The sequence below is a fragment of the Delphinapterus leucas genome, chromosome 4 (assembly GCF_059928025.1).
Source record: "Delphinapterus leucas isolate spDelLeu-1000000601 "Yukka" chromosome 4, BTC_Dleu_Yukka2, whole genome shotgun sequence".
Classification (NCBI taxonomy): domain Eukaryota; kingdom Metazoa; phylum Chordata; class Mammalia; order Artiodactyla; family Monodontidae; genus Delphinapterus; species Delphinapterus leucas.
The window spans coordinates 100,778,733-100,922,911 of record NC_143132.1 but is presented as its reverse complement, the minus strand read 5'-3'; the positions used below and the strand labels follow the sequence as shown (position 1 = coordinate 100,922,911).

Below are 144,179 nucleotides of genomic sequence, written 5' to 3'. Positions count from 1 at the left end.
AAAGTCTTTATTGAATTTGTTACAATATTGCTTCTGTTTTATGTTTTGGATTTTTGGCCTTGAGAGATGTGGGATCTTAGCTCCCTGACCAGAGATTGAACCTGCACCATCTGCATTGGAAGGCAAAGTCTTAACCACTGGACTGCCAGGGAAGTCCCAAGTTTTGTTCTTTCTTAAAAAAATTAAGAATATGGAAAAGATGAATTTCAAAAATTCTTTACTGTTTGCAACCCTTGATTTTAAATTATAGGTATTCATACATGTTACTTTTGATACAACTAATAACTAAAAATCCAATGGAGAATATATTTCCAAATCCATGTCAAAGGATGGGATGAGTTGGAAAAAAAAGGTATTAATTTTAAGTAAATACCTAAATAGCATAGTAATGTGGAAAATCAAATTTGACACATAATTGGAGATGAGTGTAAAATATTGTTATATATTTGAGCACAGTAAACAATATATTTGTTAAATCAATGCATAATCAAGAAAAAAATAAAGAAAGAGGAAATGTGAACACATTTAGGTAGACCAAGTTTAAAAGAGATTTTAAGTTGTGGGGAGAAAAAAGTATTTAAGATGGAGAAAGCAGGAATGAGATAGAAAATAGAAATTTGTGTATAAAAAAGGGTAGACTTTGTGCTAAATACTGTGCTTGGAGCTTTTACATGTTATCTCATTGAATCTTCATAAAAACACCTCAAAGTGCATATCAATCTCACCATTTCACTCAAGGACAACTGAGGATTTGTCAATATAAAGGTCCTTTTAGATATATTCAGAACAGTGTGGAACAAGAAAGGGATATGTTTGCTTCTGGGCCCAGACTGATATATTTAATAACCTGGAGGAAGAAATTCTTTTCAACTTCCATTGTACCTCCTTCTTCTCCTTCAATGAAAATTTCCCTCTGAAAAGACAATTTGAAAAACAATAGTAAAGTAAAACAGACATACAGATAAGTTGAGGCATTTAAGAGAGAGCTCATGTGCTTTAAATCAATTAACAAACATTGATTCACTCCAGGGTACATAGTGACCCAGTGTTCTGGTCCAAGTTGCTGTGTAACCAACACCAGTACCTTCCTATGGATGGAAAGTGAAGAAGGTCATCTACATCAGGGCTTGGCAAACTATGGACAATGGGCCAAAGCCAGTCCACCATCTGTTTTTTTAATAAGTTTTATTAGAACACAATTACACCCACTGTCAATGGCTGCTTTTGCATCACAAAAGCAGAGTTGACTAATTACAGCAGAGACCACAGGGCCAACATAGATGAAAATATGTACTATCTGGCCAGTTATAGAGAAACTTTGCCAGTTCTGCCATAGTTACTTGAAAAGGGTAGATCTCTAGGTTGTTCATTTTCTCTGTTTATCTACCCATTAAGGCTCACAACAATGTCAGTGTGGAAGCACATGATCATTGCTTTCTTAAAATAATTTTTTAATCTTGGAGAATTACCTTTGAAAGTTAATTGTTTTAAGAAAATTAATTTTAACACCTTTTTCCTACTTATTGTTCCTATAGTGCAGCAAACAAAACACCTTTTATGAGAATGTAGTAACTCCAACAAAAATATTTTACTGATCTTAGAATCATCTCAAAGAAAAACATAAGAAGGTATAAATATTTTCCTTGAGAAATGTTCATGTATACTTCCATAACAGTGTAACAATAAAAGTCCATATCACCATAGGGTTGTGGGGCTTTTTTCCACATTGTGCACGTGTGTGTGTGTGTGTGTGTGTGTTTTAACATCTTTATTGGAATATAATTGCTTTACAAAGCTGTGTTAGTTTCTGCTTTATAACAAAGTGAATCAGCTATACATATACATATATCTCCACATCTCCTCCCTCTTACGTCTCTCTCCCACCCTCCCTATCCCACCCCTCTACATGGTCACAAAGCACCTAGCTGATCTCCCTGTGCTATGCGGCTACTTCCCAATAGCTATCTATTTTACATTTGGTAGTATATATAAGTCCATGCCACTCTCTCACTTCATCTCAGCTTACCCTTCCCCCTCCCCATGTACTCAAGTCCATTCTCTACATCTGCAACTTTATTCTTGTCCTGCCCCTAGGTTCTTCAGAACCATTTGTTGTTGTTGTTTCTGTAGATTCCATATATAAGTGTTAGCATATGGTATTTGTTTTTCTCTTTCTGACTTACTATACTCTGCATGACAGATTCTAGGGCCATCCACTTACTATACTCTGCATGACAGATTCTAGGGCCATCCACCTCACTACAAATAATTCAATTTCATTACTTTTTATGGCTGAGTAATATTCTATTGTATATATGTGCCACATCTTTATCCAGTCATCTGTCGATGGACACTTAGGTTGCTTCATGTCCTGGCTATTGTAAATAGAGCTGCAATGAACATTGTGGTACATGACTCTTTTTGAATTATGGTTTTCTCAGGGTATATACCCAGTAGTGGGATTACTGGGTCACATGGTAGCTCTATTTGTAGTTTTTTAAAGACCTCCGTACTGTTCTCCATAGTAGCTGTATCAATTTACATTCCTACCAACAGTGCAAGAGGGTTCCCTTTTCTCCACACCCTCTCCAGCATTTATTGTTTTTAGACTTTTTGATGGTGCCCATTCTTACTGGTGTGATGTGATACATCATTGTAGTTTTGATTTGCATTTCTCGAATGATTAGTGATGTTGAGCATCCTTTCATGTGTCTGCTGGCAATCTGTGTATCTTCTTTGGAGAAATGTCTATTTAGGTCTTCTGCCCATTTTTGGATTGGGTTGTTTGTTTTTTTGATATTGAGCTGTATGAGCTGCTTGTATATTTTGGAGATTAATCCTTTGTCAGTTGCTTCATTTGCAAATATTTTCTCCCATTCGGAGGGTTGTCTTTTCATCTTTTGTTTATGGTTTCCTTTGCTGTGCAAAAGCTTTTAAGTTTCATTAGGTCCCATTTGTTTATTTTTGTTTTTATTTGCATTTCTCTAGGAGGTGGGTCAAAAAGGATCTTGCTATAATTTATGTCATAGTGTTCTGTCAATGTTTTCCTCTAAGAATTTTACAGTGTCTGGACTTACATTTAGGTCTTTAATCCATTTTGAGTTTATTTTTTTTGTACGGTGTTAGGGAGTGTTCTAATTTCATTCTTTTACATGTACCTGTCCAGTTTTCCCAGCACCACTTATTGAAGAGGCTATCTTTTCTCCACTGTATATTCTTGCCTCCTTTATCAAAGATAAGGTGACCGTATGTGCGTGGGTTTATCTCTGGGCTTTCTATGCTGTTCCATTGATCTATATTTCTGTTTTTGTGCCAGTACCATACTGTCTTGATTACTGTAACTTTGTAGTATAGTCCGAAGTCCGGGAGCCTGATTCCTCCAGCTCCATTTTTCTTTCTCAAGATTGATTTGGCTACTCAGGGTCTTTTGTGTTTCCTTATAAATTGTGAAATTTTCTGTTCTAGTTCTGTAAAAAATGCCATTGGAAGTTTGATAGGGATTGCATTGAATCTGTAGATTGCTTTGGGTAGTAGAGTCATTTTCACAATGTTGATTCTTCCAATCCAAGAACATGGTATATCTCTCCATCTGTTTGATTCAACTTTTATTTCTTTCATCAGTGTCTTATAGTTTTCTGCATACAGGTCTTTTGTCTCCTTAGGTGGGTTTATTCCTAGATATTTTATTATTTTTGTTGCAGTGGTAAATGGGGGTGTTTTCCTAATTTCATTTTCAGATTTTTCATCATTAGTGTATAGGAATGCCAGAGATTTCTGTGCATTAATTTTGTATCCTGCTACTTTACCAAATTCATTGATTAGCTCTAGTAGTTTTCTGGTAGCATGTATCGCATTCTCTATGTATAGTATCATGTCATCTGCAAACAGTGACAACTTTACTTCTTCCTTTCCAATTTGGATTCCTTTTATTTCTTTTTATTCTCTGATAGCTGTGGCTAAAAATTCTAAAACTATGTTGAATAATAGTGGTGAGAGTGGACAACCTTGTCTTTTTCCTGATATTAGAGGAAGTGGTTTCAATTTTTCACCATTGAGAATGATGTTGGCTGTGGGTTTATCATATATGGCCTTTATTATGTTGAGGTAAGTTCCCTCTATGCCTGCTTTCTGGAGGGTTTGGTGTTGAATTTTGTCGAAATCTTTCTCTGCATCTATTGAGATGATCATATGGTTTTTCTCCTTCAATTTGTTAATATGGTTTATTACATTGATTGATTTATGTATATTGAATAATCCTTGCATTCCTGGGATAAACCCCACTTGATCATGGTCTATGATCCTTTTAATGTGCTCTTGGATTCTGTTTGCTAGTATTTTGTTGAGTATTTTTGCATCTGTGTTCTTCAGTGATATTGGCCTGTAGTTTTCTTTCCTTGTGACATCTTTGTCTGGTTTTGGTATCAAGGTGATGTTGGCTCTGTAGAATGTGTTTGGGAGTGTTCCTCCCTTTGCGCTATTTTGGAAGAGTTTGAGAAAGATAGATGTTAGCTCTTCTCTAAACGTTTGATAGAATTCACCTTTGAAGCCATCTTCACCATAGGGTTTTGATTCCGCAGTGTGAGTAAAATAAATTCACTTATGCTGTGCATTAGAGAGCCTCCAGAGAGGGTAATCAATGCAAATACATATAAAAATGGGTCTGAAATTCGGAATCCTTCCGATGATGGAGAAGAGATGATGACTTTTGAAAGTGCTAAAGGCGAAAGTTGGAACTCTGTGTTGTATATATTTTAAACTAGAGTCATTATCAAAGCAAACAAAGAAACAATATTATTAGCAGTAATGTCATTACTGTTATTAATATCACAAATGGAAGTGGTGGAAGCATTTGAAGATCTTGTTTAACCAAATTCTATTTGATATTCTATGTTGATATCGGGTCTGAGGTGCAAGTTGTTGTCATTGGTGGGTGTCTGATATCACTAAAATAAATTTATATTTTGAAATCAAAATCAATCCAACATTAGACTTCATTTTTCCTTTAACATTTAAGAACAATGGTTTAACAACTTTTTTTCATCACCATTCACATATTCAGTTAAATTTATTACAACCAATACATATCAGTATCTGACAATTCTGTTGATGAAGATCATATCAATGATCAAATTTTATGTGCTAAGTCAATGACGAACTGTAAAGTGTTCAATTCTATGGATTCCATATAACTAGTCTTTGGAACCAGGTCAACTGGTAAATGAATCACATTTGATTCCCACTTACTGAATCTGTGAATTGGGTGAGGTATTTAACATGCCTGGGCTTCAAATACTATGTTTTTTGAAAAACACTTTATTGAATTATAACCACAAAAGCAGTACTCTATACTCCAGTCTTTGAAAACTTAAGCATGACTGGTAATTAAATCACAGTTATTTTCATTTATTCATTCTGGGTATTAGGTGAGGAATTTAACGTGTCTGAGCCTTATATAGCTCATCTCCAAAACTGGGATGCCAATATCTAATTAATAAGAACAAGTGTAGTTTAGATGACATATAAATTGTTCTTAGCACATGGTGCCTTAAAAGAAACACTCAGCATAATCATCATCACCATTGTCAACATCATCATTGTCAACATCAAAAATTGAGATAAATGCTAGAAAATACTAACAAGCAAGAGTTATTCAAATTTTCCACATAGGAAGATGATGAAGAGTATGATTTTCTTTGGCTGAACAAACATAAGCTCACCATCCTTCTCCCTTCCTATCTTTACAACAGAGACTGCAGGATGGAAAATTCACTTTCCCTGCCTCCTTTACATGTGTAGACCATCATTTCATACAGTTCAGAATGGAGGAAATTAGAATTATGCAGCATTTATCCTTTTTTAGCCATCCTAATTAAAGGAACAGATATGCTGGCACCTTGCCTTCCCATTCTTTGTTTTAGAATTTTAGTATTATGCCTGGAGCTTCAGCTACCATCTTAAAACTATAATGTAAAAAATATAAAGGAAAGACCAAGAGAATTTTTGTGTACCAAGCCAAATTTTGTATATTTTTGTGCATACACACAAATTTCTATGCAATTATTTTGTGGTTATGATTAAGTGAATAGGTTAATAAGTATCATTTATGTGTAACACATTTGCATACCAATTAGAGACAAAAAAGAAATGAGTAGATCCATGTATACATTATTTAGTAATGTTCAATGTATATTTTTAACTAAAAGTATACAAAGTTGCAGATTCGTGAGATTTTATTTAAGCAATAATAAATCATGTAACCAGCTACACACAAAAAACCTTAAATATTATATTTGAGCTAGGATAAATAGATGAGACTGTGTGAATTCACAGAATTATATATACCAGATTGTTAAAATTTTATATTTGATGTAAGGCTGCAGGAGAAGGCAAAGACAGAAGAGCAACCCAGAAATTACTAGCTTTCTTATTATACATATTCATATGTTTATACTTGCTAAAATGTGAATATTTGGACTATTGTTATATGAATAACTCATCAGCTCTTAAGGATTATGTTGAATATCATATTAAGTAAAAATATTGAGAACTTACAAATAAAACTATATGAGAGAGAGGTAAATGTTCATTCACTAAATCCAATTTAATTGAGTTTAGGAAATGTCCTGGAGTCTTAATGACACTCAATTCAATATATCACCAGCTAATTATGTTTTATAACTTTTACTGTAAATTATATTTTGTTGTTTATTGAAAGTACCATGACAAATACGAATTTTTAAATTGTAAAGCTAAAAAATAAGACATAGATGAAGTTTCCAGTTCTCTGTTTAAAATGATCCTTTGAGTAGAAATGGTTAGTTTAAAATTGAATTAATGGACAATATGGTGCAATAAACTAACCAAGAGAGCATCTCTAAGTTTGTAAATGAAGTTGATTTCAATATTTGAATCTTCCTGACTTCAGATATGACAGTAAGTCTCATTACATAAACTGATCTCTTAATTCCATTGAGTTTATGGCAATGCTCCTGAATGAGATGTTCAAAACATGATTTTTTACTTCTTATATATTTTTCATCTGTGTCCATCAAAAGCAAGCATTTTTTAAAAATCAAATCTTTTAAAGCTATTTTGTTGGAGTGTTTTTGAACTGAGACCAAACAATATTGATAAGGTTGAGTTATAGTCTTGGAAAATGTAGTTATTAAGGACAATACTTACACCTTTTTAGATGTTAATGAAATGTCTAGCTTTTTAAAAAACTTTGATTCAATTGTGCTATGAAAATAAACAAAAAGTTTTATATAAACCTGAGTTACCTTTGTTTCTAATATTTAAACTGTTCAATATATGCACATCACAATCCTTTTACTTAAAGGCCGTATAACTTGATTTTATTTAGAAAATAGAAAAGATTTTTGTGGTTAAGTATTAGTGTAATGTTTAATAATGAGGTGTCTGTTTTAATTGTAAAAGTAACTTTAAACTTCTAATGATGTTTAGTATGCAGAAGGATGTTATAGACCTTTTCCTCTCTGGAATAAACAAACAAACAAACAACCATCCAACCATACTCTCTACAGTACTACTGAAGATTGGTGGACAGAAGGGAAACTTAATGCTAGACTTTCCTAATTAAGTGGAGAGCTATAGTAGCAAAAGCTGAGGAAATACATACTTAGGATGTAGATAGGTTGAGAAGTGTGTCTGCAATTGGAAAGGGGACTTGCATAAAGAGAAATCAAGAGACTATAATAACTGTGGACATTTAGGGAAAATTGAAATCTAATAGTGCCTTGGACATAAGAAAATGTCATTAAAATTCCAAATTTTTTTTTGTCCTTTTCAACTCAGGAATTTACAAAATAATTGGAATTCAAGGAAGAGATAAAAATAGAAGAATTTATTCAATCTTCACATTATCACATGATTATGGTGCTTGGTTTCTTGGACCCCTCCAGAGGTGCAGCCAAAGGGGATCAGACTACATGACTCCGAACTCTGCCACTTCAACTTGTGGGTTATTTTAAGCTGAAGGCAATCAACACCCAGCAGATTCAAAGAAAAATGTTTACCGCTCCCTTGAGAATTTAGATAGGTGGCCTGGCTCAGAGAGAGAACTATTACCAAAGATAACTTTCATCTGAAAGACCTATCTAATTTGCAGGACAAACATCTAATTACCAAACATCTGCTCTTCTCATTGTCCTGTAAATTACCCTCTTCCAGTTTCTAATCCCAGGCCCCTATCCCTTTCCTTAGCTCAGGGGGCCTTTAAGCCTCAACTGCCTGACTTGCCTTTGGGTTTCATATTTTAAAGGGATCTCACACATATAAAATTAAATTTATTTTTCTCCTATTAATCTGTTTTATGTCAATTTATTTATTAGACCATCCAAAGAAACTAGAAGGGTAGGACAAAACATTTTTTTCCAACAAAGCTAAATGTATAGCAAAAGCATGGAGAACTACTGCCTAACTACCTTCCAACCTAAACACTGTCAAGATCAAAGGAAATATCAGAGAGGTAGTTTAACCAAAGGTGAATTCACTATAATCAAAGATGCAGGCTAGCCTCCAACTCAGCTGGGCTCCTGCTCCTGCCAACTATCCCAAAAATGAAAGAATTTATACTATGTGGAAAAAACAAACAGAATTTTACTTTTCTTTTCTACACTACATCCAGAATATAAGAAAAAAAATCATGAGTAAAGAGTGTCATCACCAAACGGTGATATATGTCATTCTTGCTCCCCTTCACAAGAACAGCTAACATGTATTCAACGAATTAGGGAATCCCAGAACATGGGGGTAAAGTTGAAGCACTCCCCTGCATCACAGAGACCTAGACAGACTGCATTAGAGGGGTAAGAGAAGTGACTACATTTGACCACATTGCCCCTCCCACCTCCTCAGCAGCATCACACAGAGAGGTCTTCCCTGAGCCGCTGGTTCCTCCAATGGGAAAAGAATACCCAGGGAGGACAACCAGCCTCTCCCAGCATTGTGGGTTGCTTTATGGGGGCCTCTACTCTGTTCTTACACCACAGGGATTGCAACAGAATCTGTGGGTCCCAGTCACTGGAAATCCTACTATGATGAAGAAAGTGGGAGGAGCTTGCAACAACCAGCATATAGTTCCTACCTGCAGTGCCCAAGTAGAACCAGCAGCTTTGCTTATCTGCAGAATCAAGTCAAGGGTGCACTCTGATTAGGAAACTTGGAGGGTCCAGATCTGCCTGATTTGGATCCTCAAACTAGTTTTTCTGACCCTAGAGCCTGGTTTGCCCACACCCAGGTAAGGTGTTGAGTCATAGCCTCACCCACTGTGGAGAGTGACTTCTGGCCTCATCTGACCAGAAGGGCTGGTGACAACTCCTGGAAGCTGCACTGGCTCAGCAATGTACAAACTGAGAGAAGGGCAGACTGAACTGACAGTTTGCATAGCAAAGCCAGTGACTCTGTTTGACCAGGGAACTTGGAGTGTGGATCAAGTTAAGACAGCAAACTAAGAGCTTTGCCAGTTTTAGAGGTGCTTCTTCAGCTATGTCCAAGCAAGGCATCTAATGTGTATCTCTGCTCATCTCTGAATACAGGTTTCAGCCTGTCCAACCAGGGAACCTAACTATAGCATGTGGGAAGCTGAACCCATTCAATGGTGCTATGTAAAGTGACACTTGAACAGATTGCACAACCCATGGAGCAGAGCAAAACTGGTGGCCTCACCTGACCAGGGAATTCAGTACACACTCAGGCCTGATTTGGGCATCCAAATAATGAGCTGTACAGCACTTGGGCACTGACCTGCTGCCCTGCCAGGGCAGGGAACCTTATTCATAACCCCATTTTCTTTTTTTGGTATGTGTGTGGTTTTTTTAATTAATTAATTAATTTTTAATTTATTTTATTTTTGGCTGCGTTGGGTCTTCGTTGTTGTGCACAGGCTTTCTCTAGTTGCAGAGAGCGGGGGCTCCTCTTCGTTGTGGTGCATGGGCTTCTCATTGCCGTGGTTTCTCTGGTTACGAAGCAGGGGCTCTAGGCGCGTGGGCTTCAGTAGTTGTGGCTCGCGGGCTCTAGAGTGCAGGCTCAGTAGTTGTAGTGCACGGGCTTAGCTGCTCCACAGTATGTGGGATCTTCCCGGACCAGGGCTTGAACCGTGTCCCCTGCTTTGGCAGGCGGATTCTTAACCACTGTGCCACCAGGGAAGCCCCATAGCCCCATTTTCAACTGCATATAGAACCTAGACTCAACCATCTAGTTAAGCTTGCCCAGAGAATTCAAGCAATCATGAAGCTCATCCTACAGCCCCACTTGGGTAGGGAACCAAGTCAGCACTCCTGTCCAACTTTTTTCAGCCTCTAGCACGCCCCCTAATCTCCATCCTCAGAGCTACTACAGTTGCCTTGTGCCCAAACAGACCATAATGACAGGCCCAACCTGCCCAAGCACATTACCAGCAGACATACCCAGAAACCCAAACTGAGCTGACTTGTGAAGAACTGTCTCTGCCAAAGCAAACCTGCAATGTCTGGAAAAGGAGTCCCATTACTCAAATGTGCAGATATCAATGTAAGGAATCAAGGATCATAAGGAGATGTGATTTTCACTATTAAAGATAGGAATTTAAACTTTTGAAAGGGACAAATTAGAATATTAGTAGGAATTCTGAAATTATGTTTATACATATATAATAGTATGTGTATTATATATGTGAGTGTACTTATCTTCAAACTTTTTCCACTGAGTGGTTTTAGAACGCATTCATTATCTAATAGAATTTCCTGTGATGATGGAAATGTTTTATGTCTGTGCTATCCATTATGTCACTAGCCACATTTGGTTATTAAATACTTGAAATGTGACTAGTATGATTGAGAAACTTACTTTTAGTTGTATGTAATTATAATTAATATTTATGTTAAAATAGCTATGTGTTGATAATGGCTATTATAGTTGCAGCACAGAACTAGAAGCAAGACTACACCATTAGCAATGAGCACACAGAGAACCCAGATTTTGATTTTTACTAAGAGAAACCAGGACTCTTTGGAGAAAAGTTTGATTCCAGAGCTGGGTCAGGGAATGTATGATATGAGCTTGGCAAATCTCACTATAGCAAAAAGTAAAAGAGTTCTCAAAAAATGAAGGGTCATATCAAAATGATATGAGAACCAGCTTAAAGGATTCCTGCTAGTCATATCTGGGGCATTTGGATATCAAAATAAAGAGGGATCATAATGAATTTTAATCCATTAGATAAAACATTTCCATAAGTCCATTTGGATATAAATAAATAAATACATAAATAGGGAAAAAAGAAAAAACTATTTCTTAAAGTAGAATGTCAACTGATAACGGTAGAAAAAATAATGGAATTAGGAAGTAGTAGTGGATCCTAAAACTAGTTAGTGACTATTTGATGAAGAACAGGGTATTTACATGCTCTCAAAATATCTCATATTTATGTAGTCTTGAAATATCTCTCAAGAAAATATATCAATTTCCAAGAAAAATAATATTAGCAGTGAAGAGACTTGACAGACACCATCTTAAACAAGTGATCTAATTTTACATGTACCAATATAGGGACAAGCCAACGTCATGTGTTTCTTGATATGATACTCAGAGAAGAATATAAAATCATTTACGTAGTATTTCTTCCAAAAATGCATAGTCTGAATTCAATCATAAGGAATTTTCAGAAAAAAACAAACTGAAAGACATTCTAAAAATAAAAAAAAAGTAGTCTGTATTGCTAAAATGTCAAGGTCAAGAGAGACAGATAATATTCCAGGTTAAATGAGACTAAAAATAAATGGCAACTAAATGTAATGCATGATCCTGGACTAGGAAAACACATAGCCATTAAGGACATTAATGGTACAACCGACAAAATATGAGAATGGACTGAATTTAGATAATAGCATTGTATCTATGATATATTTTCTAATTTTGATAATTGCTCCGTGGTCATGTAAAAGAATGTCCTTGTTCTAAGGAAGTACACACTGAATTATTTCAGGGTAAAGTGACAAAGTTATCTCCAATTTGTTCTCAAATGATTTAGAAAAAAAAATCATAAAACATATATGAGGAAATGTAAAGAATTGGTGAATCTGGATAAAGAATTATTTGTATGATCCTAGCAACTTTTCTGTAAATTTGAAATTATAACAAAATGTAAATTTAAATCAACCATATTTTTAATAAAAGCAAAAAAATGAAATTTAAAAAGTATAATAATACTAAGAACTGTAAAACACTAGAAATACATTTAATGAAAGTTCTGCTAAGTCTCCTATAAAATGTGGAAGACTCAGTATCTTAAGATGTCAGTTCACTTCCAAGTAATCTAAAAGTAACTCAACCCCAGTCAAAATTGTCAGGCTTTTTTTTTGGTAGAATTTGACAAGCTAATTTAATATTTATATGGGAATGTAAAGGACCTAGAATAGTCTCCAAAACTTCTTTGAAAAAGGATAACAAAATTGAAATAAGTACATGATGTGACCTCAGAACTTACTAGTATGCTACACTGGTTGCGACACTGGCAAAGGATAGACAAATAAATCAAAGGAAGAGAACAGAGAATCTGGACAACAAGCAACATAGACATATTGATTTTCTACAGAAGTACTAATGCAAATAAAAGGACACTGGAAAGTCAGTTTCTCTCTCTCAAGAGAGAAAGCAACCTGAAGTATGTGTAAATTTTAATGAGTGCTATTATTTTCATAATATGCTAAATAAAAATGATTTCTTTTACTGTAAGAGATGCTAACTTCCTTTCAAATATTATTTTCCTAACTTTTGGTAAGTAATGTACCTAAATGTGACTATTTAAATTCTGAATGTGCTTGCACTGAATTAGACTTTGTATGAATTAAAGTTTCCATAAATGTCACTTTGTCAGGAGATTGACATGAGTTCCAGCAAACATTACTTCTTAAAAAGCCAAAAATGATGAATAAGCACAAATGAAATAACTATGAAGTGGTATATAACATTCATAGCCAGCTGTGGAATTGTTCTTGTTATGAGCATGTGACTAAGTTGTCACATGTAGCAGGCATACGCCAACTCAAACATTAAATCAGTTCATCTTATATATCAACAATGAGAAACAATTCGGCACAAACAGTAAGCATAAATAATTCTAATTTAACATATAACATTGATCTTCTGATAGTTATGACTGATCAGTTTCTCTTTCTATTCTGAAAATTTTGAAGCCAGCTTGTTGCATTCAAACCCCATCCACCCAACACGTCATGAATGCAAACTGATCATATCCATGAGGGTTTCTAGTGATTTGTTCCCAAACTCATGCTGCTTTGATATTACTTTGATTTGGTTCCACAATTTTAGTCGCATCATTCAATCATTATCCACTCTTGCATTGAATTAATTTAGTTTCTCTGTCTCAACTCTTGGCTTCTCCAGAGACTTTCCCTATTTTAGGTCAGTTTAGGTAATCCTTTGTGGGAAATGGGGAGGCAGACTGCTGTGAGAAAACTTAATGAGAGAGTAATAAAATTGGACCAACTGCTGTCAACTTATATTCCTTCATTTACTGGAAATGTTTGGGAATTAGGGGGAAAAAAGGAAAAGATTAAAGAAATGTATAGAAGTGGCAATTAGTTGAGATATATTCTTGGTCTTAAGGTCTACTGATTGACAAGTTAAAGAAAACTAATCTTTTTTAAGCAAAGGTAATATTTTTACTTATACAGGGAGAAAAATATTATCTGGAAAGATAAGAATAATTATTTAAAAGCACAGCAGTTAAGATGAATAAATACTTGAAAATATTAACTATACTACTTAAAAGGGTAATTTTAAAAAAGGCAATTATTTTCTCCTATCAAATTGACAGCTGTTTTATTTTAGCAGTAATACAACTGTTGGCAAAGATTTAGTCAAGTGTACAGACGCCCATGTTGTTGGTGGAGTGTAAATTTGTATAGCCATTCTGAAAGGCACTTTGGCAATGTGCCTTCAGATTTTTATAAAACACCCATAATATTTGATCCACAAATTCCACTTCTAAGAATCGTAATTTAGGGAATAATCATAGAGGTGGACACATATCTGTGTACGAGGATGTTCATTAGTGATTTGCGTAGCAGTGAATCATAAGAAACTACTGATATATCTATAAAGAACTAATAGTTAATACAATAATACCATAAGTTTATAATGAAACACTTTGTAATCATTAGAGCCTTTAATTTTGTTTTGACGAGCATTCATTACATAAAGGGTTGTTCGTGATAAAATAGTAAACAATATCTAGGTATAATACTGATGTATTTTGTTAAAATAGGAGAAAAAAGACTAGAAGTCAATACTCTGAAAATAAATAGTCATTTTATATTTTTTCCATATTTTTCAAACTTTACCTTAATTCACTTGTCAATTGCCTGTTATAACCTGTATCCATCCTACCTTTATCACTTCTGTATGAATTTTAGCTCTGCACATTGTCTTCCAGCAAGAGACAAACATTTCTAAGCTTTAATGTGATCAACTGGACCTAAATTTATCTAAGAGATTGTTAGCCCATGTTTCTAATTGGAAACGCATGTGTGTTCACCAAGCTTTTTTCCCTTTCAACTGGCTGGGAGTGAAAAGATCCAGAGCAGCTACCTTAGATTTAGGAAACGTTGTACTAACAATGTGGACCATCCTACTTACTGGTTGCTTACTTCTGGACTGTTAAAGAGAAAAATAAATGTTTATCTCGTTAAAGCCTCCATATTTTGAGCCTCTCCATTATAGTATATAGCATGTAACATAATTAATAAATATGTACATTTTTATAAAGAAAATTTTATAATAAAAGAACAAAGTAAGTCAACAGGGTAAATAACTAATCTTATTGTATAAAATGCATTATAGTATGTGGAAGCCATGAGCTACCTCTACAAGGCTGTTGAGCTTATAGTTTCCTCAAGTGCTGATATTTAAAATTTGCAAGGGGTTCATACAAAACATACACACAGAAGTTTTAAGAACATGACAATGGGACACAATTCTTGATCTACTGTGAAATTTTTCAACTTCAGCACTATTGACATTTTGAAGTAGAAAACTCTTTGTTGTGATGGGCTGTCCTGTGTATTGTAGGATGTTTAATGGCATCCTTGGCCTCTACCCACTAGGTGCCAGTAGCACTCTCCCAGTTGTGAAAACAAAAAATAATCCAGATATTGCCAAATGTCCACTGGGGACAAAATTGTCCCCTATTGAGAACCACTGACATACAGTAACCTCTCATGATTATGGGGAATATGGTGTATAATAAAATCATTGAGAGCAAATTAATAAAGTGCCATGGCTCTGACAAAAATTCTCTCCTTGACCAAACCCTAGTGAGGCTCCTCTGAATCCTCTTCCCAACTAGGTGTCAACCTTCAGCCTTTGTGTTTGTCTTTACATTGCCTGATTTTAGCCAAAGTCCTGTGAGTCTGTTTAGCCAAAATCTCCTACCTGGATATCTGATCAATATTTAATCAAATTTTTCATCTTCCACCATCTCCCAGGTGATACCTAATCACTCTGGCCTGCCTTCAGCAAGAATCCTGTTACATCATTTTAGGCAGAAATTTTCCCTCCACTGACCACCCAAATTACTCTTTGGCCATAAATCCCCACTTTGTCTTGTATTCAGAATTGAGTCCAGCTCTATACTGAAGTCTTTTTTCCCCTATTTCAATACTTCCTGAGTAAAATTTGTTTTTACCACTTTAACTACTGTCCAGCTCTGAATTTCTTTGACAGGTCCACAGGGAAGTTTTATCTGTTGGAAGAAATCAGAAAATCCTGTTAACTGGAGATTCCAGAGCATTTGAGCTAAGATTCAAGACACAGTAGGATTTGGAGGATGTATTAGTTCTGTTTGAGGTGCATTGTGTATCAGATACCTAAATATATGCATTTAACCTAAGCTTCTTAAATTATTTGTTAAATTCATGCCATATGTCAAGCATTTAGGTGGCCATCTCCTAAAGAAAAAAGAATGGACCTCACTCCAGCCAGAAGGGTCAAGTAATTTCTTATGCAACTATTTTTAATGTTAAAAAGAGAGCTACAGGGGCTTCCCTGTTGGTGCAGTGGTTGAGAATCTGCCTGCTAATGCAGGGGACACGGGTTCGAGCCCTGGTCCAGGAGGATCCCACATGCCGCAGAGCAACTAGGCCCGTGAGCCACAACTACTGAGCCTGCGCGTCTGGAGCCTGTGCTCCGCAACAAGAGAGGACGCGATAGTCAGAGGCCCACACACCACGATGAAGAGTGGCCCCCACTTGCCACAACTAGAGAAAGCCCTCGCACAGAAATGAAGATGCAACACAACAAAAATAAATAAATTAATGAACTCCTACCCCCAACATCTAAAAAAAAAAAGAGAGATACCAAGGATCACAGGACACATTCACACTAAGTTCTGAGTAGAATAAATACCAGTAATGAGAAAAAAGCTTCTATTTTGGAAAATGCCTCATTAGCTGTCTTCCTTTAATGTGAATATGATGTACAATACATAATAAACTTCCATTAATAAAGTGCTATTTTAACTACAATTTAGAACTTATTTATTGTTATAGGCTTATATCCTCATAGGTGATGTTAAGTATTAAAGAGATAAAAGAAAGGAAAGTTTGTGGCAATAGTCATTTTCTCTAAGAAATGAAATAATCTAATCATTAACAATATTTATTTAAAAAAATTTTTTAACAATATTTATTTTGATTCACCTGAAATACTTATTCTTATAACTCAATCTATTTGCAAATATATGGTTATGACTTACTTAGTTCATACTATTTTGTGTTAATACTTTTTAGTGAAGAAATAGCATATTTTATTAAAATATTATAATTTAAAGCAAAATTAAAAATTTTGGAGATAATCTTTTTTAAATAGTGGGGTTCAATGAAAAGAAAGGGATAAAAAGAACATTTATTTATTGTCTTTATTGTCTTTATAACTGGTTATGAAGTAATGCTTTCTTTTATTTTAACAAGAATAAAATTAAGATATATTTTAATTAAATATATAATGCTGTGTAAAATTATAATATATATTATATATCATATATTACCATATATTATATACTGTATCACATTCTTATTATATACTTATATTACATATTTATATAATATATAATTAGAGTACATCTGCTTAATCACTGGAAATGTAAAATGCCAAAGAACATTAATTATGTAGGTGATTTTGTAAGAATAAAACCTTAACCTGAAGTCAATTGATAGATATTATTTAAATATAGTGATTTATATGCATAATCTAAGACACACCTGGATTTTTATTGTATGCGAATATTATTTATGTCCATATTTAGGTCATCATCCCCAGAGGATAATTCAATTGTTATTCTGCAGAATTCACAAATTCTCTAGTGCTCTCCTAAATAATGGTTAGTAAACTTTCCCCAGAATACAACCAGTTTTGAAAAAATGTAAATTGCTCTGTTTCTGTTGACATCTTCTGGTGTGGAAGAGATTTCCAAGTAGGTGGGGCTCTTTGGTTGGGTCAGAATTCATTTCACAGGTACCACTTTAGCATGGTGGTGGATAATCATACCACAGGTATGATTATCAAACAAATGATAATCCTGATCCTTGTTCATATTTGATGCTATACCTCACAGGCTAACTTTGCTTCAAAGATAAATTTAAAATATGTAACTTTAATTCATTTTAATATCAAAGACATAATGTAGTGGTGAGACATATGGTAAAATAATACAGAAATACCTCTTTTATGGTGCTTTCTTTTATTGCGCTTAGCAGTTACTGTGTTTTTTACAAATTGAAGGTTTGTGGCAACCCTGCATTGAGCAAGTCTATCAACACCATTTTTCCAAAAGCATTTGCTAAGTTTGTGTTTCTGTCACATTTTGGTAATTATTTCACTATTTCAAATTTTTTCATTATTATTATATTTGATATGGTGATCTGTGCTCAGTGATCTTTGATGTTAATATTATAATTGTTTGGGGCACCATGAACCATGCCCATATAGGACAGCGAACTTAATTGATAAATATTGTGTATGATCTGATTGCTCCAACTATAGGCTGTTTCCCTGTCTTTCTTTCTCTCCTAGGCCCTCCCTATTACCTGAAACATAATAATATTAAAATAAAGCTAATTAATAATCCTATAATGTCCTCTAATTATTCAAGTGAAAGGAAGAGTCCCACGTCTCTCACTTTAAATCAGAAACTAGAAATTATGCCTTTAGTGAGGAAGACATGTTAAAATCTGAGATAGGCTGAAAGCTAGGCTTCTTGTGCTGAACAGTTAGCCAAGCTGTGAATGCAAAGGAAAAGTTCTTGGATGAAATTAAAAGTGCTACTGAAGGCAACACACAAATGGTATGAAAGCAAAACAGCCTTATTGCTGATACATAGAAAGTTTTAGTGGTCTGGTTAGAAGATCAAACCAGCCACAACATTCCCTTAAGCCAAAACCTAATCCAGAGCAAGGCCCTAACTCTCTCCAATTCTTTGAAAGTGGAGAGGGTTTTCAGCTTTGAAGCTGCATGAGAAAAGTCCAAAGCTAGCAGAGGTTGGTTCATGAGGTTGAAGGAAAGAGGTGATCTCCATAACGTAAAAGTGATAGGTGAAGCATCAAGAGCTGATGTAGAAGCTGCAGCAAATTATCCGGAAGATCTAGCTAAGATTATTAATGAAGGTTTCTACACTAAACAACAGATTTTCAACATAGATGAAATATCCTTTTTATTGGGAGGAGATGCCAGCCAGGACTTTCATAGCTAGAGAGGAAAAGTCTGTGCCTGGCTTCCAAGCTTCAAAGGACAGGCTGACTCTCTTGTTAGGGGCTAATGCAGCTGGTGATTTTAAGTTGAAGCCAATGCTCATTCACTATCCTGAAAATTCTGCTTAAGAATTATGCTCAATCTACTCTTCCTATGCTCTGTAAATAGAACAGCAAAGCCTGGATGTCAGCACATCTGTTTATAACATGGTTTGCTGAATATTGTTAAGCCTACTGGTAGGACCCACTGCTAGAAAAAAAGATTCCTTTCAAAATATGACTACTCATTCACAAATAAACTTTTATGAAACAGAAACAGAAACAGACTCACAGACATAGAGAACAAACTTGTGGTTGCCAAGGGGGAAGGGGGACAGGAGAGGGATGGAATGGGAGTTTGGGGTTAGCAGATGCAAATTACTATATATAGAATGTATAAACAACAAGCTCCTACAGTATAGCACAGGGAACTATATTCAATATTCTGTGGTAAACCATAATGGAAAAGAATGTTTAAAAATTTATGTATATGTATAACTGAATCACTTTGCTGTACAGCAGAAACTAACACGACATTGTAAATCAACTATATTTTAATTAAAATTTTTTTAAAAATATGACTGCTCATTGACAATGCACCTGGTCATCCAAGAGCTCTGATAGAGATGTACAACAAGATTAAAATACCAAGAAAACTAGAGTTACAAGTGGAGTCTGAAGATGTGACTGAATTACTACAATCCCATGATGAAACTTTTAACAAATGAGGAGCTGCTTCTTATGAAGGAGTAAAGAAAGTGGTTTCTTGAGATGGAATCTCCTCCTAGTGAAGATGTTGTGAAGCCTGTTGAAATGACAACAAAAAATGTAGGCTATTACATAAACTTAGTTGATAAAGCAGTGGCAAGTTTTGAGAGAATTGACTCCAATTTTGAAAGAAGTTCTACTGTGGGTAAAATGCTATCAAATAGCATTGCCATGCTATAGAGAATTTGTTTGTGAAAGAATCAACACAGGTGGCAAACTTCATTGTTGTCTTATTTTAAGAAACTGCCACAACCACCCCACCCTTCAGCAGCCACCACCGTGAACAGTCAGCAACCATCAACATCCGGGCAAGATCCTCCACCAGCAAAAAGATTCAAATCACTGAAGGGTCAGATGATGATTCACATTTTTTAGCAAGAAAATATTTTTAAATTAAGGTATGTACACTGTTTTTTAGAAATAATGCTATTTCACACTTAAAAGATTACAATATAGTATAAACATAACTTCTGTATTCACTGAGAAACCAAAAAAATCACGTAACTTGCTTTATTGTGATATTTGCTTTATTGCTGTGGTCTGCAACCGAACCTGCAATATCTCTGATGCTTGTATAATAGAGATAATATCTACCCTAGATTGTGTCCTTTGACTGTGTTTATTTGTACATTTTGGACTGCTTAAAGCCATAAAATCATTGTATCATCAGAAAAAGTCAAACAATAACCCAGACACAGATATTATGTCACCATTTTTCCTAAATAAACCAAAGTCACCCTAAATAAATCAATCAAAACTCTTAAAATGTTTTTATATGGAGTCACTGAAGCAAAGTTCTTTGTAGTAAACAAAATTGCCAGAGCCTTTTGGCTAATAACTGTTAAATACTTAATGACCCTTAAAAGCTTGAGTCTCCAACTTTGGTTTATTCTTAAGTATCCAAAGCTTTGCTTGACCTTGAATCCACATTCTTAACGGACTCAAAACTGGTTGTTTTGTCTTCCTTTGTACTACTTTAGATGTTAGCTCTTCAAAGTGTATAAACACATGATATCACAATTAAGAACTTAAGAAATATAATCTCGGCACCTCACCACAAATGTTTACATTTAATGATAAAAATAAATTAATCTGTATGTGTCATTTTAGGTTTAAATGATGACTTGACAATAGATAATGGGCACTAAATCTGCATGATCTTGTAGAAAGATATCAAAACATTAAAGTATTGCAGAGTATTTTTGCTATTATTTAAATAAATATTATGCTCATTAAAATCTTTCTAAAGAATTTATAATTCCTTATAACTATATTTACTGTTATACCTAATTCCAGTGATACAATGAAACAAAAGTAATTAGGCAGCAATGTATTACTTTCAAGCTTAAATAATAACCTGTCCTTTTACATTCTCTTAAGTTTTCAGTCACCATTTTACTTTATGGAGAAAAGTTTTTGTAAATTCTCAATTTGCTTTCTGAAACTTTTATTATTTTAGGTTGTAGATGGGATGCTATGCAGAAAACCTAAAATATAACCCAAAGATCATTCCCAGAGTATCATTTCCCATCCAATCTGAATTATAAACCTTTTACAAATCTCTTCTAGAATATATAAAGATCTATGGATTTGCTTTAAGTGTTGACTGTAACAATTTTTTAAAAAAATTTGTGTGACAAGAAAAAATGTCTCAGGCATATCTGTGTCACCAATTACTCTAAACATCATTGATTTGAAGACAACATTTTAATATCAGACTAGATGTATATTCAAATACCATGGTTATAATGATTAAGTGTACAATTATTAAGATTTATAAATGATACCATATTTTAAAAATATATAGCATGTGTTTTAATAACGAACCTAAAGAGGAAGCAAATATTTACAATATTTCAGAATGTCCAGAATTCACCAAGCATAAAGTTAAATTATATTTATATCAGGCCCAAAGTGATTTTACTTTTACACCTTACACCTTACAAGAGATAAAATCTTGTCTCTTACCCATATGTTGTGGATAGAAAAGGACTAGAACTTATAAACCGTAAGATGTGATTGCTGTTGAAATAAAAATAGTCATGGGTGTCCAGACTTCTAAATCAACATAACATAACAAACACTGCACATCCTTCCTTGCATATAAGAAATAAGCAGAGGGCTTCCCTGGTGGCTCAGTGGTTGAGAATCCGCCTGCCGATGCAGGGAACACGGGTTCATGACCCGGTCCGGGAAGATCCCACATGCCGCGGAGCGGCTAGGCCCATGAATCATGGCCGCTGAGCCTGCGCATCCCGAGCCTGTGCTTCACAACGGGAGAGGCCACAACAGTGAGAGGCTCGCGTACCGCAAAAAAACAAACAAAAAAAACCCAAGCAGAATCAGACGTAGAAATAACAGCTACAAATAGGAGTAGATACAGATATAGCTGCTTTAGGGGAACAAAACTTGCTATACCAAAATGTGCCTCTTTGGCTTGAGGATTATTTGGGGCTAATTGTTTTTAAGAAAAAAAAGCTCAGGAAGAGCTTTTACCTCCTCCCCTTAATTGCCTAAAATAATTTACACAAAGGGCCTGTTCCAAGAAGAACTATCACCATAGATAACTAAAGTATACTATGAACTAGCTGTAGCAGACTGGGGAAATTTCGTAAGGCCCACCTTGACCAATGTCTACTCTGTGTCCCTTTGTCTCTGCATAGCATGGCAAACATTTTTACCAAACGTTTGCTTTTCCATCTCCATGTGAATTGCCTTTCTCTCCTTTGAAGTCCCAAACCCCTACCCAATCTCCTTGTCTCTGTTACTATACAAGCTTCAATTGCCTAACCTGTCCTTGGGCCTCATATTCTTATGGAGAAACTGTTAGGTATGTAATAAAATTTGGTTTGTCTCTTGTTAGCCAGTCTAATGTCAATTAATTCTTAGACTGCCAAAAGAATCTAGAAAGGGTACATGAAAAGTTTTGTTTCTCTCCCATGCTATGTATAATTCTAGATAGATAATCTCTAGCTATAATCTATTATATATATTCATACATTTAATTATATATTACTTATTTGCATTCTTACATAAGTTAGCAGAATTCCACCCTAAAATATGTCTCTGGCATGAGCATTTTGTTAATTTAATTTAATTTAATTTTATTTGCGGTACGCAGGCCTCTCACTGTTGTGGCCTCTGCCGTTGCAGAGCACAGGCTCCGGACGCACAGGCTCAGCGGCCATGGCTCACGGGCCCAGCCGCTCCACGGCATGTGGGATCTTCCAGGACCGGGTCACGAGTCCGTGTCCCCTGCATCGGCAGGCGAGCGGACTCTCAACCACTGCGCCACCAGGGAAGCCCATGATGATTATTTTGAGAAATTGCAGACACAGAGGAAGCTTAAAAACAGAGTAGAAGGTAAGCTGTGGTACCGAGAAAAGAGCTGTTACCAGAGATAACTCTCTTTTATTAGTTTTTTTTTAATAACATTTTTATACAATTTTGAAGGGTTACTTTCCTATACAATTATTACAAAATATTGGTTATATTCCCAATGTTATACAATACATACTTGAGCCTATCTTAAACCCAATAGTTTGCACCTCTCACTTCCCAACCCCTATATTTCCCCACTCTCCCCACTGGTAACCACTAGCTTGTTCTCTATATCTGTGAATCTCCTTTTTTTTTTTTTTAATTATATTCACTGTTTGATGTATATTTTTAGACTCCACATATAAGTCATCTCATACAGGATTTGTCTTTCTCTGACTTATTTCATTTAGCATAATGCCTTCCAAGTCCATCCATGTTGCTGCAAATGGCAAAATTTGGTTCTTTTTAATGGCTGAGTAGTATTCCATTGTATATATATACCACATCTTCTTCATCCATTCATTTGTTGATGGACACTTAGGTTGTTTCCATAAATTGGAAATTGTAAATAATGTGGCTATAAACATTGGGATGCATGTATATTTTCGAATTATAATTTTTGGGTTTTATTTTTGGATATACACCCAGAAGTGGAATTGCTGGGTCATATGGTAGTTGTGTTTTTAGTTTTAGATGACTTTTTCACCTGAGAGAATTATCTGCATATTTACAAACATTTCCTCTTCTCACCATCCTGTGAATTGCTTTCCCTCCTTTCAATCCCTAGTCCCTTATCCATCCCTTTCCTTACCTCAGAATGGTATGTATATAAGCCTCCATCCTCTGGCTGCCTTTTGAGTCTCATACCTTTGTGGGGCTCCTGTATGTTCATAATTAAAATTGTTTCTTTTCTCCTGTTAATCTTTTATTACAGGGAGTTCTCAGCCAAGAACCTAGAGGACTAGAGAGAAATTATATTTCTTCCCCCACACTTAGGGCAAAATATGAAATGTTCATTATCGAACCACTTAATAATAGCTTTAAAGCTAGCAGTAAACTCTTGCTACTGTAATTCAATTCATTCATTAAGTCAGTGTTTAATGTAGCACCTGAGGTATTGTGTGTGAGTCAGGAAAAAATAAAAACTAATGTAAAACCTGATTGCTATGCTTAAGAATCTCATAATCAGTAGGAAAATTTTAGTTATAGACACATTAAAATAAGAATTTCTAGAAGGATACTTAAATATAATAAAAGCAGAAAACAAGAATATAGAACAAATAACAGAACTTTCTATAAATAAACTTTTACGTGGTGTGTTGAATGATCCAAAATATGTCAAATCTCAGAATAAAGTTTTCCATTAAGTAGTATTATTTTTTAATCAATAAGTGATTCCAAAGAAGTGCACACTCAGTTCTACTCCATGCCTCACTGAAACCCTGTTTAAAATATTAAAATAAAGGAAAAAAAGGTGAATCTCATAAATCCAAAGTTAATTAAGGGAATGAAGGCATCTTTAGTGGTTAAGATATTGCAACTAATTTTTCAAAAACAAAGGGGAAGAGGATTATTTACTGATGATTGCATAGTACAAAATTTTATATAGGTTTAGTGAATGTGTACTGAACATAGAGGGATTCAACTGAAAATAGAGACAGGCTATTTATAAACTCTAAACAAAATACAGGGCACACCTTATGCCAAAAAAAAAAAAATTCTGAGTAAAGGTAAATCTTTCAGTGTAAGTGTTAGCGCCACCAAATAAAAACCGCTTATTCAGGTGTTGAAGGAATCTTATCCTGGCAGTCCACAGCCTGCCAGCTCTTCTTAATGTAAAATTTGTCCTGACAAAGTACATACTTCTCACAGTAACAACTGCCACTACAAGGTATTGAAGGAGAGCGGAATATGCCACAGCAAACTATGCCACATTGGCAAATGGATTATTTTGAACTGAAGGCAATCAAGACCCAGCAACCCAGAAAAAGCTGTTTTCCCCTCCCTTAACTGCCTAAAAGAATTTGGATAGGGTACCTATATCAGAAAAAAATTATTACTAGAGAGAACTTTTTATCTGAATGACTTATCTGCATGGCAGGGCAAATATCTGATTACCAAACATCTGCTCTTCCTGTGAATTGCTATCCTCCCCTTTGAAGCCCCAGACTCCATCTCTTTTCTTCTGTTCAGGATAGAGGATAAGTCTCGATTTCTTGACTGCCCTTTAGTCTCATATTTTTATAGGCTCCTGTACATATGAAGCTAAATTAGTTTTACTCCTGTTAATGTCAATGTCAGTTTAATTATTAGACCAGCCAAAGAACCTAGGAGGAAAGAAGGAAAGATTTTTCCACCTCAACAAAATTCAGTGTAAAAGTCGTACATACAATATGCCACAGGACAGATACTAGCTCCTTTGTTCTTATTTCTTAACTATGAAAGAACAACGATCAAAAACATCTGAACATAATTCAAAAAGAATCATGTACCACAATGTTCATTGCAGCTCTATTTGTAATAGCCAGGACATGGAAGCAACCTAAGTGTCCATTGACAGATGAATGGATAAAGAAGATGTGGCACATATATACGATGGAATATTACTCAGCTATGAAAACAAATGAAATTGAGTTATTTGTAGTGAGGTAGATGGACATAGAGTCTGTCATGCAGAATGAAGTAAGTCAGAAAGAGAAAAACAAATACCGTATGCTAACACTTATATATGGAATCTAAAAAAAAAAAAAAAAGGTTCTGAAGAACTAGGGGACATAGAGAATGGACTTGAGGACATGGGGAGGGGGAAGGGTAAGCTGGGATGAAGAGAGAGAGTGGCATGGACATATATACACTACCAAATTTAAAATAGATAGTAGTGGGAAGCAGCTGCATAGCACAGGGAGATCAGCTCAGTGCTTTGTGACCACCTAGAAGGGTGGGATAGGGAGGGTGGGAGGGAGATGCAAGAGGGAGGAGATATGGGGACATATGTATTTGTATGGCTGATTCACTTTGTTATAAAGCAGAAACTAACACACCATTGTAAAGCAATTATATTCCAATAAAGAAAAAAAACCAAACATATGAACAGAACAATATGTAAGAAAAAGGCAAAGGCAAACGATCAGAAAAAATACAATATATGAAAAAGTTATAAAATTTAGCAAAGAACTTTAAAAGCTTTAATAAATATACTCAAAACATTGAGAAGTTATGATATTCTTATAATGACAATTTTGTACTATGAAAAGTGAGCAGAAAACTCTATAGGGCCCTTGGAAATTAAAAATTAGGCAAGGAAGCAACATCTTTAAAGTTTTGGGAAAATATTTACAACTTAGAAGTGTATATCCAGGTAAAGCCTTGAGAAAATATAAAATATTAGATACTTTATATAAATATTTTATATAAAAGATTAAAAACATTATCAAACATAAAATTCTCAAAATATTTTTCTCTTTTATATCCTTTCTGAGGCAGTTACTAAAGGTTATCTCCAGCAAAATGAGGGAGTAAACAAAAAAATTGGAAGGTATGAGATCCAGAAAACAGCATCCTTATCTAGGAGAACATAAAGTTTCTGGAATGTAAAGTTTCTGTGAGGATGGAATTCCTAGGAGAGTCCTGATTTAAAAGATGGACACATTAAAAAAAATAATAATACAAAAGTAATATTTAACAAAAATGTAAAATTCAGGAGAAACAATTATTTTAAAAGAAATTCATAATTCAAATATCAAGGTAATTATAATGTGGCCTGACTGTAAATTTTTTTTTAATGAAAAATGTAAAAAATGAGAGAGAAAAAGAATTAGCTTGGTCTTGATTCCAGAAAAATTCTCCTTCAAGTGCCCCAGAAATCTAGACATATTATCCATAGAGAAAATATTAAACCCCAAAACTCTATTTGATCCAATAATAAAAAAAATAATTACATAAACACATAAGATAAATGCTATTTATTTCTCTTTCAACATTTAGAATCAACCCAGGGGAAAAATGCAGAAGACTTGGTCGTAGGAGAGAGCATAGCATTAATAACTTGGTAATAATAAAAGCAATAATGTAGCTTACAGAAGGTAGACCACATATATTAAGCAAAGGTAGGAGTAGAAAAAGTTGGAAGTATGTGGATTCTAATAGCATCATTCAACATAGGGGTTTCTTGAAAGACCATGAAATATAAGTGTGTGGTTAATAATTTCTAATTGAAGAACAAAAACTATTTTCAATGTCAAATATTGAGAAGCACATAGAGAAGGATATATATTCCTTTCTTCCAGGGCAAAAAGTCTTCAGATACAGCTCAGCACTATAAAAGCACATCTTGAAAGTATTGTCCGTTAATTGCCATAAACTGAATCTCCAAGGTATTTTCTGCTTCTGTGTTAACAAAAATAACCTAAAACAATAATTACTCTTTAAAATCTGTTTCCCCTTTCTTTGCCAGAGTCGCTATCATATGTTCCTCATATCAAATACATCTCAAATACAATACATTCTCCCCTGTTGATGTGCTGAGTCTGTGATGGTAAATGTTTCTTGGTTCAGATTCTCAAATGTAAGCTCGCATTCATTTTGAAATCACCACGTGGAATAGAAATCATTTAAGTATTGAGGGCCTCATTTGTCTCAGCTTTCAAACAGATTAAATAGCTCACAAAAGATTCAATAATAATGATATTTAGAATTTAAGTTGTAATGTGAAGGGTCATTAGAAAGTCCCAGGGTGACAGAAAATAACTGAATTCAAAAATACCAAAGATTTTCTTGCTATGTTTTGTTTTTGTTCTGAACAGTTACATTATCTGGGCTGAAAATAAATGGGACACTGGGAGAATCCAAAAAGATTTTGCTATCCATTGTCATTTTTCATTTTCAAGAGCTCAATATATTATTTTCTTACTCATTGGAATTTAAAAAACATCACTTTAAAAAATATCTCTGTTGGTTCAAGAATAAACATGAAGAAGAAATCATATTTACAGATATTATGTGAGACAAAGCTAAGTGTAGTAAAAGCCTATAGTAAAAGACAAGGGGAACTGAAATACTCAATGGATGTTAATTTTTAAAAATAAGACTGGTGTATTAAGAATTTACCTTGAGCCAAAGTTGTCATTTGAAAGTTTTAAAAAAACATAGATGTGTACAACATAAAAGATGAGTCCTAATATAAATTTTGAGTTTTAGTTAACAATAATGTATCATTATTTGCTCATTAACTGTATCATGTGTAATACAATAATGCAGGATATAAATAATAGGAAACTGTATGCAGAAAGGAGACTGGGTGTATGGAACTCTCTGTAATTTCTGCTCAATTTTTCTGTAAACCAAAAATTCCTCTTAAAAGTTTAATTAATTTAAAAAGCATTGAGAAATGATTTTCCCAAATAATCACACTAATTAGCTTTGGCTTTATTCTAATTTGCAAATATTAACCCTGCCTCTTCTAAACCACTCATATCATTATAAACAAATATTTCATTTTAGAGTTAGGGGATAGGATATCTAGACTATTTAAATAGCTTCCTAAGCTTGTACAGCTTTCATGTAATAGAAAGAGAAAGAAATTGGACCTGGTCTTGTTTGCTTTGTTTGACATAAAGATGCTTCATTATTATTTACTATTAAAAATAGTTTAAGGAAATATAAATACCTGCCATACTCAAATTGAATACAGTCATAGACTCCTACTTGGGGTGGGAACCTACAAAAAGAGAGTGACTAGGCATTTCATAATAGAGACTTATTAGTTCCTTACCTAATTTAACTGCACTTACTCTGTTTTTCTTCCCTCCAACCTACTACTACACTATGCCACTAAATTTTTGTACCGAAGTCATAATGTTCATTACTCAGTTGAATAATCTTATATATTTTTTTCAAACAATGTAAACCAGTCAAGTAGTAGAGACAAAGAGGGAACTGAATATAAAAATGCGTGAGTTCTCCTCAGACCTCAAACTCTCCAGTGCAGCCAGGTTCCCAGAAGACACTGGAATTGGGAACTGAAACTTTCTCAGATTTTTGGCATTTTCTATCTCCTGAATTAATGGAGGAATATGACTATCCCATAGCTCCTCCATTTTTAAAATTTTATATTCCAATACCTCCATTTGCCACAAACTCAATGTAAAAATTCTAATTAAGTAATTCAGAGAGAATAATTCTGACTGGCCTAGCTTAAGTAAGGAGTGTAATACCAAATCCAATAGTCATGCTCACTGTTGTGGGTAAGGAGTGGGTTATACATTATCAATGTGGCTAATGAGGAGCCACCCCTGTGGATCAGAGGACAGTTTCCTAAAGAGGAATTATCAGTATTGGTTTGGATCAATATCTACTATCTGTCTTTTGACTTAGGTAGTATTGATATTATGATAGATTAAATTCCACTTCCAGATTTTAAGGAAGTTAACATATATGCCACTAAAATACTATGTAGTAAGGTCATACATATAGAGGGGTTCTCTGCTGGGAAATCTTTGGTGGTTTCAAATTTCTAATAGTTTTAACTTCTTTGAATACTTCAAAGTATTCAAGTATCCAGTTCACCTTTTCAATCCCTTTTTGAAACAGACACAATATAGTGCATAGTAAATGCACTTTTTAATTTAATTATATATTCCCTTTATGATGATTTCTCTTGACATTATAAACCAATTTAAGAGTAGTACCAGTGTCTTATAATTTTTGTGTAATACTCAAGTAGTTAGCACAGGCTTAGATAGTGTGTGTGTAAATGTGTACATTAGTGTGTAAAATGAATTGAACAGATGTGAGGACAAATTCAGCTGCTGTCTATTTTCGTGGTAACTTCAACTATTAGCAATACATTTATATTGGTAAATGCTAATATATGGATTGTGTATTTGGCTTCTGGCCTGTAAGAATTTAAGTCATTCTTTTTCACTATGTTAAGTAAGAAACTGGAATCTTTTATGGTTTATTGCTATGTGTTTCCATTGATAAAAATATGTAACCTAATGACCTGCTTTACTAGTATGTCTGCAAAGAATTCATTGCTTTAGTTGTCAATTAAAAGGAATAAGCCTCCTGATCAGTGCATGAGCAGAGAGGTAACTAACATTACATATTTATTATGTAAAATATGGAAAAATTTTCCCAATATGAGTAGAATATTGCCAATAAAACATTGAGTGGCTTTTATTTTGTTTTATTTCAAGAATACCATCTTTCCCTCCCCTCTTCCACAAATAATTTGTTTCTGATTAAAATTATTTAGTATATTGAAGCAAATGTTTTTAATATTAATAGTAATCCCTGTATTTGCAATAAATTTAAACTTGCTGTTCAGTGTAGAGAGAGCAGCAATGAAGAACTAATTATAAAAATAAAAAATTCATTTCCAAGATTAATATGCAAATTTTTTCAATGAGTTGCATTGTATTGACTATTGCCATTTACTTATTATTAAAAAAAACTTGATAACTCCCTATTTGTATTATTTAACTCATTTCTGTGAAGAAAGATTTTATGTGTTCAATTCAAATGATTTCTGCTCTATTTCTTGTAGCTGTGCTTGATCTCATCTCAAAAAGGTGAAGGTGTGGCATGTTAATAGCATTGCATTGCTTTAATGTAATATTCACGCTTTGGTAAGCCATTTTACTTATACTTTGCAAACTCATAAGGCAATTTTTATTTGTCACTGAAGAAATGAGCTCTTGAGTCATGTTTCTTGGTGATTAAGACAAGAATTGTATCAAGCAGGATGGACTCCATCCAAGATAGTTAGAAATGAGAGAAGTTTAATGGTGCTATGGCAAAATATTTGAGGTTTTACGTTCCACCCGGATAGGCAGAGCCATTTAATTGATTCTGTAAAATACCAAGTGTACAAAGAAAGTTAATCAATTACTGAAAATAATGTAGTGCCAGTGAACCCTGCTGTTAATAACAGGTGATTGGTAGTAGTCTTATTAAATTCCTATTCTCCCATTTAAGAAAAAAAGAAATACTTCTTATTCTTTTCCTTTCTTCTTCATTGCACACATGCACACTCACACACACACATATAAAATCTCCAATAGCAACCATGAAACATCTTTGAGTTAGGATATATCTAACTTAGATAGATAGATCCTACATATCTCATTTTATACACACACACACACACGTATATATATATTCCATCTTCTGGATTATCCAACCACACTAGAAGTCAAACTCTTCTATCTAAGTAAATGGTAATATGCTAGCCCTCACTATCAGCTTATTTTTAAAAACGAGTTTCTCTGCTGCTCCTAGCAAAAATGCCTCTCCTAGAAAAGAAAATATTGGATAGAAAGATGCGGAACCTTCAGGTTACTTAAATTACAAGTTTTCTCATTTTTCAATATGTGCTTTCCAATTTCCATATATTGGAAATCCTATTTGCTTCTCCTTCAGAAATTCTTAACACATGTTACTCTTAGTGACACTTCTATTTATGGATGACAGTCTGAGAAGAACATCACAAAGGAGCATGGAAAAATGCTTAATATAAGATGTACACAGTGAAATCAATGCAAAAGTAGCAATAAGATATACGTTTGCCTTTCTATATATTTTGAAAATAGATGCAAAGCTACAAAAAATAAAATTCCTTTTCAAATTGTGAGTTTCCCAAGGAATGTTATTATATAGAAACTGCTCTTTATTTTTCTAAGAGGAAATTGGAACATTATTTTTACTGAACTGAATAGAAATATTTCATTGACCTTTCCTCTTTTAGCTTTGACATATATTTATTTTTTTAGTGTATGGACTCCAAAATCATAACCTCAGAGTTCTTCAGCTACTCTGTATATTTTTATTAAAGATCAGTTGAAAAACTGAAATTTTTAGGAATAGTATATGCCTTAAATATATCTATGAACTATTAATATATGCCTCAATCTATATGCTATTTCATCCTCTCTGTTGAGGTATTCATGGGATAGTAATTGAAGATTAAATGTTTCTTGATATAAGGATACATTTTTCCCTAAAGGAATAGAATTATAAACAATGGAAAATAGCAGTTTAGAGTATTATATTAATACACAATTATTTCAAAAGTAACCAAAGAAAAGAAATCCAAGATTATAGAGGGGTTGGCATATTAAGTGGATCCCATGCAAAAGAACAATTGACTGTAAGTTAAGTATGACATTCTTAAATCAGGGGAAAAAATGACCTTCCCAATCCTGAGCTAGAGATTGCAGCATGAAGTATTGCCTCCATTTGTATATTTGCTTTGGAATAATTTTGCATTTCACCCTTTTGACCTGCCTGTGAAAGTACCAATGAAACACCCACTAGAGCTTTTTGCACTATCTACACAGAGAGTAAAATCTCCCATGTGAATACTATTAAGTTCTCTTTTGCATGGGTGCAAAACTCAGCAGCATGCTTAAATCTACCAGTGAAAACTAGAGCACTTTGGAGCTTTGACATGCTCATTTATTTAATACTTTGTAGTTACTTGTGGTATAAACTTTGATTTAGTGCAGTCTAGAGAAGTCTTATCACCTCATAAATGGTTAACAATTAGGTATGCCCACACAACTCACTCATAGATCTGAATAAAATGTTTACAGTTTCTGCCAGCCATATCATTAAAGTCAATAGTAGTTCATCATTCATGCCCTTACCTGACAGGATTATTATAGTATTGCTACTGCTATTTATATATAGCAATTACTTGGTATATATCTTTACAGAAGGCTATCAATCAATGAATTTTAGTGTAATGCACACCCTTTATAGATAAACTTTGACATCAAAAATGAAGCTGCTTCAAGTAAAACAGAGATATAATAGTATACTATGTACTCTTCTTCAGAGACTTCTTTATGGACAAAGCCAGAAAACGTGTCTTTACCGCAAATTCCATGTTCAGTCAATCAAAGCAGTTTTTAAATTGGTGCTCCTGACATTGCAAGAAGGAAGGCTCACAGAAGTTGAAATGATGAAATTAACAGGCCCGGTTAAGAGTCTTAACCTTAACAGAGGTAGAGATCGTGCTTCAAGTCCTGTACAACTTCCACTACATTATGCCACCTCTGAGAATATAGCCATGTTCTTGGCAGTGGAGTTGCACTTCTAGCAACTGTCTCTTTGGGGTTGAATTCACCTCAATGACAGGTGACAGCAGCATTCGTAGACAATCTCTCGTTAGGTGTGCAAAGGCAGGGAAGACAGAATCAAGAGCCTTATAAGGACACAGTGAAGGACAAAATAGGAGCAATGGAGCAAAGCTGCTTCACATTAGGAAATAATAACCATAGAATCCTTGAAGTCTGGAAATATATAAAATGGATCATTTTGAGCAAAAGTGTCATTCAATTTCTCTGTGAAGTATAAAAGACTATCCTTGATTATAACTCTATTATTTATTAAGGGGAAACCAAGCCTTTTTGAAAAGTAGAATGGTTCAATATTGAAGTTTTCAGCCACTTTAACATGGCTCACAGCCTCAACATGACCATGGACATTAAAATCATATCATTACACACAGAGCAGTGTACACCCGATTACAGAGTGACAATAAATTTATACACAGTTGACTAAAGTTAATGTTTTAGATAGAGCTAATTCTAACTTCAGGATTTCACCTATAAACAATTTGACATATCCTCAATCATGAGTGGTCACAGGAAAGATTTTTATCCTGTCCATTCATTTTTCCCTTATATTTCTTGGGTCATATACTGGCTCCCCTTGGAATGCTGTCCTCCATTAATTAGCATTTTTAATTTCAAATAGAAAGAATGTACCTTCATGCCTTAGATCTTCATAGCTTATGTTTTGCAAACAGGTGCTTTATTTTTTGTCCTCCATGATGATTTTTATGGTCCATTATCCTTTGAAAAATGTTGATGCTAATGCCTAATCTATTGTCACTGCATTGTGTTTCTGTTTTTCTCTCTGAACTGCTGTGTCCCTTGAAAGTGTGCTCTTTTAGCTTGTAAAATCGCTGACTTTCTTGGGCAGTAAAGCATATTCCAGAATGAATCTACTCTGACAATGTCTCCTCACCCATTAGTCTTGATCTGACAGGTCCTAACTTATCTTAGTTTACTCTTTTACTATTCCAATCACATTTTTTTAAGGTCTACAGATATCTCAAGTTCTACTAAGTGCAAATCACTTCTTTAGATTTTTTAAAGAAATGGGCATTATGTAAGCAATGAATTTAGAAATTCTTTCATCCAACAATTAAAGCTTTATCAATGGAAAAAGTCTAATTCTGGCTTCTTTGTATCTTTAGATAAGATTCCATCCCGAGGGACACATCAGCACCATGGAGATTCCCAACTGCTCAGTCAAATCTGTTATCTCATCAACAAAAGTAAACTCTCGGCAGAGATGAGCATATGTTTAAGCTAAGGTCATGTACTGTCAGAGGCCACTTTTGTTTGTGTAAATAAGATTTTTTTGTTGTATATTTTTGATCAAATTTTGCAAATGTATGAATGCCAAATTTTGTAAGAGCTTGCAATATTTAATGTAAAGCCGAACAACATGCTACTTATATCTGAATTCAAAGAAATGCTTGTTTGTAGTTGGAGCTAGGTGATTCTGAAATATACTTAGAATTTGTAATTTGTACGATATAGAAATAATATGTGTTGGGACCCTTTCCTAGTATGCATACTCATATTTAAAATTCAAGTTAAATAAAACGTTACGAGACAGGGTCCTCACAAATACTCTGATCTTAAATCTTCCTATCGTATAAGATGTGAATAAATTTATATGAGGCTATTTCAATACTAGATCCTTGTCTAAGAATTATCTACAATTTATTTGTGAATTTGAGCTATAAGATTGTAAATGTAATATCTATTGAGTGATTACTATGATCCAGGAAAATTTCTAAGTGCTTGACATGCATTTGCTCATTTAACCATTATGTTATACCCTGTAGTGATTACAATGACTTCACCGATTTATTAATGAGGAAACTGAGACACAGTGAGGTTATTATCATGCACCAAAACACACAGGAACAAAATGTGGGAGCCCATTTTTTAATTCTCATGCTACTGGTTTTAAACACTGAACTGATATATACTGATTCTGGACAAAATTTTCTGTATATATAAATATATGTGGTTTTTATTTCACCACAGCATGGTGATTTTATACTCTGGGGCTAAGCTGGCAAGATTTGAAAAGAACTGCAATCTATCTATCATGAAATAGTGAGCTAAATTACTTAACCTCTATGCTTAAATTATCTTATCTATAAAACAGGTACAATAATGCTGAGCTTAAGGCACAGCATTATTGTGGAGATTAAGTGAGTTAATATATGTAAAGTGTTGAAGAGGCATGTATATAGGTATAAGTGCGTACTTATATATATTTTTATACACAAGCACTATTTTATGTGAATCTATTTGTATATTTATAGACAACAAATATATGGACTTAGAACATGTTGAAGTTAAATTAGCATCTTCTGCATTTTCATATCTACCATATATTTTAGGTTAAGCTTAAATTTGCTCTCTCTTTCAGTGTTTATGGTTTAGGAAACATTCTTTGATATATCTATTAAGAAAAGTCCTGCTATCTCTGACTTGGAAGTTCTTGTTGTTGCTAAGGAATGGTAAAAAATGGGTGTTGTCATTAAATTTAACTGGACAGTGAGCAAATCAAGTATTATCTGTGGTTTGCCAAGCCGGAAACTTTGGAGGTTTATCAGATTGATTTGCTTCTCATATATTGCTTCTAAAAGGGAAATATGAGAGTTAGCATTGTGATTCAGGATCTTCTGTGTCATCATGATGTGATAAAATAATTAGTGGAATTATAGTTTCTGTAACTCCTGGGTAAACCAAAAGAATCATTGTACAGGGATAGTTCTCAATTTCTTTCTCATCCTCAAAATAGTGCCATGGGAAAGACATACTTCAGATCACATATGTTCACTGTTCTTTTGGGGAGGTCCTCAAGACCACCCTCAGGTTCAGTGACTCATTAAAGGAATTCAGGGAACTCGGAAAAGCCATTACATTCAAAGTTACATTTTATTAAACAGAAAGAATACAGATTAAAATCATCAAAGGGAAGCAATACATAAGGCAGTGTCTAGGAAGACCAGTAGTGGAGTTATTTGTTGTCCTTCCCAGTAGAGTGCCCCCAGAGTGCTTACTCCCCTTGGCCCTGACATTTGGCATTGCTCACCAGGGAAACGCACATGAACCTTGGGGTCCAGGCTTTTTATTAGGAGTTGGTCACTGAGATGTGGCTGACCGCACATGTGGCCAGTCTATGGATAGCAAGGAATCCATCCTCTAAAGAGAGGTTTTGCCTTTGTTTGGGCTTCTGGGAGATAACCTCTAAAACTCTTGGAATTTCCTGAGTGCCAAGAGTGCCACTGTTATTGATAGTGGGCCCCTTGGATCACAACTGACAGTTTATGGGGACAAGATGTGTCAGAGTGGGATCTGGACAGGCAAGAAAGACCAATCATATGATTAAAGGGCTAGGGCTTTGGGCCATGTGATGTCTATCTGACCTGGGGGAGGTGTTGGAGTGGACTTTAGATTAAGTTCAGTCACTGAGGCAAATCAGACAATTATGTCTAGGCAGTAAAGTCTCAGGAAAAAATTCTTGATACTGAAGCTTTGGTAAGCTTTCTGAGTTGTCAATAATCCATGTGTATTGCCACACTTACCCAGAGAAAGGTAGAAACTCTGCATTTGTAACTCTCCAGGACTTTTCCATTTAGGTCTCTTCCAAATTATTGAATCTGAAGATGGTTTTGAAAAAGCTCCAATCTTACAATTTGGGTCAGAAGGCTTGGGCAGGCTTGGCAGGCTGGAAAACTCTGCCTTTAACTTCAAGTTTGACTAAGATAATTTGTATTGTAGTTCTCCAGCCCCTCCAGAGGTCAAGTTGATATCACATGGCCCTAGGCATCTACCATAAATCCCATTGCCAGCTTGGACTATCTAGCACACTCTAAGGTCTCCTGGTAAACAAAGACACTCTAAGTAGGCAGGACATTAAAAGGACTTAGAAGTTACCTCCCAGGACCTGGTCAAGAGTCAAACCTTTCTTTGAGCAAGGATAAACTTTTACTGAACGTCCACCCACTAACATTTTAAAATGTAATTGCTTCTCCCTTTCCTAGTGAAAGGGAGTCCCAGGGAGCTGAATTGTGTCCCCTTCAAAATTAGTATGTTGAAGCCCTAACCCAAAATGTGACTGTATTTGGAGACAGGGCTTTTAAAGAGATAATCACGGTTAAATGAAGTTGTAAAGGTGCGACCCTGATCCCATATGACTGGTGCCCTTATAAGAGGAGAAGGAGACACCAGAGATGACAGAAAGTTGAGAAAAGGCCATGTGAGGATATAATGAGAAGGTGGTTGGTCATCTTCAAGCTAAGGAAAAATTATCCCTGCTAGTACCTTGCCCTTGAACTTCTAGTCCCTAAAACTTACAGAAATGTCTGTGGTATTTTGTTATGGCAACCCTAATAATCTAATAAACCTACCAAAAATCCACAAAACTCTAAAACAATAAATATGAAATATTGCTCACCTTTTTAGGAAATACAATTAATCTGTAACTCACGCCAGAAAAATAGGTGCAAATATTATAATTATATAAATATGCTAAAATGAATATAATATTTCTACCTACTTGCAGCTCAGGATTCACTATGAGAATCAATATTACCCAGTCCCAGTAATGGTGTATTTTTAAAGGGTTCCTTTATCTTTTACCTATGTTTAATTGAAGTAAACTGGGGTGTCATAAAATTGAAATACTCTTTGTGGAGAAGGTCATTACCTTTTTGTTACATTATATATGCATATTTCAACTTTATTTTTGTATGTGCACTTCAATTTATTGTAATAGAAACTATCACATTTTCTGTTTTCCATTTTTTTTAATTGCTAGCAAAACATTTACATTGCTATGCATGCATCCCTGATTTCTTAGTAAGAAGTAGTCATATTTTCTGCACAGAGTATAACAGACACAAATATCTTGCTTTTGGTTAGAATTTGACCTAAACCATGAAAATTAGTGGTTTCTCTTTACTCAAGTTGCTCTACTCCACTTACTTTGAAATTTTATAGCATGATGAATCAAATTAGTTCTTGTTAGCTATAAAAATCACCAACTCTTAATGATAGCAGAAAATGTAAAAGTTCTAACATAAAGTTTGCATCTGTTCCATAGGAGCCATGTGCCTTTTATATGCACTATCTCATTTTAACTTCATGGCCACTTTTGTTCCCTGTGAATGTTACAATTGCAAAGATCTAAGGGTGAGGGAGGGGATTCAACATAGAAACAATTGGAATCACGTTCCAGCTGTGTGTTTTCAACGTTCCCTTTTTTCTTAAAATATTCTAATAACTAATATTCTTTATCAAAGAATTTCAGGCTGGTTGTTAGAATCAAGTAAGCATAACTGTGAAATGTTTCTTGTTTCTAGCTTTTCCAATGCCAGTAGATCCTTTATACACAATGTTTTGCTTGGTGTTTTTCCTCGCTCTGTCTCTTTTGCAAGAGATAATACTGAGATTTTAGGCAATACTGTGATGTTTTAACTAGCTGTATGTCTTCTTTTTTAATGTGAATCAAATAGGAATGCTGCTTCTACATGTTGTCCTTTAATTAAACCAGCTGTAAACTAATCACTGGGTTCTATAAGGCATCTTGTCTATACATGCAAAATTAACTGAGCACAGCATGGGTAATCTCTTTATTTTGACTGTCTTAAAAATCGATGAGTTCTGCCACAAGGACAATTTGACAGCAGTGATTCGTATCCTTTGTGAAGACAGCTGTGATGAGGTAGAAACTTTATTTTTCCCCACATTACAGAGGCAGCACAGGGGTGTCTTGGAAAAGTAAGTATACCTGTTTGGAAGCCTACATTATATACTGAGTGAGTTAACAGAATGTTAAAAACACACTAAGACCTGTATTGTCAGTTTGTGGGGTGGTAAAAGAGGCTTATAAACTGGGAATCAGAGGAATGGCCTCAGCCACAAGCTGCAGTAGCTGAATGTCCTTGTCACAAGAGCTGGGTGTGCCCTCACTGGAGCAAATGAGGAAGTAGATTGGATAGCACATTTTAACCAGCCTTCAGGATACTAGGTAGGGAAGGAGCATGAAGGCTGGGTGGGACAAATTTCTCCTCTTCACCAGTTTACCTCTAGAATAAAAAGCACTTGGGACATTGAGGACATGTAATAAATACGTGTTGAATGAATGAAGTCTTTCCAAAGCAAACATATCTAGGATTCAAATTATGTTTCTGTCTTTAATATACCTTGTGAGTTTGGAAAAAGTTCTTAGCTTATTAAGCATCACTTTTCTCATCTATAACATTTGCCTCATAGTGATTAATTGAAAATTAACAGTCTAATACAGAAATATAGATATGGATACAGATATGGAGATATACATTTGAATGCAGATAGCATGGTATAAGCATATAATGTATAATTTCTTCTATAATTATATTACACTCTGTGATCCTTTAGATTGAATGATAATTAACTTTTATGCATGAATATAAAAATTGAGCAGTTTTTCAACTTCTCGTGACAAACTATGCCTGCACCCTAAGACTATTTAATTTTTCGTGGAACATAGAATTCTATGAATCACCTATATTTCATTTTTTCAATCAGAAGTCAAATCCATAATTTGATTTTCAGATTTCATTTGCTCCAGATACGAAATCTTTACCTAAGGGGCTAGGGAAGGTTTTAGAGGATATAAGAATTCAGTGAAGAAAATATATTAAAGATTACTTATGAGAGTTTTCCTTAATGAATTATAAGATGCTGATCTTACAAAATAGAGGAATTCCTGAGTTTTTTTAAGTTCCTTTTCGTGAAATTTCATTTTTCTTAAAATGTATATATAAGTACATATATATGTATAATTCCTATTGGGTTTTTTGAATGCTTATAATCCTTGAATGCACTTATAGGTCAAATATTAATAATCCTTGAATGAAATACAGAGTCTAGTATTCATATTGCCAAGTTTTGTCCTAATGGTTTTTCTTTAGGTATATCTTTATATTGTAAGTACTCCAATCCTTATCACTCTAAAATCTCTGCTTATCTAGTTCAACCTTTGATAACAGATTATTACAACCTTTCTTATGTAGACCTACAATCCAGGATAGTTCCCTTGTAAATTGTCCAAAACACTGCCTCCTGGTCTTTTTTTTTTTACTTCTAATCATATTATTAATCCCCCCCCCAAATATTTTAGTGCCTCTCTTAACAATCTTCAAAGGAAAGCACATTAGCATGTTATTTTTTGCAATATAAAAATGCAATCATGTAATAAAAGTATTAATATAAAAGTTTTATATTAAAATATTACATTATTTTTAATATTATGTTTCATTGGGGTAATGATAATAATATGAAGTAGGTAACTGAAAGACCTTATGGTCAAACCACTAATGAGACCTAACGCTGGTTACTAACATTCAGGTTAAAAAAAAAAAAAAAAAATCTCCCAGCTTTGGGCCTAACTGATACTTCAAAAAGACCTTTAGGGCTTCCCTGGTGGCGCAGTGGTTGAAAGTCCACCTGCCGATGCAGGAGACACGGGTTCGTGCCCCGGTCCGGGAAGATCCCACATACCGCGGAGCAGCTGTGCCCGTGAGCCATAGCCGCTGAGCCTGCGCCTCCGGAGCCTGTGCTCCGCAACAGGAGAGGCCACAACAGTGAGAGGCCCGCGTACCGCAAAAAAAAAAGACCTTTAGCAATAAGATACATTTCTTTGTTTTCAGTTAGCAGAAATTTAGAATTAACTAAAAAAATAATAAAATGTAATTTCTTTACCTATTCTATTTGTAAAATACTTTTGTTTTTAAGTATAGTTTAATGACTAAGACTTTATGCAAACTTGTAAGTAGACAAGAACTTTATTATTATCTACAGTATTATTATCTACAATTATTATCTGTGAAAGACTATTAAATGTTGCCTATGATGGCATAAGTGTGTGATCTAAGCTCGTCACAAAAGCTAGGCTATCAGACTCCCAATCCCTTTGCTATTTTTACACTGAGAAATAATATTTTATTATTTAAATATATATAAGTCAAAATTAGTGAACATATAATTTAATTGGTTACTTGGTTTAGACACACAGAGATTGTCTTTTTATGGGAATATAAAAATAGGCAATGTCTTCATGCTGTTGTTCCTTTAATAATAGTATTTAGCATAGTATTTAGAACTGATAAATATTAATGGAAAATAATAACAACAACAGTAATAATGATGATGATAAAAGGCTTCTATAACTTTGGTTTCTTATAAATTACAAACATTTCATCTTTTATTATTAGTTTTATGCATGCATAATTGTTAAATATTTATGTTTAAATACATTAATAGAGTACTGCAAAAACTATGCTAAAATGGAGTTTTAGCTTTGCTGTTTTATAAACTGTTTTTTTTGCCAAAAAAATTTCTATCTAATCTGAGCAGTAATTTTAGATAAGACTAAGTCCTTTTTCTTTTTTCAGTTGTGCAGGTAATTGGGTACAGAATCAGATACTTTCAAAGCTTTAAGTGCTATGTTCAAAAGGAAACATGTTTTCTCTGAGCATGGGGGTACAATTTTTGCCAATTTAAACTGATGGTTTGCAAATATTTTAATTTCTTTCATCAGTGTCTTATAACTTTCTGCATACAGGTCTTTTGTCTCCTTAGGTGGGTTTGTTCCTAGATATTTTATTATTTTTGTTGCAGTGGTAAATGGGGGTGTTTTCCTAATTTCATTTTCAGATTTTTCATCATTAGTGTATAGGAATGCCAGAGATTTCTGTGCATTAATTTTGTATCCTGCTACTTTACCAAATGCATTGATTAGCTCTAGTGGTTTTCTGGTAGCATCTTTAGGATTCTCTATGTATAGTATCATGTCATCTGCAAACAGTGACTTCTTCTTTTCCAATTTGGATTCCTTTTTCTTCTCTGACTGCTGTGGCTAAAACTTCCAAAACTATGTTGAATAAGAGTGGTGAGAGTGGGCAACCTTGTCTTGTTCCTGATCTTAATGGAAATGCTTTCAGTTTTTCACCATTGAGGATGATGTTGGCTGTGGGTTTGTCATATATGGCCTTTATTATGTTGAGGAAAGCTCCCTCTCTGCCTACATTCTGCAGGATTTTTATCATAAATGGGTGTCGAATTTTGTCGAAAGCTTTCTCTGCATCTATTGAGATGATCATATAGTTTTTCTACTTCAGTTTGTTAATATGATGTATCACTTTGATTGATTTGCGTATATTGAAGAATCCTTGCATTCCTGGAATAAACCCCACTTGATCATGGTGTACGATCCTTTTAATGTGCTGTTGGATACTGTTTGCTAGCATTTTCTTGAGGATTTTTGCATCTATGTTCATCAGTGATATTGGCCTGTAGTTTTCTTTCTTCATGACATCCTGGTCTGGTTTGGTATCAGGATGATGGTGGCCTTGTAGAATGAGTTTGGGAGTGTTCCTCCCTCTGCTATATTTTGGAAGAGTTTGAGAAGGATAGGTGTTAGCTCTTCTCTAAATGTTTGATAGAATTTGCCTGTGAAGCCATCTGGTCCTGGGCTTTTGGTTGTTGGAAGAGTTTTAATCACAGTTTCAATTTCAGTGCTTGTGATTGGTCTGTTCATATTTTCTATTTCTTCCTGGTTCAGTCTCGGCAGGTTGTGCTTTTCTAAGAATTTGTCCATTTCTTTCAAGTTGTCCATTTTATTGGCATAGAGTTGCTTGTAGTAATCTCTCATGATCCTTTGTATTTCTGCAGTGTCAGTTGTAACTTCTCCTTTTTCATTTCTAATTCTATTGATTTGAGTCTTCTCCCTTTTTTTCTTGATGAGTCTGGCTAATGGTTTATCAATTTTGTTTATCTTCTCAAAGAACCAGCTTTTAGTTTCATCGATCCTTGTTATTGTTTCCTTCATTTCTTTTTCATTTATTTCTGATCTGATCTTTATGATTTCCTTCCTTCTGTTAACTTTGGTGTTTTTTTGTTCTTCCTTGTCTAATTGCTTTAGGTGCAAGGTTAGGTTGTTTATTCGAGATATTTCCTGTTTCTTAAGGTAGGATTGTATTGCTATAAACTTCCTTCTTAGAACTGCTTTTGCTGCATCCCATAGATTTTGGGTCGTCGTGTTTCCATTGTCATTTGTTTCTAGGTATTTTTTGATTTCTGCTTTGATTTCTTCAGTGATCTCTTTGTTATTAAGTAGTGTATTGCTTAGTCTACATGTGTTTGTATGTTTTACAGATCGTTTCCTGTAATTGATATCTAGTCTCACAGTGTTGTTGTTGGAAAAGATACTTGATATGATTTCAATTTTCTTAAATTTACCAAGGCTTGATTTGTGACCCAAGATATGACCTATCCTGGAGAATGTTCCATGAGCACTTGGGAAAAATGTTTATTTTGTTGTTTTTGGATAGAATGTCCTATAAATATCAGTTAAGTCCATCTTGTTTAATGTGTCATTTAAAGCTTGTGTTTCCTTATTTATTTTCATTTTGGATGATCTGTCCATTGATGAAAGTGGAGTGTTAAAGTCCCCTACTATGATTGTGTTACTGTCTATTTCCCCTTTTATGGCTGTTAGTATTTGCCTTATGTATTGAGGTGCTCCTATATTGGGTGCATAAATATTTACAATTGTTATATCTCTTCTTGGATCAATCCCTTGATTATTATGTAGTGTCCTTCTTTGTCTTTTGTAATAGTCTTTATTTTAAAGTCTATTTTGTCTGATATGAGAATTGCTACTCCAGCTTTCTTTTGATTTCCATTTGCATGGAATATCTTTTTCCATCCCCTCACTTTCAGTCTGTATGTGTCCCTAGGTGTGAAGTGAGTCTCTTGTAGACAACATATATACGGGTCTTGTTTTTGTATCCATTCAGCCAGTTTGTGTCTTTTGGTGGGAGCATTTAATCCATTTACATTTAAGGTAATTATCGATATGTATGTTCCTATTCCCATATTCTTAATTGTTTTGCAGTTATTTTTGTAGGTCTTTTCCTTCTCTTGTGTTTCTTGCCTAGAGAAGTTCCTTTAGCATTTGTTGTAAAGCTGGTTTGGTGGTGCTGAACTCTCAGCTTTTGCTTGTCTGTAAAGGTTTTAATTTCTCCATCAAATCTGAATGAGATCCTTTCTGGGTTGAGTAATCTTGGTTGTAATCTCCTTCATCACTTTAAAAATGCCCTGTCACTCCCTTCTGGCTTGCAGACTTTCTGCTGAAAGATCAGCTGTTAACCTTATGGGGATTCCCTTGTGTGTTATTTGTTGTTTTTCCCTTGCTGCTTTAAATATGTTTTCTTTGTATTTGATTTTTGATAGTTTGATTAATATGTGTCTTGGCGTGTTTCTCCTTGGATTTATCCTGTATAGGACTCTCTCTGCTTCCTGGACTTGATTAACTATTTCCTTTACCATATTAGGGAAATTTTCAACTATAATCTCTTCAAATATTTTCTCAGTCCCTTTCTTTTTCTCTTCTTCTTCTGGGACCCCTAAAATTCGAATGTTGGTGCATTTCATGTTGTCCGAGAAGTCTCTGAGACTGTCCTCAGTTCTTTTCATTCTTTTTTCTTTATTCTGCTCTGCAGTAGTCATTTCCACTATTTTATCTTCCAGGTCACTTATCCGTTCTTCTGCCTCAGTTATTCTGCTATTGATCCCTTCTAGAGTATTTTTAATTTCATTTATTGTGTTGTTCATCATTGCTTGTTTCCTCTTTAGTTCGTCTAGGTCCTTGTTAACTGTTTCTTGCATTTTCTCTATTCTATTTCTAAGATTTTGGATCATCTTTACTATCATTATTCTGAATTCTTTTTCAGGTAGACTGCCTATTTCGTCCTCATTTGTTAGGTCTGGTGGATATTTACCTTGCTCCTTCATCTGCTGTGTGTTTTTCTGTCTTCTCATTTTGCTTATCTTACTGTGTTTGGGGTCTCCTTTTTGCAGGCTGCAGGTTCGTAGTTCCTGTTGTTTTTGGTGTCTTTCCCCAGTGGCTAAGGTTGGTTCAGTGGGTTGTGTAGACTTCCTGGTGGAGGGGCCTAGTGCCTGTGTTCTGGTGGATGAGGCTGGATCTTGTCTTTCTGGTGGGCAGGTCAACGTCTGGTGGTGTGCTTTGTGGTGTCTGTGGCCTTATTATGATTTTAGGCACCCTCTCTGCTAATGGATGGGTCTGTGTTCCTGTCTTGGTAGTTGTTTGGCATAGGGTGTCCAGCACTGTAGCTTGCTGGTCATTGAGTGAAGCTGAGTCTTGGTGTTGAGATGGAGATCTCTGGGAGATTTTCGCCGTTTGATATTACATGGAACTGGAAGGTCTCTTGTGGACCAGTGTCCTGAAGTTGCCTCTCCCACCTCAGACGCACAACACTGACTCCTGGCTGGAGCACCAAACCTTTCATCCACACAGCTCAGAATAAAAGGGAGAAAAAAGTAGAAAGAAAGAAAGAAAGAAAGGGGGTAAAATAAAATAAAATAAAGATAAAATAAAATAAAGTTATTAAAATAAAAAAATAATTATTATGAAAAAAAATTTTAAAAAGAAAAAAAAAGAATGGACAGACAGAATCCTAGGAGAAATGGTGAAAGCAAAGCTATACAGACAAAATCACTCACAGAAACGTACACATACACACTCACAGAAAGAGAAAAAGGGAAAAATATATATATATCGTTGTTCCCAAAGTCCATGTCCTCAATTCAGGATGATTCGTTGTCTATTCAGGTATTCCACAGATGCAGGGTATAGCAAGTTGATTGTGCAGATTTAATCTGCTGCTTCTGAGGCTGGTGGGAGAAATTTCCCTTCCTCTTCTTTGTTCGCATAGCTCCCGGGGTTCAGCTTTGTATTTGGCCCTGCCTCTGCGTGTAGGTCGCCTGAGGGCGTCTGTTCTTCGCTCAGAGAGGACGGGGTTAAAGGAGCCGCTGATTTGGCGGCTCTGACTCACTCAGGCCTAGGAGAGGGAGGGGCACGCAGTGCGGGCGGGCCTGCGGCGGCAGAGGCTGGCGTGACGTTACAACAGCCTGAGGCGCGCCGTGCGTTCTCCCGGGGAAGTTGTCCCTGGATCCCGGGACCCTGGCAGTGGCGGGCTGCACAGGCTCCCGGAAGGGAGGTGTGGATAGTGACCTGTGCTTGCACACAAGCTTCTTGGTGGCGGCAGCTGCAGCCTTAGCGTCTCATGCTCGTCTCTGGGGTCCGCGCTGTTAGCCGTGGCTCGCACGCCGGTCTCTGGAGCTCCTTTAAACAGAGCGCTTAATCCCCTCTCCTCGCGCACCAGGAAACAAAGAGGGAAGAAAAAAGTCTCTTGTCTCTTCGGCAGCTCCAGACTTTTCCTGGACTCTCTCCCGGCTAGCCGTGGCGCACTAGCCCCTTCAGGCTGTGTTCACGCCGCCAACCCCAGTCCTCTCCATGCGCTCCGACCGAAGACCGAAGCCCGAGCCTCAGCTCCCGGCCCCGCCCGCCCCGGTGGGTGAGTAGACAAGCCCCTCGGGCCGGTGAGTGCTGGTCGGCACCGGTCCTCTGCAGGAATCTCTTCGCTTTGCCCTCCGCACCCCTGTTGCTGTGCTCTCCTCCTCGGCTCCGAAGCTTACCCTCTCCGCCACCCGCAGTCTCTGCCTGCGAAGGGGCTTCTAGTGTGTGGAAACTTTTCGTCCTTCACAGCTTCCTCCCCCTGGTGCAGGTCCCGTCCTTATTCTTTTGTCTTTGTTTTTTCTTTTGCCCTACGCAGTTACGTAGGGGGGTTTCTTGCCTTTTGGGAGGTCTGAGGTCTTCTGCCAGCATGCAGTAGGTGTTCTATAGGAGCAGTTCCACGTGTAGATGTATTTTTGATGTATCTGTGGGGAGGAAGGTGATCTCCGCGTCTTACTCTTGCGCCATCTTCCTGGAGCTCCCCATTCAACTTTACAAACATTTATTACACTAATCAAATTCTTAAGTAATTATGAATCTGTTCTCTATCTGAGCCCATCAATTCTATCCTTTTCACTTGTACCCTCATTTCTAAGACTCGGTACCTGTGGTACTGCTACTGGAAGCCTTACTTCATTTTCCGTATTTTAGATTTTGGATCGTCATAGTGTATTAGTATTTCCTTTTTTTTTTTTTTTGCCCACTATTAGCTTGATAGTTCTGTCATTCTGACATTCTGTCAGTGCTTACGTTTCCTTATAGTCTACAAAGTGCATCTTTGTTTTAACTTTCTGAAATCTTCATGCAGAACTTTATTCCACCATTGCTGGTTGTCCTCAGTGAAAGGACTAGTTTTCTGCCATTACCTAAAATGGAAATAGTAATTGCATTTGATCATTGTATTGAGAAACCTTATGAAAAAAAAATTGGAAATGTTTCCATAAGTATGACTTTCTAACTAAAAAAAAAGTCACCCGTAAAACTCTAATAACCTAAAGTTAAAAAAAATTTAATGGAAGTCTCTAATCTGTATAAACTTCTTTCAAAAGAAAAATTTCAGTTGATTTTGATTTTCTCAAAATTATGGAAATGCTAATTATCTATTTTGTTTGTGAGACCAACTGATTTAAAGCCATGGATGTTTATTTGCTTAAATTCAATAAAACTGTTAAATAATTTATAGATCAGATTGAAAATTAAGTATTATGATTTAAAAAACCACAGACAGGGCTTCCCTGGTGGCGCAATGGTTGAGAGTCCGCCTGCCAATGCAGGGGACACGGGTTCGTGCCCCAGTCCGGGACGATCCCACATGCCACGGAGCAGCTAGGCCTGTGAGCCATGGCCGCTGAGCCTGCACGTCCGGAGCCTGTGCTCTTCAATGGGAGAGGCCACAACAGTGAGAGGCCCGCGTACCACAAAACAAAACAAAACAAAACCACAGACAACACTATGATTCTTCCATAGAGATCTATGCTTCTTTGTGAACCAACTTTTGCAGCTAAAGAAATTCCAAATAATAAAATAACTTCAATTCATGGTACTACAAAGTGATGAAGCAAAATTTTCAAAAATGTTAAGGGTAATTTTCAGAAAAAGTAAAACTATAATTCCAATACAGATATAAATATGAGGAATTTATTTTACTCATATGATATCAAGAGACCAGGCAGATTTTTTTTTTAACATCTTTATTGGAGTATAATTGCTTTACAATGGAGTGTTAGTTTCTGCTAAAGTGAATCAGCTATATGTATACATATATCCCCATATCTCCTCCCTCTTGCGTCTCCCTCCCACCCTCCCTATCCCACCCCTCTAGGTGGACACAAAGCACGGAGCTTATCTCCCTGTGCTATGTGGCTGCTTCCCACTAGCTATCTATTTTATATTTGGTAGTGTATATATGTCCACAGGCAGATGTTTGAACCAATTCAAAAGAAAAGCCAAAACAGCACATATTTATATATTGGATTGGCCAAAAAGTTCGTTCGGTTAGTGAGTACATTGTTCAATAAAATTCTTGGTGAAAATGAAAAATGTCTCATTTTTACTTAAAACCAAACGAACTTTTTGGCCACCCAATAAAACAAAGGAATTTTGCGTGAATTGCAAATGGAGACAAAACTGATTTTCCACCGGGGAGCTGGATGGGGGAGGGAGGTAGACACAGTTCAGTTAGTATCACACAGGACAGACTTGCAAAGATAATGAACAGAGCTATAATCTGATTAATCCACACTGTATGCTATAGAAAATGTATAATTTTCCATTGAAAAGCAATTTTTTTCAACAAAATTAATTTGGTCGAAAAATCACAACACTTACAAAATATAAGCACATATATAGATTCATAACACTCACAAAAATATAAGCACATATATAGATTGACGAGTTTTTAGTAACCAAAACCCTAACCATGCTCCATTTTGATATCGGGGAATAGATGTTAAGCTTTAGCTTTAAGGTGGTATTAATGTGATGTTACCAAGAAATTCTAGGCTCGGGACTATTTTCAGATGAAATTCCAGAGTTTCTCAAAGTCTGGTAAATCAGTTGCATCAAAATTTTCTAAGGTACCAGTAAAACACAAATTTCTGAGTCCCACCTCTGATCTATTGAATCTGAATCTCTGGCATTGGCACCTGGGGATTTACGTACATAAGACGGTTTGTAGGCAATTCTTAGGCCCAAGAAAGTTTTGGGGCCCCAGTTTTAGAAAATTGCTCAAGCCTCTAAAGTGACTTATTTTTGCCCTGAGCTTCAGGTCTATTTCATCAAATGTTGCCTTGTAGGGCCAGTTTAGTATTTTTGAGGTAGATGTTGATGGGGATAACTTACCTGATCATTTGAACAAATGTAAATTTAGTCTGGTTCACTTTTAAAAATCCAGTTTTTCTTTTCCCTCTTTTAAAATGTGTTTCAATTTTGTTTCCTGATAACCAGTTATTATTCAAGTTAATTTTGATCTCGTTTAAAGAAAGACATTGTTGAACTTGTTCTTCTTGTGTCCTATTGAAATTAAAAAAAAAAGTTTGAATCTTAATATGTTATACCATTGAAATCCAACAGATCTCCGGCACACTTTAAAACTGCAATATAGAGAGCAGACAAGATGGCGGAGCAGAAAGACCCTCAGCTCACACCCTCTCATAAGCACACCCAAATTATAACTATCTGCAGAACGACTGTTAGGGAACTGTTGACCGAAACTGCTTACCAAGGCAGTTTTTTGCCAGGCTCGATAATAACCGCTTGCCTGAGATGACTCACAACAGGAGGTCTTGCCCGATAAGGAGCTCGGTGCTGAAAACTAACCCTGAGAATTCGGGAGGGGCCAAAAGGAGGGAGAAGATGCCAGTGCCTAATATGGGCCAACCTCCCAGAAACCCTCACCCCAGAATCCATCTTGGCTAAAGGATGCACGCACCACCAGGAAGCACCCTGAGTCAGACCAGATGTGTGCACAAGCAAGACGATTGGCCAGGGACAACCCAGAAAGCTAACCCCACTACCATAAAACCTGAGACTGGGAGCCGTGGCAGAGCAGTTCTCCTAGGTTCCCTTACCCTGCTGCTCTCCACCCTGACACCCCTTCCCAATAAAACCTTTTGCTTTGTCAACAGATGCAATTCATTTCCGAGTGTTAGATAAGAGCCCACTCTTGGGCCCTGGAAGATGTCCCCCTTCTGGTAACACAGCCATAGATGAAAAAGACTGGAACCTACCAGAAAAAATCTTCTATGACTAAAGACATAAAGAAGGAACCACAACGAGACAGGTAAGAGAAGCAGACTGATGATATAATCAAATTCCATAACCCCGGGTGGGCCACCCACAAACCAGAGAATAATTATATTGCAGAGATTCTCCCACAGGAGTGAGAGCTCTGAGCCCTACATCAGGCTCCCCAGCCCAGGGTCTGGCACCAGGAAGATGAGGCCCCGAGCATTTGGTTTTGAAGGCCAGTGGGGCTTAACTGCAGGAGCCCCACAGGACTGTGGGAAATAGAGACTTCACTCTTAAAAGGCACAAAATCCCACGCATGCTGGGACCAAGGGCAGAGGTAGTAATTTGATGGGAGCCTGGACCAGATCTATGTGCTGGTCTTGGAGAGTCTCCTGGAGAGGCCAGTGGGGGTTGTGGAGGGCTGCAGCTCACCCTGGGGACATACACACTGGTGGCAGACGTACTTGGGAACATTCAGAGGCATGAACATTGTGCCAAGACCTGGCTCCACCCGACAGCCTGCAGGCACTAGTGCTAGAGACAGTTTTGTTTGTTATAACTAGGGCAGTGGGGACAGTGGGATGTGTGCTACTGGTCCCTAATGAGCAGAGGCCAAGGATCCTACTAAACATTCTATGGTGCAGAGAATGGCCCTGCACAACAGAGACTTATTCTGTTTAAAATGTCAATTATGCCACTGTTGAGATACCCTGGTTTACTCATAGTGTAATATTATAATGATACTAATAAAACCTACATCATAAGATTAGACTTAGTTATATACAATACATAGTGTACAGAAAGGCATTCCATAATGGTGCTTATAATCATTATTGGAAACAATGGACACCCACAGGACTTTTATGCCTCCCCAGAAGGCCCTGGCTTGCTAGGTACATATATACCCATCACAAGTAAGTGTAAATATTACTGTCATTTCTCGTGTGAGAAAAGTGAGACTGGAAGTGTTCTGTGACTTAGCCAAATCACAAAGCAATTACAGTGGACCCTTGGCAACTTTGGGGCTAGGGGTGCTGACTGCCTGTATAGTGAAAAATATCTCTATAACTTTATAGTCAGCCCTCCGTATAAGTGGATTCAACCAACTATGGATAGTGTAAGTACTACTGTAGTATGTATTGAAAAAATCTGCAAGTAAGTGAACCCGCACAGTTCAAACCTATGTTTAAGGGTCAACTGTAAATGTTTGAGCCAAGATTGACTTTTCTGTTTTTATCTTTTAATCCAAAACATCATGTTTATTCAATCTTTACAAATTTTGCAATAGCCTAATATAATTTATTGATAATAATTAGCCCACTGTATCAAGAGTGATGGTATTAGCATTGTTTTCTCAAGTCAGAATTTGTTTTATGTTGTTTCTCTAAATATTTCAGTGTTACAACTTATATCTTGAACTAAATTACACTCTTGGGTTTTAACCAATGAGATGAATGCAAAATATTATTTTCTGCTATTTTGTTTTTGTTTGTTTGTTTTTAAGTGATGTAAATGAAACTAGCTGTTGAATATATATATATATTCATCCCTAGGCATAACATATATGTGTGTGTACATATATATATATATATATGTACACACACATATACATATCTATATCACACTTAAGTGAGTATAAACTTTTTCCCACATTTTTACTCATTTTAGAATGTCTTTGGTCTTTCACAGGAATATTACCCTTGTTCTCCTCTAACACATAAACTTGGTCAGAAAAGGCATGAGTCACCCTGAATATATTTATTTGTTTAATTTAAAAGGGTTTTAAATTTTGAAATCTCAATGCATCTCACTTCAATGCCCAACCCTTTGTCTTATAAACAAAACAAGGACTTGAATGATCACATTCTCAACAGATGCAGAGCGAAATTATAGTGAAAGAGGTTACTCTAAATAAGGATTAGGTGTTGTACCAACCATCTGTTAAAACATTCCTCACTTTAATATTCATAACTCCTATGAATGTGTTTGCAATGTCAAAGAATTTAAAAACATATGCCAGGGGCTTCCCTGATGGCACAGTGGTTAAGAATCTGCCTGCCAATGCAGGGGACACGGGTTTGAGCCCTGATCCGGGAAGATCCCACATGCCACAGAGCAACTAAGCTCCTGCACCACAACTACTGAGCCTGTGCACTAGAGCCCACGAGCCACAACTACTGAAGCCTGCGTGCTGCAACTACTGAAGCCCATGCGCCTAGTGCCTGTGCTCTACAACAAGGGAAGCCACTGCAATGAGAAGCCCCCACACCACAAAGAGTAGTAGCCCCTGCTCGCCACAACTAGAGAAAGCCTGCTCACAGCAACGAAGACCCAATGCAGCCAAAAATAAAATAAATTGAAAAAACAAAACAAAACAACTAAAGGGTGTGCTGTGCCCACTGGTCCTCTGCTAAAAAAACAATAAAAATAAGCCATTGCCAGACAAAAGAATTCCACTTTAAAAAACACATGGAATTATGATTATTTCTATAATTTTAAAAACATTGTTTTCAAAGGTCAAACTTCATGATAAAATTCAATCAAATTAAATTATTAAGTTTTTTAAAAATGTAGAATTATAGATTAACACAGTTTCTCTGGGCCTTTAGTTTTTTGTATTCTCAATGTCTTTGGAAAAAGGAAATTAGGGGATAGGAAAGGTGTGTATCAAAAATCATAAATAATAAATAGTTATTTTCCTTTTTAAAAAGAAGCAAATATTATAAGAATCACCTATTTTTTATAAAATTTTCACAATTAAAATATTCTTCACAGTTAAAACAAAATGATCAAGAATTTTCCCTTAATCACAAGTTAAAACCTGATATGTGACATGTATGTACAGTTTTGAAAAACAGAATACATCAAACTGAAGAAACCAGACCAAAAATGGATTATTCCTTGAAATTTGTAACTTTGAAACTTATTAAGATTTTCAAAAATTATGCTAAATTTTGCACATGGTATTCTTTGACACATATCTCCCTTGAGTTAAAAACTATTTCAAACTTGTACGAATTACATTTTACATTTACAGAGAAGGTCACGTTGGAAACCTTCATGAAAATCTCAAGTCAATAAGCAAGTTTCTATGTATAATTCATTTTTTGTTTTCCTATATTCCTTTGCTTTATCTGGGTCTTAAACACTTCAAATGATACTGTATAAGCCATGATAAAATGAGTATTCAGAACTGTAAAAGTAAGAATATTTGTGATCCAAGATTTGTAAGATAATAGGAAGATCAACGATTAATATAGTGGCATCATCATCTCAGTTACAGAATCTAGAACAAAAGTTGTTAGCTGAAGAAAAGAAAGAAAACTTTTGGCTAAGGGAATGTTTCTGCATGAAAACTACCATTTTTAAGCCATTGTTAAATAATATGTATTATATTCAGTTTTTTAGTGAATAGTTCATTAATTTAATATAACACACACTGTATAGTAAATTAAAAATTTAGAAATATAAAATTAATATAATAGCCTTGGAAGTCAGCTAAAGAGTCATAAACTAAGGAAATTAGTAGTCTGAAAAACAAGCTGCTCTTATCCTGGCATACTGATGTGTCTAATTGCCATTGGAAAGATTATTTAAAAAGAATTTAAAGTTTAATTTTCACAAGATGTTACTCTTGAACCCTAACAAATTCACTTTTCAGTAAAAACATTTACACAAATATGTGTATTTCAATCATTTATTTTTAAAACATCTATGATCTAGTGAATTTTTGACTAATCTGGGCAAGTACACCTATATAAGCCTATGATTTAAAATATTTAAATTTAAAATTTCTGAGAACATACTGAGTTCTAAAAGAATAAAGATTTTCAGAAACACTGACCTTGGGTATTGGACCACCATATATTAGCAATAACAAAATTTAAATCATTTGTATATTGCTCTATTTTTTCTAGATGTATTACTAAAAAATATCTTCTGTGTTTACATAGAGCAAGTGGTTAAAATATATTTGCCAAAGTTTTTATATTATAATTTTCCTTTTATTACCAATTTACTTGAAGTCAATAGAAGATTTTGGCAAGTAAAGAGTTGCTTTTGTTGGTAATCCATTGGTACCATAAAATGTAATCAGGGTTCCCTAGATGCTAAGTAAATTGTGGAACCTTAAGGAAGCAGTGTGGATTCTTAAAGTTAATGGCTAAATGATAAAATGTGTTTAAGTTTAATCACTTTACTTACATAGTCATTGATTTCCTTTAACACCCTTGCCTAGTATGCCACACTTGACAACAATTTTCCATCATTACCCAATCAGAATTCAAGTACAGACCCAAGAGCAGGGAGAAAAATGCTCCCACTAAGTTCTGGTTTTCTCAATATTCTTGATTCCTTTTTACTGAAAACCTTTTGAAGCAATTTCATGACCATTGATTGACTTACTGCATCATATTTTGCTTGCAGGGTATATTTTCCCTGATCATACATAGTTCAGTCTGGTATGAAGTTATACCATTTGACATTTTAATGCAGGCAACATAAGCATCAGTTCTAAAGGAGACAGTAAGCAACTGTAATGACAATAGTCATCAAATTACACATCCAGCATATTTTCTGTGCAATGCATGCTATTGGTGAAAACACATCATGGCCCTAGTCCTTGTAGGGTTTATAATAAAATAGGAAAACAAAAGGCTTGGCTCTAGCAATTATTTAAAATTAAGTGCTAAATTATGTGGCACTCATTATAAACATGCATGCAGGCCCAGGAAACTATCTCTTAATATTGGCTGGACTGGTATACTAAAGTATTATAGCAGGGAAGAAACATTCAGAGAAAAGCCTTGCAGACACAGTGCCTGGGTTGGCGTCCCAGCTCTACCATGTGCTATCTTTGTGACCTTGGCCAGGTTTTTTAACTTTCCATGACTTGGGTTTCTCATTTATAAAATAAGAATAATATTGTACCTAGCTTGTGATATGATGCATAAAGAGCAATTAGCACTCAACAAAAATTCACCTTTTGTAATGGAAGAACCATACAAGTGATGAAGGTTCAGTGAGAAAAGACCAGCCTTGTATGATGAGTAAGAGTTGAGTAGACCTGAGTTTTAAGGGTGGTAAGTAATTCCTGGAGAGTTAGGATTTTCTACTTCATGGACGGTGTTAAAAGTTTATCCTGTTTGAAAAAACTGTCTGAAACTTGTAAATAAGGCCATAAAATATGGGTGACATATCACATAGGGCAAGAGGTCACACAAAGATTATCTAGGGCCATGCTGTCTAATTAGATAGGAGGAGCTACATGTAGCTATTGTGCACTTGAATTATGACTTGTCTGAGATAAGATGAGCTGTTAGTTAAAAAACAAACCTGGTTCACAAGACTTAGTATGAAAAAAATTCAAAATATCTTCTTATTTTTTTACAGTGATTAGATGTTTGAAATGACAATATTGGGTTAAATAAAATGTGCTACTAAAATTAATTTTATCTCTTTATTTTTAATAAGTCTATTAAAAATAAAAATTATGTGTAGCCTGAAATATTTCTATTGCACTGTGCCAGTCTAGGGGAATATACTTTGTTTATGTCATTAGTGGTTTTTTTTTTTTTTTTTGCGGTACGCGGGCCTCTCACTGTTGTGGCCTCTCGCGTTGCGGAGCACAGGCTCCGGATGCGCAGGCTCAGTGGCCATGGCTCACTGGCCCAGCCGCTCCGCGGCATGTGGGATCTTCCCGGACCCAGGCACGAACCCGTGTCCCCTGCATCGGCAGGCGGACTCTCAACCACTGCGCCACCAGGGAAGCCCCCATTGGTTATTATTGATTAAAGATTCTAGGCTTTTTGAAGTTACTTGCTAACTTGTACATATTTCTCTAACAGAGATGTAAATAATTTCAGTTCAGTGGAACAGATAACCTTAAAGAGATAAGATATGGCCTTGTAGACATTAAATTATTTCATATATAACTCAGAAATTACACAGACAACAACATTTCTTTGTTGTCTGTATAACCTAGCTTCTCAGATGCTCTTTGAACCAGTCATGACATCTTACTAATTTCCTCATTAATTACTGAGTTTAACAAAATTTTTTACATTTGCTTAAAAGTTGTAAGATTACCTTTGATAACCACACTTTACAAAAAAGAGAAAGCCAAATTTGTTGAAGTCGGGAATAAAAAGCCCTTTGTACAATATGGGAGAGTATTTAACAGACCTGCATTACTAACTGGGTCCTGGTATATGCTACTTAACCTTCTAGGTTGCTTAACTTCACTGAGCTGCTAAAAATTTCTCTGTAAGTTGCAATAATGATACTTAGTTCAAAAGGTTGGACTTAAATATGATAAAGTAGCTTTGTTTTTACATTTTTTATATTGAGTTATGGTTGATGTACAGTATTATGTAAATTACAGGTGTACAACATAGCGATTCACAATTTTTAAAAGTTGCACTCCATTTATAGCTATTATAAAATGTTAGCTATATTCCCTATATCTTCCTTATGCACTCATCTGTTGATAAACACATAGTTTGCTTCCATATCTTGGCAATGGTAAACAATGCTATGAACATTGAGGTGCATGTATCTTTTCAAATTACTGCTTTGTTTTTTTTTCCTTTTTTTTGGTTATATACCTAGGAGTGGAATTGCTGAGTCTTATTGTAGTTCTACTTTTAGTTTTTTTGTTGTTTTTTTTTTTTTTTGCAGTACGCGGGCCTCTCACCGCTGTGGCCTCTCCAGTTGCGGAGCACAGGCTCCGGACGCGCAGGCTCAGCGGCCATGGCTCACAGGCCCAGCCGCTCCACGGCATGTGGGATCCTCCCAGACCCGGGCACGAACCTGCATCCCCTGCATCGGCAGGCGGACTCCCAACCACTGCGCCACCAGGGAAGCCCTACTTTTAGTTTTTTGAGAAACCTCCATGCTGTTTTCCACAGTGGTAGTGCCAATTTATATTCCCACCAACAGTGTATGAGGGTTCCCTTCTCTCCACATCCTTACCAATGTTTGTTATTTGGGTACTTTTTGCTTTTTCTTCTTCTTTTTTTTTTTTTTTGACCACACCATACAGCTTATGGGATCTTAGTTCCCTGACCCAGGCCCTCGACAGTGAAAACACAGAGTTCTAACCATTGGACTACTAGGTAATTCCCTTGTGTTCTTTTTGGTATTAGCCATTCTGACAGGTGTGAGGTGATATCTCATTATGGTTTTAATTTGCATTTCTCTGATGATTAGGGATGTTGTGCCTATTTTCATGTGCCTGTTGGTCATCTGTATGTCTTCTTTGGAAAAAATGTCTATTCAGGACTTCTGCCCATTTTTTAATTGGGTTGTTTGCTTTCTTGATGATGAGTTATATGAGCTGTTTATACAATTTGGATATTAACCCCATATCGATCATAATTATTTGCAAATCTTTTCTCCCATTTGGTAGGTTATTTTTTCATTTTGTTGATGGTTTTCTTTGTTGTGCAAAAGCTTTTAAGTTCAGTTAGGTCCCATTTATTTATTTTTGCTTTCATTTCCTTTGCTTTAGGAGACATCCAAAAAGAATATTGCTATGATTTATGGCAAAAAGTGTCCCACCTATGTTTTCTCCTAGGAGTTTTATGGTTTCCAGGCTTACATGTAGGTCTTTAACCCATTTTGACTTTATTTGTGTATATGCTGTTAGCAAATGTTCTAATTTCATTCTTTAACATGTAGATGTCCAGTTTTTCCAGCACCATTTATTGAAGATATTATCTTTTCTCCATTATATATTCTTGCCTTGTTTGTCATAGATTAACTGACCATAAGGACATGGGTTTATTTCTGGGCTCTCTATTCTGTTCCACTGATATATGTATCTGTTTTTGTGGCAGTACCGTACTGTTTTGTTGTTGTTTTAGTACCATACTGTTTTGATTACTGTAGCTTTAAAGTAGAGTCTGATATCAGGAAGCATGATTCCTCCAGCTCTGTTCTTCTTTCTCAAGATTGTTTTGCCTATTCAGGGTCTTTTGTCTTTCCATTATTCCATTAAATATGATAATGTACTCTAAATGTCCACCACAGTGTATGGAATATAATGATTCAGTAAATGGCATATTTTATTGTTACATGTGATTAAGATTTTTTGAATAAATGAACAAGCCAGTAAAATAGTTTTTTATAAAGTGCTTTTTTTTTTAATGATGCCTGCAGAATAGTTAAGAGAGTGAAAAAGGTAGTATTGTGAAAATCAATTTGTAAAGTATAGGATGCAGTGGACCTAGGCAATTGGTGACAACAGTAAAAAGAGAAATGAAAGGATGAATTCATTAGAAAGAAGTAGCAATATTTGGTGACATATTAAAAGTAAGGAAGAACAAACATAAAGTGATGCCATTTACAGAATCATAGAATTGTTGTGTGGAAGGTAGTTTGCTGAGAACTATCCCTAAATTTTTCTTCTGTTGTCTTTGAAGTAGAAGGACATATACATGATGATTTTTACAATCTTCTAGAAATTGTGAAAAAGATAAGTGGGAACTTAGAGCAGTTGGGTTTCTTGGAGGTCATTCGCAATGGATGTAATAGTTAAAGCTATGAATGTGTGATCTCAGAAAGAGTGAGTGTAGAGACATGGGAGTCTAGGGCCTCAGGAATTCAAATGAAAAGGAGCAACGATTGAAGCCAGAGAAGGATACACTACAGAGATATTGGGGGGAAAAAGTGCAGAATTACTACTTTGGAGTTTTACTTGTCATTCTTTTTTAAAATAACATGATTAGTTTCCATTTGCCATTATTTCTAAAATCTGAAATATCTAACTTGTGTGTTTTATAATTAATTCAGTCTTCCTTACATAAAAATAAGTGCAGCTAGGTCATAAATTTGAAACTAACAATGCATGGACACACAAGCTTCTGAAACCATGAATTGTCTATTAACCACAGTAGAAGTTTTCAAACCTATTTTGACATATTTTTCATATTTGAAAATTTAGGTAAAAATTGATTGTTTGCCTGTGTTTGAAATTTTTAGCTTTTCTTAAAATGATGGATTTTTACACTCAATTTTATTAATATAACAAAATAAAATAAATTCAGATAAGATATTGATGTCAAATTAGCATATTTGAAATCTATCAATTCATGAGCCTAATATTAATAGCACATTAATGTTTTCACATATAGACTGAAACAAAAAATCTATCATACAAAGCTCAAGGTTAAGCATCTTAGCCATTAGGTCTTAAATTTAGCTATTGCTATTATTAATGCAGATGAATAAGAACTTAATTTTCTCTTGGAGTAGGAGAAATAGGAAAATGTTGGCATTAATGAAATAGAAATTCTTGAGAAATATTTGGTAAGATTATCCCCTCTATATGACTGGCTTTATCTTCAATTCCGTCTCATCTTCATTATAAACCAAAAATTAATACCACTTGACTTAACTATAATGTGCATGTATTTCTGTAGATCACATGCCAGAAATTTTGGCTGCACTCCCTGAACTTTAATTAGAATCTTCAAACCCTACTCAATAAGAAATTAACCTTACCTCACTACATTTTGAATTCTTTCAGAGAACATAGGCAATTATGACTTGCAGTATATCTTGGATAAAGGTATTTTATGGAAATTAGGATTGTTATTGAATCTAAAGTGTAAGTTATAGAATGTGATGTTAAACATCATAATAAAAAATCCATAACCAAGAAAACATAGGTTACAAAATTTTCTTTTGTAATTATTGTCGATTTATTCAACACGTATTTATTTTTTAATGGAGTTTTATGTTTCTGTTCTTTTTAGCCTATTCTCCTAGTGGAATATTCCTAGTACAGTAAATGTGAATGGGGTGGCTAATCCACCATTGACAAACATGGTATTATGGGGTTTTTTTTGTTTAGAAACTACTGTGACTATTTGTTGAAATACACTTTGCAAATGTAAGAGTATACAGTCAAGAAAATAATAAGTTCCATGCAATATACTTCTAAATCTTTCCACTTTGACAAATTCTCTAGTTTATAATAGGACCAATAAATAGGATGGAACAAAAAATCATAGTAAGCCTTTGGATGTATGAATTAATTTGTTACGTTAGGAATGGTACGACTAGATATCAGTGAATTGGCCATTTTCCTTTATTAAAATTAATTTCTCCTTGAATAATCTATAAAGCCTAAGAATTAGTAAGACTTTGTTAACTTCCATTTTATTTGACCAATTTAGTTGCCTCAACAAATCCAAACTAAATACTATAACAGTTAAATATGTTTTCTAAAATTGACAATTTTCACATAATAAAAATTGTTAAATAAGACATTAAGTTAAACCAAATATTTGACTTATTCTGAACATTTAGTTAAGCTCACATGACACATTAAATTTAATATTTTATTCCATGATACCACTGTAGAATACGAATAGCATAAAACAAACAAGCAAATAGATCTGTCACAATGCAGACTCTCTGCTAGACAATCTGAAAAGATTGATCCCTAAGATAATATAGTTTTTTTTGCTACTAAAGAGGAGCTGGCACATGAAAAAATGAGATGCCAGTCTGTTTCCATCTGTGTGCTGTTCCTGCCATGTACCCAGAATCATATTTCTTCTTGGAAACTATATTACAGTGTTTCTCTCAAGGGGAAACCTATTCAACATATAATACAGCTCATCTATCCTTATATTTTGACTGCTAATTTGGCCAGAATTAAAGAAAAAGAAAAAACTACATTATTTCAATTTCAATATCAGTGATAAATAATTTGTTTTATAAATGCCAAATTTTTAAACAAACTTTTTAGATTTCTAGGGCTTTCCTGTTCTGAGGATTGTCAGAATAGTTAGTGATTTCATAAAAATGGAGTTTTAAAATTAACACACATTGCATAAAGACTTTAAAGAGTTTTGGTAATCGGTGAATGTTGATCAGTCCTTGGAGAAAAGAAAAATATTTTATTGAAAATATTTATTATTGTGTTTTTAAGAGAAATAACTTCAATTTCATTGCACAATAAAAATAGGATGTATGATTTTTGCTTAAGTGCACATTTTAATTTTCATAAATTTATTTTGTAATATAGTGTAAGGGCAAATACAAATTAAAAATAAGAGGCTTAATTCTCTCTCTTGAAAGTAAGGGAAGAGATACACTTCCCTCCTTTTTATCAGAGCATTTATTTTAGAAAACTTAAAATTGTAAGTTTTTCCTCCTCTTTTAGAAATATAAGTACACCCTTTTGAAAATGAGACCTTTTGTCAGCTTTATGACCAAAGAATGCCTTTCTCAAAGACCTGGAAACATCAAGGGAAATACTACCCTTATCTCCCAGTTTCTGTGGAAGATTAGAAGTGGGCACCTTGTTCCAAGTTGCAAAACTATCTCTTTCATAAAGATATGAGAGGTTTGTTTTCCCTAGGAATAAAGCCAATTAGGTAACACAGGGGGTCAATTCACTTATCAGGTAAAGTTAGAATGAACTATGTATGACCAATTCTGCTGTCAGGTTCTCTTACTTGAGAGTTAGTAATTGTTTATCTTGAGAACATGCATGTAATGGGTAATTTCTGCTTGGCTCTATAAAGGGTAGCATTTCTTTTATCCTTGCAATCTATTAGCAGATTGCCTGGGATGCACAGCACATTCTGGTTTAAAAGCTTGTTCAATAATAAAATTGTTTTCTTTCTCTACTACGTTTGCCGTGAGGATTTTCTAGGTTGGGAGGAGATTTTGTTTTTAATTATATTTCTTCAAAAATAGCAACTATGAAACTACCTTTGTAAGTTAGAAAAAAAGAAAAGAAAAAAAAAACCCAAAACAAACAACTGAAGGTACTTTTCAGAATAGTGATATGGGAATGCAACTGCAACTATAGGTTTAGTGAAGGTTTACTATGAGTCAGTGATTTTTCAAGCATCATGGCATAACAATTCTGTGGTCATGACATTAATTAGGAAGCATAGGAATCCATTGTTCCCACCAGAAGAAACACGAAGCAGAAATGTCACTATTCATCAGTAGTCCTCCTATAAATGTATTAGTTAGTGTTCCATTCTTAGAGTTTTTTTCAGTTTCAAGTCACTCTTTTTAGACATAGAGAGGATTAGATACATTGTTCAAGATGATGACATATATTTTTAAAATACATCCATTTCTTTGAGCACTTCAGTCTGGGATTTTAAAAATGAAGTACTTAACTTTGCATCCCATTTCTACAATTGAAATGTCAAATATTCAAAACGTGTTTAGTTTAGTTTTGATGGTAACAAATCTGTGATTATGTATACATGCCACTACAAAACTGACTCTCTTCATTATGTACTTGATAAAGCTTTAATAAATTACGTTTTTAGTAATTAATAGGCATTTTCTGAGATATCCCATATCTAACAATATCTTGTAATTGGATATTGGAAAAATATTGAAAAAAAAGGGTTGTTTAGGATTTCTCTAAAATTTGGTCTTTCCAGATTTAAATACTGTATGGATCTTTGCCTTATGCAAATATGAATTATGTGTGATACTTAAAAATATATACCCTTAAGATAATAAAATATCGAATATATTCTTTACTTATTAATTAATTGACATATAGTAGTAATTGAGCATTTACCATGAATATACTGAATATAATATAAAAAATACAGTATAAATTTAATTTTTATTTAATTATACAAATCTTGATAATTGTCAACAAATTGAAGGCCTTCAGATATTTAATACCACAAAGATTCAGATAATTTTCATCACTGAAATTTTTAATGTAAAGAGTTATGAAGCATAAGTTTTTTATTGATTAAATGTTTTGTGTAATGGGAAAGTATCAAAGATATGAATTTATTTTAGAATTTAATCTCACATATGGTCAGAGGATCTTTTTTGACCCAGAGGGTTTTTGTTTTGTTTTATTTTGTTGGGAGTAGAAGAATAAGAACTGTAGATAGAAATTTGTCTTGAAAAACCTGAGAATCAAGATAGGATATCTATAGTATTGAGATGTAATGACTCAAGGTACACCTGTGTTTTATAAACTATTTTATAAACTATTATAACACAGACACATTCACATCAGCATTTTGTTCACTAAAAGATTTATTTTTTACATTGTGAATGATCTGTAAGAACAAAATTTTCTTTCTTAAATTCCCAAATGTTTGAACTGACTTTTGTCAAGAAAATCCTTTACCACAATAAAGAGCATACAGATTTTTCTCAGATATTTACCAAACACTTACTGTAATGTTAAACCATAGATTTTTGTATAGAAAACTAAATGGGCCAATGGATAGGAACAACTGAACAGGTCTTCATGAAAGCTCTCTTGACTCTTGAAGATCAATGTGAGGTCACTGGCTAGGATCTGAATATGATGTGTCTTAAAAACATATATATTTACTGCATGAAAATAGTTGTCTGGATAAGAGTAAAATCTACATCCTTTTCAGGCACATGCCCACCCCTCCCTATTGTGTTATAAGTGGCCCACTCCATTTAATTACATTAACCCATTGGGTTCCAAAGGCACAATGGTTTGTGACTCCATCCTTGTGCCTTAACATGTATGCTGTTAGAATTTCCTCCCTGCAGAGCTCTTCTTTTCCAACTTAACCTAACAAAAATATGCCCAGACGTTCTTACTCTGAAGTACCAAGTATGATCTCGTTTGTTATCTCTCTCTCTTTCTCATCTCTGTCTCTATCTCTATGATCTCTCTCTATTTTGTACCCCTTTGCTCAGCAGGAGCTGAAAGATGGATGAATAATACATATCAAATACACTGAGTTTTTTTCTTGAGCTTTGCAGTCTGATGTGATCTTTCCCTACTGTGAACTGTCACAGTGCTTTATGTTCAGTTTCCATTAGCACTATCATATTAATTTATTTTAAACTAATTTACATACTTCCTTTTAGGTAGTACAAATTACTGGGTCGGAGCTATACTTTGTTCCTTTTTAATTAGCTTAGAACCTCACATATAGCAGGCATTCAGTGAGAATTTTTTAAATTAAATTGCTATAATTAGAGTACTGATGGAATAGTAAAAGTGGAATTATTTAGAACCAATGAAAAACAATGAAAAGAGCTTAAACTCTCAACCGTGAAGATAATGCCATATGATCAATGAAAGTAAGACCTCCTTATTTTAAAGTTCAAATATGAATTCAGATATAAAATAGTCTAGTTTAATTCTTTTTTTTCTAAGTTTCACTGAATAAAAAGAGTATTGCTAAGTTAAAAAACAACTGAATTTCTAATGAAAACCCTGGATCATCCTAGTAAGGACATATTTTATGGACAAGTGCTATAAATATACATTATAATATAATAAAGTTTTACTTTATTAATTTTATATTTAAGGGACCAAGAAAAGGGAGTAATTTAAAATCAAGTAGGTTGGAAATATAGAAGATCTTATTTTTGCTGCAAGAAATTTGAGAAATTAACACCCTGCTCCTTCAAAATAAAAAAAGAGCTCATGAATAATTATGATTTTTTGTGGAAGAAGATTAGTAATCATAAAAAATATATACTTTATTTACAACCTCCTGCCTGCCCACCTCTTCCAGTTATTTAAAGGTTATTTAGAGATTCTTCTTCTCACTTATGACAGATCATAGTTATTTTAAACATTATAATTTGATCTAACTTGGCATTTGGAACTAGAAAGAAATACCCAGGTGTGGCTTAATGGAATGGCAGCATGAGCAGTTTGGCAGAAGTTCTCACCCAGAGAGATATCTATAAACTGGTCAAAATTAGCAAAGATGATCATTCATCGTCTCTGGAGATTTGACTTGCAACAGACTGAAAAGGATTTATTCAAGGCCTCTGGAAATTTAGTAATAAGAGTGAAAGGCATTAGCTTTCAAGTTGGGTGCTGCACCCAATTTGTGGTGTGGAAAAGCTATCCCAGCATAGAAACCAGTGATAGATCCTGTCTTCCACAGCTCTACCCTGCAAAAGACCTATATTAGGTGGATGATGGCAGGCAGGCAATGCTCTCATTTCCCACCCCCAATTGCCATTCTCTAAGGAAAGTCTGGCAAGGCAGCTGGTAAAGAGTGTAGTCCCCCAATTCCCTACAGCTCTATGTTGGGGACAATCTTCCCTGGTGGGAGATGGATAGCTGGGTGGTAGCACCAGTCTTTCCTCACATACACAGATCCTAATCCCTAGATAGGATCTTGTTGGAACACACAGGGAAAGGTAAATTCCACCTTCAAAACTTGCTTCATAGACTAGCGGTTCTGTCCTGTAAGGGAAGAGGTGAGGCACAGGTTAGGGGAGCAAACCTCAAAGACTGATAATACCATGCTCTACCTGAGGGAAGCAGCTCTATTTGGAGCAAATTATGCACCAAGGTGTGTTGATGAAACCAGTAGAGCAATCAGCTAGCAATCAGTTGGGGGGTAACAGCTTGGTATGATACCAATAGAGGCAGACCAGCAAGAAGTTTAGCTAGGAAATCAGGGAAACAGACCATCAAAGAGGACCCTGTTAAAATCATAGTCGTCCCTAGTGGTCTGGAAAACTACGCCTGCGCCCTAGACATGCACTCTTTCAAGACTAACCAGAGAGGGAACTTACCAGCTAATAGTCCATAGTGATTGAAGATTCCTGTTCCTCGAATTCTTAGTAATAATAAACACCTGACTCAGAAATTCCACTTTTAGGTATATACAGAAGAGACATGCAAACATGTGTCCACACAACAACTTATACATGAAAGTTCATAGCAGCAATATTCATAACAGACCAAAATTGCAAATAACTCAAATGTCCATTAACTGATGAATTGATAAATAAATCGTGATATATTCACACACTTAAACTGTATTATGCAAATAAAAATAATGAAGTGCTGATACATGCTACAACGTGGATGAATCTTGAAAATATTCAATAAGCCAATCACAAAAGACCATGTGTCATTTCAACTAATATGAAATATCCAGAACAGAAAAATCTGTAGAGACAAAAAAGTAGATTAGTGGTTGTCAGGGCCTGAGGAAGGGTTGAATGGAGAATGACTGTTAATGGGTGTGGAATTTCTTCTCAGGGTGCTGAGAATTTTCTAAAATTAATTAGTGGTGATGGTTGCACACTCTATGAATATAGTAAAAATCACTGAGTGGTACATTTTTAAAGAATGAATTGTATGCAATATAGCTTAAATGTCAAAGAAGCTGTTACAAAAAAAACAAAAACAAGTCACAATATTAAGTGAAAAAAGCAAGTGGCAAAAGAGCACATATTATATGACTCCATTTACATGAAATGTCCAGTATAAGAAAATCTATAGACAGAAAGTAGCTTAGACGTTGCCTAAAACTGCTAATTGGTATGAGGTTTCTTTTTAAATTGATGAAAATGATCTAAAATTAGATTATGATGATGGTTGCACAACTCTGTGAATATACTAAAAGTCACTGAATATTATACTTTAGGTGGGCACATTTTATTATATGTATATTATCTCAGTAAATCTGCTATATAAAAATAAAAAAGGACTATCTGATGCACTGTTTCTGAATGAAGTATAAACTTTGTAAAACTAGACAAATTCCAGAAATATTTAAAGTGTTTTAATTTTTTTGCTAAATTAAAAAAATGTATATCTCTAACTTTTTAAGAATACAGTAGCATTGCTTTAGATGAATCAGATGAGTAATACCCCAATTTTGTATTATTTTAATGGGAAAAATCCTGTGTGCAAAAATTAAAATATCTATATGCTCCTGATTGATATGGTAATGGAGAAGAAAATGATCCAGGTGGGCCATTGTGATTCCAGAACTGAAAAAAGTTGCCCCCTTATATTTTCATAAGGTTGATCAGAAGGTCCCTTGCAAGTGTTTTTGAACTTATTGTAAGTACAAATTAGCTGACAAAAGTTTATCCTGTAAGAATATAGTTCTGAAACAGAAAACTGTCACTGGACAAATTTAACTTTCTTCGTAGAAAGAATTATTAAGAAGAGGTTTATAAAAATGCTCTATTGTTTACTTCTTGCCTTAATTCCATTACTTTTAGAGAAAAATCACATGAATGTGCTTTTAGAAATTAATTAGAACTTTGGTTATTTTATCAAAATCAAAATGGAAAGATTATGCCATGGTTTCAGTAAAAATGAAAAGAAAATCTTCTGTCCAGTTTTGGAATGCTTTCACTATTTTCCCTCCCCACAGTTAAAAACTGTGAGTTCTATTACTTTTGCTAAAGGCTTAAGAGACTAAAACTTTTTTTTTCTTTAACAAAAGTAAGGGAGAAAGTTCTAAAGGGATCTGGTAATGTTCTTGCCTCTAATAGTCATCACTGGCTCTTGAGGCATGTATAAACCTGAGGCTGTAATAAAGTACAGAGAATATTTGAAGAATTGGGACCTTAGAGGAAAATATTTTTCTACCTTCTCAAAAGTGTGTAATTGCTTCTCAAAAGCTGCAAGAACATTTGGATAACTAGTTTCTTCCAAGAAGAAATTTTTTTTTCTCTTCATCTGGATTACTGTATTGCAATGTGTGTCCTCTTGCTGACACTTTCTACTTTGTCTTGTAGAGATCTGTGAACACGCTTTACATTTTCTTGCCTACTATATGTACACAATGCATTATTGTGTGTGTGTGTGTAATAAACAACTTGGAGGATTTGGTCCATATCTCAGCATTTAATAATAAAATTACAAGGGAAATAAAATATTCATAGTCAATATTCAATAAAATAGTTTAACAAAGACCAATGTCTTATTATGTACTTTAAGCTATTAATAAGGTCAAAATAATATTAGCTTTTCAATTAATTTTATATGAGAATGCTAATAAATAAAATATTTCTAAAAAAGTCCAAATAAATACGTAATTTAGAATTTGATTGGGCTATAAAGCAGTTTGAGGGGGAAAAAACTCTCCAAGATCATATCAGAGATTAGATCAATTTTTTTTTGCACAATACACCAGATAATAAATTTATTCTTTGGATATTTACATAATATACATCATGTTGAAATATGTACAAGTGTGAAAGCTTTAATGATTATATAGAGAGATAATTATTCATAGTTCTTTTAGTAGATTTATACTTAAAAAAATCCTCACAAGCAGATGATATTTAAACAATAATTGTTGAGATAGGGATAAGCCAAGGACAATTTCTGGCAGCAAATATCCCCTGATGTTCAAAATAAGAGTTCTTAATCCAGTTAGGTATTAACTGCCAAGAACTGCCTAACAGTGGCACATTTTTCAAGCTAAAAATTAAGATGTATACTATATAAATAGAAAATTATATTATATTATTAGAGGATGTAGTATTCCAGTTAATGAAATATATTAACTAAGCAATTGAATAATTTGGGAAACTAATTTTAACCGTGATTGCTAAAAATCGTGTTCACATACTAGTAAATTAGCAATTAATGGCAAATACTAATTTTTAACAAAAGTACCTGCTTTTGAAGATTTGCCAACACTGTTATCTAGTGACAGAAAGCAAATATTTGGCTTTTTTATGTTATCATGTTAGTATGGGTATGATTTACACCTTCAGGAACTTAAATATTGCAAAAATAACACTCAGATTTTCTAAATCTTAACTCTCCAAATAGTAGTATTATCAATTTTAAAGATTTGTAATCTTTCACTCGGGTACACTTTTATTTCTTTTTATACCTTATCTGAAAAAGGACAAATATTTAACTCATTTAAAAAAAAAAAGGAAAGAGAAAACAAGCATAATGGTTATATCTGTGGTGAGCTGCTTTTATTTTTAATTTACCTGCAATTATTTTCATTGTTAAAAATTTTCCTCTTCCACTATCTACTACTGCACATATTTCTTGAACTCTCAGACATTTTATTTTTTTTTTAGCAAAATGACACCAGGGAAGTTATGCTGGTTTTATATGTATGCTTCTCTGTATGCATATTGATGTTTCAATTTAACAAATTTACTTAAAAAAATACAAGGGGTGGGATTTGAGAGTGAGAAAATAAGGTAGTGATTTGATCAGGTCAGGGCATTGATATGTGAAAGGGCATCTTTGCTTCCTTTTGTGTGGCAAGCAGGATGGATGTGTGAGCGCTGAATCCCAGATCTGCCCCAATAGCAGCTATATGAATCACTTCATTTTAGAAAAACTATTTCAATTTAAACTGAAATGGAAAGAATATTGAATATTCCCATTTTCCTCTTCTTGACCAACCTCCTTTCTCTTCAGCTCCAGACTCCATTTGGTTTTCTTCTCCTTCTGTACCATAGTTACATCATTTGGTTATCATGGGCACTGAGCATTTAAGAAAATCTGGTGCAAGTTTTGGTAAACTGTGGATGATAGTGAAAGGAAAATAGACAGTTGGCTGACTTTAAAATGTCTGTCCAATATCAAGTTATCAAAAATAAATATTGTGGATATGAAGTGCTATTTGAAGGTGGTTTTCACTTAATAAGTAAAGAATCTTACTCAAAACAGTATATCTTTCTTTCTCTTCCCCTTTCTTCCTTTCTTTTTCTTTCTTTCTTTCTTTCTTTTTCTTTCTTTCTTTTCTTTCTTTTCTTTCTTTCTTTCTTTCTTTCTTTCTTTCTTTCTTCCTTTCTTTCTTTCTTCCTTTCTTTCTTTCTTCCTTTCTTCCTTCTCTCTGTCCCTCCCTCCTTCACTTCCTTTCTGTCTTTCTTTATAGTGTTAACTCTATACTTTCCTATTAACTTCCCTTCCAAATCTTGCTTATTTGAAAACCATTTTAGGGAATTCCCTGGAGGTCCAGTGGTTAGGACTTGGCCCTTTCACTGCAGTGGCCTGGGTTCAGTTCCTGGTCAGGGAACTAAGATATTGCAAGCTGTGTGGTGTGGCCAAAAACAAACAAATAAACAACAACAAAAAAGCAAAAACAAAACAAACCAAAAACACCCAAACCTTTTTGAAAATAAATAAATAAGGTGTTTTACAGATTTCAGATAACAGTACTTCTTACCGGCTAAACTCAGATTCTTCCCAATTTAAATACATGAAGCTATTTTACTCATTTAGCAGTGGCGAGGCTTGCTAAAGTAAATTCAGGGACCCAAGATGACAGAAGTTCTCTGACTTCAAAGCTTGGCTTCCAAGGTCTCCCTAGGCACCATCATTCACCCAGTGGGGAGGAGTAGACAGTACTGTACCTGACGTTTACAAAGCCAAAGCATTAATGTGAAATATACAAGTCCCATCCTCATGCTATTGGCTAGGCTGCGATCACAAGCCCATGCCCAGCTGCAAAAAAAAAAAAAAAAAAAAAAAGGTGGGGGTGGGCAGAATTATGTGGTCCAGCAATGTATTCAGGAAATAGAGAAAAGAGTTTTGCTGAAAAGCTAACTAACCTAAAATTCTGGACAGCACAACCAGGATTTCACTTGAACTTCCTTTACGGTCTTAACTTTTTACCCTTACCTTTGTACCTTTCAGACCAATTGTATCATTGTTCTCAAAATAGCCTGGTATGTGTCTGGACTTATGCTCTTTCCTGTACTTTAATTACACTTTGCCACCAGAATTGTCAATCTTCCTAAATTTGGTGAGTACTCCACATGCTCTAAAATCACATTCTATTAAATTTTCCCTATCAGAAATACACTACTTTCGTTGCTTTTCTTCCAACTGTTTTTTCCTGGTATTAAAAACCAATTTATCCTATTGTGTAGTTGTTTCTGTATCTCTGTTTTGTGCACCAGATACTAAGGTTTGTACACAAAACACTAAGAACTATTTTGCTCGTATTTGATTTTTACACATGATAAGAATTAACTGCCATTCAATAAACAAATTTCCTGTCACAACAGGAAGCAGACTTGGTGGTAAAATATACAAATGAGTAAGATGTTCTTTACCTTCAATAAATGTCTGATTTAGTGAGAAAATTAAAGCCAGACGTGAATATTAATACTGTAAGTCTTAGAATGCTTAGTGTCTGGTTTGGAACATAGAGGTGTGACTCTCAAGGAGATAAAACTGTGTTCATTGAACTTTAATCAAACTTCTACCTTTAATTTTGAATGACCTAATAATATCTTTCATTCCTGAGAATGAGGAATTATGTGTAAATCAATTTAAATAAATTATCTTACTATTATTCAATCCTCATCAAACAAAGAAAATCTCCAAGGAAAGTGTCACATTCTCCATCCAACAAATAAGGAAACTGAGCTTCAAAACTTTTAACTTTTACAAGGTTAATTACTAACAGAATCAGAATTTGTCCAATATCTATCTAACTCTTCATTTATCAGTCAGTTCATAAAACTTCCATTGTGATTTTTTAGAAATACAACATTTTAAAGAGCATATTATAATGCAAACAGAGTCAGTGTTCACGATTTTCACCTAACGGAGAGCTATAACAAAGATAGTATACGGACACAACTCTAATTGCCTTGGTGATAAGACAACATATCTGGGGCTTTTATGTACTGGAGGTCAGGGAGAAAAGACCAAGCCAAGTACACACTGAAATGAGAAAAACTGGATTTTACGCTTTTTGGGGAGACATTCTCTAAAGCTGTGATAATTTATTGGTCTTTGGCCAGCACCAATCAAAGCCTCCTGCTGAGCCCTCCAGCTGTACCACTCAATTAGGGTTCCCTTCTTACATTTAACCTTTTTATCTTCTACCTCTACTTGTATGAGCAGTCCACCACAGGTGTTATTTTAAATTCTTGTAAGGCTTATTTAATGCCACTTCCAAATGAATCTATTTGCATGCTTAACATGGAGAACTTCTCTTCAAAAAATTAAGGTCTTTATTGATGTGGTTTGAATATAAGAAGGAGATGTTTGGGGCATAGGCAATCTTTTTAAAACCCTGTAAATCATACTACTTAGAGAACTACCTATTCTTTGTATACAGCACTGATGGCTGGGTGGGGGGAGTGTATTATCAATTTATATTTATTTTATTAAAGTCCCCATTTTTTTCTTTTATTGCATTTGTCTTCATTATTCCCAAGTTATCGTTTCTCTGATTTTGTTTCTTGTTAGTTGGTTTGGTTTTGGTTGCTGTACTTTTAAGATTCACTTTTCAGTATTTTATTATAGAAGTTTATGTAACATACTAGTGATGGTTTTCAACTGAATTCAACTGATTTTCATCTGATCCCTGAATTAAATAGAACACATATTGAGGAGTTTTACTCTAGTGTTTGTATCACTTCCAAAATTAGTTCAACATATACTTTAGCCATAACCTCGAGTACATGCTAAAAAACTATGCCTTGCTTTCTTTTTCTTTTTTTGGTCCAAGAATAATATTATGATTCATATTTAATGTGAACAGCTTCTTAGCAATAAACTGTTTAATGCCAAAAATGGCATATTAACTATCATAGTCTTGTGCACAAGACTTGACTTTTCATCCAAAACTCCAGCCATGGAAAAGCAAAAGTTAATACCTATTTGATAATATATTTGAATGCTTGCACAAAGCATATTAGTTTTGATGCTAATTTAATGTAGATGTCCATGATATCAAATATGGGCCAGTCTTTGGAAAATTGCTTTCAGGCATAAGATAAATTCTAGTGTGGAAAAAATTTGATAAAATAGTACTCAATCTCTACCACTATAATTAGTAAGTCCTTTTATTACAAAATTTTAAAGTACAGTTATAAATTAATTTATAGTTATAAAATAATAGCATATATAATTATAAAGTAAATCTTGTAGAAATATCTATTTGGTTTTATTGAATAATCTTTTCATGTTTTACATACATTGATTTTTATTTTAATGCTTCACTAGTATACTTTTTTTTTTTAATGCAGGCACTTAGATAAAATTTACTTGTTCTAGTTGACAGATCAAGAAAATAGAATTTAAGCACTGTTTTAATTCTAAGAAATGGTTAGAAAATTATATCAGATCCCACTAATATTTTCAATTTGTTATTTTTCCTCAAATGACATCAAGCTATCTAAAACTCTTGTGAAAGTTATCAGAACAAAACCCAATGAGAATTATTCCCATTTACCTTATAATTTCAATGTAACTTGGACAACTTGAGCTTTCTATATGTTTAACATTGTTTAATCCCAAACTTTTTTCATAATCCAAACCACTTGATGTAAGGAAAATAATAAATTAAAATAAAAATTTTCTCAATGAGTCAAAGTTTTGATATGAATCTTGATAAGACCGAGGATTCTTGGGTTTTGCTTTATTTTGATATTTGCTGGAAGTTACTTTGTCAGAAAAGGGAAGAGACATCTATTTTCATACTGAGTACTCTGCTGCAATGTGGGTATTTCTCTTCTGCCTTAAAGCACTATTATTCAAACAGATAACTATCCCAGTCACTGATTGCCTGAGCTGTCAATCAAAGTTTACCTGAAATACCTCATTAAAATCACAGCATGAAAGCGTTATTTTTAATGAAATATTACCTTTGAGATTTTTGACTTGAAGACAGTCATTGTCATACATCATAATCATGTGTTCATACTTCATGCACATGAAGTGCACATGCACATGAATGCTAATTTTAAATTCTTTTGATTAAAAATATTTGGTATTATACTGTTGCATTAAGTTCCAGTTTCCGATTATGAACATGATGGGACAGGCTAATGCCTGTCCCATTGGCCTTATGGCAAAAAGTAGAGTGAGACATATATTTTGAGTTGAGGTTGTTACAGTGTGGAAATATGATATGGAAGGACAGGATGCTATGGGACTCAATGGGACATCACCTTTCCCATATGTAGGAGGTCAGTGAAGTTTGCCTGAAGGAAACTACATTCAGTGGTAAGATGTGAGTCAGTTATGTGTGTATCTGTGGGTAAGAAAAGTTTCTGTGGAGGGGGAGTGCAGGAGGAGATTGTAAGTTTGTCATTTCTCTTGTAGAAAACACAGAACCTAAAAGCAAGGAGTGGAGCCAGGAATGGCAACTCTCACAATTATATTAAATGACTTATTAGGGAAATGTTTGCTTCCTACCTTCCAGCTTTTAACCTCTAATAGCTTAGAGGTCTTGGTGTGCAAGGGGAGAATGTATTTATTAGAAGACACAATGATGATTCTATGGCACTTAAAATTAAGACTATACTTGACCATTTGGGGCTCCTCCAGAACCAATAGGGCTTTACTGTGATGCTGAGAGGATTGATCCAGATTCTCAAGAGGCCCTTATACAATGGTGGCATGGATGATTATATCTGGGATCCTCCAAAGTGATTCCAACTACCAAGTTCCTTGGGGAAAATTAATGTTAGATTATTATAATTCAATAATAGGACTTCCAGGTGTTTTAATTATTCAGGAATAAATCACTGGTTTATCTCATTTGAGGAATCTCAACCAACTGAGGTTTTACTGAAGGCAGAGGACACATGAACTGTGCAATAAAAGAAAGAAATCATAAATGCCAACTACAACCTCATGGCATGTTGCAGAAACAAGGATTCTACTATCTGTTCATATTATATTCTTCCATCTATCGTCTATCATCTATCTTTCCTTTATCTATCTATCTATCTATCTATCTTCTATCATCTACCTATATCTATCTATACAAGTTCTTATTTCCTTCTCTTTTTAAGACTTTATACAATATGCAGTTTTGGTGATGAATAACTTTTTAATTTAGTTCATAGGTTACAGGATGTAAAGGTGGGAATATTGACTTAATTATAAGAGAATGAACATCATCCAGAAATGGGTTCAGTGACTGCTGGAATGTTTGGTCATCTCTTTTGGGATAGAGGTTTCTTCTTAATTTTTATGGGGCATCGCTGGATTATGTTGAATGGTAATGTATTCCTGTTGCTATTGTTGTTGTTTGGAAGTTTAAACATGGATAGAAGGTGATGGGAATATGTAGTGGTCAGACAGGCAGAGTGGTGTATAGCATTCGCATTGATTCCTACTAGTGAACTGCACATACTGCAAAATATGAAAAGCTAAAAACTATATTTCCTAGATATGCTTACACCCAGATGAATGTACTTTATTTTCATTAACTAGATGTAGTTGTGAGAGATACTGTATGTGAAAGCCATATTTTCTGATACTTCTGTAGCTTCTGTCGGTAAACTCAGTCTTAGAAGTGTTTGCATTTCTGGGATGAATTTTTTGATTTCACATATTTGCTGATCTGACTACTTCATGATTGTGGAAGAAACTTGTAGTTCCCTTGGTAACCAAGTTCTATAGTGCTTTTGAGATCATCACTAAAAGTTTAGCCTGCAGTCTTCCTTCAATCTCCACATTCACTCTATAAGCAATTTAATATCTGGAATAGAGCCCTTGTGCTTGAACTAGCCAGAGTGAATTGCATTTTTTGCAATTGAACACTGATCAATTCAGTGGAGACATCAAATAAGAAAACACTTTTTAAATTTTATATATTTTATATTTTTCTATTTTTGAAAAGGGGAAACTTCTGAGTCTGATGTGAACAAGAACTCTTTTATAGTCAACCCCACTGGGGGGATGCCAGAAGGAAGAGATGCGTGAGAGAGGTCTCTAATTTGGTATTTAGCGATTTGTGGTCTTGGGTAGTTAAGAATTGTCTCTACCTCCATTGTACTCAAGTCCTTCTAGATATACAGATAATCACTAATTGAGCAATCGATTAATAATAATATAAGAAGTTGTTCATGGGAAAACAAACATAACCTCCTCTTCCCTTCTTCCTTATTTATGCCACATTACAAATGAATCTGTTATTTTCTAACAGTGAAGGGAGAATCAGGGATTTCTATTCCATAATTTTTCAGAGCAGGCAAACCATTTGGGTGACTTCATCTCATTGAAAAGGATCAGTGTCTGAGCTTTATCTAAAGTTCAGGTGTATTTCAAATAGAAAACCAAAAGGGATGAATGAATGAATCTTGGACAGAAAGGAGACAGAGCAGGGAGTGATGAGGGTAACAGCCATTTCTTTCATTCTTTTAGTGGTAATCAGCTTAATACTTACATCTTTGGGTAGTAAAAAGATCCAGAGTTTTCATAGCCATACTTTTTTTAATCTCTAGGGCTGCTGTCATTCCTTGTAAGGACCTAAAGAGAATGCTATGCTAACACATTCCTGCTTTTATACTCCTTTCCAATCTCTGTCGAGGAGATGCTCCTCAGATTTCCCAAGGCCAATCTCTATATGGACCTCTAGCATAGGGGTCAGATAACACATATAGCAACCTATTACAACATAAAACAATGTATAAATGTTTTATCTCATAATGGAAATCATAAAAATGTATTATAAATAAAGGATTTTGCTTTAGAGGCAACAGATCCAAAGTGTAGCTGGTGGGAGTAATAACAGACAATTCAGTCAAGCTTTTCACCACATGTCACTTAAGTAAGCATAGTAGCATTTGTTACAAGCCTACACTGTATAGCACTAAACCTAGGGACTGGATAATAGCATTTTCTTCTACCACCTTAACGTCCTGGACCTTACAAAATAATGATATTCTTTTAAAATATTCCATTAAAGTGTTTCCCCTACCCCACTCCCAGGAAATGTTGAGGAATTCAATCAAATTATCTTGCATGGACAAGCATTTATGACAGTAAAAAGCTAAGCAGAATAAAGTTTAAGTAACAAAAACGGACAGACTTGAAAATAGCTTCAAAAAAATCTGGCTTCAATTAATATATTTGCCAAAATTTGATTTATTTACAGTAATTCCAGCTAATCATTGGAATGCTTATCTCCCAGAGTCTAATCAAAAGCTCCAAAAAGGAACTGAAAATTTAATTTGCCAAGAAAATTAAGGAGTTAATCTAACGGGGCAGAGGGACTACAGGCTACTAACTGAGATGTACCGTAACTGAGGTACAAAGAAACAGATGTACTGTAACTGAGGTACAAAGAAAAGCAAGAAAAGAAAAGCAAACTGCTTCTTAGATTGTGGCTGGGCTCCTTATCTTGGTTTTCCTATAATTGCCTTGGGCTAGGCAGGGTTTTGCTTATTTATTTATTTATTCTTTTAGGATTTACCTGAGCTTACGTCCTAAAGGGACTTGAGGCAGCTTACATAATTAAATATAATACAAAACATGAAAATATAAAAAATGAAAACCTGCTTGGATTCCTGGCCCTGTTCCCTCCCATTTTTGCAGTTGCAAGTTTGTCTTTAACCTAGGCATTAGTGCCAATCCGGTTACTACTCAGAGGGAAAGAAAGAAATCCTGTATTCTTGAAGGAAAGATGTGCTCAGCTATCAGTTGCAGACTTATTAAGTTACTGGAAACTCTGAGAAGAGAGTCTTACCTTTATTTCCTGGAGAGTCAGCCAGTTTTTTTGTTTTGTTTTGTTTTTTGGGGGTTTTTTTGGACTAGGCTTGAATTCCAGCATCTGGGCCTCCTCTATCTTGGTCATTTGCTTCTCTTACTTTTGTTGTCTAGCAATCCAGTTTTCTGCAATATGTGGGTCCTGCCTTATCCTGGCATCCTAACCTTTACACACTCATTCGAGGTTACCAGATGAGCAAATAAATTACAGGATACTAGTTAAATTTGAATTTCAGATAAGCAACAAATAGTTTTTTTTTTTTCCTAGTATAAGTATGCCCCCAGTATCACATAGGAGTATCCTCAGAATCTCAACTGCCTCTTCTTTAAAAAGATTGTAGATGGGACGTTCCCTGGTGGCCTAGTGGTTAGGATTCCAGGCTTTCACTGCTGTGGCCTGTGTTCAATCCCTGGTCAGGGAACTGAGATCCTGCAAGCTGCAAGGCTAGGCCAAAGGAAAAAAATAAATAAAAGGATTGTAATTATGCATGCTTGGCAAGATTGTTGCAGGTATACAGAGATAATGTATTGCATGGAACATTCTTATACTAAAATAATTATTTGTCATTTATCTGAAATTCAAATTTAACTGGGTATCCTGTATTTTATCTGGGAACTCTACTGTAACTTCTTAAAGCTTTCCCTGCTGCTGGCACTACTTGCTTATGTATCCCATGTTGACAGCTATCAGAGCTCAGGCTCTTCTAGCCTGTTGTAATGCATTTACCTAGGGTTCCCTTTCTGGTCCTCACTAATCCATATATGATTATTACTTCCATTTTCTGTAAATGGCTTCCTCTAGATAGCATGCCCTACATGTGTATGTGAATTTCCTGTACTTGCCTGCTGCTTTGTGTATGACTGGTATTCCCCTAACACCCCCAATTCTACAGACATTCCCCTTTGGCCTATCACTCGCACTTCACTGACATTAAGTCCTAGTTTTGTCTGGGGCAGTTCTATTAAGAGAAGCAAATAATTAGGCAATATCTACTTGGTTCCAGGTCTTGGTGAGATGCTGCAAATACAAAGAGAAGCAAGGCATGTGCCCTATCTTCAGGGACCTTGGAGTCAGGCAGAGGAATAGGTACTAGAAGTGATGATAATATTAATAACTATCCTTTTTGGAAACTTACTACAGGCCAGAAACATTTTCTGTATTAATTCTTGCAGCAACCAAGCCAAAAATATGTATTATCTCTTTAAGAAAGAGAAAACTGAGATTCTGAGGATAATCAACTTTCCTAAATAAACGCTTTCTCAACTTTCTCAATGGCCACCTGGAATGGTAATCTAGACCTCTGACTTCAGATTGATTGTATATCGCATTGGCTTACTCTCAGCTGAATTCATTACTAACATATAGCATTTATTTTTTATGTCCAGCATACGTCCCCAGAGGAGGGAGGATGTAACTGGTGAGCTGTTATATGGAGTTACTCCTTTGTCATTTTTTTCTCCTGTGACATTGATGACACAGGCTAGAAGGTCCACACTCATTAGGGTTTCTAAATTTCTTCCTAACTTGTATGGGGTGAATTCAATCAAACATGATTGATATCCATACTTTTAAAAAAGAAGCCTATTTATATGGATGTGGTGATCAGAGCAGAAAGCATATATAAACCTTTCCTGTGCACCCACCTTCCCGCAAGTCTAGGGCTGGATAACTCCTCAGTCACTGAGCCACAGGCTTGCTGGTCTTTCTATTGTCAAAATAATGGTGCAAGAAAATTACTTCATCTCTCTCTGTCTTAAATACCCTATCTTCTGCTTTGTTTCCAGAGTCATCTGTCTTAGGGATGATGTTTGGAAAGAGGGGTCATATTCTAGCTGTGATTTCTTGTGGTAATCAGGGAAGTTGTATCTCAATGCTCACCCCTCTTTCTGGCTTAAAATAGTAGTGGTAATGGAGGGATTCAATGGCATTTGACTATTTACCTATTATTAATGAACATTGATCTATATATATTCAGTGAATGCCAGACATGTAGCCAGAAACATGTTAAACCTGTTCCATTTTCCTTCCTGCAAGCAGCTTCCTTTGCTGACAGCTCGAGGTGGTTTCCTTAGCTCTGGACTCTACATGATGTTTCAGCTCAGCGGCTTACAGCTTTTCTAGCAATGGTCCCTCAGTTTTCCAATTCCACCTTTCCAGACAAGACATTGATTATCTCAGGTCCTACATGACATAGAATTTTGGCCTTTTGTGGACGTGCTGCCCTGGAATTAGGTGCCCAATTTTGGTATTAGGACCTGGGCTGAGAAAGTAGAGAGTTTGTACAGAAATGGGTACTCAGCAGATGCTGTGGGTGGGAGGAGGGGCAGATTCACTGGGGTGGGGCAGAGGCATTCTAAAAGATATTTAACAAGGATGTGTTTCAAAATGTGGAGCTACATTGGGAATTTTAGGCATCAGGACTCCAGGCAGCACAAAATTTATTCCAGGAGCAACAGAAAGTCCAGACTGATATTGTTCTTTCAATAAAGTACTCAGTGGATACCTATTTGGCAGGTATCACATCCCTTATGATCAGCTCTAAGGAGCTTGGGTATGTTCTGGTTTCAGAAAATACTGGAAGAAGTTAACTGATCCAGACAATAGAGCTCGAGGGGAGTGCTTCCTATGTTAATTTTCTTAACATGATTGAATAATTAGCCCAACTGGTGTAGCCCCTGAGATGGCTAATATTTCACTAGCACCGCAGTGCCCTTTTATGCTTTTATTTCAAATACGCTATGTTTTCAATAAACAAACACACAGGACACAAATAGTACAAATGAAGAAGCATCTTGAAATGTGACATTCTATTTTATGTTTAGGCTTTTAACTCTAGAATCTGAAAATAAAGTAGTAAAGTATTCATATGTGAACATTGCTTTTTAACACTTCTAAATTATGCTTTCTTTTTTCTCTTTCATAAATGCATGTTATGTCTATCTTAATATAGTATCTCCCTGCAATATTTTTTTGACATAGAGACATTGTCAAAGAGAAAAGTGACAAGTAATTGATTCAATGAGTATTGCCATTAATTACCTTGAAACTAAGTTGCTCTTCTTTTGAAAATTAATCAAGGGCAACTATCCATGGTGGCGATAAGCCACGATTCAAGTGCTGATAGAATACCTTTCCTATGATCTGTTTGTTTCTTGAGGCTGAAAATATTGAGGGAATGAAAAGGAGGAGAATTATGTAAGCACAAATTGCAGGTGTATACAGGTGATGTACACCTCTATTAGTAACAAAATAAACTGACAAATAACAAAATGAATATTAAAAAGCTTTCTGAGACTGTGAGGCAGTCATGTCAATGAACAGAAGCCTACAGGCTCAAACTTTGAATCCAAGAAGCAGGCATCACAATGTAAATATTTTAGTGAAACCAGAAAAATGCATCCTTTGGCTACGGGTATTCTACTTCTCCAGGCTACCTCTGCACACGACTGCCATCATTGAACTGCCTTTGCATTGTTGCTAAGCATCAGGAGCCTCCTGTGACACTCTTATGCACAGGATAGTCAGGAGTAGCCAAACTATCAAGGTTACATTAGGGCATGTTCAATTACTACATCTGCATTTCTGAGTAATCTGCTTGCCTAGGAGCCTGAGAGAACAATTTTGCTGATTTAGCACTAAGTATGAAAGCCTTCCGGAAATTAAAAAGTAACATGAAGTTTTACTGTACATGATTGATGGATCTCAAATACCCGCTAAGTTTAAGACTCAGACAGATATGTCTAAAATAGTTTTAAGAAGTCTAGCTCTCAGCACTTCTAAAGTGATCGAATTGCAAAGAGAATGCAAAATTTCCAGATTGGCCAGTTTGCTACATTAAGGTTTTAAAGTTAATCAGAGCTTTAAAGTTAAGCTCTCTCTCCCTCTTTTTCTCCCTCCCTCTGTTTTTCTCTTTTAAGTGTATAATTAGTGCTGGGAAGAAAACTGTGCTCCATACGTAGGTGTAATCTCTTATTAATTTTATGTCCTCTCCTTTCCTGGCAAACTTTGCCTTGTGTAACATCAGATGATTTACCGATGAGATCTGCCAGTCTCAAAGGGCTTTTCGGCGAATACATTTTTCATCAGTATAAATTTCTAGTTGGTGGGTTTTGGAACTGGACGCTGACAGTCTTAGCAACTGAATCTATGTTAATGTAGAGTTGGAGGTTGGGAGCTTGCTTTGGGGTGCTATCACGGGCAATTTATTGACAGCACGTGCTCATATAAGCCCAGGGCTTGTTCTTTGGGAAGATCCTTTAAGCAAGCAGTGAAGCATGGCAGAATCATAGCATATTATATTCAGAAGAGAGTGTAGAAATATTTTAGTCCAATTCTGCACTCAAGACATGAACCCCTATAAAAATCATTGAATAGTAATAGCTACAACTCTGTTTGGATATCTCCACTGAACTTAGATGGCCAAAATTCTATCTTGACAGAAGAAAACAAAAATAGTTTATTAACAAAATTCTCACATCTAAATAATGGTGTATAATCAATAAGATGTTTCTAAATATTTTAGGTGTAACAAAGGCTAATAGTGTAGGTTATTTCCACTTTTAACTTGTAAGAATTAACAAACACCTCATCAGCTTATCCACTTTCAAGATAATTTTGGAAAAGAATATAGTTTTGTTCCTTTTAATAATATATTTCTTACTAATATTATTTGTTTTGTGTGTGCTTTACAATTTCAGGATAAATTCTCAACATGTTCTTCTTATAGAAAGAAGTAATTTCAAAAGTCAGGATGGTATATTGTTAAAGAGACTGCCTGCTTCTGTATCTTGGCTCACGTTTACTCATTTTATGACATTTGGCAAGTTACTTAACCTTTCTATATTTCATCTATAAAGTGGAGAAAATATTACCAACCTAATAGCATTAATGTGAGAATTAGTTCATGTTTGTTACTGATTAGACCAGTGCCCAGGGTGTATTAAAATCTTCCTAATCCAGTTAGTACCACCTCCATTTAATTCATCAAGCAACAAAGGTCAATCTAGGTCTGCTGATCTCTTTAAGACTACATGCTGATAGTTGAGATGGCGGTGGTGGTGGTGATGATGATGATGTTGGTAATGACAATGATGATGTTGATACCTGCTGACCTATGTTTGGATAGAATCAGTAGATCTTCAAAGTATTTTCACAGCTGATATTCAGACAAACCTCGAAAGAAATAGCAAAAAGCAAAGTTTCCTCCTAGTGATTTCAATGGATTTGAAGATGTAGAAAAAAGAAATTAGATTGAAATGATTAAAAACAGCTAAAATCCTTAAGCAACGTTGCATTAGGTAAATAAAAGCATGAATCTGACTTACCTGTATATTGAATGCCTCAGTGGGTCATGGAATACTTCTTGGAGGTAACACATGAGAAGAAGCATGACAACTGAGTAAGAAGGTATCCAGGTAAAAAAGAAAATGGGGCAAGAATATGGTAAGCAGAGTGAAATCCTATCATAGAATCAGGGCAAGAGGTGGGATGGAGCCTCCTACAAACGGAGAGTGCTTTGTTAGAGTAGGTATGCATTTGGAGAGCATGTTGAAATTAGAAATGAAAATGAATAGGTGTCAGGTCATAAAGAGTTGAGCACAACCTGGTGAAAATCTTAGATTTATCTTGAAAAGAGTAAGTAGCCATTGAATTATTTAAAGTAAGGAATTCCTCATCAGTTTTGCCTTTTAGAAATATCACTGCTAAAGAAGCTTGGGGCATCTAAGACTAGAGGCAGGGAGACCAATTAGAAGGTAGCTACATTAATGCAGGTAATATATGAAAAGGTCCTGAATCACACTTGCTGTCCAACTGAAGGCAGAGAATAATAAACGCTTATATTCTAGAAATAATTTTCAATTAATTAACATTAAGACACAATACTTATAAGTTTGATTAAGTTACAGTATTTAAAAATAAACAGTAAAAATGTCATATTGGAAAAATGCACATGTATGGAGCAAAGTAGTAAGTCATCTGGGCAAACCTGGAGGGAAGGCTTAAAAACCTGTTAAGACAGGTTTTGCCCTCATACTAAACAGTTTTCTGTCAGATTACCATTTTCCATTAAAACTGTTATGGATCTTTTTCTAACCTCTGTTTACAAACTTAGAAAGGGGGCTCATTTGCTGGCTGTAGATGCCCTTGAAGGGTTAACAAAGCCGTATTTTGAAGGCTTGTAGTTCCTATGGAGATATCTTTGACATAATGCTTGGTTGTGAAATGCTTCTTCATATAATACATGGCCACAACGACCACTAAAATGTGAAAGAACAACCAGCAATCCACATTCTATAGAGGGTCCAGAACTGCTGGCCTTGGAACTACAGAAGATGCTGAACTCTGATGGTTGCCAAACCAAAACTGAGATGATTCAGCTATAGCATTTCCAGGGTTCATTCTTGAGAACTGCGGGCTTGTCAGAGCTTCCAACCTGTACAGGGTGGGGAGGGGAACATGAAGGACTGATGAGAAAGAACAGAGTCTTAGCATTATCAGATTCATTTGGCGCCCAGAATTGTTAATTCACAAACTGCACATCACAGAATGATTCCCTCTCACTATTGATTTGTAATTCTAATAGTTCAACAAAGTTATTTGGTGTTTTATAATGCTGTTTATAGGGAATTTACAGATATTTTATGAGCATAATCACTTTGGAACACAATTTTCTTAGTAGAGAAACCCTTGTTGTAAACTTCCTAGAGACATGAACAAAGGTTTGTAGATACACATGAAACTTTTCAGCAGGCCATATTTATGCTCTTGTTCTCTTAGAAATTTTTGAGGTTTTTCTTCTCTAAAAGCTGTAATTTATGTTTTGTGGAATGAAAACCTTGAAGAAAAATATTACAGACCCAAATTTGCTGGAATTATTATTGCTTTTCTATCAGATTGGCCAAAGAGGAAAATTTCAGACTAAATATTCTTTTTCTGAGATTGATAGAGGCAAATGTTAGAATGTAAGAAAAATTTAAAGATAAATTACTAAACAGTAAGAGTGTTATTTAGGCAAAATGTAAAAAAAAAAGGAAGGGAACAAATTTTGATCTATTATATTTAAGCATCCTATAAGCTATATGGAGAATTTAAATTTAGGGTTATAGTTGCATGTCAGACTTTGTTGTAATTATTCAAGCACCTAACATTATAAGACACTGGGCACCTATAGCGGTTTAAGAAGAGGAGGAGACCATACACAGTTGTGTTGGATGCTGATTCTGTAGCAAGACATATCTAAACAACTTTTATGCTGTGTTTAAGTTTACTTACATTTAAATAAAGGTCAACTAAAAAGCTCTGGACATTCAGAGGAGGGAAACATGATATTGGAATAGATGACAATTGGACTAATCCCTAAAATATAATGAGCTTATGAAAATGTGAATATCTGGAAAAATTCTCCAGGTAGAAAGATGAGATGTATCCAAAATCTCACAACTGGGAATTAGTATGGCATACGGTGAATGAAATTCGTTAAATTTGACCAGAGGAGAAAGTGAATGGTGAGCAGAAATGAGATTTAAGCTGGTTGGATTAGACTGTCAAGGGCCTTCAGAGTCAAGGAGAGAAGTCTAGGTTGTCTTCTCTGGCCATTATGGCATTGAAGATTTACGAGTGATGCAATTACTCTCTTGTGTGGCAATAGAGTTGAAGAGAGGGAAAATTTTTCTGTGGTAAGCTAGGAAGGTGTAATGCAGGCATGGGCTAACAAAAGCCTGATCTAAATGAATGATTCTGACAATAGAGTGATATTGGTAGACAGTAGAGCTGTTTCAGCTCTAAAACTGACATGACTAGGCAATCAAATCATAAGTGAAAAAAGTAGTATATAGAGATGACTTTACAATGCATGTCTAGATACGACTAACATGGCAGTTTCCCATAGAGCACCATTCCTACTGCACAATTAAATAACATGGAAGGAGGAACAGATTTGAAAAGGAAGGTGATAACCACAGTATAGGATCATATTATATTTACATATTACATTTACACTTGGTTGAGTTCTTCATAGGTGGGATTATCTAAAATGCTTTACAAAGTGCATGACAATGTGCTCACATTTTTAATTACTTATTAAGGGAATGAGTTGCTCTGTGGACATTTGGTAGTACACATAAGTCCATGCCACTCTCTCACATCATCCCAGCTTATCCTTCCCTCTCCCCGTATCCTCAAGTCCATTCTCTACACCTGCACCTTTATTCTTGTCCTGCCCCAAGGTTCTTCAGCGCTTTTTTTTTTTTAGATTCCATATATATGTGTCAGCATACAGTATTTATTTTTCTCTTTCTGACTTACTTCACTCTGTATGACAGTCTCTAGGTCCATCCACCTCACCACAAATAATTTCGTTTCTTTCTATGGCTGAGTAATATTCCATTGTATATATGGTCCACAACTTCTTTATCCATTCATCTGTCAATGGAAACTTAGGTTGCTTCCATGTCCTGGCTATTGTAAATAGAGCTGCAGTGAACATTGTGGTACATGACTCTTTTTGAATTATGGTTTTCTCAGGGTATATGCCCAGTAGTGGGAATGCTGGGTCATATGATAGTTCTATTTTTAGTTTTTTAAGGAACCTCCATACTGTTCTCCATAGTGGCTGTATCAATTTACACTCCCACCAACAGTGCAAGAAGGTTCCCTTTTCTCCACACCCTCACCAGCATTTATTGTTTGTAGACTTTTTGATGATGGCAATTCTGACTGGTGTAAGGTGATACCTCACTGCAGTTTTGATTTGCATTTCTCTAATGATTAGTGATGTTGAGCATCCTTTCATTTGTTTGTTGGCAATCTGTATATCTTCTTTGGAGAAATGTCTCTTTAGGTCTTCTGCCCATTTTTTGATTGGGTTGTTTGTTTTTTGATACTGAGCTGCATGAGCTGCTTGTAAATTTTGTAGATTAATCCTTTGTCAGTTGCTTCATTTTCAAATATTTTCTCCCATTCTGAGGGTTGTCTTTTGGTCTTGTTTATGGTTTCCTTTGCTGTGCAAAAGCCTTGAAGTTTCATTAGGTCCAATTTGTTTATACTTATTTCCATTTCTGTAGGAGGTGGGTCAAAAAGGATCTTGCTGTGATTTATGTCACAGAGTGTTCTGCCTATGTTTTCCTCTAAGAGTTTTATAGTGTCTGGCCTTACATTTAGGTCTTTAATCCATTTTGAGTTTACTTTTGTTTATGGTGTTAGGGAGTGTTCTAATTTCATTCTTTTACATGTAGCTGTCCAGTTTTCCCAGCACCACTTATTGAAGAGGCTGTCTTTTTTCCATTGTATATTCTTGCCTCCTTTATCAAAGATAAGGTGACCATATGTGAGTGGGTTTATCTCTGGACTTTCTATCCTGTTCCATTGATCTATATTTCTGTTTTTGTGCCAGTACCATACAGTCTCAATTGCTGTAGCTTTGTAGTATAGTCTGAAGTCCAGGAGCCCGATTCCTCCAGCTCTGTTTTTCTTTCTCAAGACTGCTTTGGCTATTTGGGGTCTTTTGGGTTTCCATGCAAATTGTGAAATTTTTTGTTCTAGTGCTGTGAAAAATGCCATTGGTAGTTTGATAGAGATTGCATTGAATCTGTAGATTGCTTTGGGTAGTAGAGTCATTTTCACAATGTTGATTCTTCCAATCCAAGAACATGGTATATCTTTCCATCTGTTGGTATCATCTTTAATTTCTTTCATCAGTGTCTTATAGTTTTCTGCATACAGGTCTTATGCTACCTTAGGTAGGTTTATTCCTAGGTATTTTATTCTTTTGGTTGCAATGGTAAATGGGAGTGTTTCCTTAATTTCTCTTTCAGAGTTTTCATCATTAGTGTATAGGAATGCAAGAGAGTTCTGTGCATTAATTTTATATCCTGCTACTTTACCACATTCGTTGATTAGCTCTAGTAGATTTCTGGTAGCAACTTTAGGATTCTCTTTGTATAGTATCAGGTCCTCTGCAAACAGTGACAGCTTTACTTCTTTTCCAGTTTGTATTCCTTTTATTTCTTTTTCTTCTCTGATTGCTTTGGCTAAAACTTCCAAAACTATGTTGAATAAGAGTGGTGAGAGTGTACAACCGTGTCTTGTTCCTTATCTTAGAGGAAATGGTTTCAGTTTTTCACCATTGAGAATGATGTTGGCTGTGGGTTTGTCATATATGGCCTTTATTATGTTGAGGTAAGTTCCCTCTGTGCCTACTTTCTGCAGGGTTTTTTTCATAAATGTGTGTTGAATTTTGTCAAAAGCTTTTTCTGCATCTATTGAGATGATCATATGGTTTTTCTCCTTCAGTTTGTTGACATGGTTTATCACATTGATTGATTTGCCTATATTGAAGAATTCTTGCATTCCTGGGATAAACCCCACTTGATCATAGTGTATGATCCTTTTAATGTGCTGTTGGATTCTGTTTGCTAGCATTTTGTTGAGGATTTTTGCATCTGTGTTCATCAGTGATATTCATCTGTAGTGTTTTTCCTTTTGACATCTTTGTCTGATTTTGGTATCAGAGTGATGGTGGCCTTGTAGAATGAGTTTAGGAGTGTTCCTCCCTCTGCTATATTTTGGAAGAGTTTGAGAAGGATAGGTGTTAGCTATTCTCTAAGTGTTAGATAGTATTCGCTTGTGAAGCCATCTGGTCCTGGGCTTTTGTTTGTTGGAAGATTTTTAATCACAGTCTCAATTGCAGTGCTTGTGATTGGTCTGTTTATATATTCTCTTCTTCCTGGTTCAGGCTCAGAAGGTTGTGCTTTTCTAAGAATTTGTCCATTTCTTCCAGTTTGTCCATTTTACTGGCATATTGTTGCTTGTAGTAATCTCTCATGATCCTTTGTATTTCTGCAGTGTCAGTGTTATTTCTCCGTTTTCATTTCTAATTCTATTGATTTGAGTCTTCTCCCTTTTCTTCTTGATGAGTCTGGCTAATGGTTTATCAATTTTGTTTATCTTCTCAAAGAACCAACTTTTAGTTTTATTGATCTTTGCTATTGTTTCCTTCATTTCTTTTTCAATTATTTCTGCTCTGATCTTTATGATTCTTTTCCTTCTGCTAAATTTGGGTTTTTTTGTTCTTTCTTTAATTGCTCTAGGTGTAAGTTTAGGTTGTTTATTTGAGATGTTTCTTGTTTCTTAAGGTAGGATTGTATTGTTGTAAACTTCCCACTTAGAACTGCTTTTGTTGCATCCCATAGATTTTGGATCGTCATGTTTTCATTGTCCTTTGTTTCAAGGTATTTTTTTTATTTCCTGTTTGATTTCTTCAGTGATCTCTTGGTTATTTAGCAGCGTATTGTTTATCCTCCATGTGTTTGTATTTTTTACAGTTTTTTTTTCCTGTAATTGATACCTACTCTCATAGTGTTATAGTCGGAAAAGATACTTGATATGATTTCAATTTTCTTAAATTTACCAAGGCTTGATCTGTGATCCAGGATATGATCTATCCTGGAGAATGTTCCATGGGCACTTTTGAAGAAAGTGTATTCTGTTGTTTTTGGATTGAATGTCCTCTAAATATCAATTAAGTCCATCTTGTTTAATGTGTCATTTAGAGCTTGTGTTTCCTTATTTATTTTCATTTTGGATGATCTGTCCATTGGTGAAAGTAGGGTGTTAAAGTCCCTTACTATGATTGTGTTACTTTCAATTTCTCCTTTTATGGCTATTAGCATTTGCCTTATGTTTTGAGGTGCTCCTGTGTTAAGTGCATAAATATTTATAATTGTTATAACAACTTCTTGGATTGATCCCATGATCATTATGTAGTATCCTTCTTTGTCTCTTGTAATAGTCATTATTTTAAAGTCTATTTTGTCTGATTTGAGAAGTGCTACTCCTGCTTTCTTTTGATTGCCATTTGCATGGAAGATCTTTTTCCATCCCCTCACTTTCAGTCTGTATGTGTCCCTAGGTCTGAAGTGGGTCCCTTGTAGACAGCATATGTACAGGTCTTGCTTTTGTATCCATTCAGCCAGTCTATGTCTTCTGGTTGGAGTATTTAATCCATTTACATTTAAGGTAGTTTTTGGTATGTAAGTTCCTATTATCATTTTCTTAATTGTTTTGGGGTTGTTTTTGTAGGTCTTTTCCTTCTCTTGTGTTTTCTGCCTAGAGAAGTTCCTTTAGCATTTGTTGTAAAGCTGGTTTGGTGGTGCTGAATTCTCTTACCTTTTGCTTGTCTGTAAAGATTTTAATTTTTCCATTGAATCTGAATGAGATCCTTGCTGAGTAGAGTAATCTTGGTTGTAGGTTTTTCCCTTTCATCACTTTAAATATGTCTTGCCACTCCCTTCTGGCTTACAGAGTTTCTGCTGAAAGATCAGCTGTTAACCTTATGGAGATTCCCTTGTATGTTGTTTGTTGTTTTTCCCTTGCTGCTTTTAATATTTTTTGTTTGTATTTAATTTTTGATAGTTTGATTACTATATGTCTTGGCGTGTTTCTCCTTGGGTTTATCCTTTATGGGACTCTGTGTGCTTCCTGGACTTGATTGACTATTTCCTTTCCCATATTAGGGAAGTTTTCAACTATAATCTCATCAAACATTTTCTCAGTCCCTTTCTTTTTCTCTTCCTCTGGGACCCATAGAATTCGAATGTTGGTGTATTTAATGTTGTCCCAGAGGTCTCTGAAACTGTCCTCAATTCTTTTCATTCTGTTTTCTTTATTCTGCTCTGCAGTAGTTATTTCCACTATTTTATTTCCAGGTCACTTATCCATTTTCTGCCTCAGTTATTCTGCTATTGATTCCTTCTAGAGAATTTTAAATTTCATTTATTGTGCTGTTCCTCGTTGTTTGTTTGCTCTTTAGTTCTTCTAGGTCCTTGTTAAACATTTCTATTTCCATTCTATTTCCAAGATTTTGGATCATCTTTACTCTGAATTCTTTTTCAGGTAGACTGCCTATTTCCTCTTCATTTGTTTGGTCTGGTGGGTTTTTATCTTGCTTCTTCATCTATTTTTCTCTGTCTTTTCATTTTACTTCACTTACTGTGTTTCGGGTCTCCTTTCTGCAGGCTGCAGGTTTGTAGTTCCCATTGTTTGTGGTGTTTTCCCCCAGTGGCTAAGGTTGGTTCAGTGGGTTGTCTAGACTTCCTGGTGGAGGGGACCAGTGCCTGTGTTCTGGTGGATGTGGCTGGATCATTTCTTTCTGGTGGGCAGGACTGCATTCGGTGGTGTGTTTTGGGGTATCTGTGAACTTAGTATGATTTTAGGCAGCCTCTCTGCTAATTGGTGGGGTTGTGTTCCTGTCTTGCTAGTTGTTTGGCATAGGATGTCCAGCACTGTAGGTTGCTGGTTGTTGAGTGGTGCTGGGTCTTAGTGTTGAGATGGAGATCTCTGGGAGAGCTTTCACTGTTTGATGTCACGTGGAGCCGGGAGGTCTCTGGTTTACCAATGTCCTGAACTCGGCTCTCCCACCCCAGAGGCACAGGCCTGACACCCGGCCAGGGCACCATGACCCTGTCAGCCACACAGCCAGGTATGTGGGGAGTTTCTTGCCTTTTGGGAAATCTGAGGTCTTCTGCCAGCATTCAGTAGGTGTTCTGTAGGAGTTGTTCCACATGTAGATGTATTTCTGATGTATTTGTGGGGAGGAAGGTGATCTCCACGTCTTACTCCTCTGCCATCTTGAAGCTCCCCCCTGTGGACAGCAGTATTCAAGTGGTTGACCAATAGATTGAGAAAAGTAAATTTGTGTATAGAAGATTTGCAAGCAAAAGGAACTCAACTGGGGAGAACATTTCAGAATATGCCTCATAGGGTTTGTGTAGAGGATCATTTGATACAATATGTATGAGTACTTCATAAACTTTAAATTATAAAAATAATACATTTGTTCAGCAAGTAACTATTAAATAATATTATGGGTCAAGTCTTGTTGGGTGCTAAAAATAAAGAAATGAATAAGAAAAGGTCCTTCACATATCACATTTGTTTTTTCTTACATTTAAAAAATTATTTTCCTATGTATTATATTTGCAGTGTCAATAGAGGTTGAATGTTTAGTTTTTAATTTTTGTTTTCATATTCCTCCAAATGAGAGTGATACAAATAGAATATTTTTCTTACTTTTAGCAATACTACTGACTATATGTCATTTATAGCATACACCCATTAAATTAATGTATAACAACATTGACTCAGTGTTTAGTGACTATCTTCAAACTATGGCAGTATTAATTCTAATATTGTTTTATTTGATCAGAATACCATGAGGCCAACACATCTATTATGTACTTTTAAAACTTTGTTAAAAGGATCACAACCAGACACAAGAAAGATAAGCATTTGAATGAAAACTGCCTGGATTTTCTACTTTCTTGGTGTGTGGTCTTGAACAAATTACTTATCAATTCTTCTTCTCAGTTCCCATTTATGTAAAATGGAGATTAGCATACTTATAGGAGTGTGTAAAAATGACTGAGATAATGTATATAAGGTGCTCAACCTACTTCCAGGCACATAACAACTAGTTAATACATATTAGTCCCACTGTATAATTAAATCACAAATACAACTATAATTCCTCTCCCCTCTGTCTTCTTTTTCATCTCCTCCTTCTCCTTCATCTATTTTCCTACCTCTTCTCCATAATTCAGAATCCTGGGGTCTACACCAACCAGAAAGCAGGGTGGCTACCAGCCTAATGCTATGAGATTATCCTGAGATGACCAGGCAATTGCTTCCACATCAACTGTATCATGACTTCCCGTGATATAACTGTTTCACGGCCATAGCTTACTGGATATCTGGAGATAAAGATGTATAAATTTGGAAACATGATTTTTCACCAAAGTGGTAGTTTCTAAATGACTGGAATGTGCTTTGAGCAGTGCATGCATGTGTGTGTTTGAAAGGGGGATGGGGGGTGGGGAGGTGTTGCAGGGTTACATTCACTAGAACTGATCAAAGGGAATTTATATTATGTATAAAGTATTTCTTTTGAAGCCATTTTAAGAAATTACTATAGTCTTTAGTTCTATTTCAAATCAAATCATATGCAAAATTTCCCATCTATACAATAAAAATTTTAAGGGCCTCTTTTGGTTTGATACTTCAGTCTACCTCAGAGGAGCACACTTTAGAAAGCTTTTGATTTGGAACATATATCTTTTCCCTTATTTTTCAGAAACTAGGGTAGGAAAGGAGGCCCTCAGTTTGATAGAAAGGCACTATATGAATCTCCACTAGGCTCTGAAAATTAAACTAGAAGCTGTGTCAACCTGTTCTTTGTTTAACATCCATGTGGGAGAGTCTATAAGCGTTCATGTGGACAGTAAGTGGGGGTCAAGTGCAGTCCGTACACCCTGCTGTTGGCTAGAGCCCAGCACAGCAGATGTTCCTTTGTTCAAGGATGAACAAACAGGAAAAAAATCAATATGAGGTCTATAAAAGTTCTGCACCATAAGGAACAGGAGAGTATTACCTTGAAAAAGAGTTGAAAGAAAAGCTTACTTCTAAAAATTACTTGCTAAAGCAAACAGAAAAGTGGTTTGTTGTGTTCGTAGTAAGATATAAGAAAATGTGGCCACTGCTTAAATAATAATAGTAATAATAATCATAGTAATAATAATGCTGACATTTGCATAGTATTTACTATGTGTCAGGCCAGGCACTTTATCTAAAATATTGTATGTGTATATACATATATATGTATATGTATATGAACCTATCATTAGTCTAAAACTTGATTATTTTTTGCAAACTGAAAACACTCAAGTAGTTAGGGTGCAAACATACTGGACAAGTGTCCCTTGTCCTCCCTTTCTGTTGCCACCTAACTCCACCTCTACCCTCACAAAGATAAACTATTGCTATTCAACAGTGTAAATGGGTTTCACTTGTTTTTGCTTGGCTACCATATTTATAAAATATATGTCAATTTTTTGCCATTTTTTTCGTATTGGATTATCTGATTTATGGATGTGTATGAATCCTTTATATATACTGGATATAAGCTTTTTGTTTGTTTGTTTGATATATGTATTGTGGGCATCTTTTCCCACTCTGTGGGCTGCCTTTTTATCCTCTTACTGGTTACTTTTGGTGAACTTAATTTATGAATCTTAGAATACCTGATTTAACTTTTTCTTTTTGTTTTTTGGTTGCACTGTGTGTGTGTGTGTGTGTTGCCTACTCTAAAGTCATAAAGATGTCCTCTTATGTGTTCTTTTAAAAGCTTTATTGCTTTTCCTTTAACAGTTACATTGATATGTGTGAAATTGTTTTGTGTTTATGGTGTTAAATGTGTATGGATCAAGCTATATTCTACCCAGACAGTAATCCAACTAGCCGGTCATTTGTTGAAAAGATCAAGATTTCTGCTTATGACTTCACTCCTGTATTTGCAATAAGTCAGTTGACAATACATGTATGAATTTGATGCTGGACTCTATTATATTCTATCGGTCAGTTTTTCTATGAATTTTTAAAACTATTTTGCAGATATTAAGTAGCTTAATTCTTGCAACAACACAATAAATAGGTATCATTAGTAACCTCATATTATAGTTGAAGAAAGTGGGGCATCGAGATGTTGTTACTTTACAAAAGTCACATTGCTTAGTCAGTGGCACGTCCAATTATATAAGCTCTGATAAACAAATAACAATAACAATAAACAAGCTGAGGTGTGGGTTGAAATGGAAGGAGAGTATACAGTTAACCCTGGAACAATGAGGGGGTTAGGGGCGCCAACCTTGCAGTCAAAAATGTGTTTATAACTTTATAGGCAGCCCTCCATACCCAGATTCTGCATCTGCAGATTTAACCAAATGCTGATCATATAGTATGGTAGTGAGTATTTAGTGAAAAAAATCCATGCATAAGTGGATCCACCCAGTTCAAATGGTGTTATTCAAAGGTCAACTGTATTTAAGAAGTGACTTCAAGGTAACCAAAACTCAGCAGTGAATGTAATACATAGGTATGAGTTGTGAAGTATGGAATTAACAGGGCAGAAAACTCAATGTTCTTTCAATTGTTCATGAAATCTATATTATTTTTCCACCTTAAGATGTATTTGACCTCTGTCTTTTGAAAGCACAACTCATTCTCAAGTATTATTTCCATGGAGAAATGAGAATGGTCCATCTTATCACTCTCCAGGTAGAGGTCAAATATGATAAATACCAAAAGACAACTGTAATTATTAGCACGATAAATTTTAATGGATTTAGGATGGAATGTTTCTAATATTTAAGAGTTAATGGGAAGCAAGAAAATTTAGACATTTAAAAATATCTGGCTATGAATAGCATGCGGGAGAGTGTAGTATTTAGATGGAGAGACAGGGTTGAAAGAATATTTTCTTTTATTATTTTGTGTTGTTTTGTTCCTAAATACTTGGAGAGGAAAGGCATTAATGCAGAAGATGAAGCTATAGGGGATAAGTATGTCTGTAAATTCTATCTGGCTACTTTATGTGCTTGTGCCATCTGGGCAATATAGAAACAAACTAAGCCATAGGTCACTTAAATTTTCTACATTTAAAAGAGACAAACTTTAATGAGAAAAAGAAAACAGAAATTAATTTCTGAATTATTTAGAAATATCACAGGAGATGAAAACTGCTTAGTAGTTTCCACTGTGTAGATAATGCATCATGATCAATAAATAAATGCTAACCTTACCTTAAGAGCAAATATAGGAATGCATTATTAAAGAGGAATAAAATTGGTTGGCTTCATTATTCCTGCAAATATAATGGTATGTGTATGGCTTAGGAGCCATACTTAAATTTTAATACAGCCCATTCTAATTGGGCCAAAGACAAATCAAAAAGAAATTTTATATGTAGCCGCTCTTCAGCGACTTTATTAGTTTTAATCAGGGAAGTTTCTCTCATTTTGCATACTGAAAACTCTAGTCATGCTTTGGATCTGCAAAGAATTTGGGCTTTCAGAAGTTTCCCTATGGAGAGAACACTTTCAGGGAACAGATGTTTAAATCCAGCTCACTTAATTGCTAGGATGAAGATACTATTCACCTTTAGTATTCATTTTGAAATGATTAATCTTAATTTTGAAATATTATATTTATTTGAACAAAATAGGTACTGAAGTATTCACTGTTGAGAATAAGCAAACTAAACAAAGACTTTGCTCTCTGCTTTTTTCATGTTTTTCTTTTTCAGAAATAAATAATTGAAAATATTAACAAAGTTTCATCCCTATATCTTTTACCTCCCTCCCAGAAATAATCACTCTCCTGAAGTTTGATCTTTGTGTGTATTATTCCATCTTTAAAAAAAAATATTTGGCTCATAATTATGCATCATATGATAATATATCGTTTTGCATTTTATTTGAATGGTTGCATACCATACATGTTATGTACTGAAAAATTCCATTATTTTAATAAAATATATCAATTACCTTAATGAATTTGTTTCTACTTTTTCACTACTATAAATATTAAACAATGACCCATCTTGGCCATGTAACCTTTTACCCATGTCCTGGAGTATCTCTAAGAAACTTAAATAAGATTTTTTTTTTTTTTTTTAATTTTTGGTTACGTTGGGTCTTCGTTGCTGCACGTGGGCTTCCTCTAGTTGCAGCGAGCGGGGGCTACTCTTTGCTACAGTGCGCAGGATTCTCATTGCTGTGGCTTCTCCTGTTGCGGAGCACAGGCTCTAGGTACGCAGGCTCAGTAGTTGTGGCACACAGGCTTAGCTGCTACACGGCATGTGAGATCTTCCTGGACCAGGGCTCAAACCTGTGTCCCCTGCACTGGCAGGTGGATTCTTAACCACTGCGCCACCAGGGAAGCCCTTAAACAGGAAATTGATTTCAAATGTGGTTTTAACAATTTATACTTCTAACAGGAATATGTAAGCTGTCCTGTTTGCCCCACACCCTTAGAAAAATTTGGTGTTATCAGATGCTAATGTTTGCCAATATGATGGTTTAGAAAGCCGAAATGAAAAATGATGTTTAGTTTGCAGTTCTCTGATTACTACTAATGTAATGGCACATTTTTGCACAGCTTTATGAGCGCTTGTTTTTATTTTTCTGTCAATTTCATGTTGATAGGCTTTCCCATTTTTCTCTTTTGAATTATTTGATTTATCTTGTTGGTTGTTGTTATTTTAAGAATTAAAACAGCATTATTACATATTATAGATAACAATATTTCTTTGGTTTTTCAACTGAAAATATCTCTTCTCAGGTTGTAGCATGTTTTAAAGTTAACTTAACATATCTTTTGCACTGAAGAAGTTTTTATATTTCAATGTAACAAAATTTATAAATTTTTTCTGGATGTTTTTGCTTTGTGTCACATTTAAAAATCTTTCATTACACCAATATCATTGTAATTCTCATAATTGTAGAATAATATTAAATCTTTTATTTTTAATATTGTTTAAGTATCTTAGCAGTATGTATACTGTGAGCTGAGAATTTTTTCCCGTATTTGATATGTAATTGTCCCAATTCCATTATACCCTATCTATTATGTTACAACCTTTCTTTTTTCTTTCTCTGTTTTATTCTGCATAAAAAATACCACATAAGAGAGCTTCCCTGGTGGCGCAGTGGTTGAGCGTCCGCCTGCCAATGCAGGGGACACGGGTTCATGCCCCGGTCCGGGAAGATCCCACATGCCACGGAGCGGCTGGGCCCGTGAGCCATGGCCGCTGAGCCTTTGCGTCTGGAGCCTGTGCTCCGCAACGGGAGAGGCCACAACAGTGAGAGGCCCGCGTACCGCAAAAAAAAAAAAAACACATAAGAATATTTGAGTACCTACTCTATGCAATACACAGTGCTAAGTGGTATGAGGGAGAAATAAATATGAATAATACATGGCTAAAGGCCTATACTTTTGAAATTTCTGGGCCTGGTGATGATTTAGATGGTATGGTAGAGGAAGTGGTTGTAGGAAAGTGGATTTTCAGTTTCTGTTATACATTTTTTAATTGTTATTTGAATTTTCCTATATCACTCAAAAGACCTTATAAACAGAGCTTTAAACAGCCTCAGAGTCTACCCTCATAAACAATATTTTTCTAAATGAATTTTACAAAGCTAATTTTCAGGTAGTCAATTTGATTGTAAAATTCGCAATTTTTTTTTTTTTTTTTTTTTGTGGTACGCGGGCCTGTCACTGTTGTGGCCTCTCCCGTTGTGGAGCACAGGCTCCGGATGAGCAGGCTCAGTGGCCATGGCTTACGGGCCCAGCCGCTCCACAGCATGGGGGATCTTCCCGGACCACGGTACGAACCCGTGTCCCCTGCATCGGCAGGCGGACTCTCAACCACTGCGCCACCAGGGAAGCCCAAAATTCACAATTTGATCACTGTTACCATATCCAATATCTCTGGAAATTCTTCAATTTTACTTCCTGAGGATAATTAATCGCTAGGCATGGCCCCTTTCCCAACATCCTTTCCATTGGTTGGTGGGTAATTATTTCTGATGTCTCATCATCACCTTAGGTTTCACCTAACACTTTAATTAAACTCTTTATTTCCCCTAAATAACAAGCCATTTCTCTGCCATCTTACTTTTTGTCTGAAATAGGTTTCAGCATTTCCCTTATCAACCAGTTTCAACATTTTAAAGAAATCTTACTACCTGTCTCTCCTTCCTCAGTTACCTCATCTTGTTGAATTCAGTTACCTCATCTTGTTGAATATACCACAATATATCTTGCAAATATTGCTTTCTTTCCATGATTTCCTGAGGATTACTGTAATAGTCTTCAAACTGTATCTTCCTTTTGTAGCCTTATTCTCCTCTAATGTTTCCTTTTACCACTGCCAATTAATATTCTTAAAACTTTTACCTGATCATTTAACTCTAATGCTGAAAAATTTTTACCAGCTATCTAGAAGATGCACTCAAACTTTGTAGTAAGTGATTCAACGACATTTAAAACCTAGCCATTATTTAACTTTCCCACCAAATCCATTATTCCAGAATAGAAATTTTCTGCTTCAGGTAAACCTGTTTATCCTCATTACTTTTTTTTCTTTCTGTTTTGGCTATGAACCTGCTCATGCTCTTCTATTCACCAGCTTCTCCAAATATACTATGCTAAAATTGTTTCAAAACCTCTTTATATACTGCTTGCTTTGTAACATTTTATCTGAGTCTCAGGGTAAATGGATCACCCTCTTTTGTATTTATGACACTTCTTGTATAAGACATGCATTCGTCTCTCTTTTTTTTTTTAATTTTCTTTATTTATTTATTTTTGGCTACGTTGGGTCTTCATTGCTGTACACTGGCTTTCTGTAGTTGCAGCGAGTGGGGGCTACTCTTCTTTGTGGTGCGCAGGCTTCTCATTGTGGTGGCTTCTATTGTTGAGGAGCACGGGCTCTAGGCGCTCAGGCTTCAGTACTTGTGGCACGTGGGCTCAGTAGTTGTGGCTCGCAGGCTCTAGAGAGCAGGCTCAGTAGTTGTGGCGCAGGGGCTTAGTTGCTCCGCAGCATGTGGGATCTTCCCTAACCAGGACTAGAACCTGTGTCCCCTGCATTGGCAGGCGGATTCTTAACCACTGCACCACCAGGGAAGCCCCTCTTCTCTTTTCAATGTTTCCTTTATTTTTTAAAAGTGCTTTTATGTGTTTCTATGGTCTGAATGTTTGTGTACTGCCAGAATTTATGTTTTAATGTAACCTCCAAGGTGGTGGCGTTAGAGGTAGGGATTTTGAGGGGTGATTAGGTCATGAGGGTGTAGCCTTCACGAATGGGATTATTGCTCTTATAAAAGTGGCCTTACCCCAACAGCTGTCATGATGATGTCAGTCTTCTAGCTCCAGAGCTGTAAGAAATAAATTTCTGTTGTTCATAAGCTACATGGTCTATGGTATTTTATTATAGCAGCCCAAAGAGACTACAAGACATATGTTCAGTAAGATGAGTTCACAAAACAAATCCAGCAATAATTTAAAAAACAATAATACATGTAGAACAAAGTAGGTATACCTTCAAAATATACAGTTTTTTTTTTTTACTATTAAAAATCAACAGTATAATTCACCTGAAAGGAGAAAAATTCTGTAATCGTGTCAATAGTTACAAAAAAGGCATTTGGCATAATTCAACACTGCATTATAATAAAACTTTCATAGAGGGACTTCCCTGGTGGCGCAGTGGTTAAGAATCCTCCTGCCAATGCTGGGCACATGGGCTCAATCCCTGGTCGGGGAAGATCCCACATGCCACGGAGCAACTAATCCCGTGCACCACAACTACTGAACCTGTGCTCTAGAGCCCATGAGCCACAACTACTGATCCTGTGTGCCACAACTACTGAAGACCGCGCACCTAGAGCCCATGATCTGCAACAAGAGAAGCCACCACAATGAGAAGCCCGTGCACCACAACCAAGACTAGTCCCCACTCACTGCAACTAGAGGAAGCCCGTGAGCAGAAACAAAGACCCAACACAGACAAAAAAAAAAAAAAAAAAACTTTCATAGAAAGGAAGAGGGAAAAATTCTGCCATTTAATAAGGACACCTATGGAAAAAATTGGGCTAACATCATACACAGTAGTTAAAATATGAATTCTTTTCTTTAGAATCTGGAAGAAGCCAAGGATTTCTCTTTTCATCATTCTATTAAGCATTTTATTGACTTCCCAAGCATTAAAAGAAGAAAAGGAAAAGAAATAAAAGATGTAATGATTGGAAAGGAAAAAGTAAAAGTGTATTTATTCATAGAAAACATTTTTTGTGTATTAAAAATAGCTTGAGTAATTACAAAAAATGAATCAAGTGAATTTTGCAATATCGCAGTTAAAAAAGTCAATATACAAAAATACATTGTATGTATAGTACTATCTGTGAAAAAATGGAAAATATTTTTTTTAAAAAAGAAAGAAAAAGACTGTTTACAGAAGCACCAAAATATTAACTACTTAGGATTAAAGGTAAGAAAATATTTGTAACACCTCTATATTGAATTATTCCATTTATGTGTTTTTCAAAACAGGCAAAATTAATCTCTGTGTATGGTTTCCTCTCATTGAAATGCCAACGTTTAGGAACCTTGTCAACATATTTTCACTATATTAAAATATTGTGAAATAAAATAAATCCTGTCAAAGAATAATTTAGATCTTTGCTAAGCAAGTCTAGAATAAATCTACTTCTAAAGTCTACTGTATCTAAACCTATCTCTGTCTATATGTCTATCTCTCTCTTTCTCAATCTGCTGTATATATATATATATATGATCTATTTTTATTTGCTAAATAAATGACTAAACTAAATAATCCACAAATATATTTGTTCTGTTGTAATTATTAGTGTCATGAAATATCTATTTTAAATAGCTAGAGTTTCTCCAAGTAATTAAACAGCATGATATAATTTACTATCAGTGTGGACTCAACCATTAAAAACTACAGTTTCAACTCATATTCTAATGTAATTAGCTTTTATGTTTCTCATTTTTATTATATTTAAACTACATTCAAAAGAGTAATCAACCAACCATTATAAAATGCATGTTAATTATAGTAGTCTATTTTAAGTCCTTGGTGCATAGCCTAATTGTGTTTTGTGACTATATGATAAATTAACATACAAGGCATGTTTTGTAGTTTCTTTGGTACAGATAAGTGTTTCAGAAATTGAGACAATACCTCAAATAATTTTTTAATATCTTTCTCTGGCTTTAATAACTTGAATTCAGAAGTCAAAGACAACAGAAATAAATCTTTACAGATTTATTGAATTGATATTTTTGACAACTTTTGATACTTTCCTCTGACAGTGCCTTTGGTAATTTACATACCTGTTGTTCTAGCAGTTTTATTGGCAATAACATCTGCTCTCCATTATGGTGACAACACTCTTGCTCATATTCCGGATTTCGTCATTACCAGCGGCAGTTGTATATCTTCCAAAGTCATGAATTAAATCCCCCCTCTCCAACCACAATTTCTGATTCTTTCAGTTCATTTATGCAAAGACTTCCACAAACAAGACTCCACTTTTAAAGCCACCCTGGGGAATTCCCCGGCGGTCCAGTGATTAGGATTCCACAGTCTCGCTGCTGAGGGCCCGGGTTCAGTCCCTGGTGGGGGACCTACAAACTGCAAGACGTAGCCAGAAAAAAACAAAAAACAAACAAAACCAAAAACCAAGCAATCCCCCCCCCCAAAAAACCCACCCTGGAACACATGGCAGTGGGGTTGGGGGAAAAGCAGTGCCTTCTGTGGTGGAGCCTGTGTGGAATGAGGGGAGTATAGGCAACAGGGGTGCTCAGCCCAGCACAGCCCTTGTAGGGTGAGGAGGGCAGTTCTGTGAGGGGACAACTTAGTACAAGGTGTTGAAGCCTAGGCAGGGTGAGGAATGCACACATGAGGGGTGGCGGTATTTACGGTGACCCAAAGCAGGGTGACGCAAAGAGTCTCAATGGGACGAGAATAACATGTATACAGGGTGTGGCAGAGCCCTGGTGTGAGTACTGGCGTCAAGCAATATAACACCTCAATATTCATTCTAGTTTTTTCCGTTTCCGTATTTGTCTCTCCCTTCTCTGGCAGTAACAAGCTTGGCTCCCAGTTTCCTCAAAATATGTACATATTTCAGCAATTTCTTGTAAGAAATCAAATATATAATGAGCTGAGGGGACAAGGGGGTTTATAGATAAGAAAATGGAGAAAACTTGAATGACTGTTGGGTTGTTATGTTGCAGATACTGGCACCAACTCATAGTCTCAGAATAAAGAAATTATATAGCTCAAATACCAATGTCCTTACATTTAATTTATCATGACAGGACCCAGAGGAGCCATCAAGGCAGGGGAGATGAATAATTATATGTAGGCAGAGCTTGAGAAACTGACTTAGCAGTCTTATCTATTGATATACAGGAATAGAGAGTGTACACACAAGATTTATGGTTAGCCAGAGCAGGATGCCAGAGCCACAGCGGGGGTGAGGAGAGCATGCATAAATGATGTGGAGAGGCCCAGTGGGGTATTGGAAAGAAGCAGACCTTTCATTATAATATTGATCAGTCTTACCAAGTGCAAAGTTAATTTTTGATTGCTTTACTAAGACATAATTCATAAACTATATACTTGAATAGTTAGTATGTTTCATGGAAGTTTAGATAGATTACAGTTTTTTTCTGGAAAACACATTTTTGCTACAATTAGCATAGCCTGACCTGAACCATCCTGCCAAATTGGGTGTGGTCTTATGTACATTTCATTAATTATATTGTCACAATATAAACAAACCTTTTTTTTTCTCTAAAGACAATAAGCATCATCCTACTAGAGTTAGAGAAAATTATTTACTTTTACTGTTTAATACTCTTTATCCCCACACTTCAGTTCCCAACTAAATATCAAATCTATTTTTTGATTCCTCATAAAAGGTAAAAGGATATCCAACTATAACAGAAATAATCCAATTTTATGTATGGTGGAGGCAAGAAAGCTAGGAAAAAATAAAAAGATCATTCAAATAAAGTCTTTCTAGGAATCCTGCTCTCTTTTTACTCCAATGATTTGTCTAACCTATTGTTCAGCTGACTTATGATGCATGCTTTTGTGACTTTCCTTTGTAAGATATTCTCATTTTAATTACCCTTCTAAAGAAATATTCTTCTATTTTTAGTCATTTGGAACATGTAATTTTAATTAGTTCCAGCCAAGAACATCTTGTTGGCCTCAGGTATGAACAACTGGGGAGGGAGGAGACAGAAATTTTCTTTCCATTACTTTAAAGTCAATATTCACTTTTATTCATAACTTCTAACAAAAATTCTGAAAAATCTGATTTACTTTGTAGTCTCCTATATGAGTTGTTTATTCTCAAACCTGATTATCCCTTTCTCAGAAAAACTTCCATGGTAAGTAAAATTCTACAGACATAAATGATAGATGTTTCCCATGTTCTCATTTCTATTATTCTTCAGGTGGATGATACTACAAATTATTTTAATCTCCATTAATCTTTTTCTTATTTTCTTTCATGAAAATATTTTCTTTTTGGCTTTGGGTTCCAGATTTCATTTTCTTTTCTTCTTTTTTATTAACATTCAAATGTTCTGTCTATTCTCAGTCAATAAACCAAATCTGTATCTTTCATTATTACTTTGGTTGTTCTTTTTCACCTTGCTTTTGGTATACTGTATGGATTTTATCTCAAAAAGTGGTGTTTAGAGAAACTAAATGTTCCTTTTGGTCATTTACATGCAAAATAAACACACTAATTTCTTCTAAATAAAAGTTAACCATTAATTACTATATTATAAAATTATTTTGCCTTTTCCATTTTGTTAGATATCTGAAATCACATAGTATATAGACTTTTAAGATTGCTTTCTTTCACTTAGTAATATGCATTAAATGTTCCTTTATTACTCTTTATAGCTTGATAGCTCATTTCTTTTTAGTGCTAAATAATATTTCACTGTCTGGATATACCATAGTTTATTTATCCATTCACAGTTTACTTATCTATTTACCAAGGAATCTGGATTTTTCCACCTTTTGGCAATTACAAATAAAGCTTCTGTAAACATCCATGTGCAGGTTTTTGTGTGAATATTAAGTTTTCACCTTCTTTGGGTAAATGCCAAGAAATGCAATTGCTATATTGTGTGGTAAGAGTATATACAGTTTTGTAAGAAATTACCAAACTATCTCCCAATGTAGCTGTACCATTTTGCATTCTCACCAGAAATGAATAAGAGGTCGTGTTGCTCTACATCCTGTGCAGCATTTGGTGTTGTCAGTGCTCCTAATTTTGGCCATTCTATTAAGTGTGTACTGGTATCTCATTGTTGTTTTAATTTGCATTTCCCTGATGACATATGGTGTGGAGTATCTTTTCATATGCTTATTTGCCATCTGTATATATTCCTTGGTGAGGTGTCTGTTAAGGTCATTGACCTATTTTTTAATTGGGTTGTTTGTGTTCTTATTGTTGAGTTTTAAGTGTTCTTTGAATATTTTGTATAACAGTCCTTTATCAGATGTGTCTTTTGCAAATATTTTCTTCCAGTCCGTGGCTTGTCTTATTCTCTTGACAGTATCTTTTGCAAATTAGAAATTTTTAATTTCAAGGAAGTCCTGTTTATGAATTATTTCTTTCATGGATTGTGACTTTGTATTGCATCTAAAAAGTGATTGCCAAACACTAGGTTATCTAGATTTTCTGGAAAAGGCAAAACTGTGAAGACAATAATATTAGAGGAAAGGGGTGGATGAATAGGCTGAGAACAGAGGATCTTTAATACAATAGAACAATTCTGAATGATGTTATACATGTATATATGGTATTTCAATGTCCTTTTACATTTGTCCAGACCAATAGAATGTATGATAACAACAGTAAAATCCTATTTAAGCTATGGACTGTGGGTGTTAATGATGTGTCAGTGTAGGTACAATTGTAACCAATGTACCACTGTGGTGGAGGATGTTTCTAATGAAGAGGCTATGCGTCCATGGGGCAGGGGGTATAGGGAAATCTCTTACCTTCTGCTCAATTTTGCTATGAATCTAAAACTGCTCTAAAAGATAAATTCTATTAAAAATTATAAAATTATTTGTCACTAAGACCCAACGCAGCCAAAAATAAATAAATAAATAGAAATGATAAAACTGGTTAATAATAATGTCTGTAGTGTAGTTAAAGGTATACCAATATACCAATGTCAATTTCTTGGTTTTGATATTGTACTACAGCTATATGTCTCTATTGGGGGAATCTAGGTGAAAGATACAAAAATATCTTTGTACTAATTTTGCAAATACCTGTGAATCTACAATGATTTAACAATGAAAATTTAAATAGCTTATTCACATACTCAATAATTGGTATTATTAAAACGGTGCTAATCTGTCTACCTTCTTAACTGACAATTAAAAAAAAACCCTCTAACTTCAATAAAGAATACTTATTTATTTACAGTTTCATGCAATTTAACTACAAATTTTAAATATATGTGGGTGGTGTGTGTGTAACTTTTCAAAGCCAGAAAAACTGAACTTCTTTTTATACAGAGAGATTTTGAGGTGAAAAGGAGGACTGTAAAAACAAATTAATGTTTACAAACAGAACTTCTTTCCACTTATACCGAATAGGGATTTAATTAAATATAATGCTAGTAAATCAGTATATAAGCTAATCAATTGACAGCAGTACATTGGAAAGTTACTCTTTCTTTTGTATTTATAGAGAAACAGTGTCTTAATTAGCTGACAATATGTGCCTTATCAATGTTTAAAAAGAATATTAATAATATATTAATACTTCACTCCATAAAGAGGCCTTCTGGATTCTTAGATTATTGATTATGTAGCTGATGGTTAAGCATTAATGAACCATCTCTTTGCCTAATGTCCAAGTTTCTCCCTGGTTAGGAGTCCTGTTCTTAAGGAGACACATTTATTTTTTCAGGTCATCAATGTGCCATTTAGTGCACCATCAGTTTAATAGAGTAAGTCTTCTCTAGTATACTAAATGCTCCCCCAAAGGCCAAACATTGTTTAAACTAACAAATTTAATGATAGGTCTGGAATTTTGAGGAAATGATGCTGGATTCAGAAGTGAGTAACACAAAATCTGTTTTATAACTTGCACTGTGAATAAAGCCATGCAGGGCCTCAAAGGAAACCAATCACTGCTTATAGGTCATGGGTCTTGGAAGAGACTAGTAACCTAATATGAAATAAGAATGTAATGTGGGAGGATGAGTTGAAAAACAATTCTTCAGGGATCCTACAGTCTAATACTAGAGCCAATATTCTTTCAATATATCACCTAATAAGAAATGAAAAACAAAAGTTCAGTGATATTAGATATTGGAATAATATTAGTAAGAGCATCTAGATACTCTTTCTTCATAGTCATTTTAAAGATTAAATTCTATCTTATTCTGTGATTCTACTTTTTTTTCATGATTTTACTTTTTTTTTGCCATCTTACTTTTTTCTATATCATATATAGGTCTTCATTATGTTCTTTTATAATTTCTAAATCTTTAAATTATTATTTAAAATATTAGTGTTTGATCTATTTTTTCAACACATTCATTGAATATCTATTATTTTTCAAGTACAGTTTTACAGCAGAAACACAAAGGTGAGTAGAACATAGCTGCTTCCTTCAAATAAACTTTCAACTGGAAATTCAGTTATATTAAAGTATGAGTATTTATCATATGGTACCACCAGTGCTATTTTTTGTATTACCTTAATTAATTACCATACTTTTTGTATTACCTTAATTACCATATCTCTATGTTGCATCTGTTGATGCCCAACTATTGAATTACACGAGAAAGAAAGCTATAAATAAAATTAGGTTTTTTGATGTTTGCAATAACAAGGAGCTGAGTTCCTCTGGGAAACCAGGAAGTGTCTCAGTAAGAAGGTGTTTAAAGGAGCTTATTTTAGGATTTGGTCCTGTGAAAGGTAATTTTAGGAAAGGATCAATGGATTGAGGATTACTCTAGATTGGTAATTGTCAAGGAGGAGAGATAAGTCTATGATCGGGTATCTTAAAAACCTTGTTGAGGAGGCTAGAATAATAGAAGGAGGCTAAAGTTCCAATTGGTTAGGAAGCAAAAGTGACTCAAGTTATTGGGGGAAGGTATGTTTGATAATTTTTATAGTTTGCATAGTAACTTTATTTTAAATCTGTTCTCAGGCATGTAAGGAGCAGTCTAGCACTGGACTCCCTTTGTCAATGTCACAAAGTGACCTTATCTAGTTAGTGATCTGTGAGAGTGATCAAGCTCATCAGATGTACACCAAGATCTAGCAATTCCTGCCACACAAGCTCTGGGCTATCAGATCGCTTTCCTTATTCTCAGTGTGCAATTAGTATCCTAATTGTTTTAAGTTAGGAGACTGAAGCTTAAAGAAGTAACTGAATTTTAATTCTACTAGCAATAGGATGAGGTTCACACTGTTTTTTTATTTCTGGGAGATATCATATTTTCAAATAATTATTGCTATCCAGAAAATTTATAAATTTTTTTATGGTAGACTTCAAAAAGGCATATATATCCAGAGCTTCAAAATACATGAGGCAGTAACCAATAGACTTCATAGAAGAAATGAACAAATTCACAGTTATATTTGGAGGCTTTGATATTTCTTTCCCAGTAATTGACAGAACAAGTAGAGAAAAAATATTGTCAACTTCACTTAATTTCCATTTATAAAACACTCTGACCAATAACAGCATGATATGTGTTCTTCTCAATAGCATATAAAATATTCACCAATGCAGACCATATTCTGGGCAATAATACAAACCTTTACAAATGTAGAAGAGTATAAATAATACAAAGTACATTCTCAGTCAACAATAGAGTCAAACAAAAATCAATACCAAAAAGATATCTGGACATTGAGATGCACATTTCCACATATGAATCAAAGAATACATTTCAAAAGAAATTTTTTTAATTGAACTGAATAAAAACTGAAAATGCAACATAAAAATATTTGTGAGATGTAGCTAAAGTAGAACTTAGAGGGAAAGTGTAGTAGTAAATGCTTACAATAGAAAAGAAGAAAAACCTAAGATAAGTATCCTAAGCTTCAGTCTTAAGAAACTAAAGAAAGAAGACCAAAGAAAATATAAAGAAGTCAATAATAAAGGTTAGAACAGAAATACATCAAATTGAAAACAAAAATAATAGAAAAAAATAATGAAACCAAAAACTGGTACCTTGAGAATATCAATAAATTGATAGGCCTCTCATCATACTGACTGTAGTAGAAAGACTCTTGAGTGGTCCCCATGATTACTGCCTCCTGTGTTCTCTCCCTTTGCGTATGTGTGGGGCCTAAATTTGCTTCTAACAACAGAAGATGGAGAAAGTGATGGGATGTCAGTCCCATGATTGTATTACATTACATACGTCTCTGTCTTACTAGCAGAAACTCTCCTTGCTGGCTTGATGAAATAAACAGACTTGTTGAGGAAGCCCACGTGGAAAGAAACTGCAGACAGTCTCAGAGAAGTGTGGGTGGTCTCTAGAAGCTGAGTGCTGCCTCAGCTGACAACCAGCAAGAAGTTGGGGTCCTGCAACCAGTAGGCAATAAATTCTACCAACAACCTAAGTGAGCTTAGGAGCATATAGTGATACATATATATAATTTGTGATATATTATAATTATACATCATGACCAAGTGAGGTTTACCCTAAGAATTCAAAGCTGGTTAACAATAAAAAAACAACTAGTATAATTCATCATATTTACAAAACTCAGTAGATGCAGAAAGAACACTTGATATCCAGTCATAATAAACACTCTCTAAACTAGGAATAAAAACAAACTTTAATGGAATATAATTTAGCAAGAAATAGCAGCTAATTATTAATTCATGCAACAATATGCATGATTCTTAAATGCATTTTGATAAGTATAAGCAGCCAGACCCATAAATCTACATACTGTGTGATTCTATTTATATGACTTTCTGGAAAAGTCAAAACTCTTGGGAAAGAAAACATACCAGCGGTTAAGAGGTTGGGGAAGGGGGAGGGTTTGACTATCAGGGAGCTGCACAAGCGAATTTTTATTTTGATGAAACTGTTCTGTAAGGTAGTTGTGGTAGATACATATCTCTTTAGGTCTGTCAAAACCTGAAGAAGTATATGTCACAAAGAGTAAACCATATGTAAGCAAATATTGTAAAATTAACCAGGATGTGGGAGAAAACTGTATGGAACACAGACTGTAACAAATGAAACTAACCATATTACAAATGTGTTTGATAAAATGTGTTCCATAAGCTCATCAAAGAAAGTGGGGAGAAGGAAGGTGATAAAAGTTACTTAGGAAAACAGTGTTTGAGCTAGATACTGTAAGGCAAAAACAGACAAAAACTGTGTGTAAATATGATACTGTAGTTGGTAAATGTGGTTCTCATAGTGGTACAGGTGAGCAATTGAAACTATTTCATAGGTAAACTAGGGTTGAGTAAATACATGCACATACTATAGATAATGAAGGCCAGATTTCTCACTGTAAAGAAAAAGTTACAATAATCAATGCAGGAAAGATAGATGAACCTTATATTTGTAAAGTCTGAGATATTAGATGATAGACTATCTAGATATCTAGATATATATGTATAAAATATAGATATATATGTATAAAATATAGATATATATGTATAAAATATAGATATATATGTATAAAATATAGATATATATGTATACATGGGTTTTATATGTATATATACATATATATATAGCAGGTGTTTATATATTTATTGTGTATAGTAAAACTATAAAATATATAAAACATATAAATTCACATAAGTAAATATATGTAATATATATGTTTCTTAGTTTTGACTGTTGAAAAGGACATGAAATTAGACACCATGGTGGCTATGATCACATCTAGTATCCAGATCTAGGTTTCTAATATTATCTTTCAAAAAAGGAAACCAGTCTTGATTCTAGGACAGGGGTAGGGAAATATAAAATGAGCCTGGAGCATTTTGTACTACGAGAATATGTAAGGGCAAAACAAACAAACAAACAAATGGTGTCATGTCAAAAGGACATAGGAGTCAACATGAAAGAGCTGCCATTGGCTTAAGCAGGAATAATTTGAGTAAATAAATAAATAAATAATGATAGTATTGGCTTATAGACCAAAGAATAAAATAAATGTCAATGAGTCCATATGATGTAAATAAATGATTGACTAAATAAACAAATGAGTGAAGGGACAAATCTTCCCTATAGAATAATTTTAATTAACAAATGTAGATGGAATGAGGTAAATGAAAAACAACTGTTATTCAACATAGTAACAATTCCTGCCAGTAAAATACATCATTAAATGCTAAAATTAGTGTATGAAAATTTAAGGAGAAACAAGATATTTGCAGAACTTCAAAGTACCTCCCTCCAAATACATATTAATTGCTTTAATAATTTTAATATATATCTACAAATTTGTTGATACCCCTCCTAGGAGGTAGAGTTTAATTTCCCTTCCCTTGAATATAAGCTGGCTTAGTGCCTTGCTTCTAATGAATGGAGTATGGCAGGGAAAAATTTTTAATTTTACATTGGAGAAACCTGATAGCCCCATAACCAAAAGATCAAAATTTTCATCAGCGATGTTGTACTGATATCAGGTACTTCCTAATATATGAAAAAGGCATTCTTCGCAAAAGTTTATAATCCCAATCTAATAAGAAAATGTCTTCTAAACCCAAATTGAAAGACATTCTATTATACGGTTCACCAGTATTTTGGTGAGTATTAAATGGTAGACTATTTCTGAAGGTCAATCTATTTGTTCTTGTCTCAAGTAATTTTCCTGTGAATTGAACCATCATAATCCATTTATCAAGTTGAATGTGTCAGAGCTCATTAGACTCACATATTTCACAAATCAGTTGAGGTCTTACTCACCAACCCAAGTGATATGTTAAAATATCTAACACAAACCTTCATGGCACTATTTCTGGAAGCAAAATCTGGCAAAATATCCATATTAGACCATCTCATTTCAATCCTCCAGTATTCAAAACAATCATCAGATCCCTTAATTTGGTTAAACTGGTAATTCCAGCAGTGCATTCTTCAGGCAAATGGCCAAAAGAACAATTTTTGCTTACTCCATTCTTTCTTCTCTATCTGGTACTACTTGGCAATGCATTCTCAAGATATATCTGGTTTCTTATATACATTGTAGTACCTGTCAACTGGGAAAATGCTATAGAGTTGGGACCCTGAGTCTTTTTGAATAGGCACTTAGGTTGAAGTTTCTGAGTGAGAAGCTATTACTCCACAGTGATATATGGATGACAACATAGCCAATGGTGATGGTGCTGACATTTTTTTTTTTTTTAGAAGGACCCCAGAGATGCTTTCCCATAATTTATTATCTTACAGTACGGGCTAAGAATGTAGTAGAATCTCTCACCTTTTTGTTTTTCCCGCCAATGTGAGAGTATAAAAACTGAAGAATGAGTTTTGCTGACAAAATGACAGCTTAACGTTGAACGGAACATCGAAATTTATGACTAAAAACCTCAGATACTCATGGAGTCACCAGTAAATTTAACCACGAGGGAAACAACTATGGTGGTTGCTTTGGTGCCCTGGGGGAAGGCCACTGGGTAGCATTTTAGTGTCAGAGTCCAGAATCAGTGTGTACCTGTTAGCTGAGCCTAGAAAACTTATGACAAGGAAAGAAAGCTCAAGAAGGGAGATGATGTCTAGTGTGGTGTGATTACTCTTAGGTGATGGTTGCAAGGCAGAAGCCGTTCTTCCATCTCCTCCAGTTGGGAGCAGACTGGAGGGTGTTCCCTATACCAGCAATGCAGGAAAGAAGTGGGAATGCAATCTTTCTGTGCTACCATGACAAGCATCGATAGAAACCCAGGGATCTGTAGGGAATTACAAGACTTGGCAGAAAATAACTCGTATCTTTAAAGACCTACAAGGCATTCAGGCAAAATAGGGAAATAAAAGGATTATTATATTACCTGATGTGGCAAAACTAGGTAAGGAATATTATGGGGGAGTAGAGGAAAGGAATGTCCTGAGAAAGATGGCAATATGAGCACAGGTCGAGTCCCCAGACAGCATGCTGTGTGTGTAGAGAACCCTGAGCTGTTCTGTGCAGCAAGAATGTCAAGTTTAAGACTGAGAGCAGCAGACACTGATGCTGGAGAGACAGGTAGTTTTGATCAGTGGAGATGTTCTCCATCATCCAGTTTGAATAAATGCTCTATTTAGTATCATATTATCATATAAAACTGATTCATGATTTATTTCCACTCAAAACATAACTGATTTTTATTATATTTCTTGAGGTCTAATATCTCCAGCAGAGAAAGTAAGGAGTTTGTTTTTAATATGATTACCTGATCCGATGTCTTCATTTTTTTGGTTGCATTTTGACACTTTTCACTACATATGTCCAGAATTAAAGAATCAAATAACTGTTGATTTCTTAAAATGAACCCCAGAATATCTCCAAAACCCAAGTCTGCTCACCCTACCTACTTTATACTATTAAACTAACACAATTTATGTGAGTGGACTGTTTCCTGAAAATTATTCTTCAGTGATGGGTTTAAAAATCTGGATGCTTGTGAAAATCTGCCAGAGTTGAGTGCCAAATATGCCAACTTTTCAGTGTGTAAAATGTATTGGAATATTACATGTGTCAGTTGATTGCTTCTCTGGAAAAAGATTGAAAATGAAATGTTAGGATAAAAGAAGAGAGTATTTATATCACAACTACACATTTGCATGCTTGCAGTTTTTGTTTTTATCCTTCAGATTTCATAATTTTCAAGGAGAGGGGAAATGTGAAAAGAGTAGTCTTTGAAGAACTCATAGTAATAAATATGCATGACCATTTTTGCCAATCATTGTGGAAATTGCTTTTTGTAATTTATTTCAGATTTTGTATCAAGGTGTTATAATTACCAGATTACATGTGAGTAAGCTGAATCTACATAGATGTTTTCTCATGTCAATTGGGAAATATAAATAAGCATATTGGGCAGAATATATCCAGTGTAATCTGTGGTAAAATGCAGTATGCATTTTTGTAAGTACAAATGAAATTAGTATTTCCAAAAATATAAAACTCATTAATCTTTTGACTTTTTCAGAACTGAATTCAGTTTGTATTTGTATTTCTGTTTCCTCATGCAGGGCTTCTTCAGCTCCAAGAAAGAGGACAAAGCAAATTAGGTTAAAGTCAAAAAGGAGATTCTTGGAATGAATAATATGAGACGCAATGCTGTAAATCACAGTGAGGCTTTTGGAAAGGCTGGCTCCAGGAACTAGCAGGTCCTGAGGAATCAAAGGTATTGCTCTCTGCTCACTCTTAGTTTTGTTCTTGCTGTCCCTACTGTCTCTTTCTACCTCTCAGCATTCTTCTTCACCTAGGGTTATAAGATATCGTTCTCTGTTTCTTTCTTCTGTTTCTCTTCTTTATCTGCTCTGTTCTGTTTCAGCTGACTGGCTTTCTATGGACATGGCCCAGCCTTCCTTCTACATGACTTTAGTTCATAGTTCACAGTCTTAATAGAGATTCACTAGAAACATTCAATCCAGCTTCAAATTCCAGGGAGTGACTCCAACTGGCATGGCTGATCAGGCTATTCATCATGGTCCAATTACCCACGGTTCTGCGGAAGGGCCATATGGCTTGGGAAAGAGCCTCCTTTAAAAAAGTCAGTTAGGGGTCCTTGAGAAGGAGGTATAGGACTGGGAAGAAAGTGGTTGGAGGAGAAATATTTATTAGGAGGGAAGAAAGTGGTTGGAGGAGAAATATTTGTTAGGACTCTTTCATCTGTTTCCACATGAAGAAAGTAAAGTCAAAGAGGATTTTTATTCCTGCTAAGGCTGAAAATTATTTGTTTTCTCCAGAATTTTCAATTAATATATTTTACAAGCCAGATCAAGACCCATTTGATCTCCCAACAGATGAGGTTCTGCATAATATCAGGAATTCTATTGGTTCTCCCTAAATTGAATGGAAAGATCAAACCATTTAGAATACCATAGCCTGAGGTTGAATGTTGACTTTAATTTGTTTGAATATAGAAAATGTTACTTACCTTCTCTGTGTTAATGCTTCCTAGTTTATAAAATGAGGAAAATTAAACCTAACTCATAGGATTTATGTGTTGATGAAATGAAATGCTCTATTTCCATGCTAGCTAGCATTTACTAAGTGCTCAGTTCTCTTGGCTTTGCATGTATGGACCTATTTACTCTATTAAGTAATACAACATAGTTACTGGTCTAGCATATAATATCTTTCACATAAATGAAAGCTATAGTCAATTATGATTTAGCTGTGAAACTGAGCAGGACCCTGTGGGACCTCCCCAGTGACAGACCCCTGCTGTGTCCCTCATTTCTTGTTTGTAGAAAAAAAGGCTTTCATCTCCTCAGCCTTCCTCAAAGTTCCAAAAAGCAGGCACAAGCAGTTACTAATTAGGGAAGTGAGGGAATGCAGAAACAAAGGAAAAGCAGTCAAGCAAGAAAAGTAATGATAGCTTAAACAAAATTTCAGCAAAAAAGAGTCCTAGTTCCCCCTCAAGGGATATACACAACAATCTGATGCATATCTTTGAATTGTTCCGGAGGAACTAAGACCCCCCACTCTGTTGGAGGACAGTGACTATATGCTGACAAGCATGTAGATCCCAGACTAGTTGGGACCAGAAGGTTGATGATTAAGATTCCCTAAACAACACCCTTTTATCTCACCACCAACCAATCATAAGAAAGCCCATGAACTGATCACACTCCCTGCAACCATTACCTTTAATGTTGCTGATTTGGTAACACCTGTGGTGATTTAATCTGTTTCTAACATAATTCTGTTTAAAAGAATAATGAATTTCTGAGAATAAATGAAATCAGTGTATACATCTACATATTAAAATGCATCTATTGCTTGGAGATGTGTACTCACCTGTAGTTAATATTCTCCAGGTCACCAATCTAGTATATAACCAAGTAATTAAAAACATAATACAAAATTTCTTGTATTAAAGACAGCAAAGACCAAAAAAAGAAAAGTAAAATGGGGTCTTCAGCAGGCCCATAGTCAACTTAATGCTTGAAAATGCTTGAAAGAGCTTAGGTAGTTAATCATTGTGTTGAGACATTGAAACAGCCATGAAAAGACTACTTCTGTCTTGTTATGTGAAATGGCTGTCTTTAAATCTTTATTGCTTGAGCCACTATTAGTCACTGTTTTATCACCTCCTCTTAATCATATTGGTGTGGGAGAGATTCCTACCCTAGGGTTATGGGGATGGCCAAACATATTGACAACCCACTCTGGCCATACGTGATCAACAACAATTTATTAGTCACATACATGCCTGAGTAGATGGATACTGCATGTCATGCAGGGTTACGAGGGGGTTACACTAGGAAACAGTGCTGAGAGAGGCAGGCAGACTTTGTATTATCAAGAGGGTGTGATGCCCCCTGGTTCACAAGGAATATGTGATTGGCTATTTTGAATATTCTGAGTATTAGCAGAGTACTTAAATGCTACTCAAGGGTGAGCAGGACCTGCATTTTGCCCATTTGGTAAGGATGATTGTTTGGCTAGGGGACTTTCTCTGCAGGAGCAAAATATGGAGGAGAACTTGTGGTGGCTAGGCCATTAAAGCAGCACGTAATATGGAACGTTAATTTCAGGCCTTTCACCATAACCATGTATTGTGTTACTTGCAACTGAATGAACCCTCACTGAGAGACAGCTTAAAGAAGGGAATACTTAGTGAGCAGCTTGGTTGTGGTGCATATGAACTTGGCTTTGAAACTTATAGCAACACGGACATCAAGATATCATTGATGGAGAAAACATTGAGTGCTAGTAAATACCCATATTAATATTCCTGGCCACTAACCTACACTGTCTAGCAGTCCATTTAGAACTTTCAGAAGACCATTTATTCAATAACAAAGATAGGTAATATAGGCTTAGTTTAAATATTTGATTTTAAAAAAGGAAACTCTACCAAACTCTATAAAAACAGTCTATTTATTCTAGCAAAAATTACATTTGTACCATTTTTATGCTTCTGGATGAGATCTGTAGGTTAAAAAATATTTTTGTAAATATTTGGTGTGCATATAACTAAATAAATTTTAATTTATATTTAATTCATTTTCACTAGCTTTATTTGGCCAGGATTCACATTATCTATTATACCCTTTCTTCTGCTACCCCATTACACAAATTCCTTGAACATTTATTTATGCAATAATTATGGTAAGCTATTTTGAGTATATGTTTGCCTGTATCTCCCCGTCACAGTCTTTTAGAATTTCCCATTTGTAATCTCTCCCCTTATTTCCCAGTTTCTAGTAAAAGACCTAAAAATGGCTTCTACTCTATGTAAGTGTCTCTATCTTTATTTCCACAGCAGTCTGAACTTCTGACATCTTGCATGTATCTAACCTAGAAACACTACCCAGAGATTGAAATTTTGCCTGTCAATTTGGACTACTATCCTTCCATAATACTGATAACACAGACTTTCACCTTCACTCCATGTCCCATTGCTCAGTCACAACTGCCACTCAATAATTTATTCCAATACATAGCGTTATCATTCCAGGTTTCACTTCTTCATTTTCTGGCTAAGCACTCTTGCCCCCATTTTCTTTACAGCTGGCCTGATAAGACTCTCTGTGTAATTAGATCTGCTGAGTTCTGGTAGTTTCGAATTGATCTAGTGACTTAAGATGAGGCAAGAAGAATAAATGAATACCATGCGGCTGACTTACTCTTACTGGTTTTCACTAACAATTTCTTGAAAAAGTACTTTCATTATTAATTTTGATAAAGAGAGTCGACATAATAATTGGAAAAGATATAACTAAGACAAAAATTATTCATACACGGTTTAGTGACTTCCAGTACCTTGCCAGGAAGTATATTAAACTCCTGCTAATACTATAGAACTCATTATTTCAAACGGGCATACTGATTTTGAATTTACATGAAAATAGAAAAAGAAAATTCAGATCACCATTAATGTTGCTTGGGCAATCCTACCTATAATCAGTTTAAAACAAAAAGTATTTGGGCATTAAAAGTCAAATTTCAGCAAATATCTTTACATTTTAGAATGCTCAAATGAGGTGTGCATATTGTATTTTCTATTGCATTTAAACTTTTGACTTCTGATAAAGGATCTAGGGATATATTTTTTCCTAAAAATTACCCCAAAAATACATATAAAAAATATTGAAATAAAAAGAGTAGAATATAGAAAAGTTTTTATTCCTGAGACATCGTCTACAAATTACATATACATTTTGTGTAACATTACTAGTAAATGATTTTAATGTCTCCCTGGCAAATGTAAGTAGATGTTAGGTTGATTTTTCATTCAATTTTTCAGACATAGAAGATTAAATAAAACAAGATATCAAAACATTATAGAATATTCCCATTTTGTGGGGCCCTTGAAACTGATCCAGTAGTCACATCATGAATAATTTTGACATATAAGTAAAGAAATTTTAAAAAATGAACCCCTGCCAAACTCCAAAAATTTATGAAATGCAAAGCTGTTATAGAAACATGGTGTCTAATTCTCCCATAAACAGACATATGCTCTTTCACCCTTGGTCACTGTTCAGTCTAGACTTTAGACCAACTGCCAACACAGGCTGTGGGAGGAGAAAGCCAAGAAGCCTGTGGTACAAGTCAGCCAACTGTGGGTGGTTGGGAAGGAATGACTTACCCAGTTCCTAGAACAGTGTTCAATAAATAACAATGACTCACTGCAGTTATGCAATGACAGAGAACTTGTTAAGGAAGCCCCCAAATCATGAATCAATCAGGTAGAAAGGACAGGGAAATAAGGAGTTCTGAGACTGATTAGTTAGAAAAGTTCTATATCTTGGTTAGGGATATATGTCTGTAAATGGAAAGATATCAGTATTTTTGTTAGACACCTGTGGGGTATTTCATAGGCCTTAGGAGAGAAATTAGCAAGAATTACATTGAATATTCCTGCTACAACCAGAAAGGCTAGAATTCAGAGTCTCAGTTTTAAAGGGGCTGCTAACATATCAGATTCACTGGAAATAAGGAACAAGACGCAGCTCCAGTCCTAAGGTCTGAGTTAAGCACAAGTGATGTGGGCATTACATTGGGGCTCAGAGTTTACCCAAGATTTCTGGGGTCAAGGAGAATTCAGACAAGCATGTTTAGGACACTGGATGCTGAATCTAAAGATCTTGATCTAAGTTTCTACCAGAAAGAATGGCCAAGGCTATGGGATCTCTTTGTAAATATTTAATCTGTTCTCAAGGCAAGGATAAACCAAAAAAAAGATGGGGTTGGAGGAGAGGGTACCCATGGTCAGAGTAAGCAGGGCAGAGACCAGGAATATGTTCTTTTCTTTTATATTCTAAGTTTGATGTATATCCCTAAGTGCTTTGTGTGGTACTACAGGTTAAGAACTTAATCACTTTTACTATTGTATATTTTCAAGAACATTTCAAAAACACTTTTTCATAAATTATACAATTTTATTGCTAAATAACTTTTGAAGCCAATATCATCATCTTCATTATAAATGAAAATGAAGCTTGAAAAAATGACTTGCTACATTTTTAATATTAATAAACAGAATTCCAACATGCCTAGTTGGGCATACTGGCTGAAGCCAAAGGAATCACTATAGAGAAATTCCTCATTACATTTTAATCATTATGTTTTTGTTTCATAATTTTTTTTGGTTTTGGTTTCTTTGGTTATTATACAAAGAATATATAATTTTGGAGGAAAATAATTCGATTCAAAGGTGTATATTTGTTTAGAGGTTTTGTGTTTTTGAGTATTTTAATATCGAATATATTTTAAAATTCTACAGTTAATATATGAAATTAACCAGTTGAGAATTTGGTCCATAAATTGATACATAATTTAAATCATTTTCTCTAATTTATTATTAGTTATTTTGCACAAGTTTAACTGTACATTAATATAACTGTTGTTTTCCCAGCTAGTGATATTCAAGTATATTTTGGATACTGTTATCAGTCTGCAAGAACACCTAAAGGTAAGCACTGCAAACTTTTATAACAATCTGGCATTGTTGTTACATCTGTACTTGTGATCAGTGGATGCATCTTGCTGAGCAGGCTGTAGACCAGACAGGGTGTTGATGCACTAGTGAATTCGTGTGCTGGGTTGGACATGATGCAAGATACATACCACATATAAGCAGTGGGAGCACATTACAACATGCTATGTTATAAGGTTAGTTAACTATAATTTAAAACTGTATTGACATCTAAAAAAAATTACTTTTACTTTTAACACTTTCCATTTTTAGTCATTTAAATCAAATTAATTTTTATTACTTTAATCAAATTTTAGTAATTTAATTAATTTAATTTTTATTAATCACATACTATTTTAAAATCAATTTTATATAAGTATAAATTACAACAAAATAAATCCAGTTAAGTGTATAAACGAATGAAATATGAGAAGTTTCAAATATCCAAATAAGCCATGAGAAATTTCAATCACCCCCCCAAAGTTCCCTTGTATCCTTTTGCCATCAGTTCCACCATCATCCCTGGCCCCAGGCAGCCATTATTTGATTTATTTCATTAAGTATTATTTTTGCCTGTTTTAGAATGCCTTGTAAATCAAACCATGCAGTATATATTCTTTTGTGACTAGATTTTTTCACTGAACATATTTTGGAGATTTACTCACATTTGTGTGTGTATCAATAGTCCCTTATATTGCTAAGTAATATTCCATTTTATAAATATCCCATAACATTTTTATTCACTCCATTGATAGACATCTGGGATATTTCCATTTTGGGTTAATATAGGTCCTTGTGTGCACATGTTTTCACTTCTCTTGGGTAATTACCTGGAGATGGAATTCTTGCTTATATGGAAAGGTATGTGGGGAAATTGCAAAGCTCTTTTCTAAAACGGCTGAACCATTTACACTTCTACCAGCAACGTTTGAGAGACCCTGTTGCTCCACATTCTCTTAAACACTTGATATTGTCCCTCGTTTTAATTTTAACCTTCAAGTAGATATGTATTTCTGTCTCATTATAGTTATAATCTGAATTTCCTTGAACACTAAAAATGCTAAGCATATTTTTAGGCGATTATGTTCATTAATATTTCTTCTTCTGTAAAGTTACTCTCTGCACCTTTCATCCATTTTTAAATTATGATCATTTGTATTCTTATTGAGTTGTGAATAAGTTCTTTGTCAGATTTGAATCGTTGCCTTTTCATTTCCTTAATGGTGTCTTTTGAGCAGCAAAAGTTATCGATTTAAATTTTATTTTTATTTTATAATTTAACATTATTAGCTAAACTGAGGAAGTGAATTTTACATTCTCTTTTTAACTGTAATTTACATATTGTTAAATAAGTTTCACTTATCTTTTTTTTGGTCAAGAAAAAAAACACATCTTTGTTGAATGTAGTAGCATCATTAGAACAAATGTCAAGGATAAAATGCATCAAAAAAATTAAAGGCCAAATATTTTAACTAGTTTTATTCAGAAATATGAACTCACATTACTAAGTACTATTTTCTAGACATAACTGATAGTGAAGTGTTGCAACCACAGTGTGCTTTTGGGGATCTGGCTAATGAAGCAAAAAACTCATCAAAACTCAAGTGGCATTTACATAAAAAAACATAAATGAAATCAAAACCAAAAATAATTCATTGAAAGAACACTGACTTTTAAAAAGAACATGGAAGGGGCTTCCCTGGTGGCGCAGTGGTTGAGAATCTGCCTGCCAGCCAATGCAGGGGACATGGGTTCGAGCCCTGGTCTGGGAAGATCCCACATGCCGCAGAGCAACTAGGCCCGTGAGCCACAACTACTGAGCCTGTGCGTCTGGAGCCTGTGCTCCGCCACAAGAGAGGCCGCGACAGTGAGAGGCCCGCGCACCGCAACTAGAGAAAGCCCTCGCACAGAAACGAAGACCCAACATGGCCAAAAATAAATAAATAAATTTATTTTAAAAAAGAACATGGAAGCAAATAAGCAAATGTTCAATATTTCACATATAAATGTTAAGTGTTTTGCTGGCTTCTAGTAAGTGGTACATCAAGTTGCCAAGACACTCTATCTCTCTCTCTCTCTCTCTCTCTCTCTCTATATATATATATATATATACACACATATATATATACACACACTCATACAATTTCTAAGACAGTGAAAACTTTAAACTTCATCAGTGATTTTGTTTTGGAAATGTTTGGTGACTCTACTATATTCAGGTAGTGGCTAATGGTAAGGAAGACCAACTCATAGGATAAATACATACCTTGTCAAAGCAAAGATATTGCTAACATGGCAAATCCCTTAGTGGAAGTAGATTAAATGTGATAGTGATATGAGGGAAGTATTCTTTTTTCAGTTTCATTGCCAACAAATAGAACTAACTGATCCATATGCAATTATAAAAACTTACATAGACAACAAATGTTGCTTGGAGTTTTAAGTGTTTTTACAAATTTGTCCTGATGGCACAGATGTAATGACTGAAAAACATTCTGGAGTAGCTAGCCAGATAAAGAAGCTTGTGCCAGATTGTAAGTCAGCATAGTAGTTTCTCCATTGAAACTATCTTGCTATGAAAAAAACGTTGGCTGAACCAAAAGCTCAGTTTTATGATGCATGGGAATGTGTGTAATTAAAGATTGCAAACTGCAAGTGTTATTGTGTGTTGTGGTAAGATGACTATTACGGGAAAGGTTTCTCACAAGAATATTTGATCTACAAAATGAACTCTTTGTGTTTCTTCAAGAGTGGAAACCAGCTTGAGCTCAAATTTTTAAAGATGTGAAATGAACATCATGGTATCTATACTGTTTTTTAATAACCTTAATATTTCAAAGCATGGAGGGAAGACCTAAAGAAAATTTATAATATTAGAAAAACAGATTTTCTACATACTGTTATGACAAATTCCATGATTTTCAACAACTATCTATAAGCTGGGTAAGTATTGATATTGAACATTTGTAGAATTTACTGCAGATCACCTTATGAATTAATATTCTGAGCTTGGTTCCCTATCAAAGAGTCACCTACTCATGAAATTCATGGATCTAGAATCCATCTCATTCATTAGGAGATGGTTTCAACTTAAACATAAATTAAGAAGGTAAATTCTTAGAATTTACTACTTTAAAAAGATTGAAAATGGAGCTTGAGAACATAACATCATTTGCACCTTTTGATATGGAAGTTAAACATGAATATCTAGAAGTTGCTGACATTGTTTTAAAATCTTTTTCATTCCTGTCAACATATCTCAGTGAAATAAGTTTTACTGCTAGAAGTGTCATTAAAATAATCACAGAGGGCTTCCCTGTTGGTGCAGTGGTTGAGAGTCCACCTGCCAATGCAGGGGACACGGGTTCGTGCCCCGGTCTGGGAAGATCTCACATGCCGCGGAGCGGCTAGGCCGCTGAGCCATGGCCGCTGAGCCTGCGCGTCCGGAGCCTGTGCTCCGCAGCGGGAGAGGCCACAACAGTGAGAGGCCCGCGTACGGAAAAAAAAAAAAAAAATCACAGAAACAGTTTAGAAATATATTATCCCCTGCAAATACCATGTAATCAATTTAACCTAGATTAAATAAGTTAATAACCAAAAACAAAAAACTTATTTGACACAAAACAATTTTCAATATTGATATATACAGTGTTTGTTCATAGCATACATATACACATCTAGTATGGAAATTACCATTTCATTCATAACTCTCTCCTCTCCTTTTCTTTCTTTTTCTTTTCTTTTCCTTTTTTTTTTCTTGCAAGCCTATTCTGGAATCCAGGAATCACGTCAAATGCACTTTCTCTCCTTGGACACAGTACTCCCCTAAGAGACTTCTTGAGACAATCCCTCTATTTATATGTTTATTTATTTACTTTTTATCATAATATATAATTTATAATTGCATGATGAGATGAAAAAAATGCCATGAGTGGAAGAGAAAATTTTAATTTTCAGATTGTCAGAGATACTAAATTATACTACAGGAGAAGTCTTGTTACAGTGACATAAGAGAATGTATTAGTTATCTATTGCTCTCCAAAAAAAATTATCATAGACATAGAGGCTTAAAATAAGACACATTTATTAGCTCTAAGTTTCTGTGACTTAGGTTTCTGGGCTGGATCGTCAGAGTATCTCACAAGGCTTCATTCAAGGTGTCAGCCATGGCTCAGGCCCACGTGGAAGCTCAACTGGGGAAGAATCTGCTTCTAATCTCAAGTAGTTGTTGGCAGGATTCAGTTCCTTGTCTGTTGTTGGACTGAGAGCTTCAGCTCTTTGACAGATGTTGGCTGAAGGCCACCCTCAGTTCCTTGCCATGTGGGCCCCTCCAGTGTGGCAGCTTGCCTCACCAAATCCAGCAAGAAAGAGAGACCGCTAGTGAGATAAAAGTCACAATCTTATTTGTCTAAACATGGAAGTAACATCCCATCACCTTTGCTGTGTTCTATTCATTAGGAGCAAGTCACTAGGTTAGCCCACACTCAAAGGTATGGTGTGAGTATCAGGAAAAGAAGATCACTGGGGGCTATCTTAGAGTCTGCCTGTCAGAAAGTCTATCCTTTCATGAAGGCCTGGTGAACAGTAATTCAGAGTCAACAAATTATGAGGGAAGAAGTTGGTTCTGGAAGAAATGAGGTTAATTCGTTAAGGATATGCTTAGAGAACAAACTTGTGCAGTGAGGCTCCTCCCAGTGGACTATGTAGATAGAGATGTTGACACTTCTCTTATTTTCCCCAAGACTAAAACTGGGTGACTAGCTTTTGTTACAATTCATTAGAATTGAAATGTAGGGTTGGTATGTATGAGTGCTCAGTCTTCCATCTTCAATGAGAGGCTTCAGAGATACTCTGGAATCCTTTCCTTTTGCTTGATATTTAGCAAAAAGCTAAATATTAATTTTTAAAATATTATCAAATTCATAATATTGTTTCCTCATAGTATTTTCCTTATGTGAGTATCTATTTTCATTTATGCAAGGTTTTTTTTATCTTTCAGTTCATATTAGGAGGTTTTTTATTCATTGGCTATACACATTCCTTGCAATTTTTTAAGTAAGATGTTATCTTTCCATTGCACTTATGAATAACATTTTTTTTCAGTATGTTCTCCAGTATTAAATAATTATTACTGGTAGGAAAGCAACTGCCTTTATTCAACGCTATAGTGTTTATTAATTATAATAATTTTTGAATTATTTATTTGTGGCTGGTAGGTATAAATATCTCCCAATATTCAGGTTTATTTATCTACTATTTCTTATTTTATTGATTAGGACTTTAAAAGTAAAATTTCTGAAAAACTGCATTTTAAATTTGTTGTAGAAGTGACACCTCAGCTTAAATGAAGAAGATTCTACTCATTAAAAACAAGTTATTTAGCAAATAATACTTGAAATAATTTTATTATTATAAACTAGATGGGCTCAATGGTGTTCACATAAGCATTCAAGTGATTCATCGCTCCAGCTATCCTTCAACATTCTTTCTGGAATCCTAAAGTCATTTGCACAAAACAGAGGTAAATGATTGTGCCACAAAGTAAAGATTTGGTCTAGGAAGTAAACAGTAAGTTCCATTTCTTAATGGTAACCTATTGATGGAGATTCTTGTCAATTGCTAAATTAAGCTCATATTTTATTTTGAAACATTTTTGTGGTCAAATATTGTATTTCATTAACTTTGGGAAAGATATATTTAGATCCTTCCACTCAAGCTTCCATTTTAACAGAACCTTTTTCCAATGATCTGTTTATAATTTTAAATTATATATACGACTATTTGTATATATGTCTTATCTCCCACACTAGATTCTACGCCTCTTGCAAGCTGAGTCCCAAAGAGCTAGAAAAGTGTCCTGCACACAATGTGTTCAATAAAAATTGGTAGAAAGAATGAAATGAATGTAATACAATGATTTCAGGTTATTTCATTGATAACTATTTAAGCTTAGAGTTTCAGTTTAGACCTACCTTATATTTAATGAACCATGTTATTCCTTCTTTAAACTGAGAAAATGCATTAACCTTTCTTCTCATTCCATGAACCTGGAACTCAATAGCACATCTCTGGCTTTGTAAACAGTAGGATTAGATTGTCATTTGAATGAGCTCCAAGTTTTCTTGTGCTAAATATGACAGCTTTGAATACATTTGTACTTCTCTGATTCACTCACACCATGGCAATATAACTTGGCAAGTAGTAATTTCCAGAGTAATAAACAAAATGAGAATTCAGAAGTCTACAAGACATACATTGATGAAAATGACACTTTTTTTTTATTCAAACAAGTTAGTTTTCTCTGTAAAAAATACACTCCAGGAATTGGTTTGGTACTTACAGTAAATTTCCTCCTGCTATCATTAAAATTGAGAAATATTTCAATTTCAAGTATTGCACAGAAAAATGCACCAATGTTTAGTTATAACTAGGGATAAATATGCTGTTGGAAACTATCAACATTTTGCCCTTATTCTAATTAGACCTATTTAATTAAGATGTAAATGAAAGTTTCCATAAATGTTTCTTTATCTAATAGTTTTTAAATTCTATTTAAAAATGTACTCACAGGCAGAAATAAATATACTAGAAATATAGCAGAGTCCAAATGACAAGAATGGCCATGTATGAGCATATAATCTTGTGCTTAAATTTAAGCTATATTTAAATCCAGTAACAGAAGAGTTGTAGACATTTCTAACTGTGAACTTTGGTCAAATTAATTACATCTTTTCTGTCTACTATTTCCAAGGATTCTGTGCATGTATTCACCAAGCTTTTGATGATGCTGCATGTTGAAAAACTTTGAGGAAAAAAAAAAAACTTGTCAGAAACATTTTGAGCTGAGTATTTATAAATAGGATTTTAATATCTATAAGTGTAAGTTTTAGAAAGCCAACTAGCCTATTATCTACATGCTGATTCATTAATTAATGCATATTTATTGACCCCCTTATTGAACTCTTGCCATTTGTGAATTGTGTGGCAATGTTATCAACATCTTAAGCAGAATAAGACAGAAGAGTAACAGGGCTGGGGAAACAGTGCATAAAGATGGAAATATGCTTTAAGTTGGTTTATATGACACACTGGCAGGTGACATCCAGGAGGCAGCCTCTCATAGTTCTCAGAAGCTTCACTTTTAAATCAAGCCGACCAGAGTTAAATTTCTGATTTGCTCTCTATTAGCTCTGTTGCCTATGACTATTTACTTCATATCTCTGAGCCCTTTTATGCAAAATAAGAATTGTATCACATTTGATAGTTCTATAACGTAAGCATCATATATTTGAGGGTTTATTATGCATCAGGGACTACTTTGCATTATTTTATTGATAATGATGAGGCTACTCATGGAAATAGAAATGGCTATGATTTTGCTTCTGCTGCTGCTGATTTTTCCATTAGGGTAACCAGAGGTGATATTTTTTTTGGGGGGGTGTTCCAGATTCCAAGACAGGACTAAATATACAAGTATTTTAGTAAGGGAACCATGTGGGAGAGTAAATGGTAAGAATATCTAGGATGCTGAAAAAGTTGTTAGCCATCATGCAAATATGATCCCAAGGCAAGGAGGTAGACTATGTTAGTATTTAAGGAATGTTCAGCTAAGTCCTCCCACGGGCTCAGAGTCAAAGTCAGAGGAGTTCTGTTTTCCAGGAACATGTCTGCCACAAGTATCCCTGCCATGTCCAGTCACTGGGAAAGAACTTACATGAAGCCTGGCTATGATGGATTTCAGAGTGCAGAAGTTGGGACTTTGGTTAATTATGCTCCTTGTAGTTGGAAGGCTGCAAGGCTCATTTCCTATGGCAGCCCCACACTTAGAAGGGGTGTGTTGAATGGATTCAACTGGGGACAGATTGACTACTCAGGGGTTATTTAGGAGAAGCAAAAGGTGCCTATTCATGGCTTCGCTTTTATAGAAATCCCAGCAGAGTAGTGTACCCGTTCATTTTAGACTCAATATTTAACCCATTTCTGTTTGAGCCAAAGTCAAACCTACGTCCGGTACATTCACATTCTTTCCAAAGAATCCCTTGGAATTGTATAATATGTTACAGTTTAGAAAAGTGGTTATATTATTTATCTTTGCAATTTGATTGTCATAAAACCTATGAAGTTGATGGTGGACAGGATGTCATTTGAAGAAAACAAGATTCAGTGAGCACCTGGATAGGAGTGGGGGAGGGTTTGTGAGTAGAAGGTCTAGGCTACCAGGGACTTGCCTTAACTCTAAGCCTGTTGGTGTTTCCAGTGGCCCAGTCTTGTCTAGCGGCTGCAGTCCTCCAGAAATGCACAACAAATATGACAAAGATAAGGTTTTAAAGATATCCTCAATAGGTTATATTGTCATTTGAGCTGGTGATGGCGCAAAGGGGAGGGAAGAGTCAAAGACAGTTTTCACATCTGTGTGGCAGAGAGGGTAAGACCACAAATAAGAGTAAATAGTTCATATGCTTATGCCCCTCAGTGGGGTCAATTTGTAGATTCATTACTAAATGAGTTTTTAAAATTTATTTATTTTTGGCTGTATTGGGTCTTCATTGCTGTGTGCAGGCTTTCTCTAGTTGCGGTGAGTGGGGGCTACTCTTCGTTGTGGTGCGCGGGCTTCTCACTGCGGTGGCTTCTCTTGTTGCGGAGCATGGGCTCTAGGTGCGCAGGCTTCAGTAGTTGTGGCACGTGGGCTCAGTAGTTGTGGCTCGTGGGCTCTAGAGCACAGGCTCAGTAGTTGTGGTGCACTGCCTTAGTTGCTCCACAGCATGTGGGATCTTCCCAGACCAGGGATCCAACCTGTGTCCCCTGCATTGGCAGGCAGATTCTTTATCCACTGAGCCACTAGGGAAGTCCTAAAGTTCTTTTTTAATCCATTTCTATTTACTGGATGGAAACAAATTTATTTAGAATACCAAGAGGACTAGACACTACTTAAATATACCAGAGGTATTCAAATAGGTCATGGTGTGGAGACTTTCTCATGACTACTATCAAGCTGGCAAGCAAATACAAGGTTTGCAAATAAATGTTTGCATTATGGAAACAACAGTAGGAAAGCTAATTCAGAAAACTTTAAACTTTCTTTGGAGGTTTCACAAATGTGTTGTCCTGCTTTGTTCTGAATTAAGTAAATTAAATAATAAAACACATAAACTCACACATCGCCTGGTTCCATGGATGTTCTTGCCAGCTGTTGTGACTTTACTGAGTAATACATTATCATTGTGATAGTGTATTTGTGATGATGAATAGCACTGTTACATAATTAGAGCAATCATGTCCTGATGATATATTAACTCAATAACTCAGTAGCAGGGAGAAGAAAATTATTTTAGAAATTCTGATTCTACATGATTATTTTTAAGTACATTGCATATAACATTTAAGTTGGCTATACTACTATAGCTCACCAAAAAAATGTTTTTATCCAATGCTTCCATTTTACAATTGAGAATCATTCAGGGATTGGGAAAAAGGATGCAATTTAGTCCTGGCTTAACTATACTTCTAATTTTCTAAACCTGAATAATTATTCTGAAACTCAATTTTCCCATCTGAAAAATGGAGGTAATAATAGTTGTCTCAGGGTTTTATTGTAAGGATAAAGTGAGTTTAGGAGTTTGGGAGGATTTGTAAAGAAAGATGCAAAGGCAAGATAATTTAGTGCTTCTGGATTATGGCATGGGTTTGATATCCGGCTCTAGAACTTGCCAGCTGTGTTACTTTAGGGAAATTAATTAACTTCACTGTGCTTCAGTTTTTTCATATTTAAGAGTTACTACTTGGGATGTTTATGCAATTTAATTGAGAAAACATTTATAAATTTCTTAGAATAATGCCTCTTCAATATAAATGTCTATTAAATAAAATAAATTATTTTAAGTTTGTGACTCAATGTATCTTGATCACTGTGATGGTTAATTTTATGTGCCAGTTTGACTGGGCCACGGGGTGCCCAGATATTTGTTCAAACATTATTCTGGGTATTTCTGTGAAGGTGTTTTTGAATGAATTTAACATTTAAATCAAAAGACTGACTAAAGCCAATGACTCTCCCTAATGTGGGTGGGCCTAATCCAATCAGTTGAAAGCCTGCATAGAACAAAAGGCTGACCCTCATCTGAATAAGAGGGAACTCCTTCTGCCTGATTATTTTAATGCTGGAATATGTTTTTTTTTCCTGTCTTTGAACTTGAAACAGTGGTTCTTCCTGTGTTTTGAGCCTGGCAGCCTTCAGACTAGATATAAACCATCAGCTTTCCTGGGTCTTCATCTTGCCAACTGAAGATCTTGGGATTTGTCAGTCTCCATAACTGCGTGAGCAAATTCTTTATATTATCTTTATCTATCTATCTATCTATCTATCTACCTATCTACCTATTTATTTACAGTCGGCCATCTGTATCCAGGGATTCCAAATCCACAGATTCAACCAACCACAGATCAGTAGATGTATCACGTTTGTGGATATGGAACCCCTAGATCAGAAGGCCTACTGTGCTATGTCATTTTATTTAAGGGACTTGAGTATCCCAGATTTTGGTACCTGTGGTGGGTCCTGAAACCAATCCTATGTATCCTATTGGGACCGTCTCTCTGAAGAACCCTAGTATACTCTTAAATGTGTCTCTAACAACTACAATGATAAAGATTTTGCTTCACAAAATAAACACAAAGCCAAGCTGAACATAAATGGTAACAAAGTATGTATTAAAAATTACATTATATTATTCTTACGATGTTAGAATTTAAATAATGACTCTAAAATGAATGATCTATACATTTGTTTGACAACTTATTTGTCAAATAATTTAATAACTTAATTTTCTGTTTGTCATGGAGTATCTGAGTAGATTCAAATTTATATAACCTTTCTGCCATGTCTGATTGAATTTTATATCATATATAGAAGAGGCCACAGACATAATTATTAGGTAACCGCTTCATTTTTGTAAATCACTAGTGATGCAGCTTAGTTTTAGTATATATTTTACTATGATCTTTTTCATTTTAAAAAATAAATGGATATTTGAGAGCATCTCAATTTCAGTGCCCAGTGGGAGCAATTTGGTCAGATACAGAAAAATCTCATTAATGGTGCAATAATTTTCAGCAGCAGCATTTCTGCTTTATAGTGAAAAAATTATTTTCTAATATAGGGGACTCAAATTTTTCACCACTCTGTGCATGTCTGTGAAAATGATGCAAGTATTGACTTTGGGATTAAAGATAAATTTTAGCAAATAAGCAAATTCACAAATGCAGAATTCATGAATAAAGAGGATCAATTCAACATTTGAGGTATATCTAATACTTCAATATTTTTATTAGTAATTTATATATTTAACTAGAGAATTCTTAATTTCGTTGAACATGAATTTTAGAGAAAATTATTAGAATCAAAGTGTGCTCTCAAGTAAGAAAACTGGGAACCTATAACATAGTTTTAGTGGCACAGATGCAAATGAATTCATTAGGAATAACACATTGTAAGAAGTTGCTAGAAGAGTAATTTTGAGCAAGTAAAATATAAATTAGATTTAAAATTATAAAGAATTGTGAATCTGGAAATAAAATTTAGAGAATCCCAAAACATGGGCAAATTTTAATGCTTTAGACTGCATATATTTATTGGTTCAAAACAAATGGAGTTTTATATCTAAGAACATTCCTAGCAGAAACCTGAAATCTAATTATTCTAGTCCATGTATTATATATGTAAAGTGAAGGCAGAAATCTATGCCTTTTTCATAAAAAACTGAGTGGTCACTTTGATGTCAATTATGGAAAACCCAGCAACATCCCCTTCTTCTCTAAATGGAGTAGAAACAGTGCTTGAAAACTATTATATGTCATGTAATTTAAGTACAATATCCTTGAAGCAGTAGGCATGGGAGGATGTTTGCACGTTAATAGCTACAGAATGGAAAAAAATTTGCCTCCATATTACCAAATAGTTAATAGTAAGGATAGAATATTATAAGAATATAAATTTCATAATTAGACACACCTGGCTTCAAGACTCATCTCCACTACTGTGAAGGTGATTTCAACTTTGCAAACGAACTTCACTGAGCCTCATTTTCCTCCCATGTAGTTGGAGGTAGAATAGAATTGTGTTTACTGCATCTAGTCCTGGAGGAAAAATTACCTGCCTTAGAATCCCAGTTCTGCCACCTAGGAGTTGTTTGGGAAAGTTACTGTCTTTTCAACATGCACCTTTCTCTTCTATTTCAAAGATGTGATGATAGGATTACCCTGTATCAGTCTGGATTCAGTTGCAAATATAGAATCTGTTTTTTTTTTTTTTTTATGCTTCACAATGTTGTGTTAGTATCTGCTGTACAATGAAGTGAATCAGCTATATGTATACCTATATCCCCTCTCAGACCGCCCTCCTATTCCCCCATCCCCATCGCACCCATCTAGGTTATCACAGAGCACCAAGCTGAGCTTCCTGTGCTTTATAACATGTTCCCACTAGTTATCTATTTTACACATGGTAGTATATATATATATGTCAATCCTGATCTCCCAATTCGTCCCACCCTCCCCTTCTCCCCCATGTCTACACGTCTGTTCTCTACGTCTACATCTCTATTCCTGCCCTGCAAATAAGTTCACCTGTACCATTTTTCTAGATTCCACATATATGCATTAATATATGATATTTGTTTTAACTAGGTTGAACAAATAATTTATTCTAAAGAGTTTTTAGAAACATTGAAAAGGCTGAATAAACAGACTCTGTGCTAGTATGAACAGAATGTAATTTACCATTGGGCCACAGTTCCCAAACTCTGGCCAAAGCACCCTCTGGTGCTACTGTGAAGTAGCCAATTCACAGAGATGCCAAGTGATAGTTTAAATTTTTGAGCTGAGCACATTGACATGTATTGGACACTGTGGAAACTACTACTATTAAGCTGTTTTGACCTATTTAATAAATGGAACATAATAAATATGTTAAAGATTATACTTATGAACATGGATTTTAGAGTTTAAATTCTAATACCACTTTGGGAAAAAACAAAACTTACTGGTACACCAAGGGCACTTTGAACCAAGAATTTTTGGAAACTTTAGTTATAGGATATTAAAGAGCTCACAAAATCATTGGGAAAGATGGATAAATGGGCAATACGCTGAGCCTCCAAGAATTCTCACAAAGCCACATTGCATAAATGGGCCAAACCACCAGTGGAACTACTTAGTGCTCCCTTCCAATTTGGTAAACTGTCAGTACAGCTGTTGGCCTCAGAATCGGTTCACCTTGACTAAAATTCACATGCCTTGCCCCTCTCCCCACTTAGTTCTAAATTTAAGTTTTACGTGAATGCATCTGATTGGTGGACTCTAAATCCTATCTAGCTCACACTATTTAGTCAGGTTTAAGAAGTTTTTTTTTTTTAATTGGGGTATAGTTGTTTTACAATGTTGTGTTAGTTTCTACTATACAGCGAAGTGAAGTAGAGTTCCCTGTGCTATACAAAGAAGTACTTTCTTAGCAGATGAAAGTCACCTAGAATAAAACCTAACCTCTGTATCAGGAAATCTGAAAGTGGGCAGGATCCCAGCACATTGGCAAATGGATGCTGAAGCTTGGATGATAGCAGACGGTGATGCATTGATGTTGCAAAAGTAGGGGAGGCTGCTTTGGGGACCAGGTTCCAGGGGCAGAATCCCAGACCACAAAACAAAGTCAGATTAAAGAAATTGCTAATTGTATAACAAAGGTTCTCAGTGGTCTTTACAGAAATATAAGCCAGTGAAGTGGTTATGAAGAATAAGGCAAAAAATGAAAAGTAAAAGTCCTAAAAAGCAGTAGGGCAGATTTGAGGCTGAGCTTTGAACTGTTCTGATCTTTGGCATTCCTTGCTAGTAATCTGATTGAACCCTGAGCCTGCAGGAGAAGATTAAATGACATCAGTTTAGGATATTGGAAGTCCTGAAGTAAAGTGGGTAGAGCAAGAAACCCTGAAATACTTTGAAGATTCTGACTTTTATACCTCATCTATTTTTCCTCTTTTTTGAATTTTATTTTATTTATTTTTTTATACAGCAGGTTCTTATTAGTCATCCATTTTATACACATCAGTGTATACATGTCAATCCCAATCACCCAATTCAGCACACCACCATCCCCACCCCCCCACCCGCTTTCCTCCCTTGGTGTCCATACGTTTGTTCTCTACATCTGTGTCTCAGTTTCTGCCCTGAAAACCGGTTCATCTGTACCATTTTTCTAGGTTCCACATATATGCGTTAATATACGATATTGGTTTTTCTCTTTCTGACTTTTCACTCTGTATGACAGCCTCTAGATCCATCCACATCTCAACAAATGACTCAATTTCGTTCCTTTTTATGGCTGAGTAGTATTCCATAGTATATATGTACCACATCTTCTTTATCCATTTGTCTGTCGATGGGCATTTCGGTTGATTCCATGACCTGGCTATTGTAAACAGTGCTGCAGTGAACATTGGGTGCATGTTCTTTTTGAATTATGGTTTTCTCTGGGTATATGCCCAGTAGTGGAATTGCTGGGTCATATGGTAATTCTATTTTTAGTTTTTTAAGGAACCTCCATATTGTTCTCCATAGTGGCTGTATCAATTTACACTCCCACCAACAGTGCAAGAGGGTTCCCTTTTCTCCACACCCTCTCCAGCATTTGTTGTTTGTAGATTGTCTGATGATGTCCATTCTAACTGGTGTGAGGTGATGTAGTTTTGATTTGCATTTCTCTACTAATTAGTGATGTTGAGCAGCTTTCCATGTGCTTCTTGGCCATCTGTATGTCTTCTTTGGAGAAATGTCTATTTAGGTCTTCTGCCCATTTTTTGGTTGGGTTGTTTGTTTTTTTAATATTGAGCTGCATGAGCTCTTTATATATTTTGGAGATTAATCCTTTGTCCATTGATTTGTTTGCAAATATTTTCTCCCATTCTGAGGTTGTCTTTTCAGCTTGTTTGTAGTTTCCTTTGCTTTGCAAAAGCTTTTACGTTTCATTAGTTCCCATTTGTTTATTTTTGTTTTTATTTCCATCACTCTAGGAGGTGGATCAAAAAATATCTTGCTGTGATTTATGTCAAAGAGTGTTCTTCCTATGTTTTCCCCAACCTCACCTATTTTTCTGTATCTAAATAGGATAAACGGTGGGATTTTCCCAGGACTCAGATCACTTTTTATTTTGAAAATATGATGCTTGTAATATTTTCATTTTTAATGAGAAGATTAAGCTATTATTTATTAGTTCAGGTAAAACTTCTAGATCAGCTATAAGAATTCCACTTCTGAAGAAATCAAAAGCTATTGTCACAGAGCATTTTTATTTTCTTAAGTCTTCAAGTAGAAGCATTAAGAATCCATAATGCTCCAAATCAATTTTGCATTGTTTTTAATTTTCCAAAGTAACAATAAATATTTCCTCCCTTGAAATTACCTTTAGCTTTATGTATTAGACAGTACATAAAATAAAGGACAAAAAAATCTTAGAAAGGGACACAACTTACTCTTAATTAGGAGCTAGTTATTAACCACTAGTGTTTACATTTGAAAAACTTTTGAACAAATCATTTTTTTGTCACACAATGAGGCAACCAACATCTTTATTTTAACTAAAATTTATAACTTGATATTATAATACTTCATATGTCAAGAGTTCCGTGGATTCCAGGAACCATGTATATTTAGATAAAGGTTTTCTTTGACCACAGGCCACTCAGATGAGCATTTGGTCAAAGGACCCGAGTTCAAAATTCTAGTTAGTATCTTTTATCCCCTAATCTTTGGTAGCCAAATATGTTTACTGAGAACTTCCTAGTTATTGAAACTATTCAGCTTTTCCATGTTCAGAGCATTCACTTTTCTTCCTTTTGTTCATGCTTCCTTGACTTACAGCATTGCACAAACAATTGAGTAACTGCTAAGGCCACACACAGTGGTGACTTATGCAGCCTCACTCTCATCTCATTAAGGTGCACTCTGTTCAGCTCCTCAAGGGAAAATATTTTTGTGTTACTTGACAATTAGTATGAGAGTCCTTGTCTGTTATAAACTCAAGTAATATACCTCCAGGTGTACATGCCTGTTTGAGGAAAGTACAAACATAAAATAGTCAGCTATTAGGAAAAAACAAAAATCCAGCTCAAAGAGTTACAACTGCAGACTTTAACATAAATGCCTTGAGCCTTTTACACTTGCTGTTTCCTCTGTCTGGAATTATCTGCTAGCTTCTTTTCACAGCCGGTGTCCTTCTTGTTATTCAGGTATCAGTCAAAAATACCTTCTCAGTTAGGCCTTCTCTGAACATCTAATTTATATTATAATGTCTTTGGTATTTTCTGCAAACCACTGAAATCGTCTAATTCTTGCATTTATTTGTTCATATTTGATTTTCTCTCTCTACAACTCTGTTCCATCATAGAAACAAGGATTTGATTTGTCTTGTTCACCACAGTTTGCTAACCATTAAGAAAAATGCCTGGCACATAATAGGCACTTTATTATTATTTATTGAATGGATTAAGAATATATTACTTAAACTGTCCATGTTTCAATTCTCGCAACTTGAAAATGGTGATAAAGATAATGTCTCTATCACGTTTGTTGTGAGGCTTCAACAAGATATTATTTACATCTAGGAAATATTATTATTAATGAGGCTTGTGGCAGAGAAAATTGTCAAGTGAATGTTCTCAGTGCCCATCCCAGAGGAGTGGCTTTCCCATATGGTCATTGTTAAACAATGCTCACTATTAGTGTTTTTCAACATTTAGGTGTCTATGGACTACCTGTATCAGAGTCACCTGGGCTACTTTTCTCCATCTCTAATTTACTGAATCTCTGAGAATAGAATAAAAAACTCATTTTTTTAAAATGAGACTTCTGGGCTATTTTTATGTATGTTAGAGTTTGAATACTGTTTCATATACCTTGATACCTAGACTAATGACTCTTCTAGGAATGAAATTCTTTTATAAAGAATTCAACTCTATTAAATGGAAAAAAAATAACCTCATAAATCATGAGCTTTCAGATTTATACCTATCTCTGTAACTTGTATTTGCTCCTTCTCAGGTGAATGTAAAACCAACTCTTAAAAACTATTGAAATCTGTGAACATCACTCACTTTGAAGCTACTTTTTCTGAAACCTTTTCATTGCTTGTTCTTGCCTCAGGCAGCAAGCTCTTTCTCTCTTCAGACCCAGAATGATGTTTACCTTCTTTAAGGATTTCCCTATTAAAATAGAAACAAAACAAAATAAAAATCCTCTTGTCAGTCTTTTACACTTGACATTTTAAAAATTATTCTTTAAGAGAAATGAACATCGGTGAGTTAAGATATACATTCATGCCTTTTATCTCTAAGAATAAAATAAATAAATACCTTTGTCTCAAAGAAAAGGAACTGCAGTCCCCAACACATTGATAGACAAATAATTCATTTTGCGTGGGGGGCAGAAGTGCAGGAGTTCTTACGAAATCAAATCAATACTAATCCTCAGGCAAATGAAATCTACCTGTTTTTGAGAGAATCTGTAGGGGATTTGATTTTGCAAGGGAAGGGAGCTGTAAGTAAGGATTAGAGAGCATGTGATATAAATGGTGATGTGCTAAAAAGGAATAACTACTGGTGTTGAAGTCATCTGCTTCTTTTTCATATAAATTTTATCCCACAGGTAAAGTTTGTGTCACCTTCCCCTCCCCAAAGCAATAAATTTGGGCAGACTTTTAGGAATACATTTGCCTTTTTTTCCCATTTTAACAAAATTGCAGTACTATAATTCACAACCTACCTAAATTTCACCTTTAGAACACATCTCTAAGCCTCTTCTATTATCATACCTATTTTTGGGGTGGGAATATCACTGAAATACTGAAATAGCATAAACTTTATTAATAAAACTAATTGGAGATGGAGTCCCCACAATGCATTGTTTCTTTGGGGGGAACCAGCCCTCCCTGGCTGAGGTCTATTTGTGTTTTACATGATCTCAGTGCTAATTCTATTTGTGAGAAAAAAAAATCAATAAGATTGTTAGTTGCATTAATATCTATACAAATATTATAGTAACATATAATACAATATAAAATATAAAGAAATATAGTTATATTCAAAATTTTTATTTAATAAGACCTGGAGGTGCAAATGTTACACTCTGCAGCTTTGTGTCATGTGCATCTTCTTATATATCTGACCTGTGATGTATTTGATGCATAAAAATCATGTATATTATTTATTATGCAAAAATTAGTAGTATCTGATATATATAATTAGGACTTTATACTTTTTAAAGCACTCTAGCACACATTCTTTAACCTAACTATTACAACACCTATGCAAGTTTACTAAGGAAATGAATGATTTGCTATCAAGGCAGTAGAGCCTTATAATTCCAAATTCAGGAGTTCCTCCCCCACTCAAACTCACATGGTTCCTAATTGCTGGTTTTGAAATTTCATTTCTTTGGCAATGTGTGGATTGTTTTTGCCAATGTTTTATATTCATGAAGAATATTTTTAGTGTACAATTTTGACTAGGTAAGTTAAATAAGTGCTATAAAGCTCTGGTTTCCTTTTCTATATGATGAAGTAGCTATTCTAATTTTTTGCCTATAGCGTGTATATATATAGTTTTAGTTTTTACAATATTATTAATCTTTCTTATTTCTTAAATTGAATATCATCATGGAAGTTTGACTATAAGCTATGCATTAATAAAATCTCATATCTAAGCAGGTTAATGAAACAACAAGCTAATCTCCTCTGGAGTAATTGCCACATTATATACATTTTATTTAGAAACAAATTCTCAAATTACATATATACTTATGAAATGTTTTTCAAAGGATTAAATTTTCATTATGAATTATATAATTGGAAATTATAATTTTTACATAGAAATGTGAGACTAACATAAATGAAGTTTTATGTAGGTTAAATCATCCATTTGGTTTCCCAGAAGATAGACTCAATAAAAGCATTTTTAAAAAATGTGTTTGCAGAAATAAACCATTAATTTGGGGCAATATGAAAAGAAATCAGTTTTCAATAGCTAATATTTAATATCATCCATATGAAATGACTAATATTTCATCAGCAAGTCTCAGCAAGAGCGTACATACATTTATGTAACAACCTTGACTAGGTAGTGCACATCCAGCCATTATGTACTGAAAAGGGTCTCCAAGGAGCCACAGGAAAAAACAATACATATTCACATGTTTTCTACTTAGAAAAGGAGTCTTCTGTTTCCTGCCTGGTTTTCTCCCAATTCTATGCTCTGTATGGCAGCTGATTCTCCTGGTTTTGAAACCGAAAAGGACCCTGTGGATTTCCTGGGCACGGAAGCCTTCAAGACTCCAGCCTCCATTACCTTCCCTGAGTTCCAAAGGGCAGATTCAAACAGTTGCTAATCAAGGGAGGAGCAGCCAAGGAGATTAGAGACCAGAGAAGCTCATCAAGATTAAGAGACCGGGCTTCGCTGGTGGCGCAGTGGTTGAGAGTCCGCCTGCCAATGCAGGGCACATGGGTTCGTGCCCCTTTCCGGGAAGATCCCACATGTCGCGGAGCGGCTGGGCCCGTGAGCCATGGCCACTGAGCCTGCGCGTCTGGAGCCTGTGCTCCTCAACGGGAGAGGCCACAACAGTGAGAGGCCCGCGTACCGCAAAAAAAAAAAAAAAAAAGATTAAGAGACCGGACCACCTGAGACCCTGCACACACCCTAATCTTGTCAGCAACCCCACCCTTGAAATATTGCCATAAAACTCATCAAATCCTCCTGGGTTGGGACACATAGTTTTCCAAGGAAGGAGTTCTCTGTGTCCCCCTTTGCCTGGCAAAGCAATAAAGCTATTCTTTTCTACTTCACCCAAAACTCTCTCTCTGTGATTTGATTTGGCACCAGTGCAGAGAGGCCGAGCTTCCGGCATCAGTTTCAGTAGTTTATTTCTCCATTTTTCGCATTAAGTTAAAGTTTGTTGCAGTCTATGTCTTTAATTTATGCTGAATGATAATATTGATTGTAGATTATATTAGTTTTCCTTGTTAACATATATGCATTTGGAGGATATGCTAAAATAAACTGATTTAGCTAGTTTGTCCTGTAGAAATCCAGAGAGCCTTTCTCTTATTCTTCCTTAAATCCAAACCATTAGACTTTCATTCCCACTACTTAAAAAAAAAAAAAAAAAAATTCACCTGTCTATGATATCAGTGACTTTCTAGTGGCCAAATCCAAAGATCAGTTGTTTTATCTTACCATTTTTGGTTCTCCTCCTTCCTCACTGGGATCTCCTTTTCCATCTCCTTTCAGTGGTTTGTCCTTACCTTCCTGAACTGAAAATATTGCAGTTTCTATTTCCACTCACTCCTTAAGTGATCACATCCCTATAAATTTAAAAACAATCAATACACTTACATTTTCTACATTTTTATTTCCAGCCTAGATCCCTCCTGAACTTTTGAATCATACTTCTAAGTACCTATTTAATACTTTCACTTGTAAATCTAACAGGCATATCACATGTAGTTTATCCGGGATTAAACTCATGATTCTCAACATAGTAGCAAATTTTCCTCCCAGCTTCTCCATCTTCATAAATGACAACTCCATTCTCCTTTGCTTTAGAAAAATGTTAACCTATTATTTACTTTTTAATTAATAGACTTTATTGTTTAGAGCAGCTTTAGGTTCACAGCAAAATTGAGTAGAAAGATCAGAGTTTTCCGTATATACCCTGTCCCCCCCACACATGCACAACCTCCTCCCCTATCAACAACCTGCACCAGAGTGGCACATTTGTTATAACTGATGAACCTACATTGACATGTCATTATCACTCAAATTCCATAGTTTACATTAGGGTTCACTCTTGGTGTTGCATATTCTATAGGTCATGACAAATGCTTCTTTTTCTTGTTATCTTACATCTGGCCATCAGAAATCTCTCTTGCTTCTATATTCCAAAATAATCAGAGCCTGAAGATTCTTATCACCTTCATCATGGATCTCTGGATCATTGAAATAGCTTCTTATCTAGTTTGCCTTGACCCCATCAACCTGTGCTCCACAGAGACCCAGTGTGGTTCTTTAAAAATCTTTTAACCCATCCATATTTGTTTCTCTGTCATTCCTTACCCTCTTCCACTTGCTTATTTCTATTTATTTACATTTGTCTCTTTAGTATTTCTTGAACACATCAAGAATGCACCCATCTCAGAGTCTTTGGCACTTGCTGTCTCCTTTGCCTGTACTTTTTTCCCCCCAGTTATCAACAGGTCTTAACCCCCAACTTCATTCTGGTATATGTTTAAATTTCACCTTCTAAAAGATGAAAACCATATGACACTATTTAAATAAAATCCACAACAACACTACTTGCCCTGAATTATTATCACTATTGGTATATGTATGTATTTATATACATATGTATGTATCTATCTATCTATCTTTACTTAATGTATTTCTTCCCTTACTAGAATATAACATCCATGAAATAAAGGAGTGCATCAGTTTTATTCAGTGGAATATCCACAGTCCTTGAACAGTGACTGGATTATAGAAAGCATGTAAATAGTTTCAAATAACTTTTCCATGAATGACATGCAAATCAGGATCTCAAGTTGTTTTATGGAACTTGAGAAATTGTAAACATTTTTTTGGAAAGGTAAAAGAGTAAAATATTAAAACAATTTCAGAAAAAAATGGGCAAGTTTTGAACAGATAATTCACAAAGGAAGACATGGAATAACCAATAAGCCAATGAAAAGATGGTCAACATCCTTAGCCATCAAGAAATATAAGTTAAAAGCACAATGAGATGCCACTAAACATACACTGGAATGGCTAAGCTTAAAATACCGATAATATAAAATATTGGCAAGAATTTTAAGCAAATAAAACTCATACATGGTTGGTGTAGAGATAAATTTGTAAAATCACTTTGGAAAATGGTTTGATGGTTTCTTATAAAGTTAAACACACACTCAGGTTTTAAACCCCTAAGCACTTACCTAAAAGAAGTAATAACACGTCTACAACTCTACAGAAAAATTTGCATACAAATTTCCGTAACATTTGTATTCATAATGGCCTGAAACTAGAAACAACCCAAATGCCTATCAATAGGTGAATGGATAAACATACTGTGCTATATTCATAAAATGTAAACCTTCTAGGCAAGGAAAATAAAAGAGGCTATGATGCATGCAATAATACAGGTGGATCTCAAAAGCTTTATGATGAGCAAAAGAAGCCAGATGCAAAAGAGAGCATGACTCCACCTGGAGGAAAGTCTAGAATAGGCAAAACTAATCTACAGTGAAACACATTTGGGTTGTGTTGGACTAGAAATAGGTGAGTTTGACTGCAAAGAAACACACCAGAACACTTAAGGATGATGAAAATGTGTTGATCTTGATTGTAGCTGTGGTTATACAGACATTTGCACTTGTCAGAGCACCTCAATCTGTACACAAAAATCATCATTTTATTGCATGAAGATTACACCTGAGCAAAGTAATTTAAAAAGTAAAAATTTCTATTTAAGTACATGAAGCACTTTATTTTAGAGATGTATTCAATTATATTTTTGATTTAAAGTTTCTCTTTATTTTTAACCAAATTCTTCACTATGAAATTTATGGCAGATAGCCATCACCAGATTGTAGAAATATAACTGAAGCTTAACAATGACTCTTACAAAAGGCATTGAAAAATCTAAGAAAGAATCAATCTTGTATTTGGTGGTGTATTTTGTAAACATCACATGTGTTAGAGAATGTGAACTTTAAGGCTGTCCCTTGTGGACACATCATTCAAAAGATCCATTTGTGTTTATATATAAACACAATTATATTCACTGTTAATTTAAATACACTTACAAATATTCTTTATACAGTTATATTCATGACCAGAGAGAGCTGGATTCAAAGACACAAACACCATCAACTGAATCATTTGGGATGTTTTTCTTAATCTTACAGAGAATATCCTAGAAAAGAATTAATCTATTTCTGTATTTCAACTGTCAGAAATTCCCCTTTCATTTAAAAAAATCTATATATATTCTATGATCAACTGTTTGTTAGTAGCTTTGTTTCTCTGTTTCTAAGAGAATATCTTTGCTCAGATTTTCATTTGATAAATTTTATTGAGCAACTTCTTGAGTAATGGACAGATTTAAACTAAACTACAAAATAACTATTTTTCAGTATTTTACTTGTTGTTATTTGAACTTTTCCTAATTATGATTAAAACATAGTGTTTTATTAAACCTGTCTGGTGTGAACTAGCCACATTTAATTCCACAAATATTTACTGCACATCTCTGATGTGTCACTTAGTGTTCTAAATACTAAGGACAAAGAAATCAATGAACAAAATAAGCAAGAGTCCTTAAATTTGTGTAGCATATATTCCGATAGAATTAAATAAATAATAAGCAAAATAAATAAGGTATACAAAAATTTCAAAGGTGAAAAACTGTCCCTCTTTACCTTAAATTCATCATTTTTCTATCAGTGTCTGATCTAAAATAGCAACCTGACTAAATCACTCATGTCTTTAAAATCCCTCAAATAAGTCTGCTTCACATGGAGATGGTTTTCAAACCTAGTTACCCAAAAAAGTCATCTTAGGAGTTTCTGCTTTAATTTTTTGTTTGTTTGTTTTGTCTTGTTTCCAGGTTCCAAAGTTGGAGCCGCTGAATGAGATGCTCTAAAGGTGTGCCTCAGTACCCTCTAGTACAGTAAATCTCCCCCAGGGAATTCTCCTGTAACTTGCCTATAGGCCACAACTGAAGAGAACAAAAATTAAATTCACATACAGGGTATGCAAAATATTACAACTTCAGGCCACACTTTCTCCACCTTTCACTTAATGTGCAGTGAAAACTATACTAACTGCACTTCTTTCAAACACAGTGATGATTGTTTATGCATTATTACTTTTCCTGGTAATATTTCCTCACTGCCTTCTTACTACCCCTTTTTTCCTTCCAGAGAAACTTATTATCACACTTCAAGACCCACCTCAGAAATCATCTCCTTAAGAAAAACTTCTCTGAGTCTTCAGATAGCGCTGTCTCCTCTGCTATGTTTACGTGTGAGGCAAAAACTCCATGCCATGCACCTAAGCTTTGTACCCTTGCTACCAGAAAAATATTCTTCTAAGATAATTATAAGAAAGCCCTAGGCCAGTAGTCAAAGTTTCAAGGAAAATGGCCTACAGCATCAACCCTATACATTGGATTCATTTGTTAACTAAAATTTCAGAAATGGAGACCTGATTAAAATTAAAAGGGGCTTATTTGGGGTTTCTTATGACTGCAGCCCAGGAGACAAGAAGCACTTGTATTGTGTTCCTCCTGAATACACAATGGGCAGATCATATCTCAATCAAGATCCCAAAGCTGGTTGACCTCTCTGGGAATGCATGGGCAGGTGATGAGGTAAAGGCTTAACCTCTCATTCACCATTACCCTAATAGATCCTGCATTAAACATTTTTGAAATAACACAATTGATTAGTTTGAATAACAAACAAATAGGGCTAAAATGACAATTACTGATACGAACTGTAGTCCTGATCCTAAAAGGGAGGTTACTCCAGAAGGCAACCAACTAAATAGGTCAGTTTGATCCCAAGAGAGTGCTCAGCCAGTTTTTTAAAGATAGCAATATTAGCCTTTAATATTTCTGATTGTTGGACCACTTTTCCTGATTTTCTTATATAAAAACAACATTCTTTTCCAAGGAGAGGTCAAGTTCCCCTTTGTTGGGCAGTTATAGACAAAGAAACAATACATTTGTGAGGAATTGGCAGGACAAAGAAACTTTGGTTTTGGCTGCTCAATCAGTGAAGAACCTAAACAGAATTTGGACTTGAGGTACTAAATTAAAGAAATAATAAGGTTTGTTTATATAGGTTTCTGGCCAGGATTTCCTATCTCTGGTGATAAGGGTGACATTTCAGATGCAGGGAGTATACCTTTTATATGGGAGATTTATTTCCTGCTTTTAGGGAGACAAAAAGGAGGGTCAGAGTGTCCCTCCTGCATCAGCTGTTTCTTAAGTAACTTAAATTTAAATAATCAATATACCATTGAGGTACATTTTTGGGGCGGCCAACCCTGACCCCAACAGTTCTCTCCTCTGATATGTTTCTGGAAGTTTTTACATATAAAAACCTGAGCTGGTGGCTGTGGGGATAGAGAATGGGTTATTAGAGTCTTCCATTTCTTTGAATCAGTTTTCAGTTCTGAGAACAGGTCAGTTCAGTTAAACCATTGTATCTCATTTTAGGAGGTGGTGATATAGGTGGGCTC

At 35.0% G+C, this 144,179-nt stretch overlaps 1 long non-coding RNA gene across 1 annotated transcript; it reads left to right on the top strand.

Moving 5' to 3' along the window:
• The first annotated feature begins 45,922 nt into the window (after nt 1-45,922).
• LOC149749399 (uncharacterized) lies at nt 45,923-120,919 on the top strand. The gene is made up of 4 exons (XR_016393093.1): nt 45,923-46,416; nt 49,982-50,136; nt 112,940-113,094; nt 118,786-120,919. It is a non-coding gene; the product is annotated as an uncharacterized LOC149749399 (long non-coding RNA).
• Nucleotides 120,920-144,179: the final 23,260 nt, after the last annotated feature.